Source organism: Apus apus, chromosome 8 (genome assembly GCF_020740795.1).
Source record: "Apus apus isolate bApuApu2 chromosome 8, bApuApu2.pri.cur, whole genome shotgun sequence".
NCBI classification, from domain to species: domain Eukaryota; kingdom Metazoa; phylum Chordata; class Aves; order Apodiformes; family Apodidae; genus Apus; species Apus apus.
Genome location: NC_067289.1, coordinates 19815036 through 19959214, shown reverse-complemented (window position 1 = coordinate 19959214; position 144179 = coordinate 19815036). Strand labels below are relative to the sequence as shown.

Sequence of the window (144179 nt, the reverse complement as noted above, 5' to 3'; positions counted from 1 at the left end):
GGCAACCTCCTCCCACAGGAACTATGTGAAACAGTGTCTGCAGGTAGACAGAATAGGCTCAGTGAATGGCAGAGTAGGGCCCTTGGACTTGCCCGCTGCAAACTAACACTTCACCTTGATTTCTTTTGCCATTCTTCCATTTCCCTCCTGATACCAAGTATATGTTTAATATCACCAGCACATGAGTGTTTAGCCTTTGATTTTACTAGGGACCAGAAATCCAGCCCTGACTGCTCAGCTCTGTCACCCAAGTATTCAGAGAATATAAACCTTTCCCAATTCTCCCACGAGAGAATCTTACCCAGGATCTTGGCAGTAGAAAAGCTATGATTTGATTAATACTAAGCATAGAGTGACGATGGAAGGACCATTTCTTGTAAGGAAAATCAGCTCTTTCTTGTCAGTAAATGAGTGCTAATACTCCTTCCTTATTAAGGCAGACTACCGCTTTAAAACTTTTATGTCTTCCATATATCATGTATTTGGAAGAAAGTTTTGCTATTTAAATAGCTGCCAGTGTGTTACAGGCTTATACGATTGCAATTTACAGTACTTCATAAATCAGCAGACCTAAGATGCATTGGACAGATGAGACTTTAAACTGACATCCTGTCTTTTTATGAACATTAAAAGGCTTGATCTCATGACATATTCACACTGAAGTATCCCTGCTGCCTTGGCCAAATTGTTCCTAAAAGTATAAAGTACTCCACATGAACTAACATAATGACAACTACTTGAAGTTTTGTACATTAAATTATCTAAGTGTTAGAGCCAGTCCAGAGGGGTTAGCTCAAGAGCAGGAGATCTCTCTGCAGCACCTGTTTCTCCCACATAAAATTCTGGAAATTTGTCTTGTAAATAAGATTAACATGTAGGATTCCCATGGGCAAAGGTGACCTTGGAGAGTGGACAAAATACACTCGCCTTCACTTAAACAAGAACTTGCAGAAGGCTGGGTCACCCTATGGACAGGACCAGCTTCCACATAAAAGTGTTTTGACATGGCACTATTGCAGTCACTAGATGCAGGCACGTAAAAAACAACAACAACAACAACAAAAAACGGCAGGCCTAAGTCATGCTTCCCTCTCAGATCCTTCAACTAGACAAAAGCCACCTCATTTCCATTGCTGTCCTGGGTAGGGCTTGCCATTGCCTTCAGCAGATCCTCAGAACCACCAGCCTTGCTGAGGCACTATTCAGTTCCTGCACAGCCACTCTGAACAGCACTGATGCTACTTTCTTACAGCCAAACTGGAAAATTATGGTAATAGTTCTTGCCTCCAGAGTGGCTAAAGATGACTATGGAAGACACAAATTGTTAGGATACTTTTTTCTTTGTTGTTTTCTTTTGTTGTTGTTTTGTTGAGATGGAGTGAAAAGGAACATGTAGAAAGGTTCAACTGAAAGAAGCTGAAAGGTCTGGTACTTCTGATGTAAGAGTGAAGAAATCAGAAGAAGTAGAATATGCCCAAAAAATTAAACACTGGAAACCAACTTCTTATTCTTATCCAAAATGTTGCAAATTATCAGGTTTACTTTCCATATGAGAATGATTTCTCTGTACTACTGGAATGCCTACACAGAGTGGCATAGGTGATGAGGCTTGACCTTGGATGCTGGGGAACCCCAAATGAAGTTTACCCAACTTTTCCACCCTGGGTTGTTTTGAATGAAGATGAAATAGTACAATTTCAGGGACCTACCAGCAAAAGGAACAAAGTGACTCATATGATTGCAGCAGAACAGGACACAACATGTCTTCACTATCCTCAAGGGCAAAGTATATGTGCTCTTTTCCTAATGTACTTGGATCTTTCTGCATCTTTCTGCAATTGAAAAGTGCCTTTTCTGCCTCTAGCTGACAGGATAACCTGTGCAAGCCTCCCAGGTAGTTGCAAATGCACAGCCTTCAGAAGCCTTGAAGACATTTCAGTGCAGAGACATAACACAGAGCTGGATGCCACCAGCCACATTTCTAGTAGAGTTAGCAGACTTTCTTGTAAAACTTACTATTTTGAGAACACAGCTTCAGTCAACACCCTGCCTCAAATCTTCCAAATACATGCACACACAAGTAATTTCTTCTAGCTACTGAGCTCTGTTAAAGAAAGGGACATTACTTCTACACATACAGCAGTGGAGTTATAAAGTACCCATTTTAAGAAATACGCGTTTTAGAAAAGACAGGAGGGTGACAACCACAGGACAAAGTCCCCTGAATCAGACATCCGGAGGTTTGTGGACACAGTAACTTCTGTCCAGGATCACTACTGTGTGCAATTGCTGTGAGTCACATCTTTTCAGGCTTTTGCCTTGAAGCTGCTTTTTTGGGGCAGCTTTCTGCATAGCCAGAAACTAAATGTTTACAGTCTGATGTTACTTTAGAAGAAAAGTTATTTTGAGCCCCTCAGCATTCAATTCACCCACAAATCTATCTAATACATTTCAAGTAGAAATTAGTTGAACATTTACAGGCTGTTACCTAACTGGGCTGGCCATCTTTTAATTACAACATATCTCCTATTGAAGATGGAGCCAGGCATTTCAGAGTTTCTTTCCAACCAGAGGGCAAGAGTTCACTTCTCATAAAGAAAGAAAAAATAATAAAAAAAATCATCACATCATTGGAAACCACCCCAGGAGGTAGGCAACTTCCTTAAATGATGCGGCTCATATTGTCTGTCTGTGAAATGATACCAAAGAAAATATTTGGTTATTAAAAAGCACCAAGCAAAAGCAATCACCTTCTGGACTTAGCTGCTGGCTCTAATCAAATAAACATTCGTGCACATCCCTTATCACTCAGCCACACACTCTTTAAGCTGAAAGAACAAAACTAATCAACATTAATAATAAACTCTAACTTGCTCCTGGTAAACCTCACTCACTTTTTTAGTTATACTTCCTCACTTAAAAAAGTATTACTTAAGGAAATCATATCCTCCCTCTTACTTTGTGCCAACAAGCATTGTTAACAGAAGACGTGTAAAATATTATGACTATCATTATTGTCCTTGTATGAGCCAGCCACCCTGAATAGCTTTCATTCCCTACAGCAACAGAACTGAGTGGTTACAGCCAAGAGAGGAGCAAAGAGCAAGCTCTGCTATTAGTTACGCTAGTGCAAACACCAGCAGAAGCTGAGCCTGTTGTTAACATCAGTGGAATTACTGTTACAACCAATTCGTCTCGTGGTCGGGATGTGTGTCCATTTTTCTAAACACTGTGAAAAAACAACACGGCCTCTTTGTCGTGTGCAGAGGTTGTACAGGACGATGGCATGTCCCAGTCTCAAAACATGGCTGAATTATGGATGAGGGAATTGAGGCACAGAGAGATGCTGGAAGACATAATGTGTCTGCTAGCCCACTCCTCCATCCCGTCTAGGTCATCCTGGAGGGTGGCTCTCCCTTTTGGAGTGTCAGCCTCTCTACTCATCTTGGTGTCGTCAGCAAACTTCATCAGGGTGCCCTTGATCCCAACATCCAGGTCCCTTAGGAAGATGTTAAACAGCATAGGGCCCAATATCGATCACTTAAGGAGACTCTTAAATATGAATGGCTTTAGCTTCCTCTCTCCCCAGCCAGGCAGGTATGTCTGCATTATCTCCACTACATAGGGAAATCATGGTTTTGACAAAAAAAAACCAAAACAAAACAAAACAAAAAAAACACAAACAAAAAAAACCACACAAAAGCAATGCTTTCAAAGGTATTTCTGACACTTGAGTCTGATTTTTCCCTATGTATTCTCAGGCACCTGACTCTCAGGCCCTACATAGTGGATATCTGGCAAAGCAAATTCCCTCTGTAGATGCCCATCTCCCTCTGTTGAACACAGCACTCCTGACCGCAGTCACCTCTGTTACGTGTAAATGGTTTGGTGGCAGAATTTCATCCCTGACTTCCCCAAATGTAACCACATCCTAATTATCCCGAGCTCAGCCAAGTGACCATGCCAGGCCTGAGCAGAAGCCAGGCCTGGTCCTGCTCCCAGCCACCTGCCACTGCAAGCAGCTCCCCCAAACATGCTGCCTGCCAAAACAATGTGCCTTTTCTGTCCCTGCTGCTCACTTCCTCAGGGCAGCAGGTGACACAGCAAGACAGCTTACATCACATTTCACCCATTTGCTAGTCACTGAATACAACAATTACATTCACACAATTAAATAATCTCCAGTTAGGACATTAAATATATAAAACCTAACACCAAAGTATGGCCACAGACACTACTATAACATCATGTTCTCACTCCTGTCTCCAGAATAGCTTCTTAACAAAATCAAACTTGGGAGAGATACAAAAGGACCCTTCTTTCCTATAAATACAAGTTCAGACAACAAGTAAAAAGAAATAATAAAATTAATTTAAAAAAATATACGCCTTAAAAAACAGTATAATCAGTGCAAATTCAGTGGATATTCTGGAAAATTCAGTAGCTCAGAGGTAACAAGAAGAACATAAAAAAGTAGAAATAACCAGTGCAGTTTCTCCTGATCCTGATATAGAAACTCAACAAGGCAGTCAGTGCACATGCTTTTTGTATTTAGCACTAATTAGCAAGGTTAATCTTCCCAACTGCTGAGAATCACCTTCATCCACTGTGTAACAGTTTACAAACCATTTCCAATTTTCAGTGATCAAAATCTGGACTGCAGCTGTCCCAGCATCATGGAGCAGTCTTTAAAATCATGAGGTCAAAAAAAAAAATAAAATCAATAAATAATAACAGCATTCAGCAGTCATTTGTGGATGATGTTTGCTCTTTTGGGTAAGCATTAACTTCCAATCTTTGTAATGCAGGGTCATATTTGCTTAATGTTTTAAACTTTTATCTGACTCAGGAAGATGAAAGCCTAACCTTTTTTTTCTTTTTTTTTTTCTTTTCTTAACAAAAGCTGAGATTTGCCTAAAATAATGTGATTACAGCATCCAGAGTAGTTTTTATCATTGGGCTATTTTCAGTTGCTAGACCAGGTGAAATGACTGCAGCAGAATCACTTTGATGGCACCTGTTCAGTTTGTTATGGTTGTGACACAGTCAACAACAACCTATTTGCTCCTGAGCTCTGTTTTTCTCCTCTTCCAGACAATCAAAGTTTATGTTCTTCTGACAATCAGAAAATATAAACCTTTTATCATTCCAGTGTAAACTTTATGAAATTAAGTGGTTTACATAGCTACAGCCAAAGGTCACATTCATATATTTTCCTGCTGAATTCACTAGTTTTTAAGTTTAGTTGTGAAAATCTCTAGCCCAAATAAAACTAACATAAAATTCAGACAGCAGTGCTACTTGGGATTACTCAGGGATATTTGGGATGGTATTGTCTTTGTCTCTCTCAAAGTGCTGCAAAAAATGGTTCTCCTCCCTGTAAAAAAACAAGATACCAAGATATGCCTTTCCTATGCACACACATGTACACATCTGCATAGGAGCAGGGCAGGATGGCAAAGTTTCTGTGTACCCTCCCTGTTTTAAAGATAGAATTGTGCCATTTCTCTGCCATACCTCTGTTACCTGTATCTGAAAATGGCTCTTGGACAGGGATGACTACCAGCAGGTCCAGGACAGGACTTGGACACACCAGGACAAGCAACAGTCCTACATGGATGCACGAGAGATCAGGGAGCTGTTAAGGACCTGAGGGACACAGATGGCAGAGAAGTCTTTCTGGTCAAAGCTACTTGGAGGAAGGATGAAAAGAGGCAAAGAGGGGGAAGTTTTGGGGTAAACATTTAATAGAACAAAAAAATTATTCTTGAATTAGGTCAACTAAACAGGCAAGAGCCTTAAGCCTAGACTAAGGTATTTATTGTATTTATGTGGCCATACTCAAGCCTGGGAGAGAACACAGAATTAACAGCTGTCTACAGGTTCTTGCGCTACAGGTTCTGTGCTGCCCTGTCCCTCATTAATGTTCTCCTCTCGCATCAGCCCAAGAACACATTTGTGCTAATAAGGACAAGGTCTCTGTGCTGTGTGGCATGAGCAACAGAGAGGGGCAAAGACCTACAGAAAGAGTATTTTGAGGATTACGCCTTGCAGGAGGGAGTGTTGGAGCAAGCAGGAGTTATTTTTCAGGAACTTGGTACATCTAGTTATGTTTTATATTCTCCAGTGAGGGTGGCCATTTGGATCAATACATATTGGTTTTGCCCAGTTCGGGCGCATCCGTCTCCTTAATTTTCAGCGTTCTCCTGTCAGGAGTCTCATATGCCTATAAAATCAAACATACCTGAATTCTGCAGAGATCTGCAGCATCGGGAGCTGAAGGCAATGTGTCCCATGGCCTGGGTCTGTGGTAGTCCTGAGCCCACGCTTCTAGCTTATTGAGTCTGAGGATGGCCAAGGGCATGAGTGTCACTGCATCCTGCTCAGAAAACATCCTCATTACAGAACACATTGGTAGCAAACAATCAATTACTAGAACAAAGGAAGAGTTCAGAGCCAAGACTAGAAAAGCACCTGCATCTGCTCCTCTTTTGTCATGAGTGTCACCTTGTGCTTCCTGAGGGTCCGATCCTGCTTTTGATGCGTAAGAATCAGTGAAATCTGCATGCACATAGCAAGGAGAGAGTGAGTCCCAGCAAGCAGAATCACTCAGCATTGCTGGAGCACACCTCAGGCTGATGGCAATGCTTTTGACAAGGAAAGATATGCAGAAGCACATCCATAGATGCAGAAGATAAGTTATGTCAACAACAGTGCTTCCCATGCTTATGAAGAATTTGATTGAATAAAGGACCCAGTAATAAACTACATGAGTGACTCCAGATTGCAGCACACATATCCATCACATGCCTTTTCTCCCCCAGAGTATTGTATTTCACCAAATTGGTGACATGTGGTAAGTTGCAGACTGTCAACCACCCACACAGAGCAGCAGTTCCCTCGCTGCTTGCTGCTGCACCCTCCCAAGAACAGAAATTCCTCCGGGTTCCCCAAAGCCACCACCTTTCATGTAAGAATGTTTCTCTGCCTTTAGTGGGATCACAGCAATGGGTACATGAACCTGTGTTAGCAAAATGTCAGTTGTTCAGATCTTTGCCTTCAGGGTGAACACTAAGATGCTGCTATCAGCCAGAAAATTCATGATCCAATTTAGAGGCAGCGAGGCATGTCTTTTCTGAGACTTTTAGGAAACAGAACAGGGTTCCCACTTTTGCATCATCTAGCAATTGTTTTGGTGGGGGTTTTTTTGTTGGCTTGTTGGGGTTTTTTTACATGATAAACGCTGTTCATCTTTTCTCCATGGGGCAGTGCACTGAGACAGAAATGATGGCACACTACAGAGGGGCTGTTGGTTGGGCATGCAGCCCTGTGGCTCCAGCTGGAATGCCAGGTCCTGCACTGAGACACTGAGCTTGGTGCTGGAGTCCTTCAGTCCTGAATATCAGCTGCTGCTCGTGCTGCTCATTCACAGCCACCAGAAAGGGGAGAAACTCAGGGTTTGTGATTCCTTTTTGTCACAGCTGCCCCATTAAGTGCTTTAGATGGCTGTTCTACAATTTTCCGTGCACGTTCTCCTTAGCCTGCAATTGTCAGGAGTGGTGCAGAATAAAACAGCTGTAATGACAGACAGAAGGTTTCAGCTGCAATTTTAATGCACAGCATCCCATTTCACCCATTTAACCCTGCCTCCTGTGGAGTGTTAGAGATGGGCTTAGAAATAGCACACAAACAGGCCAAGGATCTTTATTCCCCTCTTTTAGAAAATTTCTGGGCAAAGTCTGCTTCTTACAGCCAAGCTAAAAATACTGCAGAAAGAGTCTTTCATTGTGAAGCAGCATGAGGAAAGGTTTCCTAAAAGGTCACAGGCTGGGACTGAGAGTTTGAGCTTCTGAGATTTACACTTAGCTTTTGCACTGAACTGTTATGTACTGTATGGCTTTGCTGTCCTTTGCCCCAGTGTACTCAGATGAGTGACAACCACAGGGTCAGAGATGTCAGCATGTCCAGCTCACCTCTGACCTGTCCAACTTCAGCTGGAGCCTGAGGTATCACCACACAACCCTGGGACAACAGGCTTGCAGTGGATGCATCACCTTGTCCCTTGGTAGTTTGGGTGAGGAGCTTCTTTCCTGGGGAGGGCTTTCAGGTGTGGCACTGCCCCATTTCTAGCGAGTCACCCATGTGATACCTTATTCTGGCTTTGCCCCAGGAGACCATCCAGTAGAGAAGTATGGTAGATTCCAGAAAATGCTGGATTTAGGACAAAGAAATATAAAGATATCCCACACATTGGCAGATTTGTCCCTTCTTCTAATGGGAAAAAATTCCCCTTTTGACCTTTTCTTCCCAGAAGCAACTGCCTAGAGACAACAGGAGACTTAGCAGTGAGATGATGCACATCATCTCTGCTCACTAAGGCAATGCTGTGATTTTGGCCATAGGCATTTTCTAGATGTGCCTGTCGACAAAAAATGTGAGTTCTACTCAACGTTAGCATCATTCCTCCTGGCTCCCCTGGGATCCCCCCAGTGAAAGGCAGGAGCCATGGAGATCCAGGGCCAAAACTGACACTTGGAGAAGAAACCTTTACACTGGTCCAGCTCCTTGCTCCCGCTGTGGCAGGGTGTTAGGTGCTCTGCACTGACCTCACTGAGCAGGCAGCATTGCTTCTTCGGCAGGGACAACACTTCAGAGGCAAAGAAACTGTTACAGGAGCTCAGCTGCTGTTGGGGAACCTGCACCTCCTCTCCCCAGGTTAGATCCAGCTTGACACTTGCTTTGGTATCTCCCACTTGGAGCTTTCAAGCAAGGCAGGTGTTCAGTAGAACTGGAATTAAAAACAATCCAAACCGAGTCTCCCTCACGAATCCTAATTTCCAAAGAGCTTTTTAACTATACAATAAAAAGGTTTTCCAGGCTTTTTCGTGTTCTTCCCGGCAATCCCGCAGCAGCAGCAGCAGCACTGGCAGGAAGACAAAGAGAGTTCTCAGCCAGGTTGGGCGGTAACGCACCAACAAGCGAGAAGGCAGCGCGAGCCGCTTGGCTCGGCAGCCGCCGCCGGCACCTCCAGACACCCCGGGGCGACACGGGGCGTCCCCCAGCAGGGAGGGGGCCCCGCGCCCCCGCTGCTGCCACGCCCGGCGCTGCGGCAGAAAGGCCCTTCTGCCCGAAGCCCCGCGGAATCGGGTCGGCAGCGAACGATAAAGTGCTCCGCGTCGCCCCGAAGCTCAGCGGGACCCCCGGGGCGCTGAGTTCGGCGGGAGAGGCAGCAGGCTCCGCCGCTCCCGCCGCGCGGAGCGAGGGCGACACCTGGCGGCGGCTGCGGGCGCGGCAGCTCGGGGAGCCGCCCGGCCACCGCCCCGGGAGCCGCCGCCGGGCCCCCCGCGCCCCGCTCGGGGCTCGGGCCGGGAGAAGCTGAGCTGAGACTGTGCCTGCCGGCCCTGAGAAGCTGGGAAGACCGCCAGCGGTCTGCCTGGAGCCTCCTCCGCCAGCTTCACCGGGCAAAAAAGGGCCAAAGTTCCTAGAAGGGCATTTTTATGGCCGCAGCCTGTAGAGCCCCACGGCTGTAGCACGGTCTGCGGTTTGTCTGCGGTGCCAGGGAGGCCAGCAGTCACCTACCCATCGCCCTGTGTAGTCAGTTGTATTATTATAAATAGCATTAAGTTACCAAACTCTCTGAAGGAGCTTCTTGTCTGTCACAACTGCCCAGGCCAGGGACATCCCGAAGCACCCTTAGGAGTGAGGCCGATTCCACCGTCAGCTTCGTCAAGAGGGTTCTCACCCCTGAGATGAGCACCTTGACACCCAGAAGAGCCGACACTGCTTGTTCTGTGTTTATAAGACATTTTTGCCTGGTGGCTGAGCAGATTTCTCCACGGCCCTGCATCTGAGCCGCAGTGATGGGCTGGGACCGGCTCCTTCAGACCCACTGGCCACAGGCGGGTAGACCCAGGCATGGAGACGAGTTTGGGCATTGGGTCATCAACACACCTTTGGAGAACCAGCTGCAAGCCAAGGTGGCAAGTGGAAGTGAGCTGTGTGGTGCCCGTTCCTATTGGACTTGGTCTCATCCACAATGCAACAGAACAAGAGCTGGCAGAAATGACTGTTACAGGCATTTGTATTCAAGTTCTACTCTGCAGGAATTGAGCTCTTCCAGCAACTGAAGAGAGTCAGCAGTATCCCAGATAGTGTAAACATTTGCAACCAGTAATTACAGATCTCACATCTCCATCTAAGCTGCTGAATGACTGCCTCCATCTGATACCTCTCCACTCCTCTCACTTTTAAAACAAAAACAAAACCCAACTAGCCATTTTGCGTTTCTTGAGCAATCACAGTCTATCATCTGAGATACACTGGACCCTATCCGTATAAATCCTATGAGTAAAAATAGCGTGAAAGATACTGGTTTAAGCCACTCACATACAATGGTGTCCAATTCCACAGACCAAGAATGTATGTTAGGTCCTCAGCTGAAGTCTCTTGGCTACGCAGCACTGTTGTCTCTCAAGGTGAGAAGAGCTGGAACATAAAATTAGAAGGCCATATTTAACTCTCAGCCATTCCCTGAGGCTCCCCCGTGGCTGATCTCAGAGACCCTCCCCAGCACCATAGCCTGGATCTATAAATGAGCTGCTGTGCAGATTCTGGAGTGAGTATTCGTAGTTTGAGGTGAGTTGTGCTGTGGCTCGGTGACATGGGAAGGCAGATGATGCTGCTGAGGCTTCTGGTACATGAATTAAGCCTATAAAAAACTCTTCTAGCCTGAGCTTTAGACTAGCTCTTCACACAACAGCCAGACTGATTTCAGTGCCAGCAATACCCATTGCTTTGCTGGTACATGGTCCAAATCCTGCTCTTCTGGAGCTTCTGGAAGGGAGATGAGGCCTGTGGTGACAGAGCTGACCACAGTCAGGACGTGTACACCACCTGTGCTGTACTCTTGGGGCTGCCTTTTCTTTGTCTTCTGCTGGTCCCAGGAACCGTGCAGCTAAAACTAAATAAACCAGTATGCAGGTTGCAGCTTAAACCTAAATGGCAGCCATTGGAAGTGAGAGGCCAGAAAGTAATCACATCTCTGTGGAACAAAGTGTGTGAACGGCTGAGATTGGTCACCTCAATCTCGACTTCTAGAGTTGTACCAAACCACTCAGACTGTGCTAATTTGTAATTACGAGTGGGTGATTCATTGCACAGTGAGAGCCTTGTAAATCAAGCTGAAAAACTGGGCTTGTCAGAAGCTGTCTGTTAGCATTTCCAATTTTTTCTATGCTTACTGCTACTGATGAAACTCCAGACTATGCTGTTCCAGGTCCCACCTTCCTTTCACATATCATTTTTGTATTTCAGCTCCCATGAAAGGTCTGAAAAATCTGGTTTTTGATGCTAAGAGTCATGGCCTAAAAATATTCCCCCCAATTCTTCTCCTCCAGAGAACACCAAATGCCTTTCTACCGCAGTTCATGTTCTGCATTTAAAAAATGTTCAAAACTTCAGATACACTCAAGGACGAGCTGGTTACAGCTCCCAAGAGCAGCGAGGGCAACCAGCTAAGATGCAATGCAGGCTGAGAAAAAACAGAGAAAATTTTAATTTCCACAAAACCACTTGCCAGTCTGTCTGCAGGCAGCCTGGCTCCCTGCACACAGCACACAAGTTCCCTGCCTGCCACTGCAGATCATTTGGACAAGGGGAAGATCCTTTTCTTCAGCATTTTGCTTTCCATCTTCCCCAGCTGCATGTTTCTCCAGGGTGCCAGCCCTTGCAGGCACTGTCTGAAACTGCTGCTGCTGCACTATTGGAAGGTTTCTCTGCCTGTCTTACACAAATACAGCAAAAGAGAGACCCATTAAACATGATTAATATATTTATACCAGGTAACTACTCCCACCAGCCAGGCTGGTCGCCCCAGGGTGGTCATAGGAAGCACCATAAAGGTTCAGGCACATTTTCCCCTTTGCTTAGTCTGCCCTGTGAGCAGCAGTGTGGCCTTTTCCCACTTCAACACTGTATTTTACATTGCAAGGAATTTCTGCCTGACCCCATCAAGTTGTGCCCTGAAACATGAAAATGGATAAATTTAGATACTATAATTTTAGTTCAAGCCTTTTTTTTTTTTTTCATAAATGTCTCATGCTTAAAGTTCTTCACTGTTTGCATACTAAATAGCCCATCTTGTTTCCACTTGGCCACACCTTTGTATTATATTATTTTTACAGCTGACAAGCACTGTAAGACAATGGGAACAATGTAGCTTGAAAAGCAGATTGAGTTTGCTGATTGCTGGAGTTCTTTGTGCTGCTCATACAAAATTTCTTTCCCCTATAATACATATGTTGTTTGTATACTCAATAAAGTTAATATCTGTGAAATCAGTCATTTCCCCTAGCTCTAAATTATACTGCATCAGACAGATTGACTTCATTGTATTGACAAGAGAAAACTCTCAATGCTTATTACTTGTGGTGACTTGGAGAGATTACAAAAGCACACAGAATGGCTTTATCAGGAGACTATATTTCTAGAAGAGCTGATAAGGTGATTTTTGCACCTTAACAGTGGGAATAGTTAGTTTTCAGCAATCTTCAACTTTCTAATATTTTAGAGAGGAGAAACGAAAGAAACAGCATAAACCAATGCATCATTCCCTTCCTCTCTTCATGCCAGTATCCTGTTTAATACTGATCTCATGTGCAATATTTATGTCTACATAAATAATTCAGGAACTAATTAAACCAATTCTTTTATAATTACCTCTTATAATGGCATCCAGCCCAAATCCCAGCAGCTTAATTGCTACTTAATGGAGATATTTATGACACCAACACTATTAAAGAATATAGGCGCTCTCACTTATTTCAATTAGGAATGAGGCTTAAGCTACTAAACCCCTGATTTGGATTTCAAACACCTCTGAAGTTCTGGCATTTGAAGATAGTACATGGGAGCAGCCTGAATGTTAGGAGCATCTCAGATTGGAGGGAACAGGATGCAACGCACTGTGAATCCTATCTTAATGAATCACCCCAAGGACCAAATTAGATGCTTAGCTAAAGAACATCACTCAAACAAATGAGAGCAGAAATGTATTGTGTAGACCTGGGAATGTTAGATGAAGGTTTCTTGTGTGTTACTCGCCCCAGTCAGACAGCAAGATGTGAGGGAAATTTCCAGCTTTCTCAGTTTGCCCACCAATGCCCTTACACAGGGTCAGGAGTTTTCCCTCTGTGGCCAGCATCACGGTGACCCAGCACACCAGAAACCTGCTCAACACAGACAACATCTGGTGCTCGACACAGCTGCCAACACTGGTCCCCAGTTACATTTTCACAAACCCAGAAGGAAAGTGCAACATGGTCAACAAGGGCACACTCAAACATGCTGCTGTAGCTCTTATGGGGCTGGCCAAAGCCACAGGGGCAGCTGCCAACAAGGAGCCCTGGCTGCTGAGTGCTCAGGGTGGGTCAGCAGTGTGAAACAGGATGCTCCTGCAGAGATGGGAGCACCAAGCTGAGCAGTGCCATGCCACCCTGGGGTGTCCTACAAAAAGGAGGAGGGAGATCTGGGATTTTGCAAAGCTGAAACGGTTTGAGGCTTGTTTTTGCTTATTTTCCACATGCAAATACAAGTTTAATAACAGCATAAACTTTCAGTAGGAGCAGACAGAAGCTTAGCAAGTATTTATGGCAGCTACCTACAAAAATTGGATAAGTAGCTTTGTCAGGTAACAGCAGATTAGAAAACACTTGGAAAAGTAAATAGTATATAAAGGAATCATTCAGGGCTTACCCCTGTGGAGCTTTTGCTCTAATCACATCTGTCTATATCTTGATGTTTAATTTATTTTATGGGGTCAGGTTAATAAGGGAATTAAGATCACAAACAGAGTCATGAATAATCAGGTGTCACTGGTCACATCGTCTTGTTCTGTCATTTGTGTCTCAATAGAGGAAAACTGCCTTGATTTAGAAATAAAGGAAGTTTAGCTCTCCCTGCTTCAGCTTAGCAAGCCTGTGATTTCCCCATCATCCCTTCAGAGGAAAAACTGAGAGAAACCTTGAAAAAGGAACAAATGTTTAAGGAGCTATCTAATTTGGTAGGCATACTCTTACACGTTATTTCAAGCAAGTAGGATACTTCCAAAGCACAATTTGACACGCACTGTCTGCTCTATGAGCATCTTGTGAGGTTGTCTCACACATCACTTAAAATAAACCTCCTTGAAAATATCACAGCTTTCCTTAGAGGGCCATAAAATTCAATATGTAGTGTCTTTACCTTTGTGTACATTGCACATCTCTGAGGCTGTGCATATGCCTCAGAGAAGCTCAACATCCAGAGTGAAGGAAGGGGAAAAGCTTGGAGCAGGACTCCTCATCCTACCTCTCAGGGATGCCCCATGTTCACTGCCTGTTTTAAGCAACATGTTGCAAGGTCAGCCTGAGAAAGGCACCAGTATTCAGGTAGTCAGAGGTGAGTGTGGCTTTTCTGAGTCAGGCTTTGTCTGTGTTGAGTTGGTGCATCACTGGTTTCCTTCAGCCTCAGGCAGCACAAGGAGCTACAGGGGTGTAGGCATTTTGGATTCAAAGGACTGCACTCAATTCAACCTGAATGCATTCTCAACTGATTGAAATTAAGGGAAAATCAACAGTTCTTAAATGAAAAATGAACCTCCACAGATTGGCTGGCACAGGTTTAACTACACTCGCAGAAAAATCACTCCCTTCTACCAGTGCAATTTTCCCATTGTGAAGAAGTTATAAAATGTAAATAGCTTTCAACTTGCAAAAACACAATACCCTGAAACTTTGCCTTGTTACTTGTAAAGTGTGCTGTACCAAAAAGTACTTGACAATTAGAAGGAAAGGGGTTGTGTGAATATAGAAATCTCACTTTAAAGTGTTTAAAAGCTTTAGAATATAGCTTCAAACTGAGAGTCATTTAGTTTTTAGGGTTGTTTTTATCTTTACAAGCTGCTGAAGACATCCTCTGAAGTCTTAAATTAGTCCTAATCAAACATGTTAGTGTATTTTCATGAGACCTGGCAAATTTAGTCCATTATGCTGCTATTAACTGCCGGATATTTTTGCATCATGATGCAAAGGAACAACTCCTACAACTAACATTTCACTAAGGAAGGCTTTGTAATTACACCAAGAAATCGGGAAATAGGATTCCTGGGTTCCTTCTGAGCTGTGAGACAGACATATTGTGCTGTCCTCAAAGTGAGTCACTTTGATTCCCTTATCCACAGAATGCACAATAATGTTGACAATAAATTATTGTGACCTGTATCAATATATGTTCATTTTTTTGACATTTAATCCCTTCACCTGCACACTCACTCTAGGGCTGTTAAAATTCTTCAAGATTCTCAGGTGAAATGCACTGTTAAGAGTACTTGTATTGGTGTTTATGGGTGGTTAATGAATTAACCTTTCTCCCTGACCTAAGTCACAAAAATGGGAAGCTGAATTTGAACCAGCAACACTGGGTAAGAGGTAGAACAGAGACTTCTACAAGGAAGTTAAAGAGAAATTGAGTTGCTGTAAAAAGGGTTTTGAAATAATCTCTTTTTATCTGGGGAGAGGATTACATTCTTCTGGAACTACCCAGCTTTTTAGAAAGAAAATTAAAGCATGCCAACTCCAAGACCCAAGACTGAAAACCTCTCATTTTTTAATAAAATCCTCCAGCTTTGGGTTTTGTTTTGTTGTGGGGTTTTTTGTTTTGTTTTGGCTTGGGTTTTTGTTTTGGTTTTTTGTTTTTTTTTTTAATTTAAGAAACCAAAAAAGAAAATCTGACCTTCTATGTATACGCTCCTAGATCATTCACTTCCAGTGCTTGATGAGCAGGCAGGGCAGACAAGCAGTAGTGATCACCTGAGGAAACAGTAGTCAGCAGAGGTCTCAGAGGGACACACTTCAGTTGTCTTGCAGAAATCCCAAAAGAGCAGCTTAGAAGGAGCTGGAGGGAGCATCAGGTTTCCTCTTCAGTACCTGCAGAGAGCTGAGCAGACACCTCTTGCCAGATATTGTTCTATTCTAAGCCTCTTGATCACCTTCTATTTCTAATAAATTTGTCCCTGAGGACAAGGGTATGAACAAGCCCTTTGGAGAGTCTGTATTTTTTAGCATTAGAAACCTTGCTCGTTACTCTCATGAGAACTGTATCACCAGTGGGACTGTACCAGGGCTGTACTCTAATGGAACTAATCTCCAGTGTCCTAGCTTGTCCTGGGGACCAAATAACCACTATGAAAATCCAAGAAAAAGGAACAAAATCGACCCCTTACAAAGCCTTTTGTAAAAAAAGGGGAAGAATCCCATGCCAGGGTAGCTTTCCACTGGTGTCCTCACTGCAGTTTGCCACATGGCAGGCAGGCAACCTAACCTGTTTCTGCTGCACATGCCAGCGTAGTCTCAAATGCAAGAAAGTGTTGGGTTGAAATTTTCCATTCAAACAGCTCTATCTGGCTGAGCTTAGTAACACCACTGACTTTGGTGGAAGAAGTCTCCTTTCTGAGGTGATGGTGATTTATCTGCTCTATTAAGTCCAATGACAAAGATCATGGTGCTTTCAATGGGACCAGAAATTAGACTGTCTGCAGAAAGGCAGCGGATGGAGGTTTAATCTCAGTTACTCTGATTTAAATGCAGACAATCTCTTGTGACTTCTTTTGTGTTATTTCAGCTCTAAAGGAACAAAATGGACAGCAGCACCACAGCTGCCTAGGCTGGAAATAGCAAATAGTTCAAGCAAAAATACTTTCTTTTATCGCAGAATTCCCAAGTATATTTGGGAAACCAGTGAGTCATTTCTCAAAAGTAACATACATTCTTTTCATTTAATGAAGAGAAAAACAACAAATGAAAAAAACCCACACAAAATTCTTTGCCACTTCTCACTTACTTTAAGAATATACTTACCTGGACACGTGTATCTTTTATTTCCTCATTTCTCTCAAGGTACAATTCAGCTAACAATAAATGACAATATCTCATCCCCTTTAGTTAACAAATAAAATTCTATGGTAATTTCACAATCAACAATGCCTGGTTTTAAGGATTTCATTATTAAATCTGATTGAATATGATTAAATATGGCTCATGCTTTCCAAAATGGGTTGCATGATAGATTTAAATGAACTCATTAGTGGTTAATGCAGCAAAGCACTTTCTAAATGCTAATGTTTGGCTGCCTTTGGCTCATTAATTAATTTGAAGATTGTGTAATTATCAGAGCTTTCCATTAGCATATGTCTACTTCCTTTTATTCTCAAACGACAGTTGTTTGCATGTAACTATTGAAACTTCAATTATATTTATGATAAAAATAGAACATCAAACTGCCCAAACAAGCACATTCTGCAGGGAAACAGCATCTTTTCCTTTAAAGTATTTTTCTATTAATGTTATTTCCAAAAAGAACAGAAGCTCAGCAGCTTTCTCTCAGCTCAGAGAAGGGATAGCAAAGTCTGGCTTTGCCAGATTATTACATACCTCTGAAGAGCTGTGTAAGATAAGTGAGGTCTGAATAGGGCTTGGAAAGAAGCAGATCCTGGCTTGTTTCCTCTCTCATTCGCTGTGAGGATTTTTCATTTTATTTTGTTTTTTATTATTATTTGTACTTTGCTTTTAAAGCCCAGCAGCCACAAAATGAGTCAATACAGCACAAACGGCCTATCCAGAGGAGATGAGCTGGTGTCTGCATAAGAACACAGCACAAACCTGGGCTGCTGGTGGATGTGCAGAACCACGGGCTTCGGTGCAGGCCGGAAAAGGGACACTTGTTAAATACAAACTGATACTTTGGGCTATTAATGTACTGGCAGCTCTCCTTTAAATACCACAGAAGCATGGAAATAAAACTGAAATGGTCTCTTATGCAGATATTAGGCATAATGATGGGGCCATTAATGCAACACAAACTGAGAACTGAACAAAGTGTTGCAGTCAAAGCTTGTGTTGGGAAGAGAAAAACATGGGTTATGTGATACAAGCACTTCATAAACATAGGCAGGGACTCATGAGTAATGCCACAGGGATAAATTGTGGCTGAGATTCCTAGAGCTGTAAGGCTCCCAGGTGGAAGAAGAACAGGGGCTTTATCTCCTGCAGCCATTATGAATTACAATAACTAAAAAATTAAATCAACTGCGTGAATCATTTCTCCCCTGCTTTTTAAAGACACATCTGATTTCTCTAACAAGTCTCCATGGCTGCCTTCATATCACCCAGTGAATTCACATCAGTCCTTATGACATTAAACAGGGAAATTTTTTGTCATGAACAGATGCTGTTTCCACTAAATATGGGATTCTTTGCTGTAGTTATCCAGGGCCACAAGGAGCTGGAGTAGCAGCAGAAGTGTAAAAGCCAGAAAAACAAACCTTGGGGTTCATTAGCACACGTCATGGCCTGAGAGGAGCCCTTCTCTGCCAGTAGCTGCAAGAGCAACAATACATTAACATATGGAATAATTAAGCCCAATAAGTAACTATGACATTCTCTAGTGAAATAGAACGGCTTCATTTTCTCAGTCAACTTGTATCTCAAAAAAAAAATCCAACACACACCACTTAGATAAATCATGTGATTAGTATGTTTGTTTGCTGTTAATTATGGATGTTTACTCTATGCACTTTCATATGGACATTATTAAAAAATGAGCAGCTAGGCATGGTTCAGTGGCTAGCCCTCCATAGCCCCCAAAACCTGAAACCTCCCAAATCTTCATTTAAGGGAAAACTGCAAATAATTATTATAAAGCAAGATGTGTGACCCTTTATTTCCTAGCTACCTCTTGTTTTAAAGCAAAAAATGTCTTAATTCTTTGGTTTTCACTTAAGTTGCTGACTTGCTATGCAATTCCCAGTTTAGACAGGTTCACCTCAATCAGTAGCAGGGGGATTAAAAAAGATGGGGTGGGGTTGTAATAATAATTGACAGACAACTAGGGATGCCCAGATGGGTATCTTAGAGATAAATTGCACCTCCAGTGGATGGAAATTCCTGTCCCCAGCTTTGCTGTCTTATGGAAGCACAGGCAGGTTGCTGGACAGTTCCCCGGTGCTTGGCCAGTTCCACTGATGCCTGCAAACCCTGTCAGCACCTGCTTCTCCTCTCTAAAACACCAAAACTTAGGAGACCACAGTGACCCCAGGCAACAGTTTGCTGTTGGGGTTTGCTGCAGGTGCAAAGCTGCCCTCCTCCCTCAGCCTCCACCGCCGGGTTTGAGGAAAGCAAACACACAGACCGAGGTGTAAACTCACCCAGGAGCACAATCTGCAAGACCTGTTCTCCAGGCTGAACCACTGCTGCTTCCTGAAACAGCACCTCTCATCCGTCGGGCTGCTGGAGAGCCATGAGGCTGCTGCAGGGAGCTCCTAGCAATGCTGCAATGATGCTTATTTTAAGGCTTCAGCCACCTCTGGGGCAGCAGCTGGTGTTTGCAGGCATATGATGAAGAGTTCAGATAGTCTTAGAGATGAACTGCTGTACAGAAATGTCATCTCCTAAGGCAGATGGAAAAGAGAATCACTGATTCAGCAACTTTCCAAAGCCAGCAGAAGATGCAGGAATATAAATGCGCCCATCAGAGAAACAGGGCAGTGAAGAACATTATTGCTGAAGGGTGCAGGGACAGGCAGCAAACAGGAAAATCAACAGCTTCTGCCACAGCCTCGGAAGGGGAAGGAAGGGAGTGAGAAGGAAGGAACTGAGCTCTCAGGCAGCTCCTGGCACTTGTGAAGTGTCTCTTGGGGTGAAAAACAGGTGAAACAAAACTTAAGCCACACACTTAAACCATGACATTGGCTTCAGGAAAAGGTGCAGCACAGTGTAGCAGGGTGGCTCGAAAGCACCAGATTTGAATGAAGAATTGCAACTGCTGTCTGAGCCACAGGTCACACCAAATATCTGGCTTTAAAAATTTATTATAGACATTTGGTGTCTATAATGTCACAGAAACAGAGACAAAATTTTGCTGTACTAAGTTTCCAGAGAATTGGCTACTGACTTTCGTGGAGCTGAGAGTCAGCCATCCCAGAAATGTCTATAATACCAAGAGGGAGAACTCCTTCCACCCTCCTGGGGTGCAACATTTATGGATGAAAAGGGCAAAATGTGGCATTGCTCAAATACATTTCCCTGTTGCTAGTTAGAAGACTGCCTTTGATATTAATCATACAAATATCACCTTTACACCCTACATTTAACACTAACAGCCATGGACTGTGCCCCAGGGAGCTACAACTGTGGGAACAGGCAGCACATCTGCAAGGGAACAAGAGGAAGGTCTTGGACTGCACAGTAACTGACCCCATTCTCCAACAACTGTGCCTGTGGAAGCTTCCCTGGCATTTGGCAAAGCTGACAGCCTGGTACACACACTTCACGAGGTCCTAACCTTTCTTTCCTTCCCTCCTGTACATCCACATACACACACCTGCTGTAACAGACTTTACTCCATCCACCCACCCGTTGAAAGGACTGTGGTCATCATCTGTCATACCCGATTTTAATCTCCTTTTTTTCCATACCTGAGGCATACTCCAGCATCTTCACTTCTGCAGATAACCAAGGCCTCTACACTATCATTTGCTCAGCGGACGATGAATCTGACAGTCTAATCTTAACTTCTTAACAGCTGTGTTTATTTACTAAAGTAGTAAATTGTTTCCTCTAAAGCTGAGAGGGGTTGGGTTGAACAAACTTAACATCTCTGCAATTTGGTGAGATTTGGTGCTCACACATGATTTCTCTTGAAACTATACATTTTTCTATCACTGAAGTATCTGAATTATAGTCAATCTTGGGATCCAATCTTTGTTTTTATGACTCCTCCGGCTGCTGTTTTGTATAGAGGAGAAGGCAGGCTGGAAGCACAGTAAATTGGCTTACAGGAAATGGGAAATAATAACACCACTTATGTTCTGAATCTTACTGAGTACATGTGCTCCCATTCCAAGACACTTTTCTATTTCCTATTTGTAGCTTACTTCAGGTAACACAAATCATTGCAACACCACTTTGCACTTTTAGCCTGTCTCTGCACTTACACAATCTGGACAGTTGTGTGCAAGCAGCAACGCTCTAGCTCAGAAGGGAGGTTAGGAAACCTTAATGAGACACACATCTGCACCCTGGAACTTAAAACCAGCTGAGTTAGTGCAGACCAGGTTGTTACCTGAGTTTCTGGAAATGGCCTTCAATATAAGGTGAATCTTGCCAGAATGGCTGGCAGCAGCTCCTGAGCTGCAGGGCTTGCTGTGGTGCCTGCTTGCACCACTCTGCTGGCTGCCTGTGCAAAGCACAGCTGCTGCCCTAACACTGAGGAAACAAAAACGACCTTGCAGCTTGTAGTGTACGAAGTACAGCACTGCTGCAGCAGTCCCAGCTGGAGTGGCAAGTTACGGAAAACCATGGAGAAAAAGAAATCTAATGGGAAAATATCACATCCTTCTTGCTCAGCATAGTGGTAAAATAATGCTAATAAAACCTCCTCTTCTAGTTTCCACTTCTCCTTGGGGATATGGAAGGAGCTGAGAGTACAGTACACACCTACTCCCTCCACCACCACTGAGACTGTTGGACCCTTAAGATCTCTTTCTCAATTAGGGCTGATAAAGGAGATGCCTTTTTTTCTGACTTACTCTCCACAGCAGCAGTCGTACTCAGGCCCCTAAGGAAGGCCTCAGGTTGCTCTCTCAACACAGGCAAGAGCTGAGCAGGTAATAACCCAGAGCTAGACGTGATCTACATACTGAAAAACCTCTCCACCCCTTTCCAGTCATTCCCCAGATACCCATAGACATGAGAGCATGCCCAGGTGCCCAGTTGCTGGAGAATCCCTCCAGAAATCTCAGCACTGATTGAGCTTTTGCTGTGGGTGTGGGTAGAAACAGCAGCTGCACTGGCCTAACAGCCCACCCTGCTGCTGGGCAATCCTGATGCCTCCACCTTTGCTGTTCCACCCTGGAAAGGCAAAAATATAAAATAAAACCAGGCACTTTTTTTCTGCTAGGTCAGTGAGCTGATGCAGGTTAGAGAGAGGAACCCTGTCCCTCCTTTTGGGAGCCTTTAACCATTCCTGTGCCCAGGATCAGGTTTTGGAGGCTGTTACCAAGGGTAGGTAGATGCCATTAAGTAGCACACTAGGAGCTGCCTGCTCTGATGGCCTTTCAAGGGCTGTTTCACAGTGGTCAGGGATGCAGGCAGCTGGGACAGCTTAGGGGAGTACTTGAGAGAAATTTCAGATATTTGATTTTTTACAATTTAAGTTTTTCCCTCAAAATCTCTATTTGAATCAAAATTATTTATACAGTCTCAGCTGAGACATGACAGCTTGGTTAGTTCACAGGTGTTTGGGGCTCTCCAGTTGTAAGAAGTGGTATGTGTTTAAAGCTTTTTATTTGCAATAGATTTGGTTATTTTTGAATCTTTGAAACATCAGTCTATTTAAAAGACCAAGGTCTTTTAAAGGTCTCTTTGAGACACAAAAGAGCTGTGTGGTCAGAAATCAGGAATATGTAGGTCTCCAAAAGACAGAAGAAGCCTTGACTGAAAGATATTTTTATCACATTAAAAAAAAATAAAAAATACTGCCTGAAAGCATGTTTAATACAAAGCAGGAAAAATTCTCTCTCTCTCTCAGTACTTTTACCAAGTGTATTAGCATATTATCACTGGAGCACTTGATGAATTCACTTTTCTGTTTTGTTTCACTGCAGGCATCACTTACATCTCCAGTTCCCAGGGTGCCCTTCCCCATCCTCACTATTTCTGGGACATTTCTGTGGCACTGTTGGTTTGGGATGGTGGTCCCAGGTGTTAACCATGGGCAGATATAACCCACAGCCTGGTCCTCTGTCCTATTTTGGGGGAATTGTCTTCAGGCAGGGTAAGGAATTTTATTCCTAGCGTTGTCATGAACCTGCTGAGCAACTCTGGACAAAACCTGTCACTAGCTGAAAGCCAGCAAGGGGGAACAGCACAAAAGGAGGCTCCTAGGAGAGAAAAAAGGTGTTTACATAAAACTTTCAAGAACAATGGGGTCCCATCTTTGCTAGGAGATGAGTAATATAAACCCATAAATGACTGAGCCATTGTTGGTATTTATTATAGCAGAATTGCAAAACTGGGAGTCATATTTCATTTTCAGTTTCCCCCTCCATTCCTTACTTTTGCCAGGGACCGTATTTCTTAATAAAAAAGATACTTATTTCAGTATTCATTAGATTGTTTGTAAGAAAAGCAGCTGGTGTTGAAGAACTGATTTAAGGTGCACTGAGGATGGCTCAGCCTAGAGAAGAAAAGACAACAGCCTTCAAATATGTAAAAGGCTGCTGGGAACAATAACAAACCAGCTTTTTCTTCCCCCCTATTTTGTCCATTCAGCAGCTGTCAGAAACAGGTGCCCTGCCTGCCAGGCGCTGCTGCAACCACGGTCACCTCCCCTGGACTTCCTCATTATTTGATGACCCACTTACTTTCAAACAGAACCTCCAAAAGCAAAAGTATTTGGTTCGATCCTGCTTATTTAAAAGTCTTCCTAAATAAAGTGGAATAAAATGGTTGAAAAGTTGGAGAGACAGAATTCTCCTAACTCCTGTATCCACAGGCATAAAAAGTGATTCAGCTGCGAACGACAGAAAAGCCATGAAACGGGCTGATGTGCAAACTAACTGAGCACTATGACAGATTTCTTATCCCTGTTACTTCTTGTCCAATCCAGAGGCATAGCTTACCTGCAGCAAGAAAAGCATCCGATGGAAACACTGAGATGATTTATCCACCCAGCCAAGCAAACAGTAATAAGCGAGGACACAGATAAATACATAAATGAGTCAACAAGTATTTTGCAGATTAATGCTCTAGCTAAACCCCAAACTCGGGGCACACCTGCTGTCCAGGCAACAACAACAAACTGCACCTCTATTTAACTGACATTTCCAATGGGTACTGAACAGGATATTTCCATTTTAAAAGCATACAGTGCAAAGTTATAATTTGTTCTCTATAAAGGCTAGATTGAATTATTTCCTGTAAAATTAGCTGCAGAAACTGAACTGAAATAAATACTTAATAAATAAAATAATAGTATTTAATTCAGCACACAGAGCAAGATTTATTGATTTGAGAATGGGATGGTAAACAATGCAATTGCAACAACCTATACACACTCCTACTTCTTTGCCTTGGGAATTGGCTTCTGGCTTCAAATTACTTACTGCTAGAAAGCAGTTTGTTCCCATCCACCTAATCAGCATCTGACTTTGCTGCAGTATTCAAGCAAACAGAAGATAGATGAGATGTAGCAATAGAAAGTGAAAGACCTGCAAAACTTCCAAATAGCAATTTAGAAAGTAAACTAAGCATCATTAATTGCAATTCTTTGCTATTTTCCTGAGGTGGGAATTTCCTACCTTATATAACTATTGACTTACAAGACATTAAGGGATATATGTTAGAATCTACTGCAGCTCACAATTTAAGCATCAGGAATGCGTGGTCATTAAATCATAAAAAGTCATTTTCCATACTTATCGAGCATAAAGCCACAATGCAGTTCAAGCATAATAGACATTCTACTCCTATTAGCTTTTGTAATTGCAGGTGATGCAGCACCACATCTCTGTGAGGAAAAAAAGAGCTTGTTAAGACTCAGTGCAGCTTTGGAGAACCAGCAACCACATTCAGATGACTTGCACCCAACCTGTGCCCCTGTGCCTGGAATTTAAAGGTTGACCCTACGCCTTCAAGATGTTTTTGTCAATAGAAAACATTTGAAGGAGGAAGAAAGGTAGAAATTAAAACTAAATGGAGCCTGCAGTTTTGTTTTGTGGTTTTTTTTTTTTTTCTATTAAGCTGAAAAGACCAGCAAATGGTGCCTTAGATTTGTCATATGTGCACTTAATATAGTGGAATGGAACACAGTATTAATGAGTGGATTTTTAATATTAGTCCAAAAAAAAAAAATTCATCCACCAGCATTTCACTTCTGACGTGCTGCCCGAGGTCTGCCTGCACTGAAGGAAAAGGAAATTTCCCCTCAGCATTGCTGTGAGCAGGGACCCGTGAAGTTGCTTCAATATTGCTCTCTCAAAATTCAAACAATGACAGAGAAATCCTCAAGTGCACTCAGACTCCAGGTGAGGAGAATCCAAGCCTGGTTTTAACACTCATAAAATACAGTCACTCCTCCATTTTCAATCCATTATCTATGCTTTTCAACAGCATTTCAACATATTAAAATAAATTGATTTTGATGACATTACTGAATAAGAAAGCTATTACTTTTAAACACACTATAGCAAATAACTTAAGTCTTACATGGAAGAGCAGTGATTTCACCATAAAGTTCAATCGGCTGCCTGTTACTTTACATGTAAATCTAAACAGTTTCAAACATCTGAAATACAGTAGCACAAATAACATTCCTTTCCATAACCAAATTGAATCACTCTGTAAGATCAGATCTCTGACACAAGACTGCATGACCACACAGGAACTGGCTCCCACACCACCTGTACCTTCTGAACAGCTGTAGGTGTCACTAGAATCAGTTTCTCATCCACAAGTGTCTGGGTAAAGGAGAAGATGAAGCACGTAAAACACCCGTGGAGAAATGAGTTTGTCTAACTCAAACGCGTAGCAGTTCTGGTGGCAGAAGAGAGCTCCACCACGTTCATGGGAGCTACTGTGCACTCGTGGAGAGCGTGCAGGTGTACAATGTACCTCCCATTGCTTCTTACACATTGTCTTCCCTGAAAATGTGCCAAAATAAATATAAAAAATAGTGTTTCTGTCTATTGCTTCCCCAGTGTAATCATTGTACATCTTCCGTACCACGGATTTAAAATTACAGTCAGCCAAGGTAATATCAAAATATATTTTATTCTGGACCTCTTTCAGATCTGATTCAAATTACAGTTGTCAAAGCAATACAATGCAAAGGGAAACTGCAACAGAAAATGTGCCTAGAAGGGATATAAGGGCCTTGGGGACAAATCATTGTGATGTAGAACCAAAATACATCATAAAGTGTAATTAACATGGTCCAGGACAGTATAGAACATCTATATCAGTCTTCTTTAGACAATAATCATGAAAACTGAACAATAAAAGTCCTTTAAACAAGTACAAAAAACTGTCATGGGCTGGTTTACACTTTTACAACAGTTGTAATTTAACTGGATAACTGAAGAAATGATGCAGACATTTTAATCCAGTGCTATAGGTAGGCTCACAGAATTAGACCCAAAGGATTTGTAACTCCAAATGAAACCATTACAACTACAATGTCAATGTCAGGAGAGAGAGAAAATTACTTCTGTATTCTAGAATTACTGTTCTGCACACTGCAGTCTGTTGAGGACAAGATTGCAAAATACACTGGACTAGCAACAACATGCAGACTGTTTTCTTGTATTTACCCACAAATGTTTAAAAAACATTATGAAGTAAAAATGAATGATTATTTAAAAAAAAAAAAAACACAAACAAAACCAAAAGAAAACAAAACAAAAAACATGCCTCAAGTTATTGTCAAGCTTCAAACATAAAGGCAGAGAAAGCAAATTATGTACTCAAAACTACTGATCTGAAGCACTATTAACACTAAATCTGCAACCTGCAAGAAATGGCAGATTTCCCTGGTTCACCTGCCTTCCATCAGAGTGACAGTGAAGACAGCCACACTTCCACAGAACAGGGTGTTTTAGAACTTTGTCTAGAGGGAGAAGACTGCTCCAGGGCTCTCTCCCTATAGAAAATGTCAGGGATCTTGATGGAGATTTACTGCTGTCTCCCGAAGCCCTGTTTGATTCTAACATGCCACAATGTTGCTTCTGCTTTCTTCAGGCTTCTAGAGAATGTGAAACTGATCCCCCTGGGGAACGGCTCTACAGGACTTTGTGAAGGGAGAAGCTATCAGGCTTGTCAATGAAAAAGGAACACTGCCCTGAATCTGGCAGGCCTTGCTCTAGCAGAGTCCCCCCGAAGCCAAGGGGAGTCTTGGCTCGAGTGAGATGTGTCTCATTTTCCCTACAGATCCAACGCCTCCAACGCTTATCCTGGCAAGGTTTCCTCATGAAGTGAAACACAATGGGATTTCTGGTTAAGTAAAGATTGGGAGAATCAGGTCCCAAGGCTCCTCTTCGCTAAACAGACAAAAAACATACAACCTTTTATTTTTAAGCTGAAAAACCCAGTTTGCCAGTTTAATTCAATTCCTTCATTCAGCAGAACTAACCACATCAGCTGCTAAGATTGCTCCACAGGCAAACTGGCACAACCAGCCTATGCCACCTACTATTCTTCCTAAACACAAAGAACATTTCAAAGGTACAATGTCCCATTAAATACCCTAGCATGAGGTAAGCAGTATAAGGAAAAAGGAGTGCTTTTAAAATGAAAATTAATTAAAACGGGTAGAAATCTTTGGCCTTTCTCTCAAGATGCATTAAAGTGTCACGAAATCAAGAAACATGCTTCAAAATGCCATGTCATTCTGACTCTGGTAACTATTACCTCCCTCCACCCAACCCAGAAAAAGAGGCACTTTTAGTGTTTCATATAAGATTTCCAATCATCTAGTAGACACGCTAAGTAACCCTGCACAATGGTAGTCCTGGAATAAACTGAGTTTATCAACATTACAAAGAGTCTAAAAAAGCTTTTATGAGGACCTAGATATTCTCTTAACTACACTAAAAAGTCCACTGGTTGGGAATCTTTAATTTAAAAATGCAGAAAAAGGTAAAGTAAAAATAGAAAATGAGGAACTCTACAGAAACCTGGACCTAATTATGCAGAAATGAGAAACAGGATTCCGAGATGGATGCATAGGAAAGACAGCAAACTCACAAGCAGTTTGTTTCTTATTCCATCATTAATTCTGAGCCCGGTTTTCCCCTTCCTTTTATCCTCTGTTTGGATATCTGCCCATTAATGTGTCAAACTGCAAAAAATAGGAACTGTAAGGTATGCAAAGGCTTCTGCACACATCTGCCTTTACACTTGAAAAACAGGCACGACAGAATTCCTCAATATGCAAGACTAAGCATGGGCATATATTGATACAAAGTTGGGGTCTTACTGACATTTGGCATACTCAATTTAAAGGAACAATTTGGACAGTCTACCTCACTATTGAATACGAGGTCTTTGTGCTATAAACAATAATAATTAATGTCATGGTTCTCTTTTTTATTTTTTTTTCTTTTTTCTTCACATCATCACAGACCCTAGCACACCTTGCACGCATGCACCTAACAGTGTACAAAAGAAGAGGCGAGAGGAGGTGTGAGCAGGAGCAGCACTGTGGCATGCTAGTGAAGGACAACAATAAAATACCTTTTGGCCAGATCCTTTGCTAGTGGAACTGGCATCATTGCACTACAGGGGGGCACTGCTGATGAACACCAGGGTGGGGGGGCTCAGCCTGAGCGTCCAGAGCGCTCAACAACTGGTGTGACCTTCCTGCTGGACGGTGCTTCAAGCACCTGGAAACCCTGGACCTGTGCTACCAAAGCTCTGTTTTACCTACTTCTGAATACATGATACTATGCTGAAGCAACTAGAATTACAAACCAAAACAACTGATGATTGAGAAAGAGGAAAATGGTAATACCCTAAAACATGGCTGTATGATTTTGCAGCTATGTCACAGAATTCCACCACAATTGTTTAGATTGGCTGAAAGAATCATCCAACAACTTTTATGAAAATGAATGAACTGTCCATATTAAAATACAAAAGTACTATCAAGAATCACTTCTGACTTTCAGGTTTAAATTCAGTGCAATTGACAAATGCATTGCTCAACGAAAAATGCAGCTTAAACATACTCAAAACATTTGTGTCTATTCCTGGGAGCACAGTTTAAAATTATTGCACAGAATTTTTATTTTTTTTTTATTTTTTTTTCATTAAATGACAGAGGTCAGCCACAGTCATGGACCTCCAGCAATAGAAGCAGTATTTCAAGTGCCAGACACTCAACAGAAAAGGTTTCCTACATATTGTAACTCACAGGGTAATTGCTCTAAACATCTGTAATATGTTCCCAAACCCTAAAAATAGCTGGCACTGAACCACCGTGGATGACTGTCTTTATGGATATGACTTTTTGTTGGCTTCAAATGCCGTGTGTGATAGTATTATAATCCTGGGGTATATATAAAGACTGTATTGTTGACTTCTCTTTACCACTGGCAAATTGCTACCCTACCTTAGCCAAACTCAGACTTGCTTCAAGTCGTGTTTACTCCATGGAAATAGCAGAAATCAATGCTGTTAAAATGTCAAAGCTGCATTATCTCAATTAAATCAATTTATATCTAACTTGGAGGGGGAGGGAAATCAAACTGAAAAATAATAAAAAAAAAGGTTAGAGACTAGCAATCATAAGCCACAAAATTATTTGTGATTGAAATAGTGTTATAAAACTGATAACTTTGCAAAGCTCTGTAATATAAACCATTCCTTAAGTAAAATGCCTGTGACATAAATTTGACAACCTCTCTTTTTATAAATTTACACTCTTGGAATCTTATGCAAGACGTGATGCAACCTTTTCGACGACACGTACATGTAAACACAACCTCATGCTGTCATTTACAAATAAAGTCACTATCAGAGCACTTTTAAACACATGAGCAGAAAAAGGTTTGCCATATACATCTGTCATTGTAAGAAAAATACTTGATATTGTAAACAGAGTAAAAGACACTTATATAGTAGTGATTATTAAAAAAATAGCAGCTTACATCTACCCTATATTTGGAAAAAAATGTAGTCACAAGATACAATAAACTGCAGGACTGGAGCAGCAGGGGAATTAGTGCAAGTATTCATCTTTTAAATAAGCTGAATCACTGCTATTAAAATAAACTTGAAGCAAGTCCTCTGTTTAAGATTTTTTTTTTTTTTAATCTAAGGTAGTAAACATTTTGCCTGTTAATGGCAGTGTTATCAAATATATGCCAAAGATTTTATTTTAATAAAGAAAAATTACATGAGATACTTTTAATACTGGAGTTTGGTTACAACTATACATCTAAGCTCCTACAAATAATGATGGGCAACTCTCAGAGAAGCTGTGGCATGAACCCTTGTCCAGAAAGATCTTAACCTCTTAAAAACAATCCCCCAGCTATACTTTGCTCTTTTTCACAATAGTGCACAATTTAACCATATTTTAGCTATGGTCTTAAAGCAACAGAAGATGCATTTTTTCCTCTTCTTTAATTTTTTTTTTTTTTTTGCATCCCTGTATTTTTATTTTCTGTCATTTTGTGCCCTTCTGTTCTTCAGTTTGGCGGAATTATGTCCCAAATAAGAAACTACTGCATTTCAGCCACATCACCAGAAAATAAAACATAGCATTATACCCATTACTGTCACACTTCATAGATGAGCAGGACATGAAATATCATGCCTCAAAAGAATTCTTTTTTTTTTCTTCTCTCTCCATAATCCCTTTTCCACCTTCCCTCTGTTCACAAAATTGTGCTCTGGGAGCCACAAAATGTACCAAACATGATTAGGTTCAATTTACCTCTTCAAAGAATGCATTAAAATATGCTTCAAAGAAACATTGTTTTTCAAGGTGAAAAAAAAAAAAACATAAACAAGAAACTAATTCACTCCCTTACTTCATGCATCCATAAACTTAACCAATACAAAACAGAAAGCCCAATGTTTAAAAGCAAAGAAAAAACTACTGCTGCAGATTTCTGTAAGTCCATTTTCTCTGTACACACAAACTGCTCAACTACTGAGGAGGAAAACAAAAATACCCTACAAATCCATTGTCAAAATGGATTTGAAGGGGGGAAGGGGTAATGAAGGCTGCCATTAGTATCTTCTGAAGTTGGTATGTATATGGGTCTGCTCTTGTACATGGTATATTTCTCTCTCTCTCTCTCTCTCTCTCTTCTGGTTTTCATATCCAAAACCTTTAAATGTTATTTTGGGGCACAGCAGATTCCAGCACTTGGTGAACAGGATTCACAAGCTGTGACAAAACTCTGTCATCCTCTTCAGGGTGTAATTTTTTTTTCCTTTTTCTTTTTCTTTTTTTTTTTTTATTTTGTTATATACAGTATATGTATATATTTCTTCTGTGTTTGGCTGTAGTGGACTGGCCATGGTTCAATTGGGACTATAGCAGTACATGGGTCAGGGACAGTCATTTTGGCTATGTACACATTCATAGTCGGTCCATGGCTTCCAACTAGTAGCGCTATTTCCGTAGGTCTAATACACAAACCTGCAAGAGAAAGAAAGATGTAGACAGACAGCCATGGCACACCAGCCCACATGTACACACTTCTGTGGGAAATCGCTCAGGAAAACTTACAAAACTTAAAACCTTGAGTACTGTGTACAGTGCTGGGCTCCCCAGTTCAAGAAGGACAAGGAAGTACTGGAGAGAGTCCAGCACAGGCCAGATGATTACGGACCTGGAGCATCTACCATATGAGGAAGGGCTAAGAGAGCTGGGGCTGTTCAGCTTGGAGAAAAGGAGGCTGAGGGGGGATCTCATCAATGCTTATAAATATCTAAAAGGTGGGTGTTGGAAGGATGGGGTCAGCCTCTTCTCAGTGGTGTCCAGTGACAAAACAAGGGGCAATAGTCACAAACTCGTACACAGGAGGTTTAACCTAAATATAAGAAAATACTTCATTACTCTGAGGGTAACAGAGCACTGGGACAGGCTGCCCAGGGAGGTTGTGGAGTCTCCATCCCTGCAGGCATTCAAAACCTGCCTGGATGTGTTCCTTTGTACTCTGCTCTAGGGCATCCTGCTCTAGCACGGGGGTTAGACTAGATGATCTCCAGAGGTCTCTTCCAACCACTAACATTCTGTGATTCTGTGAAACACATTGTGCAAGTTTTGTCTTGTACCTCTTAACAATGGGGGGGAGTAGGGAAATCTCCAGGTGAGTACTTCAGTTATGAGCATCCTGCTAAGGGTACTGCTGCTTCATGAATTACTATCAGAACATCTCTCAGATACAAATATCTACTAGTAAAAATAATCACACAGAAGCTATGCATTTAGTCATCTAACAGTTCAAATGTGCCTCTATTTGCTTAGTTATTATGAGCTGTAAGTATATTTAAAATGCAGGGGATGAGGAGGGCATTTGATAGCAAACAACGTAAAACTACATGATACTTTTATGATACCGTCTATGCTTACAAGACAAAAATGATATATGAAAGACCAATCACAATTAATATTCCAGAGTGTAGTCTACTTAAAACTCAGAACTTCCTATTTTCTGACTTCTAACAAAGCCATCTCTCTTAGGAGCACTGGAGCAGGCAGGACAGGAGAACACTCTGGCACCCAGGCTAAGATAATGCCTGGAATTCTGGACTACAAAGTCACCAGGATTGCTTTTTGCTGACGATTCTTCAAAATACAATTCCTTTATCACCCCCAGTTTATTCCAATTTTGCTTTTCCTTAGGCTCTCCTTTCTTTTAAAACCATGGCAAAAGGAGGCATCAGCAAAAAAACAACTATTGTACTTGTTATGAAGAACTGCATGTTAACAATTTACTTCAACACTTTGCAGGGCAATGTCAGAAGAGCTAGGAGGTGATGCTACAACACAGCACTATGAGGTGATAGAGGCTGCATTCATTAGTTAAGCATTTGATTTTATTCCATGCTTCCCTGTCATTTTTAGGAGCCTTTTAATAATGAGATTCAGAAATTTGTACTTAGTTTTGCAGCTCTCCCCATTGAATACGAGGCAGAAGACATTTCATTCCTTTCATGCATTACAATAATGCTACCTACACTGAACATTTTCACTCAAAATGGGCAAAAGAAATGAACTTGTTTCCAGACTATAATGAAAAGACCAGCCATAATGAACACATTTCCATGGCAAGCCACAGAAAATTTAAAGGCATCTCCCCCTTTCGAGATTTTTGGAGGGTTTGGAAAAGTAATGAATTAAGCTGGAATAAAGACACATTCTCCTTTCAACATTCCAGCACCCTTGTATGTGAAAATCTAGATGTGAGCTGGCTGCACTGAGCTTCTGTTACAGAAGGAAATTTTGCCTTCATCATTAGTCAAAAGATGCTTGTTCTTGGAATGTCAGACAAGTGAAGCAACACTTACTGAACCATCTGAAGCACTTGCTCCAACTTTGTCTCCTGCTGCATTCCAGCAAACCTCAAAAATCCCTCCTGTTCCCCGATAACTGTGAACTAGGGCACCTGTCTGAAAAGGGAAACAAGATGTAATTAATATAACAAAATCCATGCAAACAGGTCAAATGTGTATATGTAAAATTCCCCACTACTTTTACAAGCTGAAATTCTCAGAGGAAACAGTCCAGATGAGACTCATGGACAATACCAGCACTGTGTTAAAGGACGTGACAACCACAATTACTACATCTTGATCTCGTGTTTTACAGGCAAAACTGGGGATGGTCATGACTAATTCCAGTGACTAAAACAAGCTTTTCATAAAATATCAAATTCCCAGTAGCCACAATGACATCTTGTCTAACACGATCTTTAGACTTTCATTCACATCAGCTCTTTTTTGCACCAGAAACACAGAACAAGTAATAGTGTCCTTTCTCAGAAAGTTCTGCAGAAACATTTAGTCACCATTGTCTTCTCTCACTTTACACTCTCTTGTTTTTCTGTGAAATACAATTAAATCGCTATCAGATTTGCACATCCACATCCAGTCATACAACCATCATTTTTCACCTCAAACCTGTTTTATCAGGAGTTTAAAGTTCAGAGTTAGTAAAGAAAATTTTTGGATGCAACTATGTTATTGGAGATACTTTGCTGAATATGGTTTGTTGTGGTTTATTTGGTGGTGGTTTTTGTTACTTTTCTGTTTTGTTGATTTTTTTTTTTGCTAAGACCATATAAAGGCAATTACTGCTTCCCTGTAGGCAAGCAGTCAAAGAGAGAAATAAAAAGTACAACCATTAACTGAAGTAACCTTAGAGCAAAGAGAAAGTGAACCAGCGTGCTAGCAAGGGCCAAGCTCTTTGTGGCCAAAACACAATGGAGCAACCAAGGGCAGAAGGATGCTGATGGAAAAGCCCAAACCACAAACTCCCAAACAGACAGAAGAGCTCTACCTGTGTATTCCAGATGTGTACACACTTATCAAAGGAGCCGCTGGCCAGGTACCTGCCATCAGGACTGAAAGCTACACTGTACACGGGTTCTTGATGTTTTGTCAGAGTATGAATACAAATTCCTCTGTCTACATCCCATAACCTAACAGTAGAATCAAAGGATGCACTGTCAAGGGGAAAAAACACAGATTAATTACATCTCCATTTGAGATATTTTTGTATCTAATATAAACATAAAATGATAAAGTATCCTACATGCTTCAAAATATTCTGTGAACCTATATATAAAAAGTGAAGTAAGATTAATGCTCAACAAGCATTTAAAGATAGGATTAAATAGTACCTTGCTAACATAAGATTGGCATTTGGATTATTTGTTCCTGGTCCTGTAGGACTCCATTTGATAGTATAAATCTCTTTGTTGTGTGCTTGTAAATCATGGACACAACTGTCTTGCTTCATACTCCAGATCTGTGATAAAAATGGAAGAAAACACAGAGATTTAGCAAAACATTGTATTAAACCATTTTTTACATCTTCCTTTTTAATTATTTGCAGCCTGACTGCTACCTTTTAGGCCACTCAAAACATTTGCCATTACTGCTGAGTTTCTACAGTAATTATGACAAGTTTTATTCCAGGACCTCCCTTTCTTTGAGTTGTAAGTACCTGCTGGGGTTAATGACTTATAAAGGTGCTGTCTACAGAAACCAATCTGCATGTGCTAACTACAAGTTCCATGAAAAGTGTGCAGGGATGACAACAGACGCTGAAATGAGAAGAGCAATGTGTGTGTGTTCATGTTTGAGTTGAGAAAATATCAGAGTCCTATTTTTAAATGAACTTCGTGCTACACAGATTGAGTGAGGCAAAAGGACAGCAGAGAAATTTTGTTTTCATACAAAGCCATAGATGCACACTGCAAAAAGCATCGTGGCATTTTCCTGGCTCATTAGGATTTGCATAGCCAGGTGTTCAGTACTTAATACAAAGGAGGAGTTCCTTAGGAGCCCACCCCCTGAGTAATAAGCTTCAGGCAAAATAACCTGATCATATGACAAGTTTGGGCTGCATACAAGAGGGACTTTGGCCACTTTTATACCTTTTCCTCAACATGAATCTTGATATAGTAGTTAAAAATGGAATGCTTTTTTTAAAGCTATCCGGTTTAGTAGTGCTGTTAGCTCACTTTTTGTTAGAAAAACCTAACAGGAGCATGTTTAAGCCCAACTGTATTTAAGATGCAATTGGGATGTAGGTTTAAATGAATGATCCTTTTCAGAACTGGTGCCTCACTGAAAGGAAAATTGATTTTCAATGTGCAGACAGAATTGAAATTTTATTTCCAGTCTAAATTGATGTCATTAAAATCTAGCCTCTCTTCCCAAAACTAGTGCAGATAAAAAGAATCCATATTATCTGGCCTGGAGAATATCAAGTTAGAAGCACAAGAGAGGAAAACAAGTGGGCACCTTCCATATGCTTCCAAACCTGACATTCTTTCCTACTGCCATTGAAAAGGAAGTGGTCCACAAGCAACTAGTGATGCGTTACCTACCAGCAATTGGTTTCCCAGTTAATCCTGAACTAAACAAAAAAATTCTTTCCATGCTGGCATGAATTCAAAACAGCAGCTGAGAAGCTTAATGGCCTGAATTGCCTGAGCCCATGTTCCCAGTTGTCACCTCTTTACTCATTGAGATGCAGCAGCACCAGCTTGAGCTCTAAAATGGAATTCTTCTCACCTGAGTTTTGTCTAAGTATCAAATATCCAGCTTCAGCTGACTATTTTTACTCCATCCATTGCCAATGGAGAATGAGGGATGCTCTCAGGGGTTTACTCATTACATATGACTTAGACACTTTACTTAGGAAAGGATTAATTGCTCTTCAGTGGTGCTAGACACTGTTAACTAAAAAATCTGAGACATCTACCACTAGGCTGGAGGCTTAATGCTTACATGTTTACATGTTTACACTTAGATAAGGTAATTTCCATTGCAAGTGCCTGACTGTGCCAGCACAGAATGGCTGCTCATCCAGTCACTCCCTAATTAGACAACAGTGAGCTAGATGGAAGTAACTGTCCCAAGGGCTACTAGTAGGACAGCACTGTCCTAAAAAACTCTACCAAAAATAATGCTAAATACCAACTAAACATGAAGCAGTATGGGAGTAATGCAAAAGCATCTTAACATGGAAACAGCACAGGCCTGACAGATATCAACAACCAAATTTCTTGTAGTCCACCTAACCTGGTGGTATTTTTGTGTGGGTCTCTAATGCACCTTGAAGCCATACGCAAAAGTTACGGTATCCTCTGCATTCCCAAGTTTGCCCCAAGTTACCCAGCCTTGTATGTGTTACACAACATGCATTCCGACTCTTCCTTTTAACCAAAAGCAATGATCAAGTGTGACAGCTTAATGATTAATGACTAGATCCTGTAAACAGCTAAAAGCGCCTAATAAATAATGCTCCAAGTCTCAGGGTGGCAGCCTTAACAAGTTCCCTGGACCAAAGCTTGGCTCTGATTAGCAAGAATTTGCTAGGATTGCCTCATCTTGTTATAATAAAAAAAACCAAGTATGAGACAGCATGGCAAGTACAGTGATACTGCTGGATTGAGCACTCCAGAGTCCTACAAAGGCAAGAGCTGGTACCAGGACTCTCATTACCTTTAGGGTCATATCATCAGAGCAGGATGCCAGAAGATTACCAGTTGGATCCCATTTGATTGCGTTTACTTCATTCTAAAATTGAACAGTGAGAATAAGTTGGAGTCTTCAATTCCATTACAATGACAGCTTACAAAAGATAAAGTTGGACAGCAGTTATGAGTACCTGTATAACTGTCAAGATTTTAATATTTAATTTTCATTCCTAGCTTTGCCTTCAGTAACAACAACTTTCTGCTACCTGTTCATCACATTTTCTCACACATGCTCTTTACACAACACAGGCTGTGCACAGCAAAGCCTTATCTCCTAAAGCTCACAACTGCTATGCCATCCTGGCACTGGTAAAAAAAGCTGCACATGGGATTGAGAATTGTTCTAATGATGATAAGAGACTAGTTACCACATTATCTTAACTATAACTATCAGTCTATGCATATTTACTGCCAGTTGCCAGACCAATCATTACAGAAGTGCTGTGGACTGGCAAATATACAGAGCCCGCAATCTCTCATTAATAAAAATATCAAACAGTAACCCCCAATTTTCCAGTACTTACTGTGTGACCCTGGAAGGTTTTAATGGGCCTATCTTGTCCTAGTTTACAGACATGAATACACATGTCTGTACTGCAAGAGGCAAACGTGTTGTTACTCTGCCAATCAACATCTAATGCTGGTGCTAAAAGAAAAAGAAAGATATTTAGGCATGTGTTCTGCAGGAGTTTGATTTGCAAAGTTAGTGTGCACCAACCTCAGAAGAGGAAGGAACCCTTAATCTTATAGCAGTTCTAAAGATAATCAAACACTATGAACAGTGAGAAATGCAGACAAAACCAGTCCTACATGAAGAATTGAAACAAAACTTAATAGAAGGTTTCCCACAGCATTCTCCTAGAGCAGCTGGCTGCTCATGGCTTGGATGTGCATACACTTTGCTGTAAATAAAAAATTGGTTGGATGGTTGGGTCCAAAGAGTTGTGTTCAGTGGCATTAAATCCAGTTGGAAGCTGGTCACGAGTGGTGTCCCGAGGGCTCAGTGCTGGGGCTGCTCCTGTTTAACATCTTTATTGATGATTTGGATGAGGAGGCAGAGTACAGTCTCAGTAAGTTTGCAGATGACACTAAGCTGGGTGGGAGTGTCGATCTGCTTGAGGGTAGGGAGGCTCTGAAGAGGGACCTGGACAGGCTTGACCAATGGACCAAGGCCAATGGCATGAGTTTCCATAAGGCCAAATGCTGGGTTCTGCACTTTGGCCACAACAACCCCTGGCAGTGCTACAGGCCTGGGGAGGAGTGACTAGAGAGCTGCCCAGCAGAGAGGGACCAGGGGGTGCTGATTGACAGCCAGCTGAACATGAGCCAGCATGTGCCCAGGTGGCCAAGAAAGCATCCTGGCCTGCATCAGGTATAGTGGGACCAAGGAGGTGATCCTGCGCCTCTACTCAGCCTTGGTGAGGCCACACCTCGAGCACTGTGTGCAGTTTTGGGCACTGCAGTACAAGAAGAACATTGAGGTGCTGGAGAGGATGCAGAGAAGAGGAACTAAGCTGATCAGGGGTCTGGAGAACAGGTCTTATGAAGAGAGGCTGAGGGAGCTGAGGCTGTTCAGCTTGGAGGAGGCTGAGAGGAGACCTCATTGCTCTCTACAACTACCTGAAAGGAGGTTGCAGTGAGGTGGGTGTTGGCCTCTTCTCCCGAGTGACCAGTGATAGGACAAGAGGAAATGGGGTCAAGTTGTGCCAGGGGAGGTTCAGATTGGATATTAGGAAAAATTTCTTCACAGAAAGAGTGATGAGGCACTGGAACAGGCTGCCCAGGGAGGTGGTGGAGGCATCGTCCCTGGAGGTGTTAAAAAAAACAGGTGGACGTGGTGTTTCAAGAGGTGGTTTAGTGGTTAGGGCTTGTAGGGTAGATGATTGGACTTGATGATCTTGAAGGTCTTTTCCAAGCTTGATGATTCTATAATTCTGTGATTCTAGGACAGTGCAGCATGACAAGCTGTAGTTAAGTCATCTAAAAATAAATCTCAATAAGCAGCATGAGGAACAGGGTCCCACAACTTAACATATTGCCATAGACGAGCTCATCTCCACCAACTGTCCACACATACATGGCTGCCAGTGAAAGGTAATTATTATTTTCTTTTTTAATTTCAGCATTAAAAGGTGTGGCAACTTGAAACTTAATCATGGGTGACATATTCCATTTGGTCAGGCTGAAATATTAATGGCAGATAGCACACAGAATTGCTTGGAGTAAATAAAGAATTGATGTTTTTGATTGTTCTCATGCCACTGAAAACGCAGCATGAGCAGAATAAAAAGTGGAAATGAGACACATTTCTTAAAGGCTCTTCAATGACATGTTTGTCATCCTCTCTATTCTATTTTCCAGCTGATTCTGGCAGGCTTGCACAGCATGCAGCCCACAAAGCAATTTGTCTGCCCTCCTGAGAGGCTGCACTCTCATCCCAGCTGGCCAGTGACAGCCTTTCAGCTGGGTTGTGGCCAAACAAACTGGGGACAGCACAGCAGGCAGCACAGAACAATGGGATGCAGAGCTGGGATTACAGGAAGATGACAAATGCAGTCTTTAGCTGATAAACACAAAACCTTCACAGCCCACCCACTTGATTTGTCTGCCACTGTGCTACAGAAAGTCGGTCATATTTAGATTATCCCTTACGATTTTCATGAAGTGCAGTAAAATTGTGAGTTATAAAGTTACTAAATCAGAACAATTCTATCTAGTCAAAAGACTCCAAATACAGGCATCAGTATCCAAAGGTTGCCTTTGAGACTTTACAATGGTGTAAATAAGCTCCATAAATTTCAAGTGTATTTATTACATAGATAACACTTTTTTGGGTCTCTTCTGATGACAATCCCAAATGATCAGAACTAAGACTTACCAGAATGAAAAGGAAACTGCTGCTTGGCTTCACCAGTGTGGGCATCCCAAATAATTGTGGTCTGTATTAAACATATAAATAAACAATAAACAAACTTGTACAAATTCCCATGTATGAGACTATCCTAGGCTACTCCCCAGTGGCCAAACCTGCTCCCAATTATGTATTTCTAGCGTTTAACTCAGTACTGAGGGAAACTGTAGAAGATATACAGAAAACAGTATAGGTTTTTCACATGCTGCAATATTAGAAAGATGTTTACCACAACATCTGGGGGTGTGGAGGAAAGGAGGGGATTCTGGGCTTTTATTTTCTATAAAACAAAGTTAAATCGATTTAACTCCTTAGTTCTATTAGTATTCTTGTGATCTACTCCACACATCTATTTTAACTTCAAATACTTGTATATTTAAATTTTAATTTCAAATATTCAGTTGTCCCTAAGGAGACCTTTACGTAAACAGTCTCATACTTAAGAATCTGAAAGGTTTTATTTAAGGGTGTTATTTATTTCTGAGCTCTTCTCTGCCAATACTTCTGATACCTTTCTGATGAAAGAAATCTTACATGGCAAAATTAGTATTTTATCATCGCTGTATGCTATGGCAACATTCCTGACCTACCTCAGTGATCAGTGAAAATTCTGACATCAAATTCAGTGGAAGCATAAACTGACCACACAAATTATTTATGGAAAAGAAGCATAAGGTTGAGTCAATCTTTCTGCTAATGCAGAGTATTTTTCAAAGCGAGAGTTTTATTGACTGAAATAATGAGGCTTCTACCTCCACAAAGGTTTAAGAACTGGCATAAGCCTTCATAGCTGCCAAAAGAAGAAACCCATCCTTTTCATGCTTTGTATTCCAGCACAAGAATTTATAAAGCTGGCCACTAAAGCAAACCAGGTTAAATGTGTGTAGGAAAAAAAAAATAAAATAAAGGAGAACATCTGCTCCTTTACAGTGACAATGCAAGTTTTAAGACTGCAGACCTGTGGTCTTACTGGGCTTGTAGTTTGCCATTCTCACTAAGAGAAAGTCTGTGTTTACTTCTGCACCTTGAACCAGTTACAGAGGAAAAATGAAAGCTGAATCAAAAGAGTAAGAAGAATTAAGTCTTTTCTTCATAAAATCTTTCACACTAACAACAGCTTTGACTTCAACGACTGTGAGTCTTTGTTTAGAGACATGAAATAAAAGACAGTTAAACAATGAGCTTCATGGCTTTACACTTGTGGCCCCTCCCCAGTCAGATATATTGGCTTTTCTTATGTTCCACCTCTAACATTTTCAGTCATTCTCAGGCTTGACTGATACCCAAGTCAGCCTGCAGCTATTCCTCTAGCACAGTTGTTGTGTTTTGTTTGTTTTTTTCGGAGGCTTTGCATATAGTGCTTCACTAAATTTTAGATGATTTGGTTTTATAAAGGTTTAATGTTCCTGCACTCAACTTAAACCAGCATAATTGGGAAAAGATCCAGGGACATTGATATCTAATAAATTAAAGTTTCTCAATAAACTACTATAAAACACAAGGAACCAAAGCTAGCATAGCAAGTTCTTTCTAAATACATATTTACATCCCATGCCTTTAGTTGAATTTACTTGCTTTCTATAGCTTTGCTATTATGTTTACAGTTAGAGTATAATGGTGAAGGAAAGAATTTTAATTTTACCAAAGATCATCTCACCTTGTCCACTCCTGCACTTAAAATGAAGTTTCCTTTCTTGTTCCATTTTAACGCAAATATAGGACCTTTATGTTGCCCTAAGGTGCTGGCAAGATTACCTGAAAATTTATATTGATATAAATACATTAAAAAAATAAAAAACTATGCTGTGAGCCACAATACAGGAAAATATACTGGCAATTAAAACTATTTCACTTACCATCTTTAGTCCATATCCTTGCAAAGCCATCGTATGACCCAGTTGCTAGAAGTGTACCTTCACTCTGCCAGCAGAAAGGTTATTTTATTTCTTTATTTTTACTGTATCACTCAAAGCTAAAGAGCACAAAGCAAGTTTCAGGTAGAATCCATCTGCATAAGATTTATGATACGTATTCAACTGACTACAACTTATTAAAAAGAAGTCCCTGAAGTACAATACAAGAAATTACAATGCAACTCAAAACCAGAAACACCCTGGGAGCCGTGGCAGGGGATGTACAGCTGCTGTCACCGAACATTTGACTGTGCAGAATTATAGGTACAATTCTCTCAGAGTATTTTGAGTTCTGCCATCTCTACTTACATTCCAATCCAGCGATGTCACATCTTTGTTGCTGGGTACATCCTGCCCCCCTTCCCGGATACAGTGTCGAAGTACCAGCTGCGTGGAGCCACTCGTGCTGTTTTCACTGAGGTTCCATATCCGTGCTGTTGAATCTCCAGATCTACAGAACAGTTAATGAGAATACAACCTCTTCCCTCCACTAATTCCATTTAAAAAGGTGTTCCTTTTAAGGCAGCAAACGTGGCATTTGAGGTAGAGGGCGTTGGGGTAGGTATTATTTTAACTCATTACCATCAACATCCCTAAGTATGCCAAGGAGCAGGAATGTTATGTACATACATGGTTGATGCACATACCCTGAGGCCAAAAGGTCACTGACGGGATTCCAGGCACAGATGAACACTTCAGATTCATGGCCACGCAGCACCACGGCCTTGTTGGGAGGGATTTCAACATCTCCATCTACTTCCATCATGTCTGTGTGATTATCTGCATTATGGGAAACAGTAGAGAGAGGTGGATTTTAATATTTTGGGACAAAACACTATAACTACTGTACAGTTAATATTCTTCTGGAATGAGCATAACAATTAATTCACAATTTATGTTGACCAACATTTGACAGAGCTGCAAAATTCCTTTATGTTTCAAGTTCCAGTTTCCAAAGTACTATAAACAGATGGTAAGTTTCCAAAATGTGAGAAAGCTCTTAGCCCTTCTCACAGAATCTCAGAATGTTAGGGGTTGGAAGGGACCTGAAAAGATCATCTAGTCCAAACAGCCTGCCAGAGTAGGATCCCCCAGAGTAGGTCACAAAGGAATGTGTCCAGGTGGGTTTTGAATGTCTCCAGAGAAGGAAACTCCACAACCTCTCTGGGCATCCTGTAACCTCAACATCCAAATGGATTTAAATTTGAAACTTCAAAACTGAGGCCAGAAGTGGTTTGTTGTGGTTTTTGTTTGGTTTTGGGTTTTTTTTTTGTTTGTTTGTTTGGTTTTTGGTTTTTTTGGGGGGGTTGTGTTGTGTTTTTTTTTCCCCTATTATTAAAAAAAACAAAACACTGATGTTAAAAGTACTCACATTTTTGGGGGAATGATACTACACAGTACAACATGTTAGTCTTCCATGTGCTTTAAAAACACTTTTTTGACACATTCATTTTCAAAAAAGCTCTTTTCACCAACAGTAAACAGGTTATAAATCTAGATCTCAGAAACTTCATTTACAAAATGGTTTTAATTAATCTAACAACATTTGGAGAGACAGTAAATTGGTAACAGAGCTTTTTAAACTGCACTGGCAGTTATTGTGGAATTGTGACAATCCATGGCTTTTTGTGGGGAAGTGACATTGCATCCATATTGTTCTGTATAACATAGCAGGGACAATTCAAATAAAAAAACATTTTTCTTGCCAGCTACCATCAATAATTTTCTATTATAAAAGTCAAATTCACATTGAGTGTAAATGCAGAATGTAAAAAATGCTGAACAGTTCACCTGCTCTGCATTTTTTACTGTGGATAAACAAACCGTTTCACATCAATTGCTTGATTTAACATTAAGTGTTTCTGCCACTGTTTGCACATGCAGGAAAACAAACAAACAAACAAGCTATAAGAACATGCATATTCTAAAGAAAGAGCACCATATAAAACACTGCTCCAATTCAAGAGAAGCGATGCCAGTATAATTCGGGGTACCGGCCAGCAGGGGTTGCTGGTACATCACATTTAGCAGTGGCCGAGGGCTGAACCTTGTGGATCCAGTTCATGGTTAACAAGCACATATTCTTTGGAGATTTTTAAAATACAGAGCATATTTGTTTAAGCCACAGATTATATTTCCAAGTTTGTTTAATATATGTTAAAATGAAAGAAACAAAACAAAAACAACCTAGTAAAATCCAGCTGTAAAATGCAAAACTTGTGCACAGCTGGATTAGGAATATTTCAGTGATGGGAAAAGGAGCAGTCTGGGCAGTAAGACTGGTCAATGGATACTGAGAATTAATCAATTCCGAAATTTCTATCTCCTCCTGAAATTCCAAATATCAAACTGGGGACAAAGGTGAGACACCACCTGTTCTCTGCAAGCTGAAGGGTTACTGGTACCTCTACACATGTACCTCACAGCCTACTAGCTCGTGGCACGATAATGACAAGGCAGTGATGCTGGCACAGGTTCAGGTCATTTCTGTCTCAGCTTACTTGCTATAGTGTGTGCTCCGTTCTCTTCTCCATTTGCAGTATTTTCCCCATTTTTCGCTGATCCCTGTTGGTTGGTGGTGGCTGCAGCTGCAGCAGCTGCTGCCTGCTGTTGTGCAAGCTTGTCTCTGTAGGCCTGTTGTCTTGTCTGTACCACATCAGGCATTACTGCATCTATCAGTGAGAGAGACTCTATCGGCCTACCGTCAAACAAGGTACCATCCTAAATTACAGCAGAGGGAAAGAACAAAAAAAGACAACACCAAGTACAAATTAACATTATGGGCAAAAATTCCAAGAAAAACTAAAGAAAAAGTTTTGATTTAATATATATATATTATATATATAATGTAATAGAACAGCTTACAGATGGTGCTGGAAGTGATATCTCATCATTGTCGTGGTTAGGATTTTAGTCTAAAGTTAAGTGGCCGCCATAACTATAGAAAAAAGCCACTGCAGGCCTCTGGCAAAGCTTCTGGAATCTAAAGTTACATGCTTTGTGTTTGCTAAATCATCTGCTAAAGCAAAAAATTATGTAAGCTATCTATGAATATGATTTCAAACATGAGTGGCTGCAAAAAAAATCTAATGATTTGTTTGAAGAGCTGCAAACATTGCAAGCTGGGTCACTGGCCTGTGAAGTTACTCGATCTTATTAAGACTAATATTTTCCATAAACTTATTATCTGGAGAGTTGACTAGTTTTCTTCCTTTTTTAAACAGTGCTGGCATACTTTCAAACAACAAGGAAAAATTTTATCCTGAAATGGACAAGACCCAGTTAAAAATACCCATAAACATATGCTAGGGCTTTGTAAGGATCTATTTTTAGGAGCTAGAAGGATTCCTTGAGATAAATATAGGGTCTCCTTCTATTCTAATCACTTGCTTTATTTTTCTGAAGCTTCCTAAGGGAAAGGGTTTGCTTCACAGAGACTATGAAAACTACACATACACAGAAGACATAAGGGAGACTGGAAAGAGAACAGAATTAGTGAAAAAACCTTGTTTCCTTCTGCAATAGAACTGACACACACAAAGGCTGCTAGCCTTCCAGGCATACATGAGAATGGAAATCATGGGGACCTGCAGCATCAGGAAGGAAGACACACAGCTTTCTGTGCTCCTGGAATAACCATTTAAACATCAAATTTAATAGATCCTGCTCAAGATGAATTAGCCAGCAGAAGCAAAAAGCTAACTGGCATATACCTTCATCCTTCCTGCCACAAATTGAAACCCTGTCTCTATTTGGAAACCTTGCCCTTGGGCTCTCATTACTCCATTATAACAACACATCACCCAAATGAGACCTGCACAGCACTCTCCCACTTCCCTAGTGCAGGTCTACAAAAGCAAAAATTAAGAGGTTACTTGTCTCAATCATTATTTTATTGCACTTGTCTGGATTTACTACAATATCATATTAGGGTAAAAACTCTACAGACAACGGACCTTTAAGCAATGAGCCAGAACACCATGCCTGGTGTTGTGTGGCTGCACTGGGCAGAACCCCTACCCAGTTATGTCACTCCATTCTGGTTCCACCACTGGAGTCATGGTGAACACCAGCAGTAAGGAATCTGAAGTAAAAGTAAATAAATAGGATACAAGAAAGTTAAGAATAAACACTAACATTCAAACTTACTGCAAGCAAGGACACAATGCTCCTGTAGCCAAAGCCTCCTTACCTCATTAATACTGACTTCTGCCTCTACATACTGCAGACCTTTCTGGATGATGGAAATCAAAGCAGCTGGTGGCACCAGAGCACCATTTATATTAGACTGGCTGATATGGCTCTCTATACCAAAGGTAAATGCTGAATGGGAAAACCCTAAAGAGAAAGCAAAACCATCAGAATTTATTTACAGATAGACAATGCCACTTGCCAGACACTGCAGCATCTTCTTTTTACAAATCTAAGCAAGTTACACAAAGTTACAGCAATACTTATGAACTAAAAGAACCTCATCAAAACACTTGTGTTGTCTCTGTTATATGTTTCTAGCTTAAATGCACAAAAGACAAAAAAATACTTATAAACATAACATTTATTAATATTGGTATCAAGGGCAAAACATTTGTGCATGAGTAAATATAAAAATATGCAATAGTATTTACATATATTTATATTTTCTAAACAGATATATATATGTCTTGTACATATTTTATTAAATACTGTATATCTCCAAGACACTAAGACTCACTTGTTATTTTTACTCATTGATTTGTTACCCCTGAAAGTGAAATGGATCTATACATAGCAACAGTGCTATCAGAACTGCATGTTTTGGCACTTAGAACTATATCAGTATCATGCACTGATTGAGAAGCAAGCACATTATGGTGCAGCATTGGTCCTTCCTTGCTATTCATCTGATTGTTCTGAAAAGGCAAATTTCACCTAGAGAAAAACAGTTGTTTCAGCAAATTAAGTTTACTGTCACATAATTTTTTCTTAAACTACTCGGTTGTTTTTTTTGTTTGTTTGATTCTTTTGGGTTTTGGTTTTGGTTTTTTTTTGTTGTTTGTTTGGGTTTTTTGGGGGTCTTTTTTTGTTTTTTGGTTGGTAGGTTGTTGGTTTTTTTCCTTTCTGTCAGGTAACTAGGAAGCTGCCTACAAACTTTCAGATAAAGCAATTTTATAAGTTTGGCTTCTGTGACAAAAGCAATCTGCAACTGTAAGTTACTCCTTCTGTAACTTGACTGCCATCTGAAAACTCCAAATGGCTAAATCTGATTAAGTTACAGAAGGTAACTTGGCAGGAATTCATTCTCTTGTTGAGAAGAAACACCAAGAAGCAGCTCTGACAGAAGCACATGCCTACTGGCAAAATAATTAACTGAGTCTGACTTTGCTAAAGACAGTTGTGGATGAATAGCAAGTACATGATGTATTGTTTAACAACCAGAACTGTAAAAACTCACCTGACTCTTGCAAGTATCTATATACCAGGAAGTTAACCTCATCACTGCTTATACTCATCTTTATTCCCAGTTAAACCATGAGGTCACAACAAAGGACACAACCCTGAAAATAAATAAATAGGTCAATTGAATATTTTTAGTATTTGATAAGTATTTCTCAACAAATGCTGTATTTATAAAGTCAGCAGTTCCCTGGCAGCATAGACAGTGGTTTTATTTTATAATGCAAATAAGTCTACTGTAGTCATTAAAAAGTCATTTGTCTCACCACAACATAAAGGTTGGTAAATTAAATATTGAAGGGCCGGATTCCCGAATTATGCACATTGGTATGGACTGAGGAACTATGCTGCTTAATACCAGAACTAAAAAGACCCTAATTCACAGTTTAAAAAAAAAATAATAAAAAAAAAATCAAGTGAATTTCATCTACGATTGCTACAGAACATATTTTTCAAAATGTGGATTTCTCTCTGCTTGGCTAACAAAGACCAAAAACTCAGTTTCATGTTGGTATCCAGACAAGTTCTCACTTTTACTTTCTAATTTACTTTGATTTTCAGGTACTCCTGCTCTAGCAAAAAAGGTACAATATGGGCTATAATACTGTATCTGTTCAATAAAAGCCCAGCTATTTCCACCAAAAAGCAGAAAACATCTCAGCCATACAGTTATGCTTTGCAAAAGGAATTCTTCAAATTAGAGACAAACTTTAAATAGAGCATTTTTAGTACCATTTATCTAGACTTTCAATTAATGCTTTTAAAATATTGATGGATACATACACAATTTTCCCTTGATTTTATTAATGGTAAATATTTAGCAAGACAACACATCAGATTACATATTTTTATGACAAATTTTGAAAGTATGAAGCAACAAGAGTCTTTAAAACACAAAGCTTGAGGCAGAATACAGTATTTTTTTCTAACTTTAGGCCTCATTTCTGAGAACATTCTCATGACTTCTGAATGCTTGAAAATCCTAATCTTTTCATGACATCTAGTAAACAAGTATAAATACCAGTTTCTAGAACAAAAATAGGTTCATCCACCATGGAAGGGATTCCTAGCACCCGCCCTGCACTTCTCATCAGTAAATCTTGGAGGTTTTTACCCAGCTGCCTCCCACCATGATTTTCTTCTATGTAACTGGAGTCTGAGAAGGTAACTTTCCTACTGTTATTTGACAAAGTTTGACCTGGATCCAACATAAAAAAAGGATCAGAGAAGGGGTGTTCACGTGTTTTTCAGAACAGAAAATTCTCGCTGTTAACGACAAGCTGCGTGGTCAGGCTGCTCACCTCTGTTGCTCCACGTGGGAAAGCAGAGCTCACAGGTGTAAGCAACAACTACAAGATTACCATCCACATTGTAAGGCTGCCAAAAAGACAAAGGGTTTACACAGCCTTTCTAAGCAACTTTTCCTAACAAGGTTTCCCAAGGAAATGGGGCAAAATGACCACACTCTCTTTCTTACCACCTAGCTTTTGAGTTTTACCATTCAACTGCACCCAAACTTGACAGCAGGAAGCTTTCCAAGATGGGACTTTCCTACAAGTTCCATAGTGTTGTAGAGGAAAGACCCAACCAAACTCCTCAAGAAGAGGAGAGGCTGCAGGATGAACCCAGACAACAAAAGGAGTGTGTTTGCCCAAAACTACACATGAACCCTGGCGAGTCAATGAGCACATGGACACCCCCAAACACACCCCAGAAACATGGCCACCCACACTGCCCACTTGGTTGAAGAGGGCACAGGGAACATGCTAAAATCTGAGAGCTGTTGAAGGAGGGCTCAACCCAGCTCGGGCCAGTGGGATCCAAGTGGGAGAGCTGGGGTTGCACACGATGCTGGATGAGTCCACAGAAAACCGGATCTCATGCTCATGCAGAAGCTCAAGCATACTGTGCTGCCAAAGAGGGGAGAATGTTTTTAGGTCCTTAAGGAAATAAAGAAAAATGCAGAGCTACTTAAACCCTTCTTATTTCTAAAGGAAGAAATAACTGCTCCAGTACAGTAACTTCTAGCTAGTGCAACATAACTTGTAAAGGTACACTGATAGTAACCCTGCCACGAGCCAAGTACACCTGCCAACTGACAACAGACTTTGAGGGTTCATTTATTGAGCTCTGTGTGAAATTAATGTCATTTTTAACCATTTCATGCATTAGCAACCAATGCTGCCACGTACAGGATCAAACACTAATTTTATTCAGCTCTTTTGTTGTCATACCTGGTGCAAATCATCTTTATTACAGACTGTGTTACAGAGAAGTTCTGTAGGAAGAGGAACAATATTCTCCTTAAGAAGAAAAGGTAAGTAAATTTAAAAGGACTTGTAAAGAAGCCTCTACATCACACACAAATAATGGTAGAATTTGTTTCATGGGTTTGTTACTAATTTTAAAAATCTTGCTGCTGCATCATCCAAAGAGGTAGATCAAAAGGCAGAAATCAGAAGAAAGTGCTATTTCCTACATAGAGAAAACCTTCATTATTAATACAAAGAGGGTTCTCCACTCAAAGCTGAATTGTAGAGATGCCACATAAATTCACCTGTTATGTAGCTAGATAGCTAAAGAAAAAAGCAACCATTTGGCTTGTCTGTCAAAAGTGTAAAAAAAAGTGTCAAAAGCCCATGTCAAATGAGTATCATTTTTCAAAGCTGGTTCAAACTGTGTGTCCGCAAGCTGCTTTGATAAGGCAAGGAGGAGGACAGCCCTGCCTGGCCATCAGAAGGTGGCAGTGCAACACCAGCTTCTGTGCTGTAACAACCAGAAAAAACACAGAAATATGTGCAGTACATACACGGGGTTGTCTGATGAGGACACAAAACTGAAAAAGATGCAAGTTACTTTTTTTTTTTTTTTTTTAACCTAGATATTCCTTTATCCATTTTTTCGGTGCTTGTTTAATTTTTATGAAATCTCACTTCTGTGTTTACCCCCACGACAGGACCAGTCACTCAGCCACCGCCCTGGAGACAACCAGTGCTCAGCTCTGGCTCGGCTGAGGGAAGCAAGGAATTGTGAGAAGAAAAAACAACACCAAACCACCCTCCTTCCTGTCCCAAACACAAGCCATCAAATTAAAAAGAAAATACAGCAGCAGTACAGAGAGGAGGGGATGCAATAATTCTTTCCCTTTGACAAATCTTTATACCTAGGCTTGCCTCTGGCTGCCCACCCTTAAAACTAGGGACAAAGCCAGAACTACCCCAGCAAAGGGCTCTGCAGCGTGGTCACCTCCAGCCTGGGGAGCAGACTTTGCAGCCAGCTGAGGAGGCAGCTCAGAGCTGTGGGAACCCCACTGTACGTGATGTGAGCAAGGGGATGATGGCAAAAAGGAGCGGAGGTGGGGATGGAGAGGGGAGCCACTGACCCCAGAGCCAGCAGCCATGATGCTCTCAGTGCTCAACACACATGGCCACCCCCTTGCTTCATGCTGAAGTTACAACTTGACAAGGATGGCTGCAAAGGAAAAACAATAATGGGAAAGAAAATAAACCTGGTAACCTATGAACCACATGAACTCCATGTTCCCTAGTGCCCCAACAAGGTCCCAGAGCTTGTCTGGGAGGTAATGGTGAAGGTTTCTTAGCTTCAAGTAAATGGAAATGTAACACAGAGGAGGAAAGGCTGAAAAGAAGAAAATTTGATGAGGAAAAAATAAATGGACCCAGGCATATACACACATACCACACATAGCAGCAGATCTACTTCATTAATGCTAGTTTATTTCCCCCAAATCTTCTATTTTCATGTGCAATTGACTACCTATTTTGGACACTCAACAGAATAATATTGTTCTTTATTTTAGATAAAGCAATTAAATAACAGTAAAGACACAAAGAATGATCGAAAAAGAATCAGAAATGAGAAATAATTCCTACCAGTCTTAGATTTCCAGCCTAATTTGCAAAAGGACCATTGAAAATGTTTCAAGACATTTGCACCTCTAAGTCTCAAATCCATTCTGAAAATGTAGCAAGAACCTTGAGGCCCATTTTTCTGGCCCTTATAAAAATCCCAGGTTTTCCTCAAAACATTCTGTGCATTTACAGGAAACACAACAGAGTATAGTGCACTTAGGCTACTTTTTAATGCCAAGTGAGCTTTTAAAGGAAACCTCCTGCCTGCCCCTATGTTTGCTTTGCACCTTGGAGCAGTTGTAGTGACTGTGAAGTAGGTTCCTTACAGGTAAAACTAGAAATAACAACAACAACAAAAAATACAGGTAAATATGATGCACATGAGGGCTTACTCACCACGCCCAAACGGTTCATGGGCTTTCAGTCCCTGGGACCACACCAGGACAGACATCCACCTCTTAAAACCAAGTCCACTTCAACATCACAGAATCACAGAATGTTATGGGTTAGAAGGGACCTCTGGAGATCATTGAGTCCAACCCCCCTGCCAGAGCAAGACCAAGTCCAGGGCAGGTCACTCAGAAATGTATCCAGATAGTTCTTTACAGTCTCCAAAGAAGACTTCACAAGTCCTCTGGGGAGCCATGCTTCTTCTCAGCCCGCACACAGCCCTGCCACACTAGGAACACTGTAGTGCCAACAAACCTGTATTACAGTGTAGGTAACGCGTCACCCTGACATCCCCTGGTCATCCAAAACCAACAGCCACAGGCACTGGTCACTTGTAGGATTCCCTTTCTGGAGGATGAGCCTGGGGTTTATAGTACCACTGTTCAGTTAGAATCAGCACAGTAGAAAAGTATCACAGGTAATTTTTAATGCTGCTATATAAAGTCCCTGAACTCCCAAAATTTATCAAGTGTAAAACGTAACAGCCATAAAAGTCAACTGTCTATACAGATGCTGGCCTCAAGATCTGATCAAGAGCTAGATGTACCAGAGGTCACGAACAGACAAGATGCACCACTCATTTCAACTCTGACTTAATTTCAGAAATCACACCAAAAATCTTTCAGAAACTACTTTTTTCAAAGAAAATTAGGTTTCTTGTCCCAAAGCCAACATACCAACTCCAGCAGCAAGAATGTAACTTGCCTACTGTAACTCAGACACAGCAGTACGCGGGGTCTCACATATGTTTCTCCACCCCTTCAATACCATTCACACACTTCCATACTTCGGGTAAAATTTACAATTAAAATTCATTATAATGAGATTAATTCTACTATCACGAACACTGGATCTGCAGGCTCATGGGTGCCCAACAGTACAAATCTGATTGCATTTCTGACAAATTATTATTCTACTCTGCATGTTCATGCTCGTTTTGTACTCTTCTTCCAGGTTCATGCCAAATGCTAGAGAACAGATGCTGCGTGATATGGCTCCTGGCCTAATAGGTGGTTTTTTGTTGGTTTTGGGTTGTTTTTTTGTCCTCAAACAAATGTGAACTGGCAGACAAAGTTTATACATGAGATTAGCACTTTGTATCTCTTAATCACGAGTTTATAACGTATAGTAGATTTACTACAGTTAGATTTATTATATCATCAAACAACAGCCTAAGAAAGTAATATTTCTGCAGTTTTAGGTGGGCTCTAGCACATCCTAATTAGGTGGGATAACAGAAAAAACTGTCAGGCTGCTGGGGAATAATAATTCCCCAAAACATACCAATCATTATTTTGATACCAAATATGATAAGTTAAAGGGAACAGCTAATGCTCGGGGAAGCTCTGAAAAATGCTTAATGTTTATATTTGAACAGACTGCTACATTTATCCACAGAAAACAGAAGTCTGGCTACAGAAACAATAAATCTCCTACAACAGAAATATTGTCACCAGTCCTTATATTTTTTCCCCTTTCACAAGAATTTCAGAGAAATATTTTGCCAGCATGTGTGCACATAGACAGTGATACCACTTCTTTTAATTGCTGCTTACAAATCTTCCTTTTCTTAATAACCATTGCAGTTAATAAAAGTGAACTACATGAACCAACCTGGGAATGCAGAGTTTTTTAATTCCACCCATAACACCTGAAGGTGTGTACAAGCCCTTTGGAAAGTATTAGTACAAGTCTGTTTTACATCTGTGTTGTCTCACCTAAAAATAAAAATTAAGTCCTGTGTGTGATACACAAATTCCCTTCATTACAATTTGCAACTAACCCTGGGAATCTCTGGGGCTGGCAAACATACCTTCTGAACTCGACAGCTAAGTGACTGCTGTCACTGTGGCTCAGGGGACAGACAATACCCCACAGCCCAGGGAAGTGCCAATACACCAAATTCCACCTCTTGTCCAACTGCAACCAGATTGACTAAACCAGTGAGACACCAACGCCACCAAGTCTGACTTACTAACTCAGAGGCATTAATCCAACCACTCAGACTAGGCAAATTCCCAGATCTGTGAGGTTTCAGCAGGACTTCATTCAGATACCAAAGCTGCCATGTGAGTAATTTGCAGAACTGGAGTTTTAATTCAGGGCTCCACAAAAAGCTGTTGCTGGTGGCCACTCTTCTAAAACCATTCTGCAAAGGCTCTTTCCCAAGACATGGTGGGTTTTACCCCAAATGGTTGCTCAACTCTGTAAGACTACCTCCAAAGAAGATTTATGTATAGGCCTTGAGAAGGGCTTACAAGGGAAAACTCATAAGTTAGTGGATCCTCTATGTTAAGCATGCAGTGTATGACCCATGTCATACATTGTTTTGCATAAGAATTTCTTAGACACCAGTTTCAATCAAAATGAATACTTTCCCATACTTTAAAAAGAAGGGTAAAAAAGTTGAATCTAAACACTCCTAATTTGCTTACTCACATCTTCATTTAAGAGACAGGGTCCAATATTGTATCAAGCACAATAAAAATGAGCCCTTAAAGTTCTCCTACTGCTGACAATCAGCAATTAGGAATTCTTTCTACCTGAATTTAAAGGAAAACATTCTTTAAATTAATGCATAAGTTTTATTGCAATATATTTTAAAAATGAAAGTTAACTTATTTTAAGCATTTTTACCTGTCTCTAAATTGCTATTATTTAAATGCACCTTTTTAATTTTAAGATTCAATGATCTATGTCACTTATGAACTTGCATTTAAAAATTCTGTAATTTTACCTAATGAATCTTCTTACTGATATCCCATATGATCAACCTTTGCTAGTTTTCCTTCTAGCAATTTTAAACAAGAGATGTCTCATATCCCTCCTTTAACCGTGCTGCTTTGTTTTTAATCTCAAGAATACTGCTTCATTTCCAAACACTAAATAATTCTCCTTTCCTCATCCAAGTTGTTTTCCTTAGCTCAGGCAATAAATATTTGTATTCTGTACTTCATTCAGCTTTAGTGACCTAATTTATGGCAACAGTCTGTCTTTCCATGCCAATTTGGGAGTATGAAGCATACAAGATGACAAAGCCAGTCTGAAATTTTCTGAAGAAAAAGAATTACAACCGTGAAAGGAAAAAAAAAGCCAAAATACAAGAAACCCCTCCAAAACCACCCAAAATCTTAGCTAAAAATAAGTTACTGCCTATTTATCTGAATAGGCTCAGTCCCCAGGAACACCAAGCACAGTCCTGAGTACTATTACAAAATAAGCTGCAGATGAAGCCCATTTGTTGGTTTTGCCTAGAGCAAAGTAGTATTTAATTAATGAACTATGTATCTCCTCCCCAAAGTCATATGCTGCATGACCCAGGAGGCTGGGATTCCAGATGTTACAGCAGGGACAAGTGACAATATATTCAGTATTGTATTTCCAGGGCTATGGCCACAAAGCTGCAACTCCTACACTTTTAGAGTTCAAAATACATCTTCCTAGACAGCTACAGGGCATCTGTAGTGATTCTTGGCAGCCATATTTTGTAAATCCCTAGACTGACTAAAGAAACAGGGATATTTCTGGTACTGACACTTTGTTCAACTCTCTTTAGGTTCTTAAACCTCTTTTTTTTTTCCTTGCTACAGCGCAACACAAAAAAAATGACGTCTGGGGATCTTTCTCCTTATTTCCTGTATCAGAATAGCTAAAAATATTGTATATTGTATATTAGTATTTAAAGACTTTGTAACTGCTTGGAGAACCATGTGTCTCCAGACACAACTTTTCCGCATGATAATTACAACCTTGTTGAACTGGAGGTAGTTCTGACACATCTTTCTTCAGGAAAGATGTAATTCCTTCAAAACTTAAAAGCCATATCCAGCTTCTCAGAGCATGCACCCATATACCAGTAAAACCACCGGCAGAAAATCCTTCCGCAAACCAGACTACTTCATGAAAGACATCTCTCCCTAACTACCCCCAAGATCCCAGTTTCAAACATCCTGTCTCGCTTCCCTGAAGGCAGCCAGGGAGGGAGCTTTTAATCACAGAGCTTAAGTCCATCGACGCAGGCAAACCAGGATTAAGTTAAAACTGTCCGGACATAGGAGTTAAAAAGTTAAATCACTGTCCTCTTTCAATACTGAAATAATTTTCAGAGCATAGCAGGAAATAGAAGCAAACCTTACGAAATTCTCCTTGATCAGACACCTAATCCACACCGAAGGCATTTCTTCAGAACACAGGAATCGGTGGCTTTACGAGATGACCTGTGAGGCTAGACTGTTCTATCAGTGCACAAGCTGGGCAGATGCCTATGGCAGCAAAACTGGAAATGCAGCACTTCTGATTAGAAAGGGTTAGCTTGTAGATCAATTTGTGATAGCACATTTACCTGAGGAAGCAGTAGTATGGGCTTGGCCAGCATGGGTTACTTCAGAAGATGACCTGCAAAATCCACCTTGAAGGAGCTGTATGTTAATCTGTATCTGCTCTGTAGCAGAGAGGGGAGTACCAGACAAATGCTTGTCATTACTCCAGGAAGAGCTACTTGTCCTCAAAAAGGGCAAATCTTCCTATTGGAGAGGCCATCATAGGAACAGTGATAATGTCAAACGAGCTGTAGAGCTTCCAGTCTTAGGCCATTAGAACCAAGTCCCTTTAGACAGAATCACAGTCCTTCAGGAATGCCTAATTTAAGTAAAATTAAGCCTTTTGCAATCAAATGTATAGACCCTGTCTCAAGAAGGCTTTGTAAAATTGCTAAATGGCTTTACTAAGTGCTAAAATAACAACCTGCTAATATTCTCTTGATTTAGAAACAGAATAGTGGTAGGTTACTGGAATCAAATGATTGAAAGATGAAAACTGAAGTATTATCTGCTACGTTGTTTAAAAATCCCATGCACTATACCTCTTTAGCATGCACCTAGTTTTAAGCATGCAACTATTTGACTGCTAATCTCCTGTGCTGCATTAAAATCTCATAAAAAAATTAATTATGGATGAATGTGGGAGCACACTCATTAATGCTCGCTTGGATCAAACTGTGTAATAATTTCAGAGAAAATAACTGATTGAGAAGAGCTCTCGAATCGGTCAAAATGAGCCCTATCAAGAGCTTCTGCTGAGACTAAAGGAGGGGAGGGGCAACATCTAAAAAAAGTCTTATATTTGTGACCACACAACACTGAAAAATAAGCACAAGCATTATGGTTCAAGCTTTTTGATGAAGAGCGTGTAGAAATTAAACAATTAAGTGGAGTTGAAAGTTCTCCATACTGTGCTAAGTTTCAGCTCTCAGCTGATTTATTCTCATTTTCGCTGCTGGAAAACCCACTGAATAACGCGGCCTGTAAGTCTGATCAAGAACATTCCATTTTCTCCAATACTTTGTTCCTGATGTTCCCACAATAGATCATTCAGGGCTCTAAGGGACTGTGTCAATTGAATTGAATGATGTGGTCGCCTGCTGGTACATAAATGCAAAGGCAAAGCTGAGGGGGTTTATTTTCAGAACAGGAGACATTGATCCTGTGACGATGTTCCATTACCCTAACTTTATTTCTATTAGAGACAGTGATTACATCTACATGAATCGCTTCAGCTGATGAATATTGGTGCACTAACAGTGACACAGTTTTTAACTATGCTGCTGCTGCTGCCCTGCATACTGACGGCTAACAAAAACAAAACAAAAAAATCATTCTGAGCTTAGACCAATGTTACTTATTTGTCAATGAAAAAATTCTGGAGTTCAGGCAGACTATCTCAATTAGTAGTTTTTCTACAGTTTTGGGTTTTGTTTTGTTCTGGAAAACTTGTTGTGGAACGGTGAAGAGTGACTGTGTGGCCTGGTACAGATTCTACATGTTATGATTTATATTGTCATTTGATGGTAATAAAAAAGCACACATAGTTCTTATAAGCATCTGTGGAAAGACACCTGTGCACTCCTACAATAGCATCCCTATTTTGACTGGGGATGTTTTCATACGGCTATATGGATTCCTCTTCCATTTCCTCACACTGTTTGTCACCTTCTTACAGTTCTTATCTGCTGCACTTGCTATCTTTTCCAAGCTGGTGATCCATCTTCTGGCTTTCATCTCTTGATCTGATACACGATCTTGAGCCTGTGGTCATGCATTTGCCCTGGTTTTCACCTTTTCAACAAGCACTGCCTACACGTACTCTGCACTCTTGAATTCATCTCCCCAACACCTTTCAAGACTGCTGACTTTAGCTGCACTTCCTGCAGTCATTTCTCTTCCTATGTTCTTCTTTCACTGCTTTTCCATTACAACAGGAGTTGCTAACATTTTGCACAAATAAACTCTGGTGCTCAAAAAAAATTCAATTCATCTTCAACAACAGTGACTTCTATTCCAGCTAAACCCTGTTCATTTTATTTGTCCTTGTTTCTTTAGCCTTATGCCCTGAGTCACATCCTGAAGTGCCTGTGGGAGAAAGGACTTTGTTTGACTCACTTCAGTGTACTTACCACAGCAGATTCCCTCATTCTTGATTAGGAAGTTTTTTACTGCTGCCATAACAACAACAAATGAGGTGATTTGGAGTTAAACCTACCCAGAGTAACAAAGCACAGCAGCATTTGAGTTAGTGCAGATACCTGGACAGCAGCAGACCTGCCAGAGCTGACCAGCATTTCCGTGCACCGTGCTGACATCTACAGCTCACGTTAGCAGAATGTTGGGCACCTCCTTGCTGAAGTCCACTCCATAGTGCACATCTCTAAAAAGACAGCCCAAAACTTCCCCTGTGGTGTGCCCTGGTACTTGTGAGGCTGCCCCTTTAGGGACCCCAGCAGCCCTTGCCTAGGCGATCCAAAAGCATTCAGCTCATCAGCAGTGAATTTTGCTAGAGTCTGAGTTTTGAAACTGCCCTTAGAGGCCACCACTGCCTCATGGTTTTGGACTGGTATTAAGTTTGCTATTATTACTCAGGTAATTACCCTAAATTCCTTCAGGTCTTTGGGGTCTGTTATTTCTTTCCAAGTCAAGAACTGAAGACAAACTAAAACCAAATACACTTACATCAGTCTGGACACAGACAATTACACGAACATGACCTTTTCCAATAAAGGGTCCACTTGTTTGCCTTGCCCTTGGTGTACGAGCCTGAAAGCTCTCAGCTCAGCTTTTTATGCACCTACAAAGCTAATATCAATTGCAGGTTTTATTTTCAACATAGAAGTCGACAGAACTATCCTATAAATAATACGAACCACATAAATGAAGCAAGTGAAGCATTTTCTGCAGTGGAAGGACCCAGGAGAAAGGATGCTCTATGAACACAGGTGGAATAAAGAATTTACAACACTGAGCATCTTCCCTAACTCCTACGTTATTTTCTAAAAATCTTTCTACAGATTTCTAAAGATCTTGGATTATCAGGCATAGCATGTTATCCTCCACAGTTTTGGCGATAAAACATACTATTTGACTGGGGGGGGGAACCAAAACAGTAACGAGCAGGTGAAGAGGGTTTGATCTATCTAAACACAAATAAATCCGGCTTGCTTTCCCATTTTTAAGCCTAGTCTTATATGCCTTTCCCATGAGAAAGGAAGTTTAGGAACTACGTACCCTGGCAACATCTAGATTGGGGATAACGACTAATTTTTCTGAAATTCCTTTGTAACTGTATGAAAGCTGCCAATTGTTTCCTGAGGCAGATGTTTTGTTGAATACCAACAGCTCAACTCCACTGTTTCTGAATACTGAAGGGTAATGTAAAACCCCTGTGAGAAAACACCATAATGGAGTGGAAAGAAAAAGAAAAAAACCAAAGCCTAACAACCTCACAAAACACAGAGAAAACCCTTCAATTACAATTTACTACAATTTCAAGTCAGGAAAAGATAAACTGTTAACAAGGAAAGTTATGATCTCCAGCTTTAGTGACCACTAAGCAAGAGCAGCTACATTACAACCTGCTACTTACTGAAGAGGAGGTCAGATATTTTATTTTTACTTTGGATAAAGTAAAAGCAAACAATAGCCTAGAGAGAGAGAAAACAATGAATCAATGATACTAAGGGGGTTGGTCAGTTACTGTGGGATTTTTTTTTGTTATAATGGCTTCTGAGTACTTGGGACAAGGCCAGTATCACTCAGGAGTTGTGGATTTATGGCAATCTGGCAATGACCTGGCAAATGAGCAAATTTGGTCTTATGAATGTTAATAGTACAAATAAACTGTGCTTTATACATGTTTTTATCTCTTAACTCAGATCTTAACCACATCGCGATTCCAACTGCAGTTGGACAGTGGAACTTGGTATTGAAAATACATGCCAACATTCATCATATTTAGTGCTCAAAGTTCTCTAAAGCCATGAAACATATCCTAAAGCCTGGAATAGATTAAATGTAAATTGACAAGTTCTTTCTAGCCCCAAGACATTCACCTAAAAGATTCAAAGAAGGGTAACTCATCACTGACGGCAGCATTATGCATGAATGTAGAGTCTTTAAAAAGGCTTAAGAAAGTTTATCCTCAGATTAAAAACCCACCTGTTTCCTTTACCCCAGCATTTTCACATCCAGCCCTGTTCACTGGAGCAGTGTGAATATGCAGATGAATAATCATTATGAGTTCAGGAACTTTTTTTTTCATTCACGTTTTGCAAAACCAAAAATAATAAATATGCTTCTGCAATTGGCCATAAAATGTGAAAAAAACCCACAAACAACTTGTGAATCTATATGAGATTTGTCTCCTCCCACGCTCCTCCAGTACTCCTGCCTTGCTAGATTGCTAATCTGCAAAACAAGACATCCTCTTCTCATAACCACTCCACAGATAACACCTACAACACCATTCTCTTTCATTCCCAAATAAAAGTCTGATGAAACCAAAGGCAATAACAGTATTAAAAGGTGCAAACCACAGCTCTGAGTCTTTAAAAGCTGTCTCAGAACTGCAGCACTCTACTGTTCAGGAATAACGAAACTGCAGTGTCTGAACTTAAATGACAGGAATCGCCTATCAATGCAAACAAGAAGAAGTGCAAAATGGCAGTTTGAAACCATATTTACCTAAGTCTTTTGTGTGTTGTTTTGTTTTGTTTTGTTTTTTTTAATTTAAGACTAATTACCAGGAAGAAATAATTAAACCAGAACATTGCTCAGAAAAGGGAGATGTACTAATTAAAATGAATTTAATTCTTACAAATTTACTTTAGAAAAAGGACACCATTGAAGTGAATCAGAAACCACTTACTTACTTTACCACTTCTTATTTTAGCACCTCAAGGTTTACCTTCAGATGGACTTTGAATTTAGGAAGGTAAATTTTCCAGAAGCACCTAAATCACTTAGAAGACTTATTGGAACTGGCCTCTAGTGAAGAACAGGATGTGAAGTACCTCCCTGCTCTGGGTACTTCCTAAGACCAAGCTGATGCATCTCTTGAAATCCAGGAACTAAATTAAGAAACAAACGTCTGACAAACATAATTTTTGCTATTCAAAGAGTCAAAGCAGGCCTTCTCTGTTGAATTTAAGTCCAGTATTACAGTAAGAGTTTAATATCCATGATCTTTGCCCTCCTAAGGAGACAGGACACTGCCACCCATGAACATGACTGATGGCAGCCACAGAGAGCACAGTGATTCATTTGTTTGGCTGTGACACCGCACGACCAACGCACTTGTCCTATTTTCTATTTACAACCTAAAACAATAAAAAAATGTGAGACCAAAGTAGCTTTCTCATTTCTTCTTTCTCTGCACTGTACACTGATCTGCAATATTGATGCAATCTATTATACAATTAATAGAGAAGTAATGGGACAGCAAACCTAAGCAACATCTCAGAGATGCTGCACCAGCCATTGATGCTGGACAAGCAGGTGCGTGTGCTGGAGACATCTCTGGGAAGGGCAGTCCAAAGGCGGGGTAAGGGCTGTTAGCGTGGGTTGTAAGGGCAGACTACTGCTTTAACTCTACTGAAACAAGAGACTAGATAACCCTGGTCCACCCTTCTCATCTCTCTCTCAGGGCTGTCGTTGCCTTTGACACATGCAGCCTGGAAGGCAACAACCAAAGGAGGGGAGAGGACATGAAGTAACTTGGGTAGCCCGTATCCAGCTGCCACCATGGGACAGGACACTCAGCTACAGACACGAGACTCTCACCAGATCACAGACAGCTCTGACAAAAACATCCTACACCCAAGAATGCTGCGACAAGGGCCAGACTGTTTTCCAAGCCTGCAAATATCTCTTTCCTCAATTCAATAGAATGTTCAGGTTCTGCTACAATAACCATCTTCATTGCAGACATCCAGTCTCTGCACCTCTTCATCCTCCTCTGTGTAAACTGTCATGAGTGAAAGCAACACTAGCTAGGCCTTACACTATGTATTTTAGCAGAGAATGTTTCCATGTATATTAACTATACCTAAATTTCATATGAAATAGTATCAATTTTTCCCTTCAAGTATATACACTTAATGGAAAACTAACTCATACCTCCAAAGGTCGTCTAGCCACAAATTCAGTCCCCCTTCCTACCTTTAGCATCTTATTTTTTTCTCTAAATGAAGCTGTATCAAGGGTCTTTGTTCAGAATATGAAGAATAGCATATATGTTGAGGTGATGTGCCTATAATACATAGAAAAGACATGCAATAGTCATCATCCTTGACCAGATTTGCTATACCCTGCAATGTATCCTTTTTTTTTTTTTTTTCTGGGAGCTGTTCCAATATCTGAATCATCAAAAGCAGATTTTTTTTCTTGTACAAAATGCCCTGAAAAAATAAATACAAGCTTCATCCTTGTTTGTTTAAAAAGGAGTATTTCACCGAACTCAAATTATCTAGATTAAGGGCAACTTTGAATGAATGTCAAGTTCTGATACTTGGTTGGTGTTTATGTCTAAAGGTATATTTATACTATCGTGAAGGAAAAATTCCAAGAGATCCTACAAACATGCCTGCCACAACACAGCCCCAGACAGCTCCTACACATTCTAAAGTCACCTTTATCTGTAGAAGCAAATCCATTGCTGTTCTTAAAAGATCTAAGAAACCTAGCAAATGTTCTTCTTGCTAATTTGGTACAGAAGGTCTGATGAGTAAAGGAACCTGAACCATCCTGTAGAGGGATAAGCAATGAGTTTCAACAAAATATTAGAAGATGGTTTAAAAGAACCCTTTTTCCTTTTCTGTAGAGCATCTAGGATATAAAGAAGTTTTTGTTTTGTGAGGGATGCATTCTTCAAAGCTGTATGCAAATGCTTGCATGAGTGCCTATACACACACATAAAACCCTAAAAGTTAAAACTGTTGGCTTTGTACAGAAGAAGCAGGAGAATCTGTTGAAGAGACTCTTACCAAATGGATGGAAAGTTACCAAAGATCCAATTAAGACAAAAAGTTCAAACCCAGGACATCACTTCTTTCTGACTGCTTAGGACAACAACAGACATCTGTTTTTAGATATATTTTTTTTAATTAATCCCCTTTGAAGTAAACTCTTAAATTAAAGCTTGATAATCATCATCTGTCCAATAAGGATCCCCACTCCATTAGAAGGTGAAAATTTTAATTAAACAGTCTCCTCTATTGGTGCAGTTGGAAATATGATCATAGGTTCATGCTTTTATGTAGAGAAAACAGTTTTGCTTAGTCAAGTTAAAACATCAGCAGAGATGGAAATACACCATGGCTTATAACTGCAGGCTACTATTGTAGAGGCAGCTGCACTGAAATTGTCCCACAAATGACCTCTGTGTTACCTTGTACAGAATTAAGCAATCACAGCAACTACTTCTGCTAGTTCAGATTTAAACTAATCAGATAGGACAGCTCTTCAAAAAAATAAACCCACCATGTTAGGCTATCTTTACCTTATCTCAAACACTGGAATAACAAGTTCCAAGCATGAAAAAATTCTGCTCACTCATTTCCAGTAATAGAAGCATTATTTGAAAATAAAGAGATGACAGAGAGGAAGTAGTCCATGACTTCTCCAGATCCCATTACACTTTAATAAGCTCTGCACAAATTGCTTACAACATTTTGAAAAATTCTCCGTATTTCTCAGACTCCAAAGAGCTCCCATCATCTTTCTTTTCTTACAATATTTATAAAGCTGTGATGTCTTTACTTTGCAGAATTGCTGTTTAATATTCTTGATTGATACTACTCAAAACTTCACAATGCCACTTCTCTCATATAAATCGGAAAGCCTAATTTTTTCCACTGCAAGATTAGGAACTCCAAGTCGACATGCATTGTTTGTTAGTACTCAAGATATTATCTACCTATAGGGCTGGAAACCATACAGTGTGAACAGCACCATGCCCAAATATTTTAGATAGACCAATCTAATGCAACAACAGCAGGGAAAATGGCTTCCTTTTTTACACCAATTCACTTGTATCTTCAAATAGCATCCTTCCCTAAGTTATCAGCTGCCAGAGCCTTCCCAAGCAAGCCTCTACATCTCCAACACAAAAAGACCTACTAATAGTTTCTTAGGTTCACCAGAGAATCCCATTAAGACTTTCTTGTGTACCCCATCTTGTTTGCAGAAAACAAAAAAAATAGTGCTTGTGAATGTATTCACAGATATGGATCAATCCAGAAGAATATTTAAATGTATTCCTGTCCCATTGACTTCAATTGCTTAAGTGATTTATTGGAGCAGAGCCAGTACAACAGCTCCCTCCTAGAGCAAGGTCATAAAGAGCAGTCAGCAATACCCTTCACTACCTTGTGGAGGTCTACTTAAAACAAACTCCCTCTGCCTTTGAGTGCCCTCTATAGACTCAAGACAGTACACAAATAGAGCTTGCCAAAAACATTAAAGGAGTGTGATATTAAAAACAAAACAAACAAACCAAACAAACAAAAAACTAATGGGGTATCAGTTATCTACTCATGAAAGAACAAACACTCAATTGTGCTCTTGCACAACACAATCATGACTGTTGGTAGACTGGTTCAGAATTAATTTTCCCTTTATTAGAAAAAGTAAGGTAATCTCATCTCCTTTGTAACTCTAGCCATGGAGAAGAGATAGGAAAATATGTTCAAGGAAAGTATGCAAAATCAAAAGAAATGATAGAGTGATTGCAGTTATATACATTTAAAGAAAACAATTGCAAAATTGTGAGTGTGCATTATATTTAAGAAGAACAGACTAGTAAAAGCACACGGTTTGGATATTTGCCCTCTGAACCACATATTCGTATTTTCCTTTAGGAAACCAAGGCCTTAGTACTTGAAAAAAACATATCAAAACACAGTAACTTTCCCCCCTTTTGTAAAAGCTGGTACACACTAAGGCAATAGTGACTCCACACTTCCCATAGACAATAGTTTTTACAAGGTGTTTTGACAAAAGGTCTATTTGTTAGTACTTCCATGCTGTGAATTGCTGTGTTATATCATAACAACTCTCAATAAAATTAATATGGATTTACATGACACAGTAACAGCTCCAAAAGGAGCTGTTAAAGACCATTGAATGAAAGAACACTTAACGTAAAGATTCAGTGGACTGTAGAACCCAAAACCTAACAAATACTGAAATACTGTAAATGCATGTAATTGACATTACTAATACTAAATGGTACCAAACTCTCAGTCGACTTTTATGACAAATAAATATATAAATCATTGAGTGTCCTTACCAGAACCACTCTCTGAAACCCCACAAAATTGAGATGTGGCAGCAGTACAGCCCTTGGTATTACACCACCTGTAACACAAACCATATTATGATAGTTTCTATCAATATTTATCTTAAAGGATGAAAAAAGGATAACAGCTATTTTTCTACCAGTCTTTTACTGAAAGCATTAAAATAACATTCACTTTCCTACCAATTACAATATACATTTAGATAAGAAAATAAACAAAAATTAAGGGGCATCTTTTGATTATTTACATGGAATATGTTTTCAAAATTACAGGCAAAGTATCAGCTCTCTTCTATTTGAAAACAAAACCCTAGCACAGAACACAGCATTGGTTTTAATGGAATTTCTGTTCTTTTGGCTGCTTATATTGACAAAAGGGAACTTTATGAAAATCCAGATTAAAGTTTACAAAAGGCAAAGTATTGACGTGGTAGCTTATTTTAGTGTTAGATCAAGTATACAACTAAAATGAGTAAATAGTAAGATAAAAACAGGAAACACAAGGCCACAATCAAACCAGCTGATGTTTTCAAAATTTACCATTTTGGATTCAAATTTAACACCAACAAATGAAAAAGAACACATTCTATGAAGGAATCCTTAAGATACCTTCCTGGAGTAAATTTCCACAAGAGACTTCAAAACTTAAACACTTCCTAGGATTTCAGCACATTATGCACCTGTGACCAGAACAATTACTGATCCTACATTTATATAACATAGCAGTTCCTTCCACCAATATTCATCACAGGTTAAATCATTAGGGAGTAATCTTACATAAACTAAGGGATTAGAGAGAAAGGTTTGAAGGCAAGAGCACAGGAGCACTGTCTGAGCACTGCAAGAAAAGAATCCAAATTAAAAAAAAAAAAAATGCTGTTTGAAGCAGGACACACCTCACATTAAAAAAGATAACCCTGCTCCAAATGGAAGAGGATCAGGAAAAGGCAACACTGTTCTCCAAAGAATAAACTCCAGCCATAAAGCCTCACAAAATGTCTTACAAGTTAACACGGAAGCTTCCCAAAGACCTCCTTAAAACAAGGACTAAAACCAAGGAAGGCAATACATGCCTTAAACAGCATATAGCATTGAAGACTTTACAACATCTTAAAAAATGACTGATCTCTAAGAAACCCTCTGCTATTTAGTCTGTTACTAAGTTGGAAAAGACTTGAGAATGTTTTCTCCGTGTTTTGATTGAGAAACTATAGAACAGTTTGGCAAGGAGTATTTTTCCTTACTGAAATTCCCAAGAGATTCAAGTAAACCAGTATCTGCTCCTTCCTTCCTGGCAGCTGACTGGACAGAGCCTTAAAACCTATGGAGAGAACCATGGAAAGAGAGAAAGGGGAATGCCATGAACACTGATGGCACTACACTCTTCACATATCTGGAAACTGCAGCATTTGTTTAATTATTATTTAATTAATACTTACACATTAATGAGCCTCCTTTTCAGAATGAATAGATCAAAATAATATGACCTGAGGTGTGAGAGGTCAATGCTGCAAAGCATCACTCGGAATACTGAGATCACCAGCTTCCTTATAATTGAAGTCATTTTATTCATCACATTTCCTAGAAAAAACACTCCAGTACCACCACCCTGGGGTCTTGAAAAGTGTCCTGGTCCTCCCCTGTAACATCACTTACTGACAGTAGTTCACAGGTGAAAAGGTTCTGACCCTGTATTAATGGAATTTTAATTCTCTGCTAGGTTATTACATACTGCCTTGATCATTTCCGTGAACCTAACTGTATATATCAACTGCACCCCCAAAATCTAATTAAGAAAAAAATCAGAAGCAAAGTCTGAAACACATATAAAATCTTAACTCCAAGATGAATGATAATGGAACAGGTTATTGAAACGGGATGCTGACCCTGCTGGTTGAACAAATAAGGGGGAGCACTAAGTTTCAACATCCAGATGCTTTGACCTTCATGCATTTTACATTTGCATTAATTATTTTTCATTCACCTAAATTCCACTTAAAGTAAATAAATGACATTACTTCAAAAGTGATGTCAAACAGGAGAAGGAATCACGAGACCCTACAGCAGAGTGGTGTACCACCACTCCCTAAACAAATACACTTTAAGAGGAATTCCCTTCCTCTCCACAATTCCCCACAGAGCATACACAAAAACATAACATACACAGAGCACTAGAAATTCATCACTGCATTAACCTCTCTGCAGCAGCAACAGGAAACCTGTTTGCAGTTAACTAGTTTACCCTGGGAGGGAGAGGGCCAAGATGGGCACAGCAAGAATTCCATGCACAGCCCAACTAAACAGGTCTTTTAAGACTGACTAAGCAACAAAAGTAGTTTTTCAACTGGATGCAGCTACTCCTGCAGTCACTTGCATCACGTAACGTGACCATTAGAGAATCCCCTAAACTGTATTTATCCTGGAAGCACTTTTATCATGTTTCAGATTAATAAATAAGAGCGAAATATATTACATGTGCTACAAGGACTTAAACATTACATAGTGGGTATATGTTAACTTTGTTTTTTGTTGTTAGTAATGTGAACAGAAATTGTAACGCGTAGGAAAAAAAAATCTTCACATTTAACTATATTCCTACCAATCCATGTGATAAAATGAAGCACATCACAGGGTGCTCACTTGCAATCTCAAGGTAGAATTTCCCCTGCTATATCCACTCTTCAACCTTTCATAGTTATAGAGTCATTAGGCTTGGAAGTGACCTCTGAAGATCACCTAGTCCAACCTCCTGCTAGGGCAGGATGCCCTACAGCACATCACACAGGAAAGTGTCCAGGCAGGTTTTGAATGTCTCCAGAGAGGAGACTCAACAAACCCCTCTGGGCAGCCTATGTCAGTGCCCTGTTACTCACAGTAAGTTTTTCTTTATGCTTAACTTGAGCCTCCTAGGCTCCATCTCATGCTCATTGTGCCTTGTCCTGTCACTGGACACCATGAAAAAGAGAAAAAGGTTATGTATGCTGTGGAGTGCTTTGTGTTACAAGGTTAGTCTTTTATTTTTCTTTCTTACAAGATGCCTATTTAGATATATTTCAGAGACTCTGAAAAGAACCAAACTGCAAACCTACAAGCTACAAAAGAGTTGGGGAGAAGAGGAAGGGCTAAAGAGATTTACCAGCCTCAGGGAGAGGACTAGAACAGGAAACTCTGCAAAAATTTACATGACGCTGAAGGCAACCTTAGCGACTGTAGCGTTACTAAAACGCTCACACTCCACAAGGATTTGTGCACTGTGAACAGAAATCTTCCCCTCTGTAGCTTAAAATAGCTATGCATTTAAAAGCCATATACAAAAATAGATTACTTCCCCATATAAAAATTAATTACAGAGCAGGAATCATATCGCTCTACCACCAATACATGTGATGACGCCACATGTAAACATTTTGCACTTGTTTTGGCACAGGACACCATGAGAAATGGTAAATTTAGTAAGATTCTGTAAAAATGTTACATTTTTTCTCTGAGGTAATTAATTATAATTGGTGAAGTCAGAGGACAGGGCACACAAGACGACCACGCTGGATTCACCTGCCACTAGGGAGTGCTCCTTGATCACCACCATGTCTTTCTTACACACTTCACGGGTGGTGGGTTTTTTTCCACAACATTTTTCATTCTGGTAACTGAAAGAAATACAGGGAGAAGTTTGTATTGTACTTCTCGAAATTAAAGAAATATCACTATCCATAACAGACTGATTTAATCTCTTAAAATGAGTTTTGTTTGCAACCCTTTCAAGCTTTTGGGCAGCAATTTCCATTATAGATTCTTCTCTTCCATGACTTGCAACTGAAATCCTTACTACTATTAGATTGGGACTTTTTCAGTCAATGCAATTTGTTTAAAAACAATTAAAAATGTATTTTTAAGCAAATAAGTAGGATATCTTTTTGAATGACTGTCTAGGGTTTTTGCTTGTTTTGGTATTAAATCACGTATAAGCAGGGGAAAAACAAACAAACAAAAATAAGTTATGTGCTCATAAAAAGTACTGATGTGCATTTCATAAATTGAATGTGGCCCATCAGGAAGGGAAAAATGATCTGCTTTTAGGAAGTATTGTTTACTGCTGTCTTCCCCACTAGACAACCTGTTAATAGTATTTGATGTTATCTTCTCTCTGTATGACTATAGCAAAGACTGCTACTAAGGCAATGAAATGCATGCGTACAGAATACAGTATAAACCGACATTAAATAGAAATGTCTCTCTCTTGAACTTAAAGCAATGCATGCATTTGAATCTTCAGAGAGCTCAATGCATGAATAAGGCCTTATTTTTAGTCTGTCCTATGAGCACAGCACAATTTCTGGTCTGCTTCTCCCTCCATTTGCATAAACACAAATGTTACCACTGAGATATTTGATCTGCTCGCTACCACTTATTCCCTCTTAATCCCTCGATTTCAAAGACCATCCAACCAACAAATGTCACCAGCAGAGAAACTGAAATCCAAGTAATGCATGAACAAAATAATGGTTGGTTCATCTGTAAAAACAAGATTTGCTTTTCCATTTCATCTCTGCAAAAAGCACCACAGATCTTTTTTTTTTGCTACACCTGAAGAAAAAAAAAAAATAATCACCACTAACAGGAATGTCGGCTCAGAGAACACCAAAGTCTTGGGCTGAAAAATTCACATTGGTCTCACAGAAATTGCTCTATGAAGCATAATCAGATCTGGTTTGTTTTCAAGTAGGATTGTACTGATTGCTAAATATTTGGTCGTAATTCAGAAGCTCTCACACAGCATTAGAAGTTAAACTGACAATAAATCATTTATCACATGCAAGTTTAAGATCACAATTCATTGAATAATATTTATGATCACAATGTAAACATGATAAAAGTCGTGTTTTCTTGATAACAGCAGACGCAGTAATTTCAAAAGAAAAAAGAAACACTCATAGCAGAGTGTGACTCCAAGACCACTAAGAGTCCTAATCCCACCCAAGAGGACCCTGAGCAAAACTACTCAGATACTAAAAAAGGTATGGGGTGAAGTTTGAGTTGAAAAGCCTTTAGGTTGGAACCATACTCAAGCTAAAGTCTCCAGGAGAATGTTATCCCATAAACTTACAGCACAGACAACTAACATTTTCTAAAAGCTCTCCAGGCAGAGGACAACCAGAAATGGATAAAATGCTCCAGACAAGCAAACCTTCAGCAGCATTGCATCCTTAAGTATTACTGTACTATTAAATATTACTTGCTAGCAAAACAGTTATTCCAGGCTCTAAAAATTAAACTGTGATGTTTAAGATCCTTAGCTGTAAAAAATTAATGTTCTGCTTAGACTACCTCGAGGTGATGTCCCATCTTTACTTCTCTTACCCTGCCACTGTCATTTCTGTAATTCATCCTTTTAATGATTTAAGAAGTCATACATTACCAGGGCAGAGGATATTTTCAGAGTCCACTGATGGTGCTCAAAGCATCTTATACTTGACTAGTTGCTGAGGGCATATCAAGGAAGCAGTATGTACATCTATATGAGTTTGGATGGGTGCATATATGAAGCAGGCAAGTTTCTGAGCTTTAGTGTGTTTTGCATTCTTCCAATGAGATATGTCTTTCAAATATTAAATGAAAACAAACAAAGAATTAAAGAACCTGAGCACTGACTTGCATTTCCTATTTCCTAATGTTCTTTACACATGGAAGACAGGCTTTTTTCCTTTCCCCCCCCCCCCCCCTTTAGTAGTACGTTGTGTATCTCTAAGGAGCTCGTGTATTTTTTTTTCTACATGGACTGCTTATGTACTGTTTATACAGACACTACTTCCATACATTTCTATAAAGTTACTTGATCTGACGCTTTCGGAAACAAGACACAAATTCTCATTCTTTGTTTTTTTAGAGTTGTTCCAATTCTTTGGCTTAATCATAGTTAAAATTATTTGGCTTAAAGCTTTCAAGCGTATCTTCTCAGTGAAAAATCAAACATGGGAATGATTTTTAACAAAGTCTATGGCAGAAGCATTTAATTTTTTAAAGGATGCCTCCACTTCCAGAGTTTCATGACTGGTCTTGCAAATGCTACAGGCAGTACTTTGCATACCCATTAAAATCTTCTCTGGAGCTTGCGTCTCTTTTTTCCTGAAAAAAAACCAGCCTTTAAAATGTAAGCCAACTGAAAGCACTATACAGCTAGTCTTCTTTCTCATGCCTGAAAATCCCCAATTTTGCCATTTAGAAATATAGCTGTTAAAAAAAATAGAGACAAGGACACTCCAAAATAAGGTCTGCCCTCACCACTCTTGGACCATGAGAGGGAAAGAGCCAAACTGCCAGGAAGTGACTGAGTTTTGCAGGAGCCTCAGTTCCTTTTGAAAAAATATGGAGTGGCACTTCTGAGATGGAGCACACACCTCAGACTAGGATTTAATTTGCTTGGGTATGCATGTAAAAGTAGTGGGACTTGGTCCTAAATTGGACTGAAAGCAGGTTATATCACAATTATGTCATATCTAATTAAAGGCTGTATCACTAAAATAGAGACTCGCCAAGGTAGATACAAACGTCATTTGGCAGCCACCGTGGTTCTCAAACCTGCAACTGAAACATAGCTCAGGACTTGTAAGCACAATAAAGCTACTTGATTGTATAGCCTGATTTCTAGAATTTACGTAGATTTCCCTTTATTTTATAGCATTGTAGTAACACTTTACTAGATGGAAAGACAGGTTCTTGGATTTCAGAGTTGCAATTCAATAGCCATATGGAGTTACAACATAGATAGCGCCTGTGCTCTCTCAGGAGACTCGAGCTAAATTCTTGGCTCAGGTCTGTAGTGAAAATAAACAGCCAGCATTAATCAAGTCACCATGTATTCATAAATCACTTTAAAACCCCCAAATCTTAGTTTACTAAATGGCAGCCTAAGAGATTATGAATGCATCTGTCAGGAGCAATGGCAAAGAGCAGGTGCCTGACAAAGCCTGCAAAAGTAGCTCTGTAATCTGTGTATCAACTACTTACAGAGTAAAAAATCATCTTGGGACAGACAGACTCACAAAGTCAACTGCACAACTCAAACCAGGCTCACCAAAACCTGTGGTCCTGCTCTATGGAAAAGACAAAGAAACAGTCTTTTTTTTTTTTTTTTTTTTCCATTTTGGAAACATTGCAGCTATGTATTGCTTAATGATTTAGTTTATTAAAGGCAACAACTGTCAAGATCTATACAAACTAATTTGTTGTGCAGCAATTTTACATATTGGAATCTTGTTATAATCTCACTAACGCATGGTATCGCTTTCTAACCGTGCCTCTAATTGGTTTCTTGGCTGTACAGACCCAAAGACAGCAATCCAAAACATACCCTGATTACCCGGAAAAACGAGCATGTTTGCAGAAAGTTGCATTACTTCATTTTCAGACTCAATGGGCCTTTAATATTGAGATTTAAAAAATGTTTGCAAAAGGACAGCAATTTTTGGTGCTATTCAGAAAGTTCCGCGTATGTGTAGGAAAACACCATCTCAAGACCTCAAAAATGCCAAAGATTCATGCATTGAGATACTTAAGGAACACAAGACAAACTCAAAAAAAAAAAAAAGGTAAAAAATTAATTCAGATGGAAGAATATATTCCAAGTCTGTAGGTCCAAACTGAAAAAGAAACCCAGCCAGTAAGAAGCTCTGCACTTCAAAACTTAGAGGTGTGGCAAGGACTCATGACGTTAACTTGATTACTTTTAACACATGCAACTGTCTATTGCCCTTGCCTGCAATCCTTCACAGGGCATTCAGAGTGCCTTCAATTTGCTGGTAGATTGGCAGCAGTTCAAAACACAAGAAATTGGTACAGAAATCGTTGCTCAATATTGCCAGAGCACGGCATTTGACAGACGCTTTCACTGCAGCACCAGAATTGGCATACAGGTAATTTTTAAGATGCGTCAAGTGTTGCAGCCTGCTGTAATAGTGCTTTGACAAATATGGTTTACTATTTTTTGATGGAAAATACAAGCAAGTAAACATTACAAGGACAAGCAGGATTGCCCAGATACAGATATGATTCTAGCAGAGGAGAAAACATTGCAGTTGCCACCTGAAACACAAGAGTATTTTTATAAATCTCTAACATAATTGAGATTTTTTTTTTTTTTTTTTTTAACTACTACAGAATCTTAAACTTTGTCCATAAACCATGGCTGAGTAAGTGTGCGTCTTGTGATAGATTCTCACAATTACAGTGAAATCAACAGGACTACATTACATACAGGACCATATGCAATAAGCACATGCCTGGATAGTATATTTCCCAAGTCACACAGAACTGAAAATAAAAACAAGTACTGTCATGCAAAAAGAGCCACCAAAATATACAGGGACAAAATCTGTAAAACAAACCATTGGCAATCGCTCCCAGCACACCTCAAACTGACTGTGAAATGAGAGAAATCATGCTTTAAGTGTCCTGCAGAGTCTGAATGTGGGCCTTGTTATCTGCCTTCATACCCAGCTCTCCTCACCGGAGCAGGGAATGCTTTCACAGTGCCAGTTGTTCCACAGACCACTGGGAATCACACAAATGCTACCACCTGCATGTTATCAATAGAGAGTAACTGAACCTTAAACACACCTCGAAGTGGCTTTAAACACCAATCTCTCCAGCTAAGCTCACTGTATCAGTAACAAAACAAGCTGGTTTGGGTTGGTTCTCCACCCAGAACTGTGTCCTGCAAAGTAGAGGTGTACGAGCCAGAAAGGAAAAAAAAAAAAAAAAAGAAAAGAAAAAGAAAAAAAAAGGAGGAAAAAAACAACCAACAACAAAAAGACAACAAACAAACAAAAATCCCCACAACAACAAACAGCCCCCTTAAAACTGAAATCTTTGGATACCTGCAAGAAAATAGAAGCAAGAAGCTTGCTGCAGAGAGTCTGTTTAACCTTAATTGTTCCTTTCTCAAATATGACACCATGAATTACACTGAAACACATGCAGAGACACAGCTTTGGGGACAGCAGCAGCAGAGGAAAAATACAAAGAACTCATCTCCTTCAGAAGGACACTGGCAGTTGCCAGGACTGTGCAAACTCAAAACCCCATGCTGTGCTTCCTCTGTTGTCAAAAACTGTGCCCTCCAACAAGCAAACAGCTGTAGCACCCTACCCTCCAAAGTACAGGGTATTAAAAGACAGAAAAATACATCTGCTCATTGTTAAGACATTTGGGACTAATATGGGTTTTTCCCCACACTTGCAACAAATGCTGAGAAGACCTTAATGCAGAAGGTGCAGCATGTGGTCAAGGGTATCACTGACGCTTCCACTAACAGGTCAGTTTCACAGATAAAAGACAGTGTTTTAATCCAGCAATAGCAAATGCTTTCTAGGACACTGCTAAATGGGTAACAAACTCTATAGATAGTTGGGAAAACAGTTTTTGTTCCCCGGGAGCTAGGTGGTCACAGCAAAGCTACCCACACCAGAGGGACGAGATGTAAGACACATGCAAATTCCATAGCCAGCAGGCACAGCCCTGGGTCTGGCAGCATTGCTTTATCAAGCTCTGGGGAATGCATTTAAAAATGTTTGGATCTGCAACATAACAGACCTCAAAATACCAAGTACATGCAAGATACAATGCATCTCTCACAATCTTCTCGCCTTGCTATAAATTCATTTAAGAATTCATTAGAAGTGTAAGTATCACACACACTTCCTAATTTACAGGCAAGTGCAAATGTGAGAGAGAGGGCAGAAGGCAAGATGAACAGGTAGAAGAAATACAAACCTATGTGGAAATCTCTCCTGACAGAACAAACTAGAACATGACACCCGTCTGGTATAGTAACTCATGCGCTGCAAGAAGTGACACGGGTGTGTGGAAGAAATTACTGTGACGGTGGTGAGACACTGGCACAGGTTGCCCAGGAAGGTTGTGGATGCCCCCTCCCTTGAGGTGTTCAAGGCCAGTTTGGATGTTTGTCTCTGATCTCAAAGGGTCAAGCTTCTTGTGAGATGCCCTTTTTAAAAATTATTTTATTCCCCTTGTTTGCCTTTGAGCATCCTCATGGAGGCCTAAAAACTGCCTGGTGTTTTACTTTATACACAGAGCACACAGTACTGATTCAGGACTCGCAAAATGAGGTGAGATGTAGGCAACACCTTGCTGGCTTTCCTCTTAGGCCTTGCTTCAAGAGGAGGGCTTTTCTTAAAACAGTTTAAGCACCATCACTTGGAAATCATCATCCTCAGAAAGGGATTTTGAGAAACAGGACCAGCTTTGCATTCAAGTTTTTGATTGCAAAGGCATGGAACTGTGATCATTACTGAAGCAAAAGTTTCAGAATTAAGCACATATGCAAAGAAGGATACACAGGATAGATGAATAATATATGCCTATAAATAAGCATAAAAATATACTTAAAATACCCACATAACTTCAATTAGTTATTAATACTAGATCTCTGGTCTATTTCCCTTCAAATTAGCCACCCACTAGCAAAATGTCAATTGCAAAACAAGACACTATATTTATAGTACAACCTACTTTGAGTTTTGAGAGACATGTCAGCCACTGCTAAATTAAAACACCCTATTGTGTGCCTTCCCAAATTAACACCTAGCTTTCATTACAGACAACTATATGGACAAAAGATACATTTGAATTTAATAGTTTCTATTTCATTACATGAGCCAGTGCAAACATTTTTCCATATAGAAGTCTATGCAGAGAGAAAGAAAAAAAAAGTAAAGTAATTAATCAGTATGAAGCTGGGTTAGACAGCAGCACAGATGTATTCTAGAAGAGCCTGTGCAGCAGAGATGCTAGGAGAGTGTCCAGGAAATGGTTATAAATTATTGGATTTTATTTCATTATTTCCCATCCAGAGACTAGCTGTGATTGCTAGTACTACAAGCCATGCACTATGAAATGCAATACAAATTACTACACGATCTTTAGACTTTATTCCTGTGGAAAAGTCACCACCAAAGGTGAAACAACATCTCTACCAACATGTCTTCTCAATCAATGGGGGAAGTGTAAGCACATGCATAAGACAACATGCACAAATCCACTCTGGGTCCAGACCAAGTCCCATGGTGACTGTCAGCTCCCTGAGATGGAAGAAGCACCTACTTGATACGGCTACCTACTGAAATGCAGAGGTCCTTCTATGGCCTCTCAGCTTCTACTCTATCATGGAAAAAACATGTAAAGTACAACTAACATGGATGCCTCTTCTCTGTAGCTTTTGCAATATGAGGTAATTCAGGACTCCCCCAGCAAAGCTAGACCATGTTAGGGATTTCAGAGGAGGTCAAAAGTCACTGCGGTGAGTTTTGTTTTTTAAAGAATCTGGCCTGTTTTACTGAGTTTTCTTCTGGTTTGTTTTGTGATTTGCCTTGGAAACACCTCTCCTTTATTTCTTTCTCCAGATACCCTACATTATCCACAGAAAAAGTGGAAAAAGGAGCATCCAGCAGAGGTTCGCTAAAGACAGCAAGCTGGCAGGAGAAACCCTGGCAATATGCTCGGAAGCACCTCAAACCTTCTGCTGAAAGAGAAGCAGGACTCCTTGTTTTAGGTATTTCTGGCATAGAGAGGAACAGATTGACAAAGACTTACACAGAAGCAGTTCCCAAAACAAACTTAAGAGTAGGGAACACCACTGCCTCAACAAAAGATGACCTGTGCCCACATTTTGGTGTATGCTAGTCTGCTTCACAGTTTTATAACAGATTAGTTTGGAATACTCAGAAATGTCTGAAAGACAGACTTGAAGAGAAACACAGTAATCATTGCTGCTCATCCTCCTCCTCAGTGTAAAACCACATCACTTCCCATCAGCTTGCAGGAGCACACTCCTAATCATGTCTTTTACAGAACTTCTTTCTACAGCTAGCTTTTTTTCTTGTAAAAAAATAACCAAAAATCATCCTGTGAGCCTTAACATGTGCAGAAAACCAGAGGCCCTGTGCCAGCTGCTTAATTTCTCATGTATTTATGCATACCAAAGTATTTGCACAAAGAAATCAATTGTAGCTGCAACTAATTTTGCACGTTGCCAATTCACCTTTAAATCCATGGGGAGTGAAGAGAATCCTGAATTATTAAAATCATCATTGCTGTTTGGGAAAAGGATTGTCTATTGTTTCTCCATTTGCTAAATTTTCCTTTTATCTTAAAATTAACTTTAGAACTACTGAAAACTAGAAGAGTTAAATATGAGAAAACAAGAGCTGCAAGAAGAAACAAAATACTAAGCCAGCTGAGATCCAAAGTCACTTTCATCACATGTGATATTTTTAAATCCATTGTACACTATTTTTTCTATTAGCTGTCACACATGTAAGCAGGAAGGCTGTGAGGTACTCTGAAAGGAGATAAGGAAGAAAAGATGAACAGTCTCATTCATACCTTGCTGGGCTTTTCCTTTTTTGTGTACTGAAAATATTTACACCCTCAGCAGATCACTTAAAATTTTTCAGGATTAGGATGGGCTTGACCAGCTAAGTGAAAGTTTCCACTATCAGCAAATTTCATTCAAGCAATGGCTGTGGTGGGATCAGCATGTCTTATAGCTATGAATAAAAACTGGAGCCCAGCTATCAATAAGTAAATTTGCCTCTGTAGCTGTAAAGCTGCAATCCATCTCACACCACCTGCTTCACAGCAAACTAGAACTCAGCCAAGGCCTCGTTTGGATCTTTTGATTTTTCTCCTATTCCACATCAGTTTACTGCACCAGCTTATCTTAAAACATGCAAAACACTATCAGCAGAAGGAAAATACTATTTTCATTTCAAAATTATTTTTCATTGCACTTATCCTAGGCAAAAACTGGCACTACAGAGGGGAAGGGCATTTGGCAGGATTAGTATGTTTTAATTCATCTTAATAAAAATAGGGATAGAACTTTGAGGTTTGGGTATCTTACAAAGATGAAGGTAAGTGATTTTCTGGGAAGTACTGGCTCCTAGAGACCACTCAAAACATCCACAAAAAAACTCTTCTTCAAACCACAGAAAAAACCTAGCCAATAACAGACACTGAAGCCCTGCTGCTGGTAGATGAACACCCAGTTCTAAGCACTATGGCTTCAGATGCTTATTCCATATCCAAGAGGTTCCCTGCCACTACTAAGGGCTGCTTTCCACCAGACAAACCACAGATCTCAGGGTTAATCTGGGTGTTGCTTGTAGTAAAACCATCCTTCTCAAGTATGCCAGTGAAGGTGCCTTTCCACTGGTTTTAAGTGAATTAATTCAGTTATTAACTGAACTGTAATTATTGTAACTGAATATTCTATTATATAACCACAGAAACAATAAATCCTTTGCCATCGTATCCTTCACCTGAATTCCAGTTAAGAGGAGAGCCAAATCCAATGACCCCATGCAGTCCAGCAAGAAAACAGACACAGTTATTCAGTTACATAACCTCTCTGTGGATGAAGGGTGAAGGCAAAAGTGTGATTCAGGCTATGGGAGGCAAGTCAGAGAGAGAAGAATGAGGTAGCCCTGTGAAGAGATCATGGACTTTAACCTCTGCTCCTAAATCTGCTACACTCTCACAGATGTTATTCAAACTATAATTAAAAAATGGTATTTTCTGTCTCAGATGAAGAAAACTGCCTGTGTATTCAGAATAGACAAAGAGGTTCACTGAAGATATGCCACAACATATATTATAGAAAAAGCAAAACAGCTGATTTTGTCAAGAAAAAAAAACTGAGAGCACTTGCAAGTAGTTAGAGGTTTGTAGAGCTTTCTAGACCTACTGTGCTTATACATACATATGATATTTTAATAAGTGCTAGAAAGATAATAGCAGATCCATTTTTGTTCCCTTTTACACTGAGAAGCAAACTATTTAAGCACTAAATACCCCAGCAGTGCACTTAAAACCTGACCCAGTTTCTAGACACAAACAATCTGCATTTTCCACAGCACAGTGATATGTAACCAAGTTCATGCCTATTTACCCTGCTCTTCAATTCCATCTGTAACACTGATGCCTGAAAAAAAAAACCCAAGGCTACTGCAAATCAGTGCCACGGAGGAAAATGAGCAGGGGAGTGGGTGGCAACCCACGTACGTGTGTTTCAATGACTTGTAGAAAAGGAAAAGTCAAGCAAATCTACCTGCAGAGTTTATATCACTTATCTGCACTGCAAAACAGACAGCAAGTGAATTACAAGGCTGCAAGGCCAGGATTATATAAAACCAAAAAACCTCTGACAGTCATCATCTTTACTGCCAGAGTATAAATCACAATGTGCATTGATACTAACCCTTGTAAAAACTCTGATGTGGTTACACACACTTGGACAAAAACCTCACAATTAAAAAAAACAACACATGCAACAGATCATGGGGATTTTACTCATTTCACTTAAAATTTTTCTGTTCTATTTCCAGCACCTCTCTTTTTGCTCAAGGAACCTTCACAACAATTAAAACTAGACATTATAAACATTATTATTACCACTATTTATGTGAATATCAGCAGCATCCAAAAAGACCCTTTTTCAAGATGAGGGCCCCATTATTGTGCTAACGTTGCATAAACATGTAAGGCTTCATTCCTGTACTGAACAGATTGTAATCTAACCAGACAAGGTCGATAAACAACATGAAAGTAAAATGTCAACAAACAAAAAAAAAAATCTCCTGTGCAGGACTTCTGTTGTTTTGTTCTAATATACTTTCCTTAGACCATCTGCTGCTCTTTCTTACTGAGCAAGGTCCTCCTGATACTCTGCACCACTGCTGCTGCTGCTGATTGTGTCCTCCTAGCACATCCCATTAACAAAAACAAAACAAAACAAAATCCTCTTCTGTGGGAGGCAAAAAGCATTGAAGAGTCTTCAAAGGTAATGAAAGTGCCCAGATGTAACATAGTTTTTCTAGTCATTCCCAAAAGTGCTAATTGTTTCCGAGCTAGGATAAATACAATGTTGAATATTGCCATCTTTATGTAAATCCTGTAAATTCTCTGGTCAGTGAAATATTTCAGTACTAAATGAGAATTAACTGCTAGCCCTTGGTTTATGTGGGGGGAAAAAAAAAAAAAAAAAAAACACACCAAAAAAACCAAACATCAAAACCAACTAAAGACCTGTACAACAAGTCTGTGTTTGGAAAAAACAATCTATATACAACTAGTAGTGAGAGAATGCACTCTTATTTTGAACTAGTTACATAGCAAACCTACAGATAGGTCCTTCCTCAGCCCCATGGCCCTGTGAGAGCAGCAGAAATGCAAGTAGTGAGCCAGCTTAGAGCCCAGCAAACAGGAAAGTGTTTTGAGGGAACAGGCTCAGGGAGGAAATGAAAAAGCATCACAGAACAGGCACTTTTTCTCTTCTTGGCTCTGGCTGTTGGGCTGAGTGAGGGAATGCCTTATTAAACAGCTGAAGCTCTGCAAATTTGCAGCCATTACCCTAGTGTGAGGCAAAACGTTACACATGCACTTCTGTCTGTCTAGAATTCTTTCTTCATCCAGCAAATATTTGGAAGATTTAAGATTCCCAAAACAAATAATTTTTCTCGATATTACTAAAACTCCATCCAGCTCACCTATATTTGGTTAAAAGTGATAAATAGATGAATTTCCTACAGTGAAGTCCCTGCTTTGCAGATCCTACAGTATCTTCTCTTATTACAACTTAGAACTGCAAAAATTAAGCAAAAATACCCCAAAATGCTCAATTTTGGAGGTTTTTTTGGCAGTCACCTGTTACTACAGAAACAACCACCCCTCTCTCTCAGTGCCTTCCTGCTTTTCCATAGTATTGCTCTTTTCATTTAACCCAAGACGTCTATCATGAAATTCTTTTAGAAATATACAGCAAGTCAGGGAACACTTTACCTATGGACAAATCCACTACAGTTAAGGAATATAAGAGTATTCTCCACCCCATTCTTCAACTAAGCTTCTAATTATAGTACTCTTATCACAGGATTTCAACATATCATAGCAGAGGCGCTGGATAACACACTGTGAATTTTAAGTCAAGACAGCTACAAAACTGCTCTTCAAATACACTAAACCCATGTCTGCATTAATGGAGTAACATTGTTTCTCAACACTGACACAGTGTGCAGAAATTTGCTTGCATAAATGAGCAGCAGCATTATATTCCAGATTGTCCTAAGTGATACTCAGCTCCCATAAACCACCCAAGGAAGGGCTACAAACACCTCTCACTGGGCACTTCTGTTCCCAAACAGGCCCTTTTGGTCAACCTCTAGGCACTTTTCAAGTGTCTCACCAAAAGAGATAAATGAGGCAAGGTACATTATTTTTCTTTTAATAAATAACTACTCTGACAGGAATTCATTTTCCAATGGAAGATTTCCAAACAGGTAGCACTGTTCAAAGCAGCAATGACATGCTGCCAGAGAAAGAGAATAAGAAAGCAAGTGTATTATTCTGTCTCCCAGATCTCCTCCTGGGATCTCCAAGCTCCTTTCCCTACCCAGAGCACTGTGCCTACAAACCACTGTGGATTTCGCACTGGATGAGCTTCAAGTCCCAAAAATATGTGGAACAATTAACTTTGCTTAAGCTGCGATGCCTTTTTTTTAAAAAAAAAAAAAAAAAAAAAAAGCAAGCAGTGGGGCTCCCAACTTATGCATCTTGCATAGCTGAGATCTTTTTAAGTAGATGTCATGTCACCCGAGGCAGCTGTAACTTGGCACTTGTAGTAATACTCCGCTCAATCTTTGCCTTTGCTGATGTGTGTCCACTTGAGCATTATGCAAAAAGTCCCAGATCAATCTTGGGGTAACAACAGAAGCTTAGGAACCCCAAACCTGAGTATTTTTTCCATAAGTTTGCTCTGTATAGAAGCCATGAGTTCTCTTTGGAAGGCTTTAGAATTTGCGTATGTACCACTCCTTATCAAAGCATAAAGACATTTACGTAACAGATTAAACTGTTCTCCAAATCAGACAAAAAAATTAGCCCAAGACCCATTACGTGCTTTTGAATTTGCTGACCTATAATGTTCGTACTCATTATGTTGTTTTCTCCCAGGCAGCAGTTTTTGTCCCATATTCCTAACAGAGGGATATGATTTACTTCTGTACATGTCAAATTTGCTAATCTGACAAAACAGAACATGGCTGAAAGATTGCTGATATTCTCTCCAGGTTATACAAAATTAAGTTTCCTTATCTTTCAAAGACAAAAATCTGTTATTCCACAAACAAACTGTGCTTGTTATGAAGATCACTGGGCTCGATCCTTGAGCCAGTTTGTATTAACAAGTGTCCATCTCAAAACTAGTGAGGCTATTTTGCCTCCTGTTATATTATGGGAAGATTATCTCAAAATCTTACTCCCCTGATAGATGAGATCTTTTTTTCTAATTTCCAGCCTGAACATAATACCCTTTGCCAAGAGACACACATTTCTTCTTGTTCCAGTGCCACCTTCAATCTAGCATAGAAAATAGTTATACTGATTCAAATCTTTATCAAAAGCAATTACATCTCCTATCAGACTTCACTTTGCTGGGATAAACCAACTAACCTCACAGTGTCCTCTTGTGAGCCAGACTCAGTTCCTCCTTCATCATTTCCATAGTTCTCTTCTGTACCTGCTCCACTTCACACTCACCTTACTGGAACGTGGTCTGTAAGACCAGTTCAGTGTTACACATGGGGATTTAGTGGTGCTGCCTTGCACATCCCATTAACATACCTCTTCACCTCATAAACCTCTGGAATACTTTTTTCAGAGGTGCAGGTACTAGTGAAAAGATACCCATTGGTTTTACTGGCTAATATACTCAAGTCTTTCCATTCCTCTGTCATTTTCAAGAGCTGAGCACCCAGGATAGGGGAAAATTCACATCTATCCAGAAGTGCACAACCATGCATCACGTGCTATGAAATTTCAGTCCACTTTTTCCACTCATGTTCTAAAGGTCATCTAGCTATTCCTATAGGATACTCCATCCCTCCTCTATACTGATAGCACCTCTCAGTTTTATGTCACTGGAAAATTTTATTGCACACTCCTACGTCTGGTGCCAAGTTCATTAGTGATTACATTAAAGTCAGTCCAAGACCAATTCTTAAGACCATTAACTTCCTTTATACAAGGCACATCCCCTATGAGCACAAAATAGTATTACCTTCCTTTAACTTGCTCCTTATTCACCTCACAATTCTTCTCCCTCTCATCAGTATTTTAATGAGTAATGTCCAACATATTGCTGGAGCAAGCAACATACCACAGTCTGGACAGATAAGCTCTAGCATATTCTTTTACCTAAAACCAAAAATGAGCAACATTACGAAAGAAAGACAACATAGATCCCACTTGTCTATTGTGATTATAATTGTATATATATACACACACAAAATAGATCAGCAACCCTTCCCCAGTTCAGTCACAGTACAAAGCCAGAGCTTGCGTGAACTCCAGTCACTGGGACTTTAGGACCAACATATTTCAGAGGATCCCAGTTACATTATGCCATGTAACATAAAAAAGAGGCAGTGTTTGTTCCTGTAGGCTATGAGGAGGTAGATATGCTGAGAAATTTCAGACAGCTTCAGCAAAGGGAACAGTGGAATAAAACTGGACAGGTCAATGAAAGAAACTTCACTCAATAGTCTATTCACCACGGCTTTGAGCTTGAGCCAAAAACCAGGACACACAGGAGTCTCCTCACTGACTGCAGTAGACTTTGAACCAGGAATGTAGTAAACTGCTACAGCACAGAAAATATCTTGGCAATAACCAAAATTGAAGAATTCGGCACAAAAGGATTTTTTTAAATTATTTTTTTCTTTAGAAAAAGTTAAATATAAAAGACACTGGGAAATTTGGCTAGTGGCAAGGCACGCCAACCATCTGTTCTAAGCTGCATTCACATTCACAGACTCATAATGAAACTAGTTACTTCCTTATTGTAGAAGTATGAAATCTGTAGGGGGAAAGGCAGTCATGATCTTGCACCATTTGCCATGTATGTAATTAACAGCCACCTCCTCCCAGTGCTTCCTTAGGTTCAAATACCTTTACCTACTCCTCAGGTTAGTCAGTATTTCCCAGATGGTCAGTCCCCAGAAAATATCTTCTGCACCTCAGGCACTTCTTGGTTAAATCCATTTTGACAGCTCATTAGTAGAATAATTTATCAACTGGTGCAAGAATAGCTGTTATAAATTTGTTTTCTATGTAAATCAGGTTCCACGCAACTAGGGTGGAATTCCAGCCTTTTCAAATGCGTTTTTATGTGAAATGCTGACATCAAGTCTTAAGTTTGTTTGATTATTTTTTTCTGTTTCTGTTATTAGTAATCAGTTTTTCTGGCACTCTTTTCTGTTCCAGTTCAATCACTCCGTTGAATTACTTGAACTCCTGGTGAACTGCACCAAAAAAAAAGAAAATTAACTAATGCCTCATTTGATCTTGTGACCATAAAACTTGTGTTTTCATTCCCTCTTTAACCTTTGACCATCTATTTTCCCCCTATTTTGTGTGTTATGTACCTGATAGTTTTAAATTAGTTTCTTTTATTCATGAAGAATCAATCTGCTGACCATTTTTTTGCCCTCTATTCATTTCAACTACTATTGACTTTATTCTAGAACCTCATTAATAAGCACACACTCAAAATCACTCCTTCATAGTCCATCAAACATGCATGTTATTTGACTTACTGTATTCTCTTTACCAGATGTGCATGGCAGTTTTCATAAAAAGTGGTGACTACACTAACAGGTGAAAACAACCTCAAAAAAGAATGAAAAGGATAATTTTGTAAAAGTTCATCTGTCTCTTTGTTACTTTAATAAAGTCCTCTCCTTTACATATTGTTATGATGGACTTGAAATTATTTCTGCTACTGAGTTTATCTTTTTCTTTTTTTTGGAAACAGATGTCAAACACCTGAATACATGAGAAAACATTTTTAAAACATATACAGACCATAGTAAAATATGGTCTGTCTACAGCTGAAATTAAATAAAATGGGATCATTTCAATAATATCATTAATGAGGACAAGTATTTCAACTATAGCACATATTTAACATCAACACCCTCCACTTGTGCAAATATTAAATCCATGGATGTCAATCCTACATACATTTGCTCAGTATGAGCCTCAGGAGGACTCAGATCCCTTGTCTTGAATAAGTTTTTATATATCTCGGTCAAATAATGCTAAGAACACCACACACAACCTTTATTTACAGGTATGGGTGTGCTAACCCAGTGACTATCTTCTTTACTTCTAGTCATATGATGAACTAGAGACCTGTCATGTAAGTACAGGCATCTAGATGTGGCATCCATGTTGATGGCCATGCCAACACAGGGTCTCTGGTCTTCAGTGGCCAGCAGGTTTCAGTCCCTCCTGAGCAAATAAAAGTTGGTATATTCAGCATCACTTCCCTCAGCCCACAGAATTCCTGTTGCTCTGCAGCAATATTCATTATCTCCCAGCATCAACACCACTGAAACTAAGGACAGCATTTACTTTTGTTGACTTGAACTAATACCAACTTTCTGTCAAGGAGACCAGGATCAAGATCTGAAGATACAACTGACCCATTAACACAGTCTTCTGTGACATAAGCCCTGCTCCTCTCTGGAAGGTTACGCTCACATGCTTGGACACAAAAGGGTCTGTCCTTAGGTTTCCTCTACAACATCCTACTTTGTGTACACCTAATATCCAGGTTAATTTTTGAAATATGTAATAAACTATTAACTGCCAAGAATGTTTAACACTGTATTTCTAATTATTTCCCATAACAGAGTAAGAAAAGGGTCATTTCAGGTTACACAACTTTACCATGGGCTTATTGCAGTGAACCCACAGCAGAAACAAAATCTCCCTCTCCTCTAAAGCAGATGGCATGCTGATCGAGTAAGATATAATCTACTGCTAGCTGTACAAATACTGCTGCTGCTAACTACTGAACCAAAACCAGTATAAAGACAAAAAAGCCTAAGGCAGGGAAAATGAAGCGGAAGGAAGACAAGGAAAGAAAGAGTAAAAAAGATGTAACGTAAGACAACCTATTGCAGCAGAAACATCCTCTTTTCAGGCACATTTAAGATTTAAAACCTAGGAATGACAATAGGCAAGGAAGAGCAATGGTCATCTGCTTGTTTCAGTGGACATTCCCCTACTTTGAGACACTAGCCCCATTCCCTTTGCTGTTGTGATTGCACTGCACTGGGCACCTGCCAGGGGCTACATAACTTGGCTGCTTAGATAATTACATATTTATGATTCTGCCGAGAATTCTTAGTCAAATGAACTGTAAAATGCCTAGAGAATCAGCAGAGAAAGTTCTCTGGATAAGCTACGGCAAAATAGAGCCACCACTGCTGAAAAATTTTAAGGACAGCAGTTACCTTTCAGTTGATTCATTCAGTAGTGAACTTTAACTAAGGGTAGAAAAAGGAGGCAAGGGGTGGTTTGCCTCTGAATAAGAAAGGTATCTTACTAGTGTGTTAACTTGCTTTCTATAAAAACAGAGAAAATTAAAAAACCTTCTAAAATGGATCAGAATGCAGCAGTACATAAATTTTTAAGTGCTTATCACAGTATGCACCCTACAACACCACACCACACAATTTCTCTTCTGTAACATATTATTAGCATTTTCCCTTCAACACATATCCCACTTGATCAGCTAATTCATGCTGATCCAGTAAATAGACCTTATGGAGAAACACTTGGAAATATAATTGTTCAGGTGCAACCAATTATCAGACAAAATACATCGCACTTCACCTTCCTTCACTGATAATAGCATCCACTGATTTTAGAAGGGGCACAACAGTATAAAATTTCATGTTGTCACTTCATTTAGTCTATTTCAGAAACTGCTAGAAATACTGAAATACTTTTTTTTTTCCATGTTTAAAGCTTTACTCCATAAAGTGCACGACCAACAGCCTCAACAATAAATTTTATGAGCATTTTAGACCCTACCATGGAAACGCTTTCAAGCTTGGTTAGGTTTCTGCATGGGAATACTCTTTATTTATATCTCAAAAGAACTGCTTCCTGCTCTTGAAGGTACAAGTAGGCACATGCATATGTATTTGAATAATAAGGGCGTTAGTCTTGCAGGGTTATTCATTTTGAAGCAACTATTCATTGCTCTTGCAGTCAACATCTTAAGCACTGCCAAGTTTCATAAACTCTCGAAAGCAGGGGTCCCTGTTGTCAGTGTAATGAAAACCAACCTTCAGCTTTACCACCTTTGCAAAGGTCTGCCCACCCGCAGATGGTCTTTTGTATATACTCATAGTTGTGAGATGACATTCAGCTTCTGTTGCAACCAAGTCAATTGTGCAATTCCAGTGGAAACCCTGGAGCTAGCAGCATGGACTTCCCACTGTCCTTGGCAGGCAACAGCAGAGGCAGGGCTTCCACACCAAACCCAGATCTGCCAGTTCTGGGTGCAGGCTCCTGTCCTCTTCTTTGCTTGTCTTCCTTTGCATGAAACCATTTTAACCTAGTGGACTATCAGAAGACTAATCAGCATTTAAATGGACTTAGCTGTTGTGGAGCCACAGGCTAATAGTTATATTCATTTATTCCTTCTGCTGTCTTCTAAAGAGTGGTAAGGGCAGAGGACAACACTATAGAAGGCTCCACAGAGGAGTCTGAAGAAAAAAAGTCTTGCTGTGGTCTTGAGGTTTTCGCAAACATCTTCCAATTCCTTCACTGAATGTCTTTTTCTTAGAAGTGACTTCTACATCCTCCCCAACTCATCATGACAATGTCTCCTGTGATTTCTGGACTAAATCCACTGAGTGGATAGTAACACTGAAGCGTTGCACACATGGAATTTTCTGGCTCAAAAGACTTGATGCCTGCAGAGTCTCCTGTAACAAGTCTCTTACAGGTGAAAACAGTCAATGGAACACAGTGAGTGTGTTACACCTTCAAAACACAGTTATGATATATTCACCTAAAAGTAGATATATCATTGAAAAGAATGGATTTAAAACACCTACTTTGTATTCCCCTCAAGACTATGAGGACATGACTTAGTCTCCAGGAAAGCAGAGTTGTCAACAGCTAAATAACTGCGCTCACTGCCTGTCCTCAGATTTTGCCTGTGTCAGCTTGTAATAAATGACAACATACTCTATTCTCTTCTGCAGGAGACCTTTTTAACTGATCAGTGTCTTGATCTTTGTGAAGCTAACACTGCAGCAAGATATGGAGCCAAGAACCCAGGCACAACCTGTTTCAGGATGCCTCTCAAAAGGCCACCATGTGGCTTTTCTTGCTCAGTTCTTCCACAACCCTTTTTGGCTACTTCCTTCAAAATTAAATCCATCACAGCAAGCTGTTGTATGACCACTACAAATGGATACTTCCCAGTTTTCTCTAAGTTCCTGGTTTTTGCACTTTCCTTTTTTACCTATGTAGATACACACCTGTGTGTGTATAAATAGATGCACACAAGCACACCAGTATGTAGCTGCACATATTATGCATACACACAAACACAGGCTTGCTCCAGTGACTTGTAGAAAACAGAAAGGCAAACTGCTTTTCTTCTAAAACTTGTAAGAGAAGCCTTGCTAGGTATGATGGTAAGCTACTTGTTCCATCGAATAACAAGAAAATGAACTTGTTAAAGACATTTCAGAAATCCTGACGTGATCTTTTTCTTAGGCCAAAGGCCCAGGACTCAGGATTTTTATTTCCAACACATTCATTAATCCTTATGACTTAGCACCATGTTACAAGCCTCTAAATGAATCTTCAAAATCCTAGAGAAAGTAGCATTATGCACTAATTTTCCTTCACTTAACATGCCTTTTTTGTTAATCCTTTGCATCTCTCCTTCAAGCCACCAAGGAACATTTCAGTTGACTGGAAGAACAGGAAGGAGAACTTAGACCTACTGAACACAACCTTATTCTCTTTTAGCAGGCTGTATCACAACATGAATATTTTATTTAAAAATGAATTGCCAATAATTAAAATATGCTTAAAAGAAGTAACCAATGTGTTACCTTATTTAGTTATTGGTGAACATATATATTCGGGGGGAAAAATAGCATGATTTAATTACCTTAAAAATAGAAAAGGAGAAAAAAAAAAAAAGAGGATGTGTAACTTCTGTATTTCACTTTTTTTTAGTAGTAAGAAATGCAACGGAAAACTGTGTTTAAAAAAAAAATCTGATCAAAAATGCTAATATCATTTCTGAAGAGAATCTGACTCAAATCTATGTATTGAACATTGGTAACCAAGTTAAACCAAGTCCTGTTTGGGAGAAGAACATAAATTGCTTTTTTCAGGTCAACCTCTGGCCCATACTTTGTCTACGCACATCAGAGAAAAAAAGTATGATAAAAATATATGAAAGCCTTTTTTACTATAAATTACGTTAAGGTATTATATCCTTCTGGGATGATGAAGAATGTGTCTAGCTTGCCTCCTAAATCTATAAACTGTATAAAAATTAATTATGGGTGAGTAATTGTTTAGAAATCTCCAAAATAATTAAATATAAAAACTTATGCACAAAAGCAGCCCTTAAAGAAAGTGGGGATTATTTCACTTCAGTACAAGTAACAGTTGAGTATGTTTTATGATCACTGTAAAAACTAGCATGCCCTTGAGACAGTGAAACTCTGAATTTCTAATATAATTTGTAGGGGGAAAATTAGGACAAAATGCAGAAACATTTCAAGTACAGTCTCTCAGTATTTTAAAATTTTATGAAGTATAAGGACTAGGTTAATATGGAATGAGTCATGTTTTTAAGAGAGGCAGTAATACAATCCTGTATTTTAAATCATAACTGAAAACATGTTCAACTAATACAAAATAAAAAGAAGTCAGAGTGGCTTTTTGTTGGAAAAAGGTCAACAACAGCAATGAAAATTTAGCAACAATAGAAAAAGCTGAGACTGCTGCTAGTTTCAGTTTCAGAAAGTTAAAATGCCATGCTAAGCAACCAGGTAAAAATGTCTTCGCACTCAACAAATCCTTTCCCACCAGCTGAAATTCATTCCAAATCAGCATAAACTTTACACATGGCAACTCTGAGCCTAAATATCAGGCTATTAAATGACATACACACTTGGTGCAGGTCTTCTGATTTTAGAGTTATATTTGCTTTACTTAGCGCCAAATACACACTGCATTCCATTCCATGATGTCCTCGAGAGCAACAGAATCCCTTACTATGTTTGAAAGTAAAGCAGTTACATCCAAGCAAACTCTCCTGGAGTGTCATTTTGCTCACAGGGCAAAGACAGGGGACTTGCAAAGGCATAAGTGATCCTATAATTTATTTACATGTTCTTTAGATCTATGTCCAGATGCAAACCAAAGGAACCCAGCTTGGCTTTCAGATCCCAAATTGAGTCCTCAAAGCTAGTGGATAGAAACACTGTCCCTTCAACTTTTGTACCGAGTACAGTGATCTAGAGATGCTTGAAATACAAAACTCAGGCTGGCACTTCATGCATTTCTTTCTCAAGACTAATGCTGCAATTACCATTCTTATACATCTCATCTGTGACAACACAAAACACCAAAACTGCTGAAAAAGAGTATTTGATCAAAGCTGGAGCAGTAAGTTCCAGTCCTTCTCTTCAGACCTCACCTCTGCCCTCCATCCGCACAACTATCAGAAAGCTTAAGTAAAGCCATAAAGACAGTCTGCAAACCTACAACAGTCTGCAACACTGAGTAATATTCCAGAGATGGAATAAGATGGCCCCTTTCTATAGGAGCTATGATTATAACTTCACTTGTCTTACACTGTCAGATGTGCTGAAGCAAAATACACCTGACACCGCACAGATTATTTTTGTCTCTAGGAGAAGCTTTCAGCACTGAAACAAACTGCAGAGAGCACCCGAGTGGGGGCAACAGAGCACTTGGCTCAGCTACAGCTCACCCAAACAAGCATTTGGCCAAAAGAGGAAGCAAAACCAGTTACCAACAGGATGAGCTATGTTATTGTCAAGTCACGCTTCTTGCTTCAAAATTAACATGCTGCCCTGCTTTCCGCAGGATAAATCCAGATTCAATTTTAATAGAAAAATGCTCTAGATGTTTCTTAAAAATAATAATAATAATAATAATCCACTTGTGTACTAAAAAGCAGCTTTTCTAAAAATACTATTTGCAACACAAGCTGGCTTGCAGTACATCTGCAGGAAGGAACTACACCACCTATAGTCAGTTAAAAAGGGACTCACCATTGGCAGTGCATTGATATGTGGAAGTTTTCCTTTCAGGTGCCTCTTGCCACAGAAGGGTGATGCTGACGAGGGAATAAAGAGAGAAAATAAGAAATATTAACATTTATTATTTTGAAAACAATGGTGTTAAAATAATTGAAAGTTATCAAGTATGGGCCTTCATGGCTCTTGCAGGCTACTCTGTAGGAGGAGGTGAGCAATTACCACTGAATTTGTGTACAGCCCAGAGCAGCACGACCAGGCACAGAAGAGCAGAGAGCTGGGGTTTTGCATATATCCTGTCACTAACCACATCACACAACTGCTCCTGTGGGGAGCCTGAAACAGACCTTTGAACAAATAAGCCTGCTGAATGAACACTTACACCATCAGACCTCAAAACAGTCGCACCCATTCAGCACGAGCATCCACAAACAAAACAACCTGTGTATAAAAATCCTGATGTCTGGATTTTGCCTAAGCTCTCCCAGAAGAGGCAAAGTAGGCAGCTCACAGTATCTTCTGCCCACACTAATTTTCTTCTGGAAATACACCTGAGGTACCAACTTCTAAACACTCTGAAAAGCCCCAAACAACAATAGAAAGTTCAGCTGTTTGACTTCCAAAATGGTTACATCCACTGAAAAACAGTAAAAAAATTAAAAATTAGTGTTTTGCTAAGACATACTGCACTAAATAAATCCATTTAATGTACACAGATGTGCTGTCGCACCCAGATACCTACCAACTCCTGCAGTGACCGCAGTAAATTAAAAAAAACAAAACTGCTCATACTAGTTACTGGCTACACTTGACAATAAGGACATAATAGAAATAAATCTTTCACATTTCCAAAACTTGAACCAAAACATAACCCCCAAAAAATTCATGCTCTCCTACATTTTAGTAATGTTCTTTGCATATCAATAATGGTGTTATGCATCTAACAATCAAATAGTTACGTATAAGCAAACACGTTTTGATGTCCAAATATGCGTTAACTCCATCCACTGTAACACCCATTTTTATTCAGTTATGACAAACTATTTTTATTCACACTAACATTTCTGAGTGGTTGGTCTCCATATAAATACTTGTCAGGCTACTTTTCGTTAGGAAATAATCTAATTGCCCACTCAAAGAGCAGGAAAAGGGACAGACGGACATGGGTGACAAATAATGATCAGACTATTTTAAGACTAAACTATTTAGAAAGCATCTGTAAACTGTGTTCAAAAACGTTTAGTATGAGCAAAGATTAACTATTATTATCGAGGCTAACGATTAACACAAAGTTCTTGCATATGTTTTTCAAGCTTAACCAGCAGGTGATTGTTTATTATAAAGCCATTTTTGGACCCTGGGGAAAAAAAAAAAAAAAAGAGAGAGACAGCAGCAGTTGAGCTTATTTTATTCTTAGAAGATGCCACTGCACCACCAAGGCAGGCAGAAACATAACCTTCACAGTGCAAGTGAGAGGCACTGCAGAGGATGTTGAAGAATGCAGGAATGCTGGGAATTAAAGGCATTTGCAAACATGCTCTTGTTCCCTTGCTTAGTGGTACTGGTGCCGAAGAAATTATGTAAATAGGCTGAGGAAAACTCCACTCTTTGAGTGGCATGGTGTCCTATGCAGAGCTACTCAGAAAGTTTGTTTTTTCCACAGGCAGAGTTTGCAGGCCAGAAGAGAAGAGAAAGCTTTATTACCTCACTCTGCACATCCATACACAAGAGTTTTGTATATAAGAAGAATTTTTCCTAAGAACAGAACAACGTATCAGCCAATATTTGCACTCTTATTTTGAGAACAGGCTAAATCATTATAAAAGCTGTGTGCAGAGAAAGGAAGAGGAGGGCTCTGCTGCCCTCGTCCGAGTGTGATGCTTGGTTTGGGTTATTTCATTTGGGAAGGAGCATGGCAAACATAAACAAAAGGATGACTGCACAAATATTAACCATTTTCTTCAATGAAAAAAGGCTTTCTTCAGAATACACTGCCCAAACTGTCTCCTTCAAACATCCCTTTGCCCTTGTGGAATTGCTTGAGTGCTGTGTTTATTGAAGCCAGAGAGGGAAATCTTTCTGTCTGATCCGTGGAAGAGGCTTCTTGTCCTTCACTTTATATCTTAACAGGGCAGTGACACGGAAAGAAGCTGGAAGCAAAGACTCAAGAGAGCAGAGAATGAGAAAAGAAAGAGTTCACTGACTCGGCTTCATTCCTCGCTTATGTTAATTGGTTGTAGGCTCTAGTTTTAAATAAGAGGGCTTGAAATGACACGTAAACATTTAGAAAACTCTGTGATGCCCTTCTTCAGAACCAAGTACTGAGTACAAACACCTCATCAGCACCTTCTTTCTTTCCAAATTTATCCTATTGGATTTTGCCATTTTGACACATACTTTGAACAAGGTAGGTGATGATTATAATATATTGATTTTAGACTATCTCTCACCTTTATATACTGACCTGTTACAGTGATATAAACAGGCAACCAAATGTAGTAACAGCTACCCTATGTGACACTTCAAAATAATCCACCAGCTGCCCTTGAAGTTGATGAAGCAAGCACACCTGGAGAATGCACAACAGCTTGTGAGTTTGGACCCTTTATCTCAGGGAGCTGGGGATGCACCACTGACTGATGCCTAACGCCTTCAGCATCCACTGAATACTGCTCCCCTCGAGTTTAAAATAAAGATGATTTTGTTGCACACGTACTGACCTGATCCCAGCCTGCACTCGCCAGCTTTACCCACACCAGGTTTTCTTCACAAGAATGACACACCTGATGCCTGTATCCCTCCATGACACAACACCAAAATGCTCGGTACAATGCCCAACATCATCTCCTTGGAAAGAACATCCTATCACAGTGCACAGAGGAGCAGCAACGCCTGCAGCCATAAACTCTTGAGACCTGCTTGCACGTAGAGGTGGCAAAAAAGGTCCAGGCAAAACTAGTTGCACAAGACCGGCAGTTCCCATCTGCAGGGCCAAAACTAACACACTAAAGCAGCTACCAAAAAAGCAAATACCGACCCATGTTGCTAGCACAGATTGGCTGCTGTTATCACCCAAGTAATAATCATGTGGTACAAAGACAAAACCACAGATAAAAACAACTGTGACAAATCTGGATATAAACCCACAGTGCAGCTGTATGCTTAACATTATTCCTTACCTGTTTCCAAACATAGTAAGTTCACAACAAGGATTTCTCTAGAAGCTATTCACAAAAATGTTTCACCATTTGCTTCTAGAAAAGGAATAATTTATGCTATTTTCTCCTACCCATCCCGTTGCACAAGAAATTACACTGGGTTCATGCTTTGGCTAAAACAATGTTTTCTGTGTGAGCTTCGAATGGCTTCTGTTTCTTATGTGAATTTGTGTGCTCATGTTTTTCTTCTAATTATTTTATACTACTGTCTGAGATTTTGGTGCTTTAAACAACAAATTTAGTTATTAGATGTTGTGCTTTGTGAATTACATAAGCCTTCTAAGGACATGGTATCTTTTCTTCTAAATTCTCCTTGACTATCCTGATTTTATCTTGATTCAGTACCTGGAAAGAGTGTCCCAGTCAAAACAGAACTAAAAATAACTAAATCCATAATATCCCCCCTCAGTAACTAGGCTGCAAAAAGCATCAGAAAATAGTTTTAAAAGCCTAAATTGAAAACTAATCACTTCATTGAATCCTTCCTTTCATTCGGTTAATAGGTATATACAAAACTGTGATGGTACCATTGCTGTGTTCAGAACATAAACAGAGAAAATCAAAGTTACTTCTTTTAATCACAGTTCCCACAGAGACATATGGGTTTTCTTTTTAAATAATTCAGCACTTCTACAATAACATCTGCTTTTCAGATCTAACAGAGAAACTGAACTGAGATAAAAAACAACTTTAAAAAAATCAAAAAAAGCAAATATGTATGAGTGGAGGAAAAAAAGTCAGGACTACACAGAAGACAGCATGGAAAACTGACATTACCTACAACTAGTTGGTAGCAATCGGGATCCTAGTGACAGAATAGCACACACAAATCACACCAACACAGCACTGGAGTGAATGCTCAGATGGAGAGGGGATTGTTTTACAAGAAGCCTCAACACAGAACACTCAAAGCATCTGAGACCTACCTGCCCAGAGACACACCCACCTATATTCCTAAATCTGTCTGAAATGGCTTTGCTCTGTCAATTGAGAAATGTTTATTTCCTGATCTTTGTTCTATCTTTAGGCCTTTATTACTTCAGAAATATGGAGAAACTTGACATGAGCTAAATATCTGGATGCTTCAAAGAAGAATTGCTTAATGTATATACTCATATCACACAAAAGCTGCACAACTTTCATCACTTCAGAAATAGTCTTTCATATACTAACCACCTGTATGTCTACTGATGTATGTGAACCACATATTAAAAAAAACCCAGGGTATCTCAGGGTATAAAGAATAAGAACTGGATAAGCAGACAACAGTATTTTGGGGAAAGGATCATTCAGATATAGGAACCACCCTTCAAAACTGCACTGAAACAGGATTCGCTGTGCAATGACAAACAGCACAAGTCACACCAGATCAAAAGAACACTGTAGCGGCTATATACAAGTTTAAGGACCAGTTTCTATAAAAGTCAAAAGCTGAGGCAATCACAGAAGATACATTATAGCCTGGTGAAAGGAAAGGAAGCTTAAATTGCTGGAGAGGAAACCATTTTAGGCAGCTCTATAAAAACACGTAATGCAGAAGAGTAATCTTGTCAATACCAACCAGTTGGTTCCATGGGGAGGGAGGGCGAGCAGTGCTGCAGTGTGATTTCACTCGCAAGGCATTTAAATGAAATTCATTAGTAACTAACCCAATTCACATGAACTGAAAGTTAAAAGATCCTAGAAAATGAAGTTAAATCCAGTCTAGACTGGGAAAGAGTATAAATAGTGATTACTCAAAGCACTGAGTGTTACATGAAGGGACTATGGCCTCTAGAGTAGCCACAAAATGCCACCTCCACAGACAGCTACATGCAGGATGGGGGCCCTCCTCTGTAAATTCAGGGTCATTTCTATTTTGTGTCACTTGTTTTCTGAAAACAGTGGGCATGATGACTAGTGACATATGAACAGTAACATACTGATAAATATTTTTTGTGGTTTTGCTCCAGAATTGAGTTTTAATTTAAATTCATCACTGCAAGATCAATCAGAGAGAGGTCTAACAGCCTGTCAAACTGGGTACTTTCAGTAGACACCTCAAATTGCAAGTGAAAAATTATTACAGATTTCAAATACATACCTAAAAAATAAACCAAGACACAAATATACCACTTTAAAAAAACACAAATAAACAATAAATCAGAATATATTTTTCCATTCCCTTTCCTAAAGGTAGGAAGAGCCATATTTGCCATGATACCAATTCAGGCTGCTGCAACTTGCCAAATCACCTCAGCCACGCTGCTCAGTGACAGCCCTTCCCTTCAGCATGCAGAGCTCCTAACTCAGATGAGCCTTCACAGCTCAAGGGAGGCAGGCACCTGCTTTTGTCAATATGGCACTGTGCTTGTAGGGAACTGAACTGGACTATAATTTGGGGATATGGAACAAAGCTCAAACTGCTTCCCTGGGAAAAATACCTTCTTCCCTTTACCTGGTTCTGTTAACAGTGCCTGCTCATCTCTGTTTTTACATATTCAGAACAAGATATTCCTCTGCTTTGGGATTTATGGTGGCCTTGCAGAAGAGCCAATCTAGATTATAGCAAGCATCAGAAATCATTACAGTGGGGCTAAAGCACAACTGTACATGTTTCTTGAAGAGCTTAATTTATCAAATTCATTAAAATTCTGTCTCAAATGTGCCATGCTTTGGGAGGTGAGATACACATTTTGAGTAAACATCACATTTGGAACTGGGCTCAAAATGTTTCGATAAGGAAATCTCCAAACATAACAGGAGGCCATGACAACATTGTGTTAATTTCCACCCTAGTGAATGTAACCACCATTTGAGCTCCGTGTTGCCTTTAGTATCTGTACCTCTATCACCCTTAATTTCGGAGCATCCAGAAGTCAAAGAGGGCATTCTTTCAGAGTAAAGCTCAGTCTACATTTTTGTCAAGTCAGGCTAATGAACTGCAGAGGACATTTAGACGATGCAGTGGGACGTGAGTTGTGCTGCAAGACACAGCGCTTGCAGACAGTTTGACGTCAACAGGCTCAAGAAGTCTCGCTGTGGCCACTGACCCTGAACATGGCCTGCACCCAGGGCTGTTGAAGTTGTGGCTCTCCCCCTATCTGAGGACATGGTAGCAAGGCTGGTTGCATTCCATCTGCCTTCTGCAGGAGCTCCGTGCAGCAAAGTATCAGATTTGAAAATGAATGTAAACCAAAATGTTCTAAAAATTGACCTTACTTGTGATATTGGCATGTAAAAGTAACAGCACAGTCTGAAGGCCTGGGATCCAAGAATCCTTTTAATATAGGTCTCAAAATTGAGTTACTTTTAATACTCATAAGCACTTAAAAAAAACCCACACGTATGAAAACATTTTCCTGAAATCTCAGAAGTCACACCAGAGGTCAGAAGAAAAGTTTGTGGTGGAGCTTGGGCTTAAATATTCCATATGCCCCTGGGATGCAGCTCCCCTAAAACAAGGTGTCTATAATGCACTCCAGATTCTTCCTAAAATTATTATTATTTTGTGCAAAGCCAGAGAAAAATGTAAGCCTCTCATGCTGCCAAAAAAGGTAACACTGACTGCCCTGGAATTGTCCATTAAACATATTGAGGAATAATACATTTATTTTTTTCCAAACACACTGTCCATCAAAAGCTGCTGCACTTCTGCTTACAGTCCCTTCTCATTTCCCCAGGAATTTTTCAAAACTGAGTGACATTTGCTATATAACGTATTTGTGCAGTAGCACCACCTTTCTATACAAGTTCTGTCTCTTAGTCATATTTTCACACAAATAACCTACAGATTAAGCTATTTCTGTACAGGTAAGCCCTGTGATTAAGCAGCAATTCTAGGTGTCCAAGACCAAGCAATGCACACAGAATGTTTTCTTTCTCAAATCTCCACACCCTATCACCAGTAGACTGTATCATCTTTCCTAAAAAACTCTCCCACCTCTGCCCTGCCCGTGCTCCCATCACTTCTCTGACAGGGTAATTTTGCAGTGCTGTATGAGGCCTCTGACTCACAGGGAGTTAAAACCTACTTGGAGAGAGCTGCCAGTGTTCATTCACTGGCTGTCCAGCCACCCCTGCTAAAAGGACAACTTATTCTAACACAGCAGCTACTGAACTGTGTCAAATTACAGACTAGGGTATAAGAAAAAAGCCTGTGCCTCTCAATACCATGCCGAGCTTCTCAAGCAGGTATGCTGTCCCTGCCACCAAGGCTAAAAACTTCAAGGCTAAAATCTTGGAGGGCAGAGGGACAGCACAGTCAATCCCAAATAAGCTGCCTCTTGTCCCTAAGAGCTCAGAGGGTGTACCTCACCTGAAGGCTTTGGTTTAGTTTTATTCTCAATTTACATCCTAGCCAAACCTAGCCTGCTACTGCACGGGGAGACCTCAGTACCCCATCTATCCACTCCAAGTTGGGTCCTCTCACCACTTGTCTTATCCTCAAAACTGGAAATTAATAGTTTTCTACCACTTGGCTCCTGAAGCACCTTGCCACAGGGGCAGAAGACGACAGACCTGGCTCAAGAGAGGAACTGGGAACACAGTCCTGAAAGGGAGGAAATGCAAGAACAGCACTGCCCTATAGCTCGATCATGGAAATATACCTCTGCTCCTGGGGATGTCTGGTGCCTTGCACGACGATGGGGATCCCAGCACAAAAATCTCACAGCTAACACAGAATGATGTACTAGGTAATGTGAGACAGACCAGAAATAACACAGACTGTATAAATATATATATTATTCTGTTATCTTTTCAAACCATTTAGATATCAGAGCTGAAAAACTACAGTTGTCACACTGACTGAACAGGGAAATAGTTGCATCAATATTAGAATTATACACGGAGTACGAGACACTGAAACCTATTCCAAAGAATAAGCAGCCTGTGGCACAGATAAACATAGCAAAATATTTACTTTAGCAGTATGGTCAAAGGAGAATAGCATTTATTAAATAAATGGATTAAAGGCATTAATCAACAGCAGCACTAGACTAATCTAATAATGTCACTTGTTCTTCACCTTTTTTTTAATTAAAAAAAACCAAAAACTAGGATCTAAGCATGATCAAGGAAAGCAAATATATTTGCTTCATCAATAACAGCATGTTCAAAGGATTTGATAAGCATCAGGAAATGAAACCACAGCAGAGAGGTCTCTCATACAGACCGTCCCTGGGCTATGGTTAATTGGTAACAACCCAACAGTGCCCTTATTCAAGACTGTTTCAAGTAGTAAAGTGGGGCTTATCTACATGTATATAGTTAAACTATTAAACTATGTACCTGCCACCCTAGGTGGTCTATTCTGAAATAAAAACAGCTTTTCCTAAAAATGTTGTTCATTATGTTAATTAACATTTCAGTCATGTTGGGCTTTTCTACTGTAAGGAGATGTTTCTCTTAATTACAAACGGGTGCAAGAAAACCTCAGCAAACTTAAAATTCACTGCCGATTTGGTGAGTAAAGACAGTAGTTTTGCTTCATTGGAAAGATTCCTGTTGAATTTTCTATAGTCATTAAAGCTGTACAGCTCAATTTATAGCCCCTTTGAATTAATGTATTACACATACAGAGCAACACATAGCAAGTGTTTATCCTACAAACAAGTGAAGTCTGATTAGATAACCTATCATGCCACTTTGTGAACAATTATGAGAGTGAAAAAACTTGGTAGTGTTAGTTTCCTAGGACTTTGCATTATCCTTAATACAAGAGGAAAGATTTTATCCAAACAAAATTGCAAGAGACCTGAATGAGGCGTGAAGAGTGGCCACACCAGATGAGGCCAAAGGGCTCCCTGGCCATTACCCTCTCTCCAGCAGTGACCCAAAGGCAGATGCCAAAAAAGTGAAAAAGAGCATCAACATAATCTAGTCCCCCAAAAAACTTCCTAGCCATTTTCAACTCAAGATGACTTTTCAGAGCACTATTTGTTTGGTTTCTGTGTATTTAGTAGCCTCAAAGGAATTATCTTCCATTAACATTTCCAGTCCCATAAACATTTAGCATTTACCTCTTCTGGCAGCCATTTTACAGGTCTGCTCCCTGCTCAGAAAGTGAATAGCTTATCTTTCTTCACAGTTTTATATATCTGCCTCTTATTAGCTTAATTTGACATTCCTGTAAGAGAAAGGGAACATCTGACCCATATTCACTCTCTCCATGGCTCTTGTGACTCCACAGACCTCAGTACACTCCACTCCCATGTTGCAACTTTTCCTTACCCAGTTGCTGCATGAAACAGCTACCTGATCTCTGTATCACATTTTGACATGATAATCACATACTTTGCATGGCATTAACTGAAGTTTCCCATGGTATCTCCAACCCTCCTGCCCTTTCTGATCTTTCCTAGTGTTACCATCTTGAAAGGGTGGTCAGTAATATAGATTCACTTGTATGAACCACTCGTATACCACCAAAAAATAAAAGCACTTAGCACATTGTTATTGAAGGTGTTCATCTATAGAAGTGTTCATCTAGGAATGTGAAGTGGGGAACTGAACATCTAATATGGTAAATGTTAAAATAATGCCATTAAATTCCAAGACTATTTTTGAAAGAGCATCAGCCAATATGTGCTCATCAGCATAAGCTCACACCTACAAAAGAGCTCAGTTTCTTACATATTACTTTTTTAATTCAGGGAGCCATCAAGAATATTAAGAATAGTTATGAGAAACAGCCTAAGCCATGGGGCTCCTGTTATTTTAAGCAAGAGCAGCAAGGACTCTGGAAGGAGTAATTCTGCCTAAGGAGGCATCTAGTGTGCAGCGTTTGATCTGACAGGGCTTTTCCCTTTCTTTACTTTTTGATTCTTATCTTGATTGTTTCACACCAGGAATCTGAAACTGGCTGAGCTGCACATCCTGCAAATCTCGCTGTTCAAACTAGAATAGATGGGATTTCACCATTTGGGAATTTCATTTACAGAATTCTGCCTCTGCAGTTGCCTGCAGATATCTCCGCATCTGCTGCCAGGACTTCATGTAAAGGGTGGGTCTGGGGCTTTTTTTCCTAAAAAAGTCAACTCACATTTATCAAAGTGATCTACTAGTCTGATCAGCAAAAGTAACAAAGACTCAAGTTCTCAGGTCTCTGAGAAAAATAACTTCTTTAATCTTACAACTTGCAAAACAGAGAATTTCCCCACACCTTAATTTTAAGATATGCTGCCATCACTGAAATTACTTGCTTCTTGCATGTTTTTTGCTGCTCTGATACACATTTACTAAAGCATCCACAAACTAGCGCAGTTTTCATTTTTTAAAAAAGTGGTAAATGTCTATAAATTTTAAAAAATTAAAGCAACCATAAAAAGTGCTTAGCCTCTATTTTCAGTTTGAATATACAGATATTTAATTCTGAATAGAGGCCTGCATATTTTGCTGTTTACTTTTGTGATCATGCTAAAACACTTGCTAAGCAAGGAAACAACTGACAAATGTTCCAGTGAGGAATATCAAGCAAGTACGTCTGTCAAAAATACTCCACCTAGCACAAGCATTTCCCCTCAGTGTCAGACATGTCAGATATTGGGGTCTGGTTCATCTCCAAACAGAACACTGTAGATATTATTTTAGTCACACCTAGTCAAGGTTTTTTCTGCTCTTTTTTAAAAAAATTATTATTATTATTATTTTTGCCATTCTTTTCAAGGTTAGCAGAAGAATTTTTAAATGGAACAATATGATGTATTCAGCACTTTCTAATAGATCAGCCACAAGTAATAACAATTTAGGTTTACAAACTGCTGCACTTCAGAAGAAACCGTTCACCAGATCAGATAATAACAAAGTCCAACGTATAAATATAAATTTTTATATATAATGTTTCATTGCATTACACTGTACAGCTGAAATAATTTATCAGACTTTTTCTTGTGTCTTATCATTCTTATCACTGCTAAGGAACAAGCAAAGTCTTGGAATTACAAAAATGTCTCGAACACTAGCACTTCTGACCCACTTAACACATGCAATTTTTTTTTACACCAACTTTTTCCAGAAATAAATCCATTTGCCATATTCTCACAGGAATACTGCTACTAGACTGATTTTGACACCTTTTCAGAGAAGTCTTATTTGACCCCCTTGAACTGTACATGTAGCAGGCCATGTGTGCACACCACAAGTGCACTGACTCTCCCCCTCCCACAAAAATGAAAAGAATGGTATTTTGCTAGTGACATTTGTAGACTAAATAAGACAAGTTTAAGAGCAATTAGAACTATTTGTTCTTTTGTCAAGTTAAGATAATTCTCTTGTGGAATAATTTGCTAATGCAATTATTCAGAAAACATTACCAGTTTTATCTTTTTGTTCCTAATAATATCCTCCTGTAAAGTAGTAAAACTAACAATGAAACTACATTCATTTATTTTAGCCAGCATATAAATACTTATTTTTTTATTATTTCAGACTGTAAGAATTTTATATAAAAGTCTTAAAGTGATTTGGACAACTGCCAGCCCTCAAAATGACATATGCCAAACACTCACAACATATTTTGAGGATACTGGATCCACAGAACAGCCATGGCCACACAGGGCAAAGATAAACGTGGATGAAGACATGCAGCCATAGTGAAGTGCAAATATTTCAGGGCAGAGAAGCAACAATACCCTAAAGTGTTAGTAAAATGTGTATGAAAGTGATTTATGAATCCTCCCATCACTGCATAGAATTCCACTGTCCCAGCACACCCTTTATAGCCAGACACAGTGAGATAAGGAAACAGACGCGAATTGTAGCAACATGACGTAATGAAACCCAGTATATGCACATATATGATGGGAAATGTCAACAGAGACAAGTTTACTTCTTGGCTTGCAATTACAGCTTCAGGATTCAGCTTTTTGCTTTTGTTAGTACCTAACAAAATTGCCAGTGGGGCAACTTGATTTCACATGTAACTCTCCACATAAAAATCTTACGTGGCACATCTCAGAAAGATGTATTTGCAAAAGATTAAAGGTAACATCTGAACTTCTTTTGATTAACAAACCAGAAAGATACTACTGAGGATCCAAACAGTCTGCTCATCCTTAGTTACCAGAAGACTTGACCTGGTGAGGTCATTACAGCAGTCATATCTGAGCCACTCCACCCAAAACCCTCCTGTGGGTTTTTTGTTTTGTTTAGGTTTTTTTGTGGTGGTTTTTTTTTCCCCTTTTTTAAAATAACTATTTCTCATTGCTAACTGTGAATCAACAATGACATAAATCAAATTTTAAGGAGAGAGATTTCCTAAGCCTCCCAACAGATAGCTGCAGCACTGCCCTTGCTATTGCCCCATCAGCTGAATGAAATGACCAAGATCGGGATGGACTTCACAGCAGCTCCTCACTGCCTGGACATACACAGCAGCATTCCCAATACTCTCTGGCTAAGGAAAGGTACAGGCACTGCCCAAGATAAGCAGATGAGTTATTTATGGCCAGAGAGACCCACAAAGCCAGAAATGAGGCATGGTGAGCTTAAAAATTCTGGTAAAGACACAGAGCATAGACACTTTTACAATATCAATATTATTTTTAGAATTAAGAAATATTAAAATACAAACCCTACAGACACTACAAAATAATTTTTTTAACAGGCTGCTTATTATTGTAACCAACTAGAACAAAACAGAAATAAATGATGATGCCTAAAGAGAACTGGAGCATAGTAGCTCTCCTTGGCTACAGCTCCTGCCCAGTACTACTGCCTCCCTGAGAAATCACAGTATAAAGGGAGTAGAGAAAAAAAGGAAACACCACAGAAGCATTTCCATTTGTCCTTTTTAAAGAATCCTTTTTTTCATCTTGGCCAAAAATCTGTACTTAAAAAAATATAAATCTTTTGTTACTCTTTAGTTGAAATTCTTCACTGCCTTTTGACAACAACAAAACCCACTGCAGCATCTTTGGTATGTGCACTATTATTCTCTTAAGAAAACAAAGCTTTTGTAATGGTACAGTTTGTCTTGGATCATACAATTTTAAGGTTGAGATGAAAAGATGTTGGCTGATATGAACCAGATCTGAGAGAAAGAGAAATCCAGCATCTCGCTGATGCCCTAAAACAGCTGGCCAAGCTAGACAGAGAGGGTACACACGCTGTGACACACACATTTCTTGCAAAAGCTCCTTAGGGAAAGGCTGCACTGAGTCACACAGGGAGATCTTTCAAGCTTAGGAAAACCATCAAAACTTGAGAAACCAACACTGCTTTACAGGAAACCTCACATCAATATCCCCACTTTCTGTAGAGTCACTTAAAGATTGCTGGAGACGAGCAGGCAAAAATAACTCACGACCCTCTCTCATGTCTCTGTAAAGTAATGACAGTCAAGAGTACAATCCAGTATCAAATTATTCACTGGTTCAGAAGTTAAAACTGGTATTTGAAGCTGACTCAAAACCACATACAGAGGTAATGCACTCAGGAAAGCAATACTTGATGCACTCAGCAATGCCTTGCACGGGGACCACCAAGCCCCACACCAACTCCTGGCTGTACTGCAAAGCTGGCAGAGCTGAGCCCAGGGCAGTAGGAACAGCAACACCCGAGCCAGGGTTTTTTCTAAAGATATATAATCTCTTAAAATTGAATTTAAATTTTAATTTCAAATTCCACTTCAAATTTGGGCAACCCATACTAAAATTTGATTTAAGCCACTGTAATAATTTCAGACAAATGGAATATTCAAGCAACACATTAAGTTTTAAAGAAAGCTAAACCACTGATGGGACTATTGGAAACAACAGGCATAGGGCTCACAAATAAGATGCAGTAGATAAGGAACATCATATTCATCAACTTGCAACTTCACAAACAGTCACGAAAACTTAAATCTGTATAAATAAATGCTAAGTTATGTGCTTTAATAAAAGCAGAGCAAAGCAATAAATCTGCCTGATTAGCAAAGGAAACACCAGTTTTACTACAACAACTCAGCAGTAGCAGCAAATCAAACATTTTTGTAGATTGCAGCACAGTTATTTTCTTGACAAAGTTTGGTATCTTCAAATCCAAAATGAAATGACAATCCATTATTTCCAACAAAGGCTTCTTTATGTTTATTAAGTTATTTTCACTTTTATTCACCCTGGGCCTAGCAGACAATTCTTCTGGTATTAAGTAGTCAAAGGTGTAAATTAAAGCTTGAAATACCTTCTTAAAGGAAGATCTATAATAAGCCTTGATATTCAAAGAGCAGTCCAATACTTTCAAAAGACTTTAAATAGGGTAGTAAAGGCATGCAGCAATAGACAGTCTCTGTTTCTGGATGTAAGTAATTGAAAACCTAACCAAGGAAAAACCTAGCAGGACATATCCACATCCTGATGTGGATGGTGTGCCTTCAGAGGTAAAACAGCAGACATCAAACAAATGATTTAAGGAAGTTTAACTACTCTGCTCTAACAGCCATGTGACAGAGCAGGAGCTCTCAGATGTTGACATTCTGGAAAACTAACTTCTACACTGCTGAACAAAAGAATATCGTTTATATAGTGACAGCATCTATTACAATGATTTGTGATGTGATGGCACTGGAGTCCCAGCTGTGAATAGAAGCCACAGTGTGATAAGCAAAGATATAATATCTCTGTAGTTTAAGGATAAAGGCAAATTCTGCAGAAAGATGTAACACGAGGAGCACAGAACCGTTCCAGTGTAGTGAACGGGGCAGCAGAGGGGCAAGGGGAGGCAGTGCCCCCCAAGCTGCACATCCATGAATGCTCCAATAACACAGGTACAGGAAAGGCTGCTTCTGCTCCCAGGTCAGCCTGAACCTCTCCAAACCACTAGTATTGTGCACTGCTGACAAATTCAGCTTTAGGCTCTTTGATGTAAAGGCAACTGATCTCCAAGCATCAAATACAGTCGGCAGGTCCAGGAGCTACACAGAACCACCATCACTGCACTCCTGCAAGGCAAAGGTAAGGCTGCATGCCACGAGCCTATGGATTATGCAATGGCAGAGCTCCTGCTGGGACTTACACTGAAAAAGAGAAAGATTTATAACATACTCTACTCATTCATCCTTTACATTTGGAGAAATCAAATCAGCACTCCAAGAAAAAGAGCAGACACTAAACAATGTACAGTATGGGCAAAGTGTGTTCTCAAGTTCTCAGGTGTTGGAATTGTTCCTTCCCCTGTCCTGATAAAGTACTGCTCTCTAAATGAATTTTAACTTATATCGGACTGTCAAATATCCACAATTTATAAGCCTGATCTATTTTGCAATAGTCAAATATTAACATAGCACAGATCACAAAATTAGAAATAGAGGCCAATACTTAGGCATTGCCAATAACCAGCAAAAGTAGTCTTGTCTTCTTCAGGTTTTGTTTTGTTTTTTTTCAGTTTAGCTTTACAATTTAATTCTAATCCATCAAACATTCAATATTTAACTAAAACACAAAACTGCATCCACACTACAGCAATCTTCAAGTAATTACACTGAGAAAAAAGGAGAGAATAAGTTTGTGTGGCAGTTGCCACATAGTCACCCTATCTTAATTGTACCTGCAATTATTTTTATATTCGGTATGTGTTCAAATCTAATCTTTTTCTACTTCACTTCCATAATGCACGTGCAGGAGGGGCCACACTTGCTCTCACTTCTGCAGGAAGGGGTTCTCCAAAAATTTATTTTGGATATCATAATATCTCAGCTCATTGACAATTAACTACTACATCTCATCCGGAAGTTTCTTTACAGTTCCTCCTCTGCATCCTTTCTGAAACACCAAGAAGGAGAAACACCAATGACTAGAGTAAGAGGACTGATTTTAACTACAATGTCAGAAGTATAATAAAGTTGTTTCCATTTGTACAGTAGCAAATAAGGAATCAATAATATAAAATATATACATTAATAAAAATAATACATCTCAGAAAGCCTCTTCTGAATTAAGGTTTCATTGTTCTACAAATTTAAAAATTGTGAAGGACCCCAATGGATCAATACAACCCATAAGATACTGAGGTGCATAAATCAAAATATATATTTTTTTAATATGGTAAATAGCATGGTAGCAAAAGCTGAGATAAACCAAACAGATCTTCATACAAGAAAAAATGAGGTTATAAACCAAGCCTCCCATCTTTCTAAATCTCCCGTATCTTCACATACAGAGTGTTGTGAAAAGAATGCAGGCCAGAGAAATTGTTTCCTAGTGGGCATTTGGGTTTCTCTCATTTCAGGTAAAAACTTATAATAAAGCAATGTGATCTCTAAGGATTTATCTCTGGGTTCCACTTCCCTCCCTTCTCTCCTTAATTTTTAAAGAGCTTTCTGAAGATTTGCTTTGCATTAAGTATCTTTTCTTGGGGATGTCAAAGGAAGAGAGGGCAGTACCCTTTGATCAGCAGATACAACCCTTCTGCTAGTTTTGGAAGGTTTTTACTAACAATAACTTTAAAAATCTTTAGATCACAGCACTGAAGTCTCATTTTACTCATTCCTAGTTTGGAGACACTGGGGATCTGTGTTCTGCCTAGTCATTCCTTCTGAGAAGTAACTGAGCTCAGACACTGGAGTCCCTCGGCAGAATGTGCATAAAAGGATCCATCAAGACAGAACTGGCATCTAATTGCCACTCAGGCTCCATCAACTTGCTGTCGGATTCACTTTTATTCAGTTCAGTGCCTGAGAGATTTCCAAGCAAGGCAGAATCAATCTGCCAACCCCTGATGTACATCCACACCACAAGGACACGTACTGGACTATTTCTAAGAATGGGACACCATTTGGGAAAGCTAAGAAAACAATTCATTGAGCACCAGGAGAAAATCCTCTTCTCTGAGGACACACAGAATCACAGAATGTACCACGTAATAGAAAATGGTATTAAACAAAAATTATTGACTGCAAACAAACACTGATAATTTACTGAACAAAAAATATCTTGCAGTTAAAAGATAATATTAATTACCATATGTGGACAACTCGTATGTCAAAAGGGCAGGGGCTTGCTGCCCCACAAAACTAATGCAGCAAATGCAGAAGCACAGTTACTAGCTATGTTGTTTCAGCAACAGAAATTTAAAATAATCCAAAATTGAGGATGTAATTGCCAAAAAGATGAAACAAACAATACAGAAAAAAATAACCAAAAGTGGGGAAAAAAATATCAAAAACACCTGCTATCACAAGGATAGAAATGAGATCTTCAGAAGCCCTGAAGGACTCCTTATGGAAAAGGAAAAAGAAAAGCTATAAAAAAAACTCCAGGAAGTGATCATTACTGATTTGATCATTTTGGCACATAAACAGAGATGTACTAGAGATAGTAAAGACTGCCACAGGGAACAAAACAAAAAAAAAGGGGGTGGGGTGGAGGGCCTGTATTCATCTTGTCTACGCCATGACACATTCTCTGCCTTCTCCACCTGCATCCAAACCCCTGCAACCTGTTGGTTCTGCAGCAGCTGCATCACTCTCAGGCTTCACAGCTACACTGCTCCAGGAAAACAAAGACACCGAGGTATAAACATCTCCCTGAGACTAATGCATCACCTCCTAAAAGTTTTCCACCGATTGCACTGTTGATGGCTGCAGCCCCAAGACAGCATTATTTCTTTATTCAGAGCAGAAAACGCATTGCATCAAAACACACGGGTTTCCCTGTGCTTTTCCACTCGGAGCAGGGAGCTGTTTATTCCACCCTTCCCCTCTGCCCAAACACACTACAGAGGACCAGGTACCTCCCAAACAAACTTCAGTCCCAGAATGTGGGTTGATCAAACGTTTTGAATGCTCTGTTGACTTCTACAAATGAAACAGGTTTCTGTAAAACCTAACAGTTTCTGTAGCAATTTTACCTGGAGAACATAAGACCCCCACAGGAGGAGGATGTTTTAATGTTGGATATTTTAACATTCTACTGTAAGTATCCGAAATAGAGTGTAAATATGTATTTTTAATACAAACAAAAATTCTATATATTTCTACTCGTTTGTAGGATTACTAATACCAGCGAGAAGTTCTAAGGAGAAGAGTTCTGTTCATTCACCCTTTGCATCTCCCAACTCCCTGAGCTAATGCAGGAACTCCCAAAGCCTTTGGAAATACCAGAAGAGCCCGCTGGGCAGGGATGGAGAGAGTGTACATTATTTAATAACCAACAACTACATAGGAGAGACCTTTCTAGTTTTATTTTTAGCACAGAATATCTGTTGGTAGAAAGATTGTATTTTAACACTGAGTGGAACGTAACGGGAAATTTATTTTAAGCATACAGTTCCACCAGGTCATAAAGATTGTATCATTATCCTCCTTGGACAGTAATTGGCAATAAGAATACACGCTCTTAAGTTTTTGTTTCATTGATGAGTTGTGAGGAAAGAGAAATGCTGTTCATCCAACATGATGTTTATTTAATATTCAGCTTTCTTGAGCAACTCATCTCATGCAATGCACAAATGCTGATGATCAATTATTTTAGCAATCATAATTCAAACTGAAATTTTACACTCTGTAAACGCATTATCATGACCACCACATTATGCATTTGAAAAATTCCAGTTGCAGCAACCCATACAAATGAACACACTGCATTAAGTTTACAGTCAAATTCTGTTCTGGCTAGGCATCCAAGAGGATTTATTTTCAGAATAGTAAAAGGAATGAAACCCACATATATGCCTATATTCTTGTATGTGGTGTACAATCCCATGCATACACTAGAACATGCATGTACTTGCTTTAAGTATTAAATAAAATTTAAAAACATATTTTCATTCTTATCTCTAACAAGAAGTTACTTCAAATATAAGGTTTTATGTTTTAAACATTGAATTATATGGTAGAGAAATCAAAGGAAAGCTACTGTCATTTTGTAGGAAAATTTCCTCTAAACTTCATCAGATTGACAAAAAGGAGAACCAAGCTTTCTGAAGCAACTGGTAGACCTTTGGGAGCAACCTAGAATGCCTTCACACTTAGTGGGTGGCCTAATGCACCCCAAAATGTAAGTCTATAATTAAATAAAAATTTGCAAAATTCAGTCTATACTTTTTATGAGAACACTTAATTCACACATAATTAGGGTGTAACATATACTGCATTACATTTCACTGATAAACCGTAACTTTTCAAATCAATGTTGCATGAAAATGCTTAGTAAATAGTTTGACATCTAATGCTCTAAATAATAGTAAAAGGCTAAGCAGGGAAAAAGTGGGCCTGTTGCTGAAGGAGGTGGATGATTTAGTGACAGCAGATGGAGATAAGGCTGAAGGTCCTATCAGCATTTATTTGAGACAACTGGGCCCGTGGGACCAGAGGAGATGTATCCAAGGGTGAAGAAAGCCAATGGCATATCAAGGTCACCATCATGTCAGAAAGCTTGTGGAGATTGAGGGATCCCTGTGTGATGTACTCTAGGTGACCCTGCTCTGGCAGGGGGGTTGGACTAGATGATCTTTTGAGGTCCCTTCCAACCCCTAGGATTCTGTGATTCTGTTACTGCACAAAGGCAAATCTTAAGCCACTTTCAAAAAAAGATGTAAAGGACTATGCAGGATCTACATTGCTCTCTGAGAAAACCATGGTGCAAGTCCTCTGAGAAGTTTTGGGCACAAAAAAGGTGATGTGAAACACACAGTACTGGTTCTACAATGAGAAATTGCCCCTGACCAACTTGACTGCCTTCTTAGATAAAATGACTGGATTTGTGGACAAAGGGACAGCAGTGGGGGCTATTACCCCAATTTAGCAAGGCTTGACATCACCTGCCACAATATTCACATATCCAGTCTGGGATGTTGCCATCTGGATGCGAGACCACCAGATGGGTAGAAACCTGGTTGGATGGTTGGTCTCCATGGGTTAATGGGTTCTCCAGCTGCTAACCCAGAGGCTAGTAACACATGGGACACTGAAGCCATCTATCCTGGGCCCATCCAACATCTCTGTCAGTGACTTAGAGAAAGCCAGGGAATGAGCTTTCATCAAGCTTGAAGGTGACACTGGCTTGGGCAGAACTAGGAGCTACACTTGCAGGCAAGGCTGCCATCCAAGGGGAAAAGGAACCCACTGCCATTCAGCAAGGACAAGGGCAGAGTGCTGCTCTGGGGAAGGAAGAGCCCTTGCATTGCCCTAGGCTGGGACCAGTGGCCAGGGTGCAGCTCTGCTGAGAAGAGCCTGCAGGTCTTGGCAAGCAACAAGCCCAGCGCCAGCCAGAGGCGTCTCACACTTGCTAGCCTTCTTGATCTTACAGTGGTTTATTCAGTCTATTCACTGCCTTTGGAGTATTTGACTTTGAAACCTTAATAACATTATTTTGGCAGTTCTTTTATAAAATAAAGTAGCCTGGTAGAGAACATGACACTAGCACATCTGTGTCCAGCAGGTACTGCTAGTTGTGGATTTTTTGTTTCCAAAATGTGCATTCTGAATTCAGAGAGAGACAGTGCAGTGCCTTCAGCAAAATGACTGAAAATTGTGATTCCTGTGTCTATAATTAAGCCATGATTGGCACTTTAAAGGGCACATTCTACAGTGCATGCTGCGAAAGTAAATGCTACGTGCATGAAAAAGCACCACTTGTTCGCCAAAGGAGTTCCTGGAATTTGTATTTAACTCCATTTCCTTATCAAGCATGTTAAAAAAAAAAATCAGGCAACTGCAAAGTCCCCTAAATATAAGCCCCTATTTGAATTTTCATTAATACAGGACTTAACACGCAAAACCAAATTAATTTGTTTCCACATGCAAAACTCAGAATGCGTTGGAGAGACAGCACAAGCTCACACATGCTTGGAACTGAGCAAACTGTTACAAATTGACTGGAAAAATTGTATACTGGGCATATGTAATAGGCAATTTGTGAACACATAATTGCTATTTCTAACCCAAACCAAAGCAAGTCTATCCAAGGAACATGTTCATAAAAACACATTATTTTATAGCTATGTATATATGCACACACACACACTTTTAAGTATCTTATATAGAAGCACACTGTGAAAGCATGAAAAGCAAAGCATACTGGGGATATAAAGAGCCCTGCTTCCTTTTCCTAAATGTGAGGTGAGCTAAGCACCTGTGCCCACTTATCTTCTGTCAGGAAACAAACTTAAATTCCTTCCCAAGCTTAAACAGAAGCCTTACGTTTAACCCTTTCCATCTTTCTAATGTTCCAAGATATGTTAGAATATTAGTCATATAAGCACACTGAACTAAATGACATGTTTTAATTGTAGAAGCACAAGGCTTCTATACGTGGATTAAAATTAATTTAAGAGTTATTCAAATTCTCTTAAAAACTAAGGTTTAAACCACACCCTGAGGTTAAAAAGAAAAAAAAAACAAACACGAACTATTTGGGAGGCTGTTGTTTACAGTGTTCCTAGAACTTTCAAATACCAGCAAAATTCCTCTTTTCTCTTTAGTTAAATACTTGCTTAGGGTAAAATTTATTCTTACAGTAAAACTTAAAAAATACCATAAACATTCACAAATCAAGGTCTCAAAAAAAGAATCTATGGCATCTACCTGAGCAATACTTGGCAGATCACAACATACTCTCATATAATAATCGCTTCGGAAGAAAAAAGGTTAATTAAAGCAAATACTTGCAATATTAGCTGAAAAACTGACATACACCATCATTCAATTTCCATTGCTCTTCAACAGAAATCCTCTTAACTAAGCCTGTGCAATCAGAACATCTATTCCATAAATCACAAAAGAATAGCGAGACCGTTTTACTTCTTGAAGTCTCAGTGTACGTTCCATGGCTCCTTATACTTTAAGCAAATGGCAATTAAAACTACAGGTATTATTTTTAAAGTGTTTTCATAGGCTTAGAGACTGTGACTGCACATCTCCAAAATGCTTGTATATGTACATGTATATATATATACACAAGATGCAAAACTTCAGCGCCACTAATTAAAAAACCCACACTTTTTTTATTAGTCTATGTGTCTCTGTCTGTATGGACTATAGTTTTAACTGGGTTATATCTGAAGTTTGCAATTCTTTCTACATAGCACATCTAAAACATGGCCTGTTGTGCCCATCCGTACAACTGATGTTTTCAACCAGACTTTCATTATCTCATGCCTGAGCTACGCAAAAGCAAGCTTGCCCCTCTCAGATTCTCTTCAGGATCCTTCTGATATCATTGCCTTTTGTCTTGCCACATCTCTTTTTACTCCTTCACCAGTTTCACTTTCTAATACTTCTCTTTTAATAGCCAAGAAGGGCTTTTGTACTTTGCTTATCACTGATTTGGTACCCAAGAGCGAACTTCAGCTACATCCAAATGGCTAATGATGCACTTGACGTATTTTCTAATGAGCATCAGCACACTTTCTCATTTCTCATTTCTCCATTACAAGAGGTGCTCTCAAATTCACAAGACACCTTTGAATCCCTTTTCAACGGTCTTCTTTTCCATGTCCTCTACAGAAACTGTGTTCACTAGCTCCAGAGGAATTTTTATTCCATATATATATAAAATGGCTTTCTGAATTCACATACACTCCCAGTGTTATCACCTTCTAAAGCAAATAATTCTGCAGGAATACTCTATGTTTATTTTGGACATCACTTTCTAGTTTCATTTGATGCTGTTAGCCTTTGCATTAGTTACAACAGTCACTCCCTGATTACCTTCACCATAATGCTCCCACTTTTACAAACCTCTCCCATCACCTCACTCAGCTGTTGATGGGTTCCTGCCACCCAAACTGGAGACTACTCATCTGTTTAATGAAACTCTTCCACTGCTGACTCTGACTGCAGAGATGACCTTACTTGTGAACCTGAGCAGACACTTCACTAAGTTTCTAGTGAAGATTAAAAAAGAAATAAGCTTGTTTTCTCATTAGTGGGACAGGCTTCTGGAATTATTCTACCTCAAGGACATAAAGTGCTGACTCCAGTGAACAAGGGAAGGTGTCAACGCTACTAATTTCTGCTGCCAGGAAAAGAGAGATGTTCCATATTGCTCATGGCAGCAGAAGGGAAAGGACAGCAAGGGATACTGAAGACTGTCAAATCCTCCTTCAGCTGCTATGGTTGTTCAGTCTCTACACCTTGTCTTACTACCGTGAAAAAGAATTAGATTTTCTCTCAAGGGTTGAACTTTACTGAGGATGATGAACCAGAAACCTGCAGAGAAGCCACAGACCTGGTTCCCATGCACTTCAGTAACTCTAACACAACTGTGGTTAGTGCCTGATCTGCCTCCTGGTCCAGTTCATTACTCTGCAACAGTAGGAAAAAGAGTGACCTAATTCCTGCTGTAGGCAGCAAAAGGGAATGGCTTTTTAAGGAAGTTCAACATGCGTGCCTCTATTAATTCACTAGATGAGCAACTTCACAATGATATCCACAGCACAGCAGTAACATTGTAATACATTAATTTTTTAAGTCAGGAAATCCATTAAATCAATTTTTGGTACAGATTTGAAGTTGACTGAGACACAAATTAATGAGATTCTCTAGTACTGGTTTTCATTCCTTTAGCGTGAACCTGTAAGAACTTTGGTAAACACATTGAAGGGTTTTATGGTTTCACGGCTTTATAGTTAAATAATTTTATATCTTTTTCTGAAATGTCTCACAACTTTTTAAAGAACTACTGCCTACTGAGTCACAGATATTTCCAAAGCCCTAGCCACACTGTTATTCTTCAAGGCAAGGCAATCATTAATATAGCATCTGGGAAAATAAAATCCATGCTGCCTCACTAGGTTAACATTGCACATCCAATAATAATTTCAAAATTTAAAAAAATAATTCAAGCAATCTTATCTTTGACGTTTCCCATAGTTTCTCTTACTACACTTAGCCATTTTTTCATGTTTCTCTTAACAAGGCTTGCATGAGATGACCTAGTTTATTTGCACTGCTCCCAAACTGTGAAGTAGAATGTGTTAACATAAACCAAATGGTACCAGTCATTCTGAAACAAGCTTCTCTGCCAGCTACTCACCCCCTGCCACCTCTGTCTACTGCCTTGACACTTTCCAGCCATGTTTCCTCCCAAGCCTTTGCTGTCATCTCCTTTGTTCTCAAATCTTGCCACCCCAAATGCTGGGTACCTCCTTGCTTTTTCCTTCCTGGGCTGGTGTCACTTTCTTCTCTCACCCAGGCCAAGCCTTGCAATCCCAAGCAGTTGGGTTCTACCTTAGAACCCATTGCTCCTCACTTCTGATACCACCAAATGTCACCTTGTGGGAATCAGTAGCTCAAGGTCCTGTGAAGCCAAGTGTTGCTCATCAAGCAGAGGGTGTCTGGCTCTGCCAGCTGTTTAAATGAACAGTTTGCTTCCCAGCTGTGCCAGCAAGCACTGCCAGCAGACACCATCGGTTAACACCACAGCTTGCCACCACACACCTGTAGAGAGCCACTGAATGCCCTGGGCACGGGAGAAAGCCCAGTTTAGACATAGTGCCAAAACCCAGAGCACAGGTTTACATATCACCTGTCCCACTGCTCAACAGGAGAGTGAGAGCTTCATATACTGATCCAGTTAAGGTGTCAGTGCCATCCCTGGCACTCACATTACTATTTTCATCTTTGCTAAAGTGGTTCTTACCATAAGAAATTTTGAAAACAAAAAACAAAACCCAAGTAACAGTGCTGAGGAAAAGGCCTTTGAAACTTTTGTACTGTTGTGGCTTTGTTCTGCTATTCAGAAGAAAAATAATATTAAACAACCTTGCAATAAGCTGCCTGCAGCAAGCCATTTTCCAGTTCCCCTAGTTTAATGGCTACTCATTTCCTCACTCCAGAAGCACAACTGTAAGTGCCACCGGCCACAGAGGAGCACACAAGTGCCTGCAGTAGTTAGGAGGAGAATACTCAGTGAACACTCACCCATTAAGTCCAAGCCTGAAGGACAGACTGTGAATTGCCTAGAGGGGATGCAATGGGCAAATCATACAGAGATGTAGGAGTCCACCTTTCACACAAAATTACTTTCCTTTCTTTAAAATTACCTTAACTGCACACTTCTATCTCAGAAGTTCACATCCAGAAAACACCGTGGAGTATGTTTCTATATTAAGCAAACTCTTTCTCACTTATCCTCAAGTTTAATGGAAGCTGTTTCAGCTGTTGTGAAGTTTCAGAGATATCAGATAAATCCACAGGAACCTGGAGTCTTAAGAATCTGGGACCACAGCCTACCACCATGGTAAGAACACAAACGAACTCTATCTAGTGTACATGGTTGTATCTATAAAATACAGCTCACTCAGCATCCTCATGAATCCTCATATCAGCATGAATCCACAGCACTAGATTGGCCAACTGTAGGAGGACTGCAAGGACAAACTTCAACATGCTTTTTCCCTTCTATATCTGAAGACTGAACAGCTTGAAAAGTTACAAAAGAAATACAATGTCTTATTCCAGTACTGGCTACCAGAGATTGTTTCCCCCCCTCACAATTTGTACTGCAATAATTTTGAATTCTCAAAATGACAAATATTGTTCCTTGTACTGCAAGATTATTTTTTTTTTGGCCACAAATGTGAGCCTTTTCCCATTATTTCTGCAACCACACTGAGGACTCCAGCTGAACCACACCAAGGGCTCTTCGAGTGCAACACGAACCACCACAGCAAACTGCCGCACAAGATAAAGGGAAAAGCTGGTACAAAATTATGTTGCCAAATTGAATTTGCACCAAAGAAGCCCAAAAGGAGCAGCTGTGATCTGGCATATGCCAGGTTTGATCAGACACTGCCTCTCCTCCAAAGGCAGCATATCAGTCATGTCATGCCCTTCCTCATTTCCTGGAAAGAAGACAGTCAAAAAGCACACCGCCAACTCACTCGTTAGCATGAACATGGAGCCCTGGCCTATGTCTAGTCTTGTTTGGGTTTTTTGGTAGTTTGGGTAACTTACCTAGACTTCACAGACTAAAAGTGGACAGAGAATGCAGATGGGACCGTCATTTTTCATTTGGTCATGTACTAAGGGCAAGTGTTGCAGGAAGCTTGAACTGTAGAGATTTGGGGTTCTTAAATAACTACCCTCTGAAACTGCAGAGCTGCCTACACTTGTTGCTCAGGATAACTAGAAAAAATACCAATATCTCTGACTGCTGCTCAAAGCTTATCATTTCCAGGAACACACAAGCTCAACAAAATGCAACAGAAAGTCATCGCTGATCAAGAGCACATCCTGCCTCATATGCAGCCACATGCTGCTGCACAAGACAGCCCGGAACCAGAAGTCACAAGCAAGGAAAATTAATTCAATCCCCTTCACATAAACACAATGCTTTGTCTGCTGAACAATTCAAAGATTCAGAGTCTCTCCCAGCTACTACCCTACTCCATCCAATACTCTTTTCTTAATTTGTTTGGTAAACTGACATCACCACCCCCCAAGCAATAACTGAAAATTACAATTAACAAGATGACTGTATAGGACACTGGTCTCAGTCAGTATTGAATTCTTGCATTCTTTTGCTCACTGAGAAGGGGAGGTAAATTTCATTTTGAATTTTGCACAAATAACTGCAAACATTCAGCATGGCCCCCTGAGATTGTTCTTTCACTGTCATGATGAAACAAACACATTTCCTAATTTAAATTAAAAAATTAAGACACACTAATACATGGGAACCCAAACTGCCAGGGCAGGTAACCAGGATAAGAGAAGATCACATTGCAGGCTCTGAATCTGTGCTTACTTCCATACAGCTTCTTACCCATTTTTTAGGGGAAGAACACTGAAAGTCACTTGCCTGTGCATAGAAATACGACTCTGAGCACATGTTCTCAGAAGGGTAACAACTGTAGTGTGCCTGGGTCTGAAACTAGACATCATATGCTATGATGAGGATAGGTATCAAATACAAACCACCAGAAATTCTCTCCCACAAACACACACACTAATTTTCGTCTCAAATTGAAGTGTGGTGCTGCAACCATCAGTACTACTGTTTAACTGGTTGGGGGCTGCTGCTGAATAACATAACATATTAGCTCCTAAATAGGATTATTTTATATTTTTTTTTACTTAAATTTTGACTACTTTGTCCAGCTCAAATAAGGGCGAGTACAACAGGAAAGTTTCCAAAATATCAAAAATTGCTACCCCGATACGCTGTCTCCAGAACATACCCCAGAAATAGACTCCTCTACAAGACCAACTTTGTCTTACAGATTGCCTGAAATTCTGACAAAAGGACAATCAATCTTACATGCTGCCTCTCAGATGTAGAGGGTAACTTTAAAAATCCACTTAGTCCACACCTAACAGTGAAACTACAGTGTATCCCATATACACGTTACCCAACATCAACTAGAAATTATTATGGTGAATTAATTTAAGTAAATATTCCCCTAGCTCTCAACAGTTTTTAATGAAACCATTAATGTTCTTCTCCGCTGTATCCACTGTGAGTAAACAGGTGCCAAGACCTTACCTCTCCCTTCCCACTTTGAAACCTGTGCACTGCATGTTACTTACGTAACCAACCTGGACCATTCATTCTCAACTAAAAAAACACCTTGACACTGGCTACTAAACAGACACACCCACTCCAAAAGGACAAAAAAGTAACTTCTTTCAGTTGTAGTGTAGAGATAAGTTACTAGTAAGACAACACTCAAATGCAGTTGAATGAAAGCAAAATGTTTCACATATGCTCCAGCAATAAGCTCCAAAAGATCAATCGTCACAGACCTAGTTCCTCACTCCAGGGCCATTCCCAAAGTCAATTAATTTCTTCCCATGAACTGTCCTCCCTTCAATTATACCTGCCCTTTCCACGCTTAAAATGGAAACCACTCCAAGATTTTCTCTCTGTAAAGGCTGGGATCAAAGTCAATCGCATTGTCAGCATGAACTCGGACACAGAGTAAGTCAATACAAGATGGGACTTCTCAAGCTACGAAGTACGTTCCATCATCACAAGCTATAAATGAAAAGAGAAGTCCTTTCTCCTCTGGGAGCCACTTATTTCCATAAGAAGTGAAGTCTGATTTTAAAGGAGCAATTGTTTTGGATCACAGTCAGCTCTACACTTCGATACAGGTAAGATGATCAATATCAGTTGATGACAAGATGACATTTTGAGCTTCAGAAAAAAAAAAACAGCGATGCAAGGGAACTGGACCTGGAGATACCTGAGAAAGCACAGATCTGGGTATGGTTTAATGTCTCACCTGTGACAAAGAGTCCTAAAGAGCCTTCCTTGTGTCTCTGTATATCAAAATCCACATAAGAGTTGACTGCGTAATTCAAACACCACCTTGACACCAATTTTGGCTTCTCTCCCACGGATCATGGGGGATCAGAGCTGAAGCCCTGCCCAACACCAAAGCAGAGTCAATCAGCCTTCTGACTCCAGCAAAGTCACAGATTTAAACTGTCTGAGGCCTCAAATCCAGGCAGCAATGAGAACACTATTCTCCTGTCTAGGTATTTCTAAACTCCTCATGGTGGCATTGCTAGAAAGGCAGTTGGGTCACATTTCCAATGCCAAGGGGAGCTCTGGCTGCCTGACCCAAGCTGCCACTAAGCTTGACACTGAACAGGGGGAAAGGCAGGACACAGGCAAATTCAGCTGAAAAACACCATTATGAGGACACTGCTTAGGAACACTGACAAGAGTCCAGGCAGGGCACTTACATTACACTTCTATTTCCATGTTGTTTAAATCATTATTTGCATACAATTTATTTCAATTGTTTGCATGCCTATCACAGGAGTTAGGACATTTTATTAAAAGATTAAATAAACAGTATTTCACACAAAGGAATTTTATAGGAACCTTGCAGTGAATTAATTATAAGTCAATATCATGAGCCACAAAATATAAATTGCCCCATAAATAATGAAGTCCCTCCGTCTCCCCATGTCCCTTCTATTCCAGTAATCATACTGGTTCACTAAATACCAGAATTATTTCCACCATTCAAATTAAACAGAATGCAACAATTTCATTTACACACATAAATTAGCATCTGTGTCCACAGAACATGAAAGCAGACATCCTGCCGGCAGTCAGAAAGTCAGAGTTTTGTGGTAGCATTCAAAATGTTTGGACAGCATTCAGAATGTTACATTTTTTCCACCTCAGAATACACATTGTAAAATGTATCTTTTGTGGAAAAAAAAATTAAAATGTTCCAGCTAGAAGGCTTCAGGGATCAAAAAAAATCCTTGCCCTGCTCTTCATCCTTGAGCTGGCTGTTCACAATCCATTTTTATTATAGCATTTCTAACAATAACTAAAAAAAATTAAAAAAAAGAAAAATCACACCAACAGTAGGATCAAAATGTAGAAATTGGTGGATGCTCCACAGAGAATCTGGTCTGGTATTAGACTCGGATAAAGCTGAATGGATGGGGGAGCTGGTTGTTAAACTAGAAATGAATGAAAACTGGGTTTTTATTGAAGAAAGCCAACATGAGACAAGGAAGGGACAGAAAGGTGAGGAGTTAAAATCACTACCATAAAAACTGATTTTGCTCAGACAGTAAGGAAGAGTTTGAACGGAAAACAGCACAGCATTCTTTTATGTTTTCTGTTAAACAAGCAAAAAAAAATCCTGAATACAAATTCACAAGTTGAATTGTAGCTGGTGGCCAATAGCATAAGATGCAAATTTCAAGAGACAAATATAACAGATAAACACCCAGATAAACAGAGGATAAGACATGTGAAACCATGAAAGAAAAAGTTGGGTATATCTTAGGGTAAAACACTACAAAACAAAGTTGTGCTAAAGAATTAGAACTCTGTCAAACAAGTCTGAAGTACACCTGATGTAGTTTCTAATTGTCTTTTAATTTCAACCCACTTTTATATGTAAAAGAACTATTGGCATCTATTTGGAAAACTACACTATTTGGCACTTGCACCTCCTATTTTTGTCTTGCTCCAACTGGTAAAACCAGCAATCCTGCAAGAACATGTACTCAGTTACACAGGGGACACTATCACCTTGTTTAGGTCACAAGAGACCAATTTCAACTGGAGAGATTTCTGCCTGTATTTTCCAGTGAAAATAGATTCAGAATATTCTTCAATATATTGACATTTTATTTTTTCACGTTTAACTGCTTGACAGCATGGACAGGCAACAAATTACTTGCTTACTTTTGGATTTAAATCTAGACTATGACTTACCATTTCTTAGTAGCCTAGAACTGCACTACATAAAAAGTGCTTTTTTCTTTTGATAATTTTAATGAGATGCACTCACTGTTTAAAAGACAAACAACAACAACAACCCCAAAACACCAAAAAACCCAATTCCCACTTTATCATAAGCATTAACAGCCTTTCAAGGCCAAATGCTGCATATGTGTAAAAGAGGAGACAAAATCCTTCTACGATTCAGCAATCCCCCTGCAACTGGCCCAACAGTACAGGGAGCTCCTGTTTTGACAACACTTGCTCTGCTGATGCAGCTCTCCCTGCCACCAGTTCAATACCCCTCACCACCTAAAGGAAAAGCATAATTAGTGGCCTGATGCAAGGATTTCAGTGGCCATGTTTACTCTGCCATGCCCTTTCAATAGGCCTAAGAGAGAAAATACGAGAACTTTTAATATTCTTATGCAATTACCTCCTTATGAAAATACATTTAAAAAACCCCAACAAACCCTTTAATCATTTGGTTTCCACTGCTCATTTAAATTGCCTTGCTTCTACCCATCATTCCACTATTTTCCTGCCTAGCTCCAGGATTTATTAACCTGAGTAAAAGTGATTTCAGTATTTCTACTAAAGCAGCACTCAGCAGACGTCGAGCATCTATATTTATCCAGCTCTAGAACTGGTAATAAACATTATTTTTGTGCTGCCACACTACGTTTTTTAATGAGACATCATTCCTTCTCTCTGTTTACCAAGAATTACATTGGCCACAACTGAGTCCTTATCCCAGATTATTATACCACATAACAAGAGTTTGGAAAGCTGAATGGAAACTCCTTGTTATATATGAAGGAATGCTTAGTGGCTAAGGATCGGTGTTCCTGTGGACAGCAAGGCTCCTCAGACGTATGCAGGAAGGTATCTAAGGGGAGGGAGATGCCTGGGAAGGCATTACATGTAAACAATCAGGCTTTAGACCTTATTTCCATCCAGATCCCAATCACAGTGACTTTCACAGGACTGTGCCAAAGACATTTGTCCAAGTCTGAGTGTGTGGTTCCTAGATGACGTCAGATGTCCAGGCATTCAGCCAACTTCCTATGGAAGTGATTGCAATATTGCTGAAATTGAATCTAATTGTATTTATCATATGATTACTTATGTAAGGAGCCAGCAGTTTGCATAGGTAGCCTGTATTTTTTTAATCTAACAACATAAAATATGTTTTGAAAATATAAAGAAAGAGACAGAATGAGGCAAACAGAAATCATATTAAATTTCATGCCTTCCTCTAAAGCCACTTATTCCAGAAAGGAACAGATGTTAGCCAAGACAAATTTCATCTTTGCTCAACTGAAACTTAAGACAGCCTATGATGCAAAGCAGAATATTTTCTCACCTGCAAATCTGCAATTGTTCCATACCCATAATTAGAACCCTAAATGCACAGCCTTGCCCCTTCCACTTCATAACAGGTTCTCACTGCCCCAAGGCTTTCTATAAACACAAAATTTGTTCGCTTTTTCCCTTTGAGAACTTTATTTTAAAACTTTTCTGTGATGTCTAGAAAACTCCACCCAACCAACAAGCCAAACAAATTTGCAGACAGTTGTGCTACAGGTTACCAAAGTGACCATTCATCTTCATGCACAACATAACGAGTACTTACATGCACACTTTCATCTCTCTGTATCCATTCACCTACTACCTCATTTTTTCACTGAAGTTATAACAGCACACAATCCAGCACAACTAAGCCCAGCTGCATGAGCAGAAGACTGACAGATCCCTGTCCCAAGGCAAAAAGCAGTGCCACATCAGGTGGCAGCATTCTGTAACGTGCTCACAGTCATAAAACAGTTGATTGTTAACAAAAAGAAATAGGAAGCCAGTGAAGCTCCTACCATGTTAAAGCAGAGCACTGAACTTAATGCATTCACGTAATCAGTGTTCAGAGCATTCAGAGAATAATACACTGCAAGACAGGCTTTGAAAGAGAAAAGAAACAGAATTAATGCAACTCCTCCCCTTCCTCTATACTCTTTTGGCCCTGGTCTCTTCCCCCAGTCCCCAAAAAGGAAATATGCATTTGCAACACCCCAGTTCAGATTTCAGACTCTGGCAGAGTGTTTCCAAGGTCTTTGCTGTCCTTTCTGATCAACCCTCTCTCCTAAATAACAGCTCAGAAGTTCAGTGACAAACAACAACAGGAGAAGCTCCGTCCTTCAGCAGTGCTTTCAGCATTCACCATATGCCTGAAGGACTGTACTAACCACAATGAAACTCCCTTTCTCTTCGCTACAATCTCACAAGTTTTCCATTGAAATCTCCAATTTCTCAAGTGTAGTTTTTTTTCCAAAGCTTTTCCCCATTGCAAACACATTCTGTTGGGAACACAAACCTAAGAAATCACATAAACAACTGGATTTCTGTGAGAGCCATGATCTCACTCACAGGTTCCTTTGCCCACCTCAACTTATCACATTGCACTAGGGAAGCCCTTAAGTGGGGATAGAAGGATGGACAATCCTCACACATGAGACCCTGATATCAGGGAACAAAAAGTATTTTCAAGTTTTGTCAGTCATTTCCAAGATTAGGCCCAAATCAAAGTCACAGACAAAAGCTAACCTGAAAAGAACAAGAATCAAGATCTGCAACTCCAGACTGGCTTTTACCCAAACTGAAACAAGCCTTATTTTGGCAAATTCTAACACAAATTGCCACCTTTGGTTGAGCTCATTTTCATTCACTTGCAGTTATGTTGGTGTTGCCAATGCTCATGCATTGAGTGGCTCACAAATATATTTACTGTATGATTCTACTCGTATAGGTCATCTCTACATAGTGGAACCATCTTACAGGCATCACTAAATAGGGCCTTACAGGATTCCACATGCTGAAAACAGGATACCAGATCCTGTGCTTTTAAAATACTTCTTGGCTAAATAAGATTTTAAGAAAAATAGACCATGAATATAGCCTAGAAACCCTGAACCATCTCACGACAGTCACACAAAGGATGCTTCACAGGTGAGCACTGAACAGCAAGCATTTAAAAAATTGTCCAGTTTGATTTATAATTTATTTTGTTAACCCACATTTTGCTTTGGGCTTAGCACATTTTGGGGCCAGAGTTACGCAGCAAAAAAAAATAACAGATGTAATTTTAAGCTGTTTACAACCACATAGATACACTGTTAAGATGAGGCCTGAAGCTGTATGCACAGATCTAACTGCATTTAATGCAGAGTGTATACAGCATACAGTGCAATGTGATAAATATGTAACCATGAAGTCAGACCCTATATTGCAATTAGGACACAGTGATCTTCAGTGACCAAGAGAAAGCAGGCTACACCACCTTCTGTGATTCTTTCCTCCCACCCCCCATTTAATTTTCATAATGCTCCAGTACTTACTTTGCAGACTTTTTACACCATCTCCCCTCTAAAGTATGTAAATAATGTAGTCAATAGTAATGCATTATGCAATTTATTTTCAGCCAACAGCCCTCGTTAGGTGCAATTCATGGGAAGAAGCAGTTAATTATGGTAATTCATCTGCAGACCTAGGTGAGCAATTTCACTGTTGTTCTGGTATCCTACTTAATATGCATATGCTGTATATGAACAGTTAAATGGCAACTTTCAAAACTGACACCCCAAGCCCTGATTCTATAATGTGCTCTGAACATGGAGTCGATTTACACAAAACAACTTGCAAGATCAGGGTTTAAGGTAGTCTGCTGAATAGAACCTCTACAAAATCCTAGAAATAATTCTATGCTATTGTATTGCACTATTTGTGGAGTGGTATGTGATCATATAATTAGAGATCATACAGTACATTCACACAAAGAATACTTTAGGGCTTGCAGGTGAGGGGTGAGGGGTGTGGGGAGGTGGTGAGCTCTTCTTAAAAAGAAATTTACATTATCTGGAAATTCAGAGCTAATCTCAACAACTCAGAAATGCTACCAGAGGGCTTTTCCTTCACAAACTTTGGAGGAATACTTTTCAGGTCTGATTTCTGCCTGAGGAAGAATTACTTCCAAATAAAACCAGCTGAAGTTTTCAGTCATTATGATGTGAAAAGCCTGAAAGTATATATATAGATATATATATACACTATATATATATATAGATATATATAATTTTATAAACTGCAGCTCTCTATTTGCAGTAACAGAAGCAAAGATGGCATTTGGTTCAGAACCAATGCTGAAAGAAGAGCTCTGGACAAGTGCAAGAAAAATGGCAACAGTTTGGTAGTTAAATCAGAGGAGAGGAGAAAATAAAGGGCATCAGCTAGATGCAGGAGTGTGGCAGTTTCCTGGAAAAGCACTGTGCTCAAGCACAGAGTAGTTAACCCTTCACTTCAGGGGAAGGATCTTCTCCCTTGACCCAGGCTGGAGGCTGCTCAGACTGTCCTCCCAGTGAAACTTCCTTTGGGCAGCTCAAGCAACAGCAGCAGCAGCAACCTGACCCAGAACCTGCTTCCCTGGACCTCTCAGCACATGCCTTTCAGCAGTCTTGAAAGAACAGTCCTTGATCTTGGGGCTCCTCTTCACTGCACCTTGCCTCCAACCTACTGTAGCCTGTCTGCAGACTTCAGAAACAGATTGCTAAATGATGCAGCACGCAGAACTTTCACGAGCAGAGAGCCACTGAAGGGCAGCCTTCTGCCAAACCCCTGCCCTCTCAAGTGAAGCACATTAAATAGTGAAGAAAAAAAAAAAAAATCACTGAAGCTCCACTCGCTCTAGGAGAACAGACAGAACTGAGGCAGACAACTCAGCCAGGTTTGTATGTGCAGTGCTGCTCTTCAGCAATAAACCAAGCCTAGAAACCTGCAAACTCCCCTCAATTAAAAGCTTATGGTCATAATAAGTTCAGATTGCCATTGCTTGAATGACAGAAGACACGGAATTTTTATGTGAGAGTCTTGAAGGTCTCAGTGGAGCACAGGTCCAAGATGCGTGTACACAGACGTGGAGATAGTTTTTATTTTAATCTGACATGCTTCGACACATTACTAGCAGGATTAAAACATCAGTGGTCACTAGCTTGTTTATGACTGACTACATATGCTACAATGTGGTTTGTCAAAACTGAAAGCTAAAATAAGAACCACCGTTCAAACTGCACAAAACTTCAGAAACCAAATAAATAGCACATTGCAAATATTTAAGACTTCCAAGCAAAGGCTACTTCTGTAAATGTCAACATTTAAACTGGTAGCAAAGCATTTCAGACACTGAAACAAGTACTCTGGCTAAAAAATGCTACTCCATCATCATCATCTTAAATGCTTCATTTTTCTATTCTCCTGAAACATGCATGGCACTCCAATTATAACTGAACAAATGCACAATTCCCATAGCTATTTAAACTGAAAAAACCCCAAACATTACATTTAAATCTTTTTGCTTAACCCAGGACTAGAAAACTGTCAGCCCTGAAAATTAGTTTTGCAGAGCCTTAATGCATCTGAAAATGGCTTACTTACTAAACGTGACAAGCAAATTCCAAAATAAAGGGAAACCCTTTCCCTCAACACGCACACTAATATTTTTCTTTCCCAAAGGTTGGATTGTTTCCAGAGAACCTGAATTGACTTCAATGGAGTGATAATGTATTTCTTACAAAGAACATGTAGACTGCCTCAGAATACAAGAAAATGGTTCAGCTACGAAAGGGCTTCACTCAGCTCTACTAAAAATACACAAGGATTCCACTTAAAAGCGATTTTAAAAAAAATAAATTAAGGCCTGACAACACTAACAGCTGTACCTGCTGATACATTAGATACATATTACACTAAACAAACAGGAATGAGACTCTTTCTGGAGTAATTCCAAAAAAATGCAAATGCACTCACTGTAAATACACACTTCTCATTTCAAGCCACGTTACCTAGCAAGTGTAAAGAAATCATTGTAAACTTTAAGGAACTGATTCAAGTGCTAGCAGGATTTTCTTTTTAGACTAACCAGAGGATACTTCTCAACACAGGCTATGATGAAAATAAGAAAAGTCAGAATATAAAAACAGGATTTACAATAGCAAAACTCGAATGTGTACAGCTATTCCCTAACAGAAGTGATTTCCCAAAATAAAAAACACTTCATTTTGCAGCATATGAAAAACATCCAAACAACATATGAAAACATGACAATGTAACAGAAAGTGCATTCCTCAGTATCACGACACAGCAGTGCTCACCAGGACTGCAATGTGCTTCAGGAGACATCTATACTGCCAGGTAAAACTCTCCAGAAAGCAACATTCTGAGTTAGGACTGCACATCTTGCACAAGCATTTCTCATGACAAGACCTGCAATGCTCTACCAGCCCCAGGCGCATAGCTCTCACAAGGAAAATACCACTGGTTCTTAGTAAAGGGCACAAAAAGTGTTTTTACACAAGCTGGTAAGTTTTTTAACTATAAATTTACAAACAAGAATCATTCAGAAAGCTATTAAGGAAAGTTTGCCCAAATGAAACTATAAGCACGTGACAAAGATCATGTCACCACTTCTGCTTACTCTACATATGGACAAACCCAAGCAGTCAAGACAGTACGAGTAATGCCATCACTACACACAGAAAGGCTGGTGTGTGACTGGCTCTGCACTCAGCTGGCCCAGGGCAGTCTGCAAAGGCTTTGTCTGATAGCAAAGGTGCTGTAAGAAGTTCATAGCCCACCCTCACCTATATAGATAAGTTCATCCCTAGGATTAAGCTGTAGATTACCACCACCTTCATGGTGTTTGAGTCATACTGTAAACTGGTTCACCAAAAACAGTTGGATTTTATCACCTGCCCCCCAAAACAACAGTAGGCTTTAATGCAATCCTTCCAGAGATGACGTTTTAGGACCAATAAACCACTATAAGGGCAGAGCACAGAAGGCAATAAACTGTAGCAGAGGATATAAACTTTGTTTCCAGACAGAAACATTCACAGAGGTCCATCTGTACTTTTCCTTCTGTGTCTCCCAACCATGAGAGCAGGGTCAGCTTAGGGGGCTCACCATCCCCACTCCCATCTCTGCTGCTGGGACAAGCAGCCACTTGCTTAGCTGTGCTCTGACACCTACCCATAAAGTGTTCCTACCAAAAAAGTTCAGCCCTTTCCCCACCCCCAAGGAACTGCTAGGGTATAGAACAAGTGCCAGACTTTTAAAACTTCATATAAAGTTGCATTTTCATGTTACAAAGGTCAAAAACATGCTGAACTTCATGAACCAAGTACCCTGATTTCAACATAATTCTCCATCTCGTATGGGCATAATCAGCAAATATTTCCAATGTGAAGGGCAGTATTTTTTCCAACATAAAACCAGGAAATACATGAAACCTATGAACACAAACAGATTACCTGTCTGAAGTAAAAACTTCAAGTAAGCAGAGACGGGGGAAAAAAAAAAAAAGCCACTTTACACTGCTATACAGCTTTCAACCAGATCTCGGGGCACTGAACTGGTCTGAAAAAACTCCCGATAAGTATTAAATCACTGGTGCATGGGTAAATTTGTTAATCCATTTGCTAAGGTCACACAGTGGCAGAAATAGCAGATAATCCTGACACCAGCTTTCTGTCCTAATCATTACGTGGACAGAAAATCTTCAGTGATGTAATCTGAAAATAAAGTAAACACAGTTATCTGTTACATACAGGTATATTAGGTCAACCCAAGGAAAGCAAAATTGTGGATGTGGGGAGCAGAGGTGTGTCTCTGGGGATTCACTGCAGATCAGACAAGCCCATGAAAGTTTAGAGAGAGACTTTATAACCACAAAGTTATTCCACAACTCCCTTTTATTCAAGCAGGCCCTATGAAGGAACCACGTAGACAAACTGCAGCTGTGCTGAAAAAAAAAAAGTCTGAAAACCTTGAACACCCACAGGATATATTCCATTACTGTGCAGTACCCACATTAGGACACCAAAAGCTTGCCATTCATAAAACTGAAATTAAAGCAGTATTTTACAGACTGTCTGTAAGCCACCAAAACTGGGGAAGTCTGATAATATCAGAGAGCAGACAGACAGAGAGCTGACATTGCCAACACACAGCCAAGAGAGCTGTGACAATTCTATCAGCTTTGGTGTGACTACACATTAAAGCACCCTGGTAACTCACACTATAGAACTCTGACAATTCAAGACCAATCTGGTGAGTGCTCCTGGATGAGTATAAAATACATGGCAAGCACCAGTTTCCAAAGCGAAAAAAGCAAGACTATGAGCTGAGAAAAAGATAAAAATTAATTCTACAAATTAAAAATACTGAATCAGACATATCAAAAACAATAACATAATAAAAATCACTGTAGGCAGGAGAGACTAATCTTTCTGTTCATCCTTAGGCAAAACTCTCAGCAATTTAAATGGGATTTCTCCCCCAGATATGGCTGGATGCCTACATCCACCACCTCCACCTGCCAAGTTTGCTCCCACAGCCAGTCTCTCCTGCATCCATCTTAGTTACACCAGACTTACCCCGATTATAGGAATTTATTAACAGCAAGAGTAATTTAGAGGTGATCCCACATAACTGTGACTTCAGCAGAGGTGAGGTTTACTATCATAATCTCAGATGTCAAGAGTTTTGTAGTAAAGGACTTATATTTGAAAGACTTTCAAACAAGATCTTTTACTGGCGTTCTCAAAAGCACATCTTGCATTCTCTTGGTCCCAAGCACATCTACTCAGAGACAGAAGACAAGCCTGCTCTCCGTAGGTTTCACTGGGCAACAAGGTACTAGAGAGTTTATGATGCATTAATCCTTTTTATTAATTTTCTTAGGTTCTGGACAACAAGACACCAAATAAAAATAGTTCTTAAATGTCAAGCAACAGACTATTTCATATATTAACACAGTTTCTAGACATGAACTCTCTAAAGATAATCTTTCGACTCCAAAGTGGCAATTCCGCACACTCATCTGTGCAGCGCAGGACAAAGGGGCCTGTGCGCACGTACCAGCTCACGGTCTCAAAGCCGTGTTTGTTCACCCAAAACAATGGGGCATGTGACTTGTCAACACTACCCACAATAAAAACAATAAGGCTGCCACTGATTTCACCATGACTGACTTTGTTTTTGCTAATTTTAAGTCACAATGTCAATAAAAACTTAGAACATAAGATGACTTATTTCAAAAAGCCCAAAGCTCACCTCAATGTTTTACGGATGAAGCCAAGATTATTTTTATCAAAGACAGGCACTGCCAAAAGTTGTCCTCTTCATTCCCTGCCCTGTGTGCCTGCCCCAGCTATTCCTCTGCCTGCAAGCAGGGCCCTCACTCACCCCTGCCCACTGCCCAGTTTGCTGCCTGAAAAATGAGACTTCCTCAGCAGTCTCACAGGTTTCACTCTGCCCCAGACCAAGGTTTCGTTCTGCACCATCCAAACCCATCTAACCCCTCCGACAGAAGGCTGCATAGGATCAAGTCCTATATGTAAACACAACTAAAGTTAGGAGAAAGGGGAAGAAAGCAGAGGAAACCCAGAGATCAGAAACAAAAAGTCACTGGTTTGGTTTAAAGAACTGAAAAAAGAACAGAAAGGGAAAACACACACACACACAAAAAAAGTCCACAATGAGAAAAAGAAGAGAGAAAGCCCAGGAGGGGAAAGAAAAAGGTGGGGGGAAATTAGAAAAACAATTATAGCCTGGAATGGATAATAAAATTATGCAAACTGTCAGGACTGAGACAAAACACCCCAATAATTTGCCACATTTGCACTCCAGCACAGAGAAAGAAGAGCCAAGCAGAGGAGACAGCACAACCATACTGACCATTGGAAGGTATTCATTTTAGAAAGAAAAAAACAGCAGAATCTTGCACGACTTGTGTTTTAATGACGGGAGTGGGAGGCTTGGGGGAGTTATTTTAACCACACAGAACAGCAGTAAGGCCAACAGTACCAGACTAACAAATAAAAGCAGGCAGCAATGGGCACATGGAAGTACATTAGAGTTCCAAACTTTCACCAATTACAGTAACATTAACGCACATGAAGCCTGACTAATCTGACCTCTAAACACGTATTTTTACAAACAGTCCATTTCTTTATTTTCACCTTGAAAAAACTCCTTTTCTCAAGCGCATAGTTACAAACCACAGCTGGGAAGGTGAGAGGCACATAACGCACACAAATAAGATTTTACATCTTCCAACACTCTTCAATGCAGCTTTCTGGAGCTCCTCGGCCACGTCCAACACACACAAGCCTTGCTGCAGGCAGTCTTGGCAATTTAAAACAACAGAGAACCTCAGCCCACATAATGGACGTACTCTCAGCCTGAGTCTGACACTGCATTTCACATACCCTCCAAGTCTCTCGTATGAAGTCATCCATAGCGCCAAAAAAGCGAGTCACAACTCATCAAAAGTGTTTTCCCTGGCTACGTCTGGAAGTTTCCATCACTTTACCCTTCATATATACTTTCTTCAATTCTTCTTAGCATTTCTATCAATACAAATAGGATCTCTAAAAGTCCAATTCTGTGCACGGGTACATACAAGCAACCAGTATCTCCCTCACATGGGACGACAGCTGTGGTGAGCCCAGGCACTGGGTCAGTGAGAGAGCATGGATGGGAATATTGTTTGGTGTTTCCAGCACCAGCCCACAGAGTCACACAGAGCAGATGGTTTGTTTTTAAGACATCAGCAATGCCCACCTATTTTATCAGAAATTAGCATATCTGGGAGGGCTGTGGTGCCCAAGCACCCCAACAGGATGGCTGAACAATGGTCAAGGAGGTTTTCCCTTTGTTTTTAATGGAAGACTCTTAGAACTTAATTTCTCACAAATCTAGTGTACATTATACGTACTGTAAGAAAGAACTTTACAAAGGGCCTTGATGAACTAGAAATAAATAATCCATATCAAAATAACCTTGTGTGTGCAGACAGCAGAGGAACCAACTAAGAGAGACTTTGCCAACAGTAAAACAAACACATTGATATTTCTAATGTAATCAACAGCCATTCAGAATTGGCCCTGAAAGACAGTCTCAGAAATACAAAGCATTTCTCTTACAACTCAAACAATTGTGACAAATATGTACTATAATTGTGAAAGCTGTCAAAAAAAAAAAAAAAAAAAAAAGCTGGTTTCTATTAATCAGCGACATTTAGATACCTGTTCTTGCTATCAGACCAAGTTCACCAGAACTCCTTACTAGGCTCTTTCATTGTATTTTTCTTTATCACAATTCAACATATTGAAGTTTCATACTCCTGGCTGTTTTCACCTTACAGTGTTAGCAATGTACAGTCTGAACAAGACACATCAGATTTTGACACTTAATTGTGCATTTGAAAAAAAGTGAAAACCAGGTACCACATCTGCATCAGCAAAACATTCCCACTATACAGCGAGTATAGATCCCGTTTCCCTAAACCCCAGATCTGTTGCATTACCTGTAAGAAACAGCTAATCCATCGCCACACAAGATGTTTTTAGCACACTGTATTTGATGTAAACATTAATAGATGGTTTGGCAACACTGTTCTTTATTTTCCTCCAACCACATTTGTGCTAACTTTTAAACCAAAGTACATTAAAAAGTGTTACATCTGAAGGAAGGTAACCCCAAAGTAAACATGTTATAGATTCACAATTATCATCATGGCAAAAATCCATACTTTTTACAAAGCAATTCCTAATTAAAATTTATCACTAAGCATCTGTATTTAGGAATGCATGTTTCTGTTAATATCCAGGGAAAAAATTCTGCACTAGAGAAGAATGTTGACACCCATACAAAAATTAGCTGTGATTCATTGTTTAACAGTTGTCTTCCCTTTAGAGAACACCACAGACTGAAGGACACATTGCCAAACTGAAAGCACCAATACTTCCTTTAACCTAATATAGGACAAATAAATACAGCTTCTAAAACTTGCACGTCCTACTTTTTTGACCCAGTTCTCTGGTTATTTCCCCCACAGGTCTATGCAATATCAAAACTATTTTTTTCCCACAAATTCAGACTTAATCTAAAAGAGGAAAAGTTCTCAGTACTTCTGGGAGCGACACAGGCCTGGAAGCGGGGGGAATGTGAACAGATCTATTGGTATTTTAAGGTAGAATTTTCAGCCACACTTAACGCTCTCCCAGCTGCTGAAACTAACAGCAAAAACTCGCATTTGTTCCAACAGGACCAACATCCATGATAAATGAAAAAAAAAAAAGTGACTTTTTTTATTACTATTTTTTTTACAAGGCAAAAATGTATTTTCAGAAGTCATGCTGATACTCAAGCATTAATCAGTCCGTCCAAACACCACAAAAGAGCTATAAAACTTGCTATTCCTCTCCTCAGCCAGTCTGGACAACTTTTTCCAGGAAATCAAACTGTCTCTTCTTATCCTGGTACTTCTAGGAAAACATCAGGGGACTAAAATTCATCTCGCATATGCTCACAATCAGGCTACTTCCCAACTCAGGGTGTGAAGAACCTGAACTTTTAATGTCAAATGGATGCAACTTTCAGGATAAGATCTATTTAGGGTTGTAAACCTTGACAATTTCTGTGGTTTTGGCACTAGGCACAGTATTTAGCACTAAATTTTCATGAATAGTAAACATCTGACCCTTAACTCACAACCTTGGAAAAATACTACACAAATGGGCTGTACAGAAATCTTTTCTGTATGCTCTATAGTCGCTGCCAGCAGGCACTTCCGTGTACAGAACAGGAAAGTTTCCAGAGTCACTTTCACAGTCCTAATTCATAAAAATCTACCATCGGCCTGACATCAGTGAGGTTTGGTGAGAGCCCTGCATAGACTGAGGAAGAGACTGACCCATTCCCCAAGCCCACCAATGGGTTAAAAGGAGCACTAGCATTAGCTGCAGAGACAGCTGCTTGCCTGCCTTGCCAGGTTGGCAAAACTATTGCCCCACGGGGGGAAGGGAAGGCCAACTACTCATAGCACACCAGCTAAAATTTCTAGTAACACACCTCCAGCGATCTGAAATAACACTCAGTATGTCTGTACATGGCACATGGTTGTAGAGTTTCTCTGTAATACATACTTACATTGGAGAGAGACTGAATTGAATCTTAGATCATAAAAGAAAAAAACAAAACACACAACTGTTTTTTCTCTGGATGATTCTGATTTTTTACTGCTCAACATTACTAATAAACAAGATTGCTCCTTTGCAACATGGAGATGTAGAGTTACAACAACAGACACCAAGTCAGGGTACACAACATAGACTTTTACTAATACTGCTCCCAGAAAGCAACCGACACTGCACCCTCACAGGACTTTGCAAAATCCTACAAACCACACACAAGACTTGATTTTTAGAAGAGCTAAACACACACAAGGACTGCCGACTTCACATGCAACTGTGGCGACTCAGCATCTTTGAAAACATGACTACATTAATATCTTAACTTTACAGACACAGATGCCAGTTTATACTCTGAAGAAAAGTAATGTTTGCACCAAGTAGAACCCCAGCACAGACCCAGGTCTGTGGTCCACTCCCACCACACCAGGCTGGGCAGCTCTCCAGGAGCTGTGCGGGGTACACACAGCACCACCACAGGCACTGAACCAGCGTGAGTGCAACCAGTTGACACCCAGTCTGCTTGAATTACTCATGCTGAAAAAAGGACCTATTTCTCTGAGAGCATACCTAGGTACGTTGCTTCTGGTGTTCAAGCTAACTTGTTCAGAAAGACCTTGGTATCTCTATGATGGAATTACACCACATACACTTAAATTTAAAGACCAAGAGGGGACTCTATGAAAGACTCACATACATCATCAGCTAAGACAATTCTGTAAAACTTCTCCACATCACTTTGGAGGTTTTTTCAGTAGGTTTTTCAGAAAGCAGCACCACTTCACCAAGCATTTTCACTATTATAACTACAGGTAAGAAAACATTCTCAAAAGTCATTTTAGCAATTGGCCCATCCAAGAGAGCCAGTGAGCAGGGCAAGCTGCAACACCTGCAGTTTCTCTCCTTGGCTAACCATGCCAGCTAGACCCTATGCACCCAAGCAGTTGTGAGCATTTTCCCCTGTGGCTACACATCCTCCACCTTGGAATGATCACTTATTTCTTATCAAGGAAGAATTTTGTTAAGGCTCTTAGTGACACAAAAAGGAGAGTCTAAAAGATGTCACAAAAAATCATGTAGTAAAGTATAAAAATGAATGTTTTGGAGGGTAAATTGATTTACAGTTCCATGGATCCTTCAGAACCAAAGGAAAACCCAACTTCCAGCTCAAATGCAGCCATTAAGATTCCAGAGTGTTTTGTATAACAATTTCAGCTTTGTTTTCATTATGAGAAGAAAAAGACCTTCTCATCTTGGATCAGGTACCACAAGGTAGAACCCTAACATGAAGTTCGCAGTTTTCACACAAACTGGCAGAGTGATTCCTAGACCAGACTTCTGTACTTTTCACTCAACCAATCACCTCTCATAAAGTGACAACGACGCTGCCTCATCTTCACTACTTTTTACCTCAACTTGTCTAATTCAATTCTGTGAAATTGAGAGAAAGCCAATGTATTCCCCTACAATTTCATCTGAAAAGATATTTATTATTCCTCATTTCATTGTCATACTTTATGTCGGAGGAAACCAATTATGAGATGAATAAAATAGTTTCCATCTACTCCGCTTGGGATCACTGGATGTACCTTTTTCTATTAAAGTCACTCTTTTCATTAAGCTACTTTATAGAAATTAAGACCATCTAGCTTCATACTGCAGTGCTTAGAAAGCTGCATGCATTTGGGACAGGGGTAGCTAAACCAATAGCAGGAACACAGGAACTGTTTCTCCATCACCTGGTAAATTGCAGATATTACATTAACACTGCAGTGCATCTCAAAAAGAGCTGTCAATTGTAGTTCCTAGTGGAAAACCTCTGACACTTCTTCACCTAACACAAAAACTTTAATTTGTATTTAAAAAAGAGAATGCAATGAGTATATTCTCACAGTTGCCACTTTTTGTAGGAGCTGAACACGCACAATTAGAGTGTACACACACACTTTCAGTTCTCTCCCAACCTGCAGCTACTTGCATGAGCTGAGGTTTAGGTCTTTTAAGTCTACAGCCGTTACGACAGCCTGTGCTCTGTGTGTACCCACGTGTGCGCACACACAGATTCTAAGGACAGTCAGTACACATAACAGTAACCCAATCATCAATATAAACAACAAGAATTAGATTAAAAACGAGTTGTGCTTCAGCATGATGGATTTCAATAGCACAACACTGCAGTATTGACACAAGCACAGTCCTGCAGTACACCCTGCCCTCGCCCTCCTCTCTGAGAAGACCAGACCATTTTACCACCTCTGTGTCCCAGTTCAGAAGGGCAGAGCTGGCAGCAGGTCTGTATCTGTCTCCACTCCGCTTGCCAGAAATGTCGTCTCCAGCAAGGTGTCAAAATTCACACCGGCACCACAATCCTGAGCAGCTATGGGTCCAGGAGGAAGGGACAGGCCAAGCAAGCTAACAGTGGGGGGTGACTATCTCTTGTGACTTCAGATGAGCAGAGGAACTGAATTAGTGAAGACAAGGTGTCACGCATGCCACAGCCTCAGCTTTCCCCAAAACACTGAACAGTGCTGGGATGCCAAAAAAGTATCATAAAAGATTCACATCCTATTGCCCACCACTAATACAAAACACACAACTTCTGCAAGCAACTTTGCAGACATCTGCAGAGCTTATTCAACCGAACCAAACCACTGATGTTCACTAAGTTGTGTGTGTTTCTTCACAGAACTTCCTGACTTCTGCAAAATTACATCCTTGTAATACGCGGGTCTTTACTGCCACTACAAAATTTGTAACAGCAAACACATTCTGACTCAAATGCGAAGTCCATGTTAAATTAAATTCCAGAACCAAAATCAAGTTAAGTAAAATAACTCAGTTTGCTTTACATTATTCAGATCTGCTCTTCCTGACTAAAAAATATTACCTGAAAGCAACATTATAAGCAATTTTGACCATTTCCCCATATCCATCAAGAGCTTCTTTACGCTTAGGGCTGTAGCACTTTTTAGCATCAAACTCTTTCATGATGGGAAAATGACTATGAAGTACTGCTGTTGGGTACTTAGCACTTAAACCATGCCTTACAACTTCAAAGTGTTACACAAACATCAATAATTACCATATATAGAGTAAAACTGAAAGAAGTATTTGTATTCAAAAAACTCACTGAGAGAAAAAAAATCATAACTACCTGTTTGAAGAGGAAAAGAGCTGAAGCAACAGAATCTCCTGTAATTATTGCAGGCTTTATGCTACACACATGCGTTATTGCTGTGCACATTTAAACAAACAAAAAAATCAAACTGGAAAAAAAAAATTAAAGCCCAAATGCCAAACCCAAACTGCTTTCATACATATAAATTATATTTCCTTCCCCTTTTCATGGTGGAGTGAGAACTAAGTTTTTTCCAGGTGTTCTCATTAACAGCTCAGGAGGTGTTGCCACCATGTTCCCAAGGCACAGTACCACATGCGCCCTGTTCTTACGGAGACAAATCCACCTTCCCCTAAGAAAACTTACAACAGTCACAGAGTACAGGCACAGGTGATCTTAGGTAAATAATACCATACATTGTATTCCATTAGAACTTGACCAAAAACAAAGAGAAAAAAAAAAAATCACTACAAGAAACCACAGAAAGTTTGCCATTGTTTATGGGGCACCACCTGCACCCTGAGCACCACCACAGTAATAGCACAGGCCGTTTTTTCTATTGCTAAGGGGGAAAAAAACCCTCTGTACACCCATCCACAAACACATATCCACTTGGATAAATTCAAGGACACATAAAAGAGTTTGTGGGATCAGTCCTTATTTGAAATGCATTTTGAAATACAGTTAACACACCCAAGTCCAAAGGAAGGCTCCAAATCCAGCACAAGCCTCCTGCAGACCAGCCCTCAGGCTGCTCAGAGCAAGACAAGGGCCCAGGACTGCCCAGCGCACCCAAAGACTCAGGTACAACTCAAAACCCAAACACCAATATTGCAAATGGTGCCCTCTCACCCCAAGGGGCACTGCCCTGGTGAACAGCCAAAGCCAGAGACCACCAACACCAAACAACCTCGTTGATACACTCACTCGATGTGCTCATTGATTTCAGTAACAGGACAGGAGAGTCCTACAAGCCCAGAAATGCCTTTTGTTGTTTTGGGTTTGTTTTTTTTTACACAACAAAGACTTGGTTCTCCTGATCGTGTCTCTCATGCTATAATAATAAAGAAGGAGTATGTTTTGTGATCCCCCTCCCCCCATAAATCAGTTAGGAAATTTGATTTACACAGACAGGAAAACGAGGAAGTTGAGCACACTGGAGAGCAGTAAAAACTTCACCAGCAAACTTCACTTTCCTACACAGCGACCCACAAACCAAACTTTCCTCCAGACTCACGTGTCATCTGCAGCAACAAGCCTCTGCCATTAAGCACACATAAAGTTTGCCGTTCAGAGAGGATAAAGCAAAAGACACAGGAGGAAAGACTTTTAATCTCTCAAGCTGCCTTAAAAGGAAATTCGGTGATGAAAGATTAAATTCACCTGGAACAACACGACAGACTTAACCCTTTCGGGGGCAGGGCAGTAATAACAAGCAGCATGTGCAAGATCCAGATCCTCTACCCAGAAAATACACACATTACATCAACCGTGTAAGCCCCTCTGGAAGCTGCAATGCACAATTTGCACCAGATTTCAGAGCAGGGACAGGCCCAGGAATAGACAGCCCCCCGTGAAGTGCAAAAAACCTTTTTGTTTTTTTTTTCCCCAAACCGGGCCTACCCTCTGCCACCGCGGGGTATTTCATGTTTCGCCCTGAACTTTGCAGAAAAACTGATCAACAATAACTTGGCCGGTTCGGCCTGGGGGAGGGGAGAGGGGGGGACACGCTGGGCACGGCCCGAGCCCCTCCAGGCCCCCAGGGAAGGGCCGGGCCGGGGGAGAAGTCCAGCGAGGGGGAGCGGGGAGGCCGCCCCCAGCCCCCCCTCACCCCGCTGCCCCCCCCTTCCCCTCCCCCATCAATACATATGCGGGGAGGGGGAGGGGAAGGCCCTTCTCCTCCACACCAATCGGGCTAAAAATAGGCCGCTCGCCATGGCTCCCGTGTGCCATTCCCTGCCTCCCCCCCCCCCCATTAAATCCTTTTTAAAAAATGAAGCCGAGTGGGGGAGGGGAAGGCAGCGGCGCTGGGGGGGGGGAGGGGAAGAAGGGTGTCGTTCGCTTAAAAATAAATAAATAAATACCCCAAAACACCTTCAACCCCCCACCCCCCTCCCGCAGCCCGGACCCACGGGGAGCGCCAGCGGCCCCCGCAAGCGGTAATTAAGAAACGGGGGGCCGCGGCGGGCGCCCATCCCCCCCTCCCCCCCCCCCCCCCCCCCCCCCAGCCCCCACGGGCACGGCTGCCGCCCCGCTCCAGCCCCCGGCCCCGACCCCTTCCCGCCGCGGGAGCCCGCGGGGAGCGCCCCGGTCCTTACCTCCGAGCGGCGGGGCGGTGCTCCCCCCTTCCCGCGGAGAGGTTCCCCCTCGTTTGTCTTCTCCGTTTTGTTGGGGTTTTGTTGTTGTTGTTGTTTTATACAGCCCTACATATACACGTACACATCTCTGTGTCTCCCTGTGTCTGTGTGTGTGTGTACACACGTATATGTACCGATAATATATATATATATATTTCCTTTTTTTCTTTTTCTTTTTTTTTTTTTTTGAGCTGAGGTGTCCACACCGAGAGGAGGAGAAGCGGAAAAAAAAAAAAAAGGAAAAAAAAAAAAGTAAAAAAAAAAACAAGCCAACCCAAAACACAACCCAAAACACACCACCACACACACAGGAGGAGGAAGAAAAAAAAAATACCCAGCGCGTAGTGCTGTGATATTCAATTATATCCCGAGCCAGGGGCTGGGGGAGGGGGAGGGTGGGGAGAGCGGGGGGGTTAGAGATTAAGTCCCGAGGAAGGAGGAGGAGGAGGGGAGGGGGGGGGGGGGGAGGAAAGTAATATCTGTGTGTGTGATTTAGATTGAGGAGGAATCGAGGCAGAATGTAGGAGCGGTTACTAAGGGAAGGAGCCAAGCGGCGGGGAGCAGCCAGCGGCCCGCAGACGCCCGGCGCGGGGAGCGGGTGGCCAGCCGCACGGAAATGGGCGCCGGGGAGAGCGCCGCCGCGCCGGGGGAAGGCCGGGAAGGGAAGGAGCCGGGAGGCGAGGCCAGGCGAGGAGGAGCGCGGCCGGCCGGCCCGGCACAACAAACCCGGCAGCGCGGGGGTCGGCGGCCGGGGAGGGAGGGGATCCCTTCCCCCCCCCCCCCCCGGCTCCCTCCTTCTCCCTCTCCCCCCGCGCTCCCCGGGCGGGCGCAGCGGCTGCCGGGCCTGCGTGAGGGGCGGCGGGGAGGCCCGGGCAGGAGGGGGAGGCCGCCCGGGCCTGCGGGCGGGTGCGGGGCCCGAGCGGCCGCCCCGAGGCCTGTGCCCGCGGCTCGGGGAAGGGCCGGCGGGCACGGCGTGGCGGGCCCGGGAAGTTTTTCTAGGAAAGCCGTTGATGGCGCTCGGCTGCCAGCGGGGCTTGTGTAAAGGCAGGGTCGAACGTGGTGGTTGTGCTGGTTTCTCTGCAGCGCCTCGCGGCCGGCAGCGGGCCCGCGGTCCAGCCCCGCGCGGGGCCCGGCCCCGCAGCTTCCTCGGGCGGTACCTGGGAACAGCAGCCCCTGCGCTCCTCACCTCCTGCCCTGCCGTTCATTTTTTCGAGTTGAAACTCTGTTGATCTTTTTTTTTTTTTTATCTCAGGTTTGTTTGTTTTTTAAAATGTGTTAATCAGAACCACGTTAATTCCTGGGCAGTCCCTTCAATCCTAAAATGTTTTTGCAGTCGCATTTCACACTCTTGGGCGTTGGTCCAGCACCCTCGTGTCCAGACACTGGCACACAGGCAGAGTCCCGGTGCCTACAGACCACACACAGATCTGACTGCAACATCAGGTGTCATTCCTGCTCAGCCCAGGGCTCTCTCTCCACACACAGCACCATGTTTTCTGCACAATCTTGCTTTGACTGCAGCCGGCAAACTGGGAAAGTGGAGAGATGGGCCACAAACCCAACTCTTGGTTTTTTGTTGTATTTTTTTGAGAACAGAGCTCGATGTTGCTGAAGAATTACGCCAGTTCTGAGGTGGCAGTTGTGCAAGTAAGGGTGGATTTGACTTTCAGCCTAATGACTGGGACACACCATAGGCAGATTTCACCTACCTGAGCTTCATCTCACAAGCAGATGGGACCCCTCGACTCCACAAAGCCTTGATAAAAGCAGATGGGTGGGTCTCTGGGTGTACAATCACCTCACAGTGCTCATTTTTTTTCCAGGGCTGTGCCCTTTTCCTCCTTTTATGAAGAATAATATTTAAATCCTTGCAGAAAACAGATATAATATTAATATATTAATAATAATATTTCTATTGCAAAATCAATTCTGAGAAAGCACTGGGCCTTACATTCATGTGCTTGAAGAGGCCTGCGTTAAATGAGGAAACCAAAAGTCCCTCTATAAAGCCAAGGAGTGTATTTTAAATTGCAAACCAGTTGATGTTCAACACTTCTGTAAGGATTTTGATGGCCCAAGCGGGCAACTTTCTCTCTTCAATAATGGTGTGTAGCGTGTCTGCTTCAGGTGTGTAAAGAGGCAATAATTTTTGTAGACGATCTAGTCCAATTCCAAATTTTTACCACTTTGCTGAAAGCAGTGAAAGTTAGAAGGGGTAAAAAATGTGGCAAGGGATTCATTAACACCTTCCTGCATTATAATCTCAGATCTGTCCACACTTCTAAAGGAGTTTAACCTCTTGGTAGTCTGAGTTACTTATTTCCCAGGTAAAAGAAGATAAGCATTAACGGTGGGGGAAGGGGCTATGGGAGTACACATGTAGCCTAAGGCAAGAGAAAAGGAGATAAGGGAGCTCATATAGGGGGCTGTGGGACACCAGTAGCCCGATGGGAGGAGCTGTGAGGAGCCCATGAAATAGGACTTAGCTTGTGAGAAACGAAGGAGGGGAAAGCCCCACAAGTGTGCAATATTTGTCCCACAGGAACTACGAACACCATCCATCTGCTGAGCAGTGACAACATGCTGAACTGGTCTGGCTGAGGGTTTCCGTGGTCTAGTGTTCTCCAAACGTTCAGTAGGGACTCTGGGGTGCCAGGCTTTTGTTTTTAACGTGATGATGCACTCGACTGGATGATCCCCCGAGTACACATTCCGCTGTGGAGAATCTACAAAGTGCATTCTGGCAGATTTATGTGTTAGTAATTTCACCCCATCCGTTTTATTCCAGCTTCTCTCTCTTAAGAAAGGTGAACACCTCACAGGTCTGCACAAAAGTGTTACTTTCTGTGATGAGCTTTAGACTACAGTTTTGTTGCCCAAATATGCAGCTGGGCTCAGTTGCTGGGGCTGCTTCCAGAGTGTAGAGGAAGTTCTGGCTTTCAGAGGTTTCCAAGAACGGATGTTGGGTAACAGGGCAGTTGAGCAGGTTATGGTTTACAGTGGGTTGTTCAGTGAGCGAGCTGAGCTTAGGGAGTTGGCTTTGCCTTGAGCCGGGAGAGGCACTTCCAAACAATAACTGTTGCCACGTTTCTTTCCCAAACTCTCCTAGTAGCAAGAAAGATGGGACCAAACCCTAACTTGGGCTGTAGAGCTGGACCTATTTGCGGTCTGGGTTCTTCCAGCTGTTTGAATAAAAGCATGCCTTCAAAATGCTTCAGTAATAATTTTGCCACTCGCGTTCCGTGGCTCTGCCATCACAACTACTGGAAAGTCTTGCCACAGCCATATTTGTAAGACATCCTTAAAATAGTTGAAATTACTTGTAACAGTGAGTGCTCAGCCTACTAAGCACATATAAGCAAATATTTGCAGTAACTGGACCAGTGTTTGCACAGCACCAAGCACACTGCCCAGGCTCCATAAATAATAATACTTGGCACTCAAAGAGTGGTTTCCATTTTCAAAGCATTTTAGTCATAACCCTTGACACCTATATGGCCTTTTACGTCTTTACAAGAATTAATTAATCCTCACAATGTCCTGTGAGATAGGTATGCACTGCAGTAATAACAATAACAACAATTAATAATTCATGCATTCTACTCAAAAATCACTTCAGGGATTAAAATGCATCTGTAAGACTTGTTTTTTATTAACATTTTCCAGCAAATAATAAAAGCCATGGTATTGTGTTAAATGTACATAATATTTATCCATAAATCTTTTGCAGATTGGGGTGAGCCTGAAGACCCAGTGAGGTACCAGTACATCAGTAGGAATTGTATGACTGGCTTCAGAAGAGCAAGTTCAAGCCTGGTCCATCACACAGTCTAGGTGCCAGAATGAAAGCTGCCATGCATGGCAGTGCATAAATAAATACTAGCAAACCAGGAAGGCTTTATTCATTTTTAGCTCTTGTTTATGCAAAGGCTCCCCCAGTTTTGGCACAAATCATGGAACCCAATCCTATACAAACACAGCACCAAGAGAACACGAGCACTTACTGGGTGAGAAGTGGCAGTGACTCAGCACCACGTTGTGCAACAGGGAGAGCCAGGACAAGTCTGGTCAACACAGGGC

General features: G+C 40.2%; 1 protein-coding gene across 7 annotated transcripts; it reads right to left on the bottom strand.

The window, feature by feature from the left end:
• Positions 1-25843: 25843 nt before the first annotated feature.
• TBL1XR1 (TBL1X/Y related 1) lies at positions 25844-140339 on the bottom strand. 7 transcript variants are annotated; one of them, XM_051626290.1, is made up of 17 exons: positions 140061-140339; positions 91236-91300; positions 65017-65084; positions 47076-47178; positions 45837-45982; positions 44146-44365; positions 42292-42424; positions 41954-42095; positions 41588-41651; positions 41389-41486; positions 39699-39759; positions 37345-37466; positions 36786-36860; positions 34451-34578; positions 34108-34273; positions 33117-33218; positions 25844-31242 (listed from the first exon to the last, which is right to left on the bottom strand). In XM_051626290.1, the coding sequence occupies exons 4-17, from the start codon at positions 47131-47133 to the stop codon at positions 31216-31218; spliced, it is 1542 nt and encodes a 513-aa protein (XP_051482250.1). In that variant the 5' UTR covers positions 47134-47178; positions 65017-65084; positions 91236-91300; positions 140061-140339; the 3' UTR covers positions 25844-31215. The 7 variants fall into 7 exon arrangements, with proteins under 7 accessions (XP_051482250.1, XP_051482254.1, XP_051482252.1 ...); XM_051626294.1 differs by lacking the exon at positions 140061-140339 and adding an exon at positions 138980-139007; XM_051626292.1 differs by lacking the exon at positions 65017-65084.
• Between the last annotated feature and the right edge of the window lie 3840 nt (positions 140340-144179).

Excerpts from the sequence above, each read along its gene's own strand:
- TBL1XR1 (XM_051626290.1), bottom strand. The coding sequence starts at position 47,133 with ATGAGTATAAGCAGTGATGAGGTTAACTTCCTGGTATATAGATACTTG. Across the intron at positions 41,652-41,953 it reads TGACATCGCTGGATTGGAAT|AGTGAAGGTACACTTCTAGC; the intron begins GTAAGTAGAGAT and ends TTCTGCTGGCAG. Across the intron at positions 39,760-41,388 it reads TAAGTGCAGGAGTGGACAAG|ACCACAATTATTTGGGATGC; the intron begins GTGAGATGATCT and ends TGTTTAATACAG.